Here is a 144,179-nt window from a genome sequence, read left to right on the forward strand (position 1 = left end):
AGAAAACTACCGGGATAACACGCTATCATGTCAAATGAAATCATATCGATAAAATTATATTTAGTATCCCATAGACCGCCATGGCCATATTCGACGCAACTTTGCTGAATATCCTCGAGGAGATCTTTTCTAGTTGGTTTCCACGAATTTTTATCCCGCGCCGCATGAGCAACAACAGATGGAATTGTGAAGCAGTTGACCAATAATTGTTCATTTACTGAATATTTTTTCGCTATCTCCGTCATAGAATCATGTAAGGACTCACTTCGATACATATCCCCGTTGGGTCTGACGAACTGATCGTATCGATCATCACTGGAGAATAACCAAACTGATACAGGATGTGATTTGCTTATCTCGTGAATAAAATCGAAAATATTTCCCACAGAATTCTCTACGGCGGGATAAAATTTAATGTTGCGTTCTCGAGGAAAAACAGTTACTGATTTGGACCAAGCATGTGAATTATGATCAATTATCTCGATGGGGGATCCTTTGGATTTATACGCGGACGAGTATAATACTTCACCAGATATTGTTTTCACCGTGATTGGGAATTTGAGTTTAGCTGATAATACAGCGACGTCACTTATTGATGCACCATCAACAACCGATTCCGCCCAATTATTTATTTTTTCTTTTCTTAGGTCAGTTAATCCATTTCCGCGTTTTATGTTTGTAAAATGTTCTATCACTCGCTCAGCTACACAATTGATTTTTGCTGACATTTTCATCTTGGCGAGATTCTCAGCCACGGGTTTATTCAGTTTGTAAATGCCATAAACAACAGCTGTTACCGGATAAGCTCGTACGTAATACGGTTTATCAATTCCTGTGAGTAATCACGGTCTAGAATCTCTACTCACCACGACGGATTTTTTCCCGTTAATTACAGGATCACGTTTATCACGAGTAATCCAAATGTCATTTTCGTTATTCACGATAAATTTTATTCTGAATATGTATTTGTCGCTAAGTGAATTAATTATATTTTTAGCTCGTGTGTCGTTCATAGTATTATCAATATCAGCTGTTTTCCATGTTGACCAGACATGAGCTGCGCCGTCATCGTAAAACTTTTTTTTCGCCTGATCTAGTTCAGGAATAACGTATTCTATTTTGTTAAGATCAAAAACCATCTTTTACTATATTTTAAACAAGTATCTAAATAATGATAATAATGAACAAATGTCCGTGGTTGAAGATCGGTACGTTTGAACTCTGTAATAAATCATGTAGAAAAGAATATTGTTGGGTGCATTCATCTTATATACGACGAGGTGGAATTGGTCCGACGAGATGCATCAAATGCAACATTGGAATTCGTGGAAAAACCAGAATTTGTGCAGAATGTGGTGGGAAAAAATATAGAGAACTAAAAAGACATTACGATAAAAAATCAACTAATAGTGATAACGCTATTAGATGTGAAGAGGATTATTTGAACAGGTTTTCGAAACAAACTATGATTTAAACATATAAATTATTATAGCATAATGAATACCTTTTACAAACAACACCAAATCCATGATAATTATGAATCGTCTGCTGACGGCACAGTCAGAAATTATAAAACAAAAATGATCGTAGGCAGCATGAATAGATATGGATATCTCCTTTTAGAGCACGTGGAAATGATTATCTCAAACATAGGTTTATTTACGAGTGTTTTCATGGTCCGATCGGGCATAAATTGGTTATTGATCATATCGACGGCGATACACTTAATAATAAATTATCAAACCTGCAGGCGATCACGCAGAGTGAAAACTCCGCAAGGGGGAATACGGGCACAAACAATAAAAATCCAAAAATAATAAAAGCCACCGACGAAACAGGCAAGGATTATTATTTCGACAGCATGAATTCCGCTGGCAGGTATTTTGGAATTTGTTCGGCATCGATAAGAAGATGCGCGGAGGGGGATTACAAATCCTCATATTCGTGCAAAACCAATAGTCGGATCAGGTTCCAATATTTCCGTCACGTCGTATTAGACGGAGAAATTATTTATGAAATATGAATCAAGAAAATATAAATTTATTGGTAAAATCCATTGACGAGTTGGCGAGTAAAAAAAATATCATTATCAGACAATTTGAATTCTGATAAAATTATTTCCGATTTTGATACAATCATGCAGCACAAACAAGAAAACGGGTACACGTTGTCGTCCGAATACAGACTCATAAAAAAATACAATCTGCGATGTATAAATCGCTCATCAACGTTGACGAGGCCGCCATAATAGATTTTGCTCCGTTAGCACGTGTTGTTGAAAAGATTCGATCATCGCTATCTGATGAATACGGGTCAAAAAAGACGATGGACACACGCGCACGGCAACTACGAAGACTGATAGATAATACTCCCGTCACTGGTGAACCGATCCAAAGTGAACCGATCCAAAGTGACAATTCTTGTGAACACAGTTTCTGTTGGGGTCCATGTCAACGTCTGAAGAATATTGGGTTGTAATTCTGAAAAAAAATAATATTTTTTTTGTGAATTGTTTTTGTGAATTCAACAGGTCATGATTTTATCAATAAATTTATGCTCAGCGTTTCTCCGCGCGTATCCAACAGATGACCGGATTGATCAGTCAGTGTGAAATTCACCTGCTGCAACAATCTATTGTGACACTTGAGATAAACAGGATTAATTGGTTCTTGTATCAGCAAGAATCCTGGTGGATCCTTTGGTGAAAATGAATACAAAACGAATCCTTGTTTCGCCTCGTCCGACACTGATGCATCAGCGATGTAGCTATTCTCGATGATATCACAATTGAGATTGACCGCGATGGTTGTGGTTATATTAACTATCTCCGGCGAGAGATGCCTGCCGGTGCCATTCTCGGCGTTATCGCGCTTGAGAATAGATGGTGGTTGTAGCAGTAATTTTTTTCTCCACGCTGCGTGTAATTCAGAAAATTTTTCATCAACGATTTTGGTTAGAGTATCCCTCATTTTATCCCCGGTGTATCCAGGTAATTTAAAATTTGGTAATGTTGCTTCAGTTAGTGAATACGTGGTCATAAATTTTTCTTTATTGCCTGATTTATCATCGATTATTGCCTTAATTAACGTATAATTAAAATCTTTAGTCCTTTTTATGATAAACTGTATTCTTCCTATTTGATCGATGATTTTATCACATGAGCTTAATGCGTCAAAGATACATTCATTAAAATAATCTCGCAGTATCTGTAGCTGTTTGTTGCAATCTTCTTCAACTTTGTTAAACAAATTGATAATACTGCTTAGTTCATAATCTTGAAAAGACATCCAGATCATATCATCTTTTCCTCTGATGATAAATCTCAATCCTGCAGGACTGTATGCCCTGTGCGTAAGAAAGACATGATCAACATCTATGCTTGTGTAAATACCAATTATTCTATCTGTGACAAAGTCAGATTTCTTTGGTTCTGGCGGCATCGGTTGTTCCGGTGGTTTGATCTCAGGCCAACCTAACACTGTTCTTATTGAACTCGCGTAGATATCCACCTGATAATTCGAGCTGATTTCAATGATTGATTTTGATGTTGGCTCGTGTACGGTTATTTTTATTCCAGGATCGGATCCTGTTATATTCTTTATTCTGTGTATCAGCTCATCGTTGATCTGATCGATCTGGTAACTACCCGCTGCCAATCCAACCACGTTCCAATCAGGAGTACCATCGTCTTTGTTTTTATAAGCAAAAACGAAGGAATTATTTGAGTGTAGTCCACCAAATGATTTCGATCTGATATTTGGCCAGCTGTAATAAACGCGTAACTGAGCTAATGCTATCTCGTCAATAGAGATAGGAGTGGGAAAAACGATACTGAATTCGGGTTTAGTTGAACTAGCTGAGATCATCGTCGTTCTTGTCACCGTTGTGTTCGTTGCAATCTGTTGCAGTAACTCGGTCATTATTTATATTGATGTCTTTAATCGCTTGATTGTAAATCCTAGATATCAGCGCGAATTCTGCGTCGGATATAACGCCGTCGTTGAGACTCTCTGACAACAACAGAGATAATTTAGAATACGCTGTCGTTGCTGTGTTTAGTTTGTCCTTGTACGCGATTAATTTTGTGTTAGTGCACGAGGATATCTTCTTTGTTATGATACCAAATACACCAGCTAGTTTGGTGGTTGTTGAAACAATTATTGTGATAACAACAGGTGCTGTCATAGTTAACGCGGATAGAATTATACCAACACCAGTTATTACCGCTGAGACGGAATAAACAGCAACATCGATGATAACCAATCTGCGTTGGTATTTTCTATTTTTATCTGATAAACGTCAATGATACTCTTCAGCGACATCTGCCATGCACGAGCTTGACTGTACCTGTATTCCATTATATTTATCTATCAAAAACTAAATGAAGAAGACATCTATGCATCAAAAACTAAATGAAGAAGGCATCTCAGCGAGGAATTCTATGAACCACCACATAGACATCTCTGGTGGTGCTGGCTTATTAATGTCAGCGAATTCGAATTTAATTATCTCTTCGATATTTTTTCCAACAAAATATTTAACAAACCAAGAAATCTATCTGAGTGGTGTCGCCATTTGTATTTTTCACAAGTGATTCTAAATCGGTCAGATGAAAAATGATTTATTCTATATGCGCCAGTGACAGGTGCTGTGTACCTGATGGTATTTGATGCGCTCGTCCATTTTAATACTCCTGATGCAATGATAGGAGTTAGATTGATGAATGAATCCTTCATTGCTGATAGAATCTGGTTAAAATCAATTTTACCATCAACAGAGGTATTAATGATAGCTGGTATTCTATTGATTTTATCTGTTTCATCTGCGCTAGCCATTCGAAGCACTCGACCGGATATAAGCTCGATATCCCCGCGATTTCTCTCGGCGGCGTTGGTATTTTTCCTGGTATCCTCTTTGACGACGTTGAAATCAGCCAAGTGAGTGTCGTATTCGTTTCGTTTGATTATATCGCCTATCTTCACGTTGCTGGTTTTTAGTTTTCCGTATTCATCCTGAAAGACAGCAACCTCACCAGGATCCGCTTCCGCCAGCGACAGAATATTGTTAACGTCGTCCTTTGTTGCGTATCTTGATAAATCGCCAGTATCAAATTTTTCTCTTTCTAGAATTTTTCTTATCGTTCTCGTTAACAGGGATCGACCGTAGATGTCAACCATTATACTTTATTTCTGGTTGAATTTATCTGACGTGTATTCGTGAACCGTTTTATGATACGGTTTTTTCGATCTGGATATCGCTGATAGGATATTTATTGCTTCATCGCCACATATCGGTGGATCCGTCAATGTTTGTATCGGCAGCGTAGAATACCACGTTGGAGTACCCAACTGAGCTACATAATCTAAAAATTCTCTAGGTGGGGCTAATCCGTATGAGTCAGCGTAGATAACCTCGCGCGGATTTATCTCATACGCTACCCAATGAGTACCTGGTCCGGTGTTGCTATCGAGATTTATGATTCCCGTTTCGTATTTATTTGGACGGGCTGGTAATTGGTCCCGCATAAATACACCTCTGAAAAATTTTATTTTTTTGTTTTTTAGCAGCATTAATTAGATCGTAATTTAACATCGGTGTTATCTTCTCCACGTAGCGGGGGTTCCTGGAAGAGTAGTTCCTTTCCCGTAGTACCATGGAGGTGTCCCCGGTAATCGGAGTCCTCGTCCTGATTTTTTTTGTATTCACCACCTGTAATCTTATCAATGACCTTCGAGCCTACAGCACCAGCAGCACCAAGTGCCACAGCCTTTGCTACAGCCGGTGCAGCAGCAGCTATTAATGCTGGTATTGCAGCTAATAATGGAAAAAATCCGCCCACCTTGACCATGTCTTTTATAGCAGCTGCAGATAACATAATTTGTATTCCTTTATTAGACGATCTGGCTGCGTTAAAATGTTTTTGTTGTCTTTTTGTCAGAGATAGTTTATTTGGACCGCCTTGAATCTGATCGTGTTTTAATATTAATTTTGTTCCACATTTTTTTGCTAACTCTGATTGTAGTTTTTTTTATCTGACCCTGAGTCAGAGTCACACTAACATGATCATACGGCATTTATAAATTTATGATTGAATCTAAATCACATTTGTTCTACAGGAGCATCAATAATTCTCATTTTGCCCTCAATACCCTCGAGAATCATGGTTCTATCGCTGAGTATAACAGTGACGGCTCTGAAAGCAGCGGCAGGATCTGCTTTATTTATTCTGGCTTTAAAATGTATGTCAACGACAGATTGTTTTATCAAATCCATGTGCTCCAGTGAAAAATAATAGATCGGATAGAATTTTTTGAAATCCAACTGAGATATTTCTAATCCGGTATCTATATTTTGATCTCGACCCATATAGCTCCACAAACGATGATAACCACGCGCTATTGAATTATTTGTGTAATCTAGTTGAATTTCTTCAATAGGTTCTTGATGTCCATTTACCCTCAATGATACATCGCTGGCGTTGAAATGATCAAAAATCATATGAGTTCGACGCTGATCATTTACTCGGTTAGCCAGTTGAAGAGCCACAAAGATATGTCTTGGTGCGGATACGCCCTGTTGAGACGCTATATGCCAGGTGAAGTTGCCGTTGATGTTACTTTGAATGCTATCTGTGTACGTCGTCATCCAGGACATGACGAATTTACCACCTCGATCCATGAACGATGACAAATTTCTCTCTTCGTCTATCGATGGTGTTATCGAAGGCATCCACAGAGTCAGTTTTTCCAATACATAGCGTCGTTGCTGTCACCTTTTCGATTAAAAGCAACGCTGTGTTTAGCCACGAAAATAACTTTTCTGAAATCCCTACAGAATCCAAATATATGTGACAGCGGAATAGCACATGAAAACCTTCTACTGTCACTCTCTAACATGAATTTACGAGCAGCAAATCCGAGATTATAACCAGCAACAGGTTTAATCATTAAGGGTTCTATGTTAGCAACATCAGCTGCACCGTCAGCGATGCCTAACTTTGGTATTCTCGCGATGAATTGATTGGATTCAGCAAAATCCGAATTATCTTTAATGAACATCATGCTAGGACCAGCCGATCTGGTGAAATCATCTGAGTATCTCGCTAAGCCTATGATCGTGGTTGCTACATCGACGTTGTCGTTGATTGATTCGATTTCTCTACCATCGATCATGTACGCGGCGCTCTTGAATAGAGCCATAATACCGTTGTTAACTAATCCAACCTTAATAGCTGCATCGTAATTGGTGTTGTCGTTCTTAACAATCTTACCAACAACCTCAATGAACGCCTCGCACGGTAGAAAATATCTTGTTGTATCTTGTACTTGTAATTCGATTCTACTGGGGCTGTTTGGTGTTACCGCGTCGTATGAATAATATTGATAATCTCGCACTGAGTCGTCTCTCTCTACTGGCTGATCCAATTTAAAAACCTCATTAGATGTCCGCGAGAACATATTTATTAATAAAATATTTGTATCGTCTAAAACGAAGACGCTCTCCGAATGCGGATGTGCCGGTCTCTCGTGGAGGTGATTGTGGTGGTATTGAAGGTTGTAATGATATTGAGGGTTGTTGCATCTGTTCTAACGCTAACGTTCCTAATTTTTGATTAGCCGCGTTATTTATAATTTTGCTGACATCACTAGGCATCTCAGCGGTAATTGGCAATATAGATTTTCTTCTCACCAATCGCAGTATTCTGTCTTTAATAGCGTTATACGCTCTGCTGGTGACATCGCCAACGGTGCCTATGACCTTGTCGCGAACAACACCTATTGCTTTTGACGATAATTGTTTGGCTAACGGACCGACTTTAGGAGCTATTTGTGTAAAAAATTTAATAATCGAATCTCCTATTCCCGATCCGTATTTAAGTTTGTATACGGGTAATCTCGAGTTCATGATGCGAACCTGCATCGCTCTCTGATGGCTTTTATGAATAATCATTTTATTTATAATGTTATTATTTAATCACTGTGATGATCATCAACGAGTTCATCAATGAGATTACGGTAAATATGTACATCGATAACTTTTCCCTGAAATAATCTTCGACAGATATCAGTTGCTTCATTAATTATTTCGTGTGAATTATTTCCGGCTCGTTTTCCACCGAAAAGAACCTCTAGTCGAAATACATCATTGACAACGTTATCAGGACAGATTGCATAACCGCTACCTGTTTTTGGTTTACCGGGTACATCAATGTCCTCAGGTACATCCTGGAATTCCTCCTCTGGTGATTGTGGTCGCATTAAGAATTGTCTTCGTCCGTGTATTTCTTCTTTAAATTCTTTGTAATCCTCATCATCAAGATTGATTTCAATATCCTTATGAGCAAAAAACACAATAGGAATCCAATCATCTTCTTTAAATTTATCTTGATATGATTTTTTCAAAATATCCCTCTGGTCATAAAATCCAAATGCGGCGAGCTGTTTCAATTTATTCATATCATTAAAATCTTTTAAGGCGGAGGCAAGAAAATATTTTCTTGGATTTTTTCCCTCTATAGATAATTTAATCGTTGAGGCATCTTTTTTTCATTTCACCTCCTTAATAAATTTTTTTATAATCTGGGTCGTTTTCATTTATCTCTGATCGCGTAGAAGCAAAATATAATGCAAGAGGCCAATCATCTGGTGAGATTTTTTCAACGTATTCAGGTTTCAAATATTCATCTCTATTCTCGTATTTTTTAGTTATCTCGATCAAATTATCTCTATCTTTGATATCTTGAAGAGTATTTTCGGTAAAAAAAAGTCGTGTGGCATAATTTTAAATTCCTTTTCAGGTTGAAATCGTTGTGTACCTCGAGATGTTTTTTTGAATCCTTTTATTATGTTTTCATAATCAGAGTATTTATCATCAATCTTATCAATGTTACGATACACATAGTAGATTCATCTATACCATTTTTTGCTATCACCGACACTATTGACATATTCAGGTTTTAAAATATCTCTTCGTCGATTAAATGAGTCAAAAGCGAATCTGGCGAGAGTGTTGATATCTGCTATTGCTTTTATTTCTGCTACTCTTTCAGCTTTGAATTTATCAACGGCGCGAATCTTAGTGATTTGTTTTTGGATTCTTTTCAACATAGGAAGTACTCCTTCTTTCGCCGCCTCGGGATCTTTTATATCACCTATGAAAGCTTTCTCAGTTGCTTTGGTCACTGGTTTAAATAATTCTTGTGTTGTCTCAGCAAATCCCTCCTTCATTCTTTTAACAGTTCGTATTTTTTTCTTGACTTCTTTTTGCACTGGTAAATACTCTTCTATTGCTTTTAGTCGTTCTCGTGCTATTTTTGCACTAAGTGATTCCCCTACATCCATATTATTTTATTTTTACTCGTATCTTTAATGATAATTTTTAAAAATTCACTTATCTTGGTATCTTTGATAATAATTTTTAAAAATTCATTTAGATCGAATCGGTACAGACGGTATCTTTAATAATAATTTTTTTTTTTAAAATTCACTTAAATAATATAGCAGCAGGGAGGGCTGATAGACCAATTTCACCGAAAATTTGTAACGGAGAATGAAATAAAATAATGAACAGAGTATTAAGGCAGCTCGGTTATCGAACGAAATGTTTATATCCGGATTGAGGCCCAATATAGTTATAACCATTGGAGGTGGTCTCGAATAGATGAATAAATATTCATACGGATGAGATTTCTCGAGAAGTGTTTAGTTTGGCGCGGCTCATTAGGTCTGTTCGCCCTCCCTGCTGCTCCGTATGTCATACAAATGTAACTCAGGTACGAAACACTCTCTTTTACATGCGGATGTTGTTATAAAACTGACTTGTCAAAGGGAGAATATGATTATGACTGGGAAAAATTAAGGTCAGTATCACCCATTATAAACAAAAATATAATCTCTTTGTCGAAGACATTAGCTAATTCTTATCTTTACAATACATTTTAATGTACAGCTGATAAAAGTTATAACCAGCCAAAGGTTAAGTTTGCAAACTGGCAGGATGATCCTAATTAAGTTTAAGAACAAGTACTGAATATAAAGGAGCACTAGTCATTTGGAAATAAAATGAAGTCAAATGTTCCGAAAGAATTTAAGAAGCAGTAACATGGTCACAGCTATCTTGATATACTATCTGTGATATTCCTACTTGAGTAAACTGATTTAAATACGTTGCAAAGAGAAGAAACTAACCATCTAAGATAATGATGAAACATATTAGATCCAGTTGAAAGCAGGTTCTTTCGCACTTTTGTGTGTTGGAATTGGGGTGTTTTTATAAGCGGAAAGATTAAGTTCAGGACATGGAGACGCATGGTAAAGAATAATCAAGTCTATTTAAACTTTTGTATATATTTGTTTATTCAAAACATCTACATATATAATCGATGTTTTCCTTTGTCATTAAGATTTGCAACCAATGATTGCCAGGTTTTATTGATTGTTTTGGGTTCATACCTTTAGTATCCTAATTTTGAAAGGTAACGCCCACCTGCACTAAGTTTATGTACATAATATTCAATGAGTCTATATTTAAAATATAGGATCGCTCAAACTCAGACTTCTTACGTAACAATTTTATTATCAACCTAGTACTGGAACTTTTCTTTGCAATAAAGTAGATATCTTTGCTAATGCTAGACGTATGCTAAATTTTATACTAATACGTAGGATAGATTATTTACTTACATATCCAGACGTGAAATACATTAGCGTGTGTATGTATTAACGTCTGATATGAAATCTGAGTACAGTTACAATATTGAAAATGGATTTTGTTTTGTTTTGTTTTTTGTTTTTGTCTTGGGGGGCACAAGATGTCCTTTGTTCAACGCGTTTCTTAAATATAATATGGAATCATTATCCGTTAGAAACTCACTTTATCACGAAGTATTAATTTTAATGAAAATATGTTAGAAAGACGGATGTTTTATTTCATACTGTCTCTGACGTTGCACCCTTCAGTTTGTGTGCTGATAACAATACTCCCAGAACTTTTTTAAAGCAGATAAAAAGTAGATATTTTACAAACTATAATTAAAAGAGCGACTGACCTTTACAACGAATATAACTTTTGACACAGACTTCATAGAAACGTATGTGTAATGTAGTATAGTTGACTGAGTTTATGTTAGTCATTCCATCGATTTCCATGATATTGTTTACGATGTTTCCACTTAGAGTTTCTCATTTCTATTACTAAGCGTCCATTTGATCCATATTCATTGATATTCTTTTGCGGGGAATGATTACAGGTTGCAGCAATCATAAATTTATAGTGACCGGACATCTGCATTATTTTATTTGGAACAGTATAATAGACAAATACGGTTATTATATTGAGTCGGAAATGCATCACATAACACGCACCCAATTACAAATGTTGCTGTAGGATATTATTCTGTCATTAGGGAGACCATCCTTTGTCCACATTCTTTTCTAAATAGGGGTGGGTTTAGTTACTCACATACGTTAACATTTAAACGAGAGTCATAGGGTAAGGTCGATATTACAGCCCCACCCCTGCCCAAGACATTTACCCATTGACCAATATCCTTTCCTTTGTATGTAACGGGTAAATTATCATACTCAGACATAATTAATATGTTGCATTACAATGTCCCTTGGACAATCGATTCGGAAAATGGTCGCCCAAAGTTTGATAGTAGTAGAAAAACGATCAATGAAAGGGATAATGAAAACTCCCACAATTGCAGCCAAGCATAAAAGAATACCATGCAAAAGTTTCAGGCTTTTATTGCAACAATCAGAATTACATCAAGTATTATGATAACATGTTTTCATATCAAACATATTAAACTGCACATATATTGTATGTAAACTATACCGACTTTGTCATAATAGTAATTAAAGAATAAGTCTACATTCAGACAAGGCCTATGGGTATGTTGAAAGGGAAATGTTATATACAAATAAAAATCAATCAATTATGCATTTTAAAGGATAATGAAAGCAGATTTGATATATATTATTGCAAGGGAAACTTTTTAATAAATATTTCATTTCAATTTTTTAAAACAATACAACTCATTCATTTAACGGTACCTAAAACAATGCCGACTAAAACATTAGTAGCTGATATATTTATTATTTGTTTTATATATTTTTAACATCTGTACCGTATCTTAGATTATCTTGGTGTGCGGCTGTTTGAAATAGTAATTTGTGTGTAGATGAAAAACACATTTTCTATTTTCTGCTCAATGCTTAGCATAGACTCTTGAATACAATGCATGTGCACTTTTAACATTTGCAATACTCCTTTAAGTGTGCTTTTATTCTTCTTATACGAACTACATAAGTAGATAGTGTCTTATGTAAACTGTTGTTTCAATTCAATAGCAATTAAACGTTCCTGGATCACAAAATCCACGTTCTGAATTAAACCATAATGAACTTCAAGCTCACTATTGGTAAATTAATTGTGAGATTTTTGAAAGCTGTATTAGCAGTTATTTCAATAATTACCTCTCTAGAAATGTAGTCGCCTAATGAAATAATTTAATTTATGTTTAAGTGACTCATTGATTGAATAATACATTTTTTATAGAAATATTTATGTTCTATAAAGTATTGTGAAGTACTTCACAGACGGTTTACCCAAATTTGTTTTAATACTGTATCCTCAACATTTCCACAAACCATGATACAAACGACACAAATACACAACACAATCTTGTTAAACATGATTGACATTCTTCTAGCTTGCTCAGGGCAGATGTCGTTCTGCCAGAGATTGAACAAGGACCCATTGAAATTGCTGATTTACATTGAGCTAATAGTAGTGGGACGGAGAATAAGGATTCATCTGTTATAGGCACACTAATTTGATAGGAATCCCAGTAGTATCCAACAAAATATTAAATTGTTGATTTAATTATGTTTAATACTTTACCCGGTTTACTTTCCTGTGTCTTTAACTAATACGCCGTGTTTGGTAAAAAATAACCTTCTTATATCCATAAATGTATTTATTCGTTTTGGTTTTGAAAGTCTCAGCATTTGGAAGAATTCGTTGTGAGATTTTGATATGTAGTTAGACATAATAGTGCATAAAACGTAACCATTTCGTTAATCACCTGCAGAACTTATTTTGTTTATATCGCTTATTTTCCAACGTTTACGTATATTTATACGAAGAGCCTTCCGGCGCCATACCACCAATATCTAGCAATATAAGGTCACTATTGATCAACGACACGCTCTTATGCAATATCACAGTTCCGTATGTAAATAAAAGGTTAAAAGATCAATCAGAAAGCGGACCTTATATATATATATATATATATATATATATATATATATATATATATATATATATATATATATATAACTTTCCATGCAGAGCAACAATAGCTCGAAATGACATATATAAATATAAGCTGTACAGCAATTACTTAAAACTTACACAGGATATATATATATATATATATATATATATATATATATATATATATATATATATATATATATATATATATATATATATATATATATATGTCTCAGTTAAATGAGGCGAAGGTACAAACGTTTCAAGTACTAGGCTGATTTATATATTGTTGCTTGATCATACAAATTTTCGTTATCCTCATCTCGAGTTTCATGGTGGAAGTTAGATTTATCATGCACATTTCCGCTATGCTTTTCTTGTAGTTCACGGTTGAAGTTAACCTTGTCATAAACGTTGCCAACATCAATGTGTCGGGACTCACAGTCGAAGTAAGGTTTGTTATACAGATCATCTAAATGCTCGTTTCTGTGTTCACACTGGAAGTTAGTCTTATCATAAACCTCTACGTGCTCTTCAACTTGATTAGATTTACCAAAGATGATTGAATCATATTGTTCAGCCACGTCTTGTTTCATAATATTTAAGTTCGGTCCAATTCCACCTCCTTTTTGTACCATACTGTAAACATCAGTCTTCGACTCTTTCTCATTGCTTGATGTGAGATAACATTTGTTCTGACTGGTCAAAGAAAATCCCTCACGAGGATTCGGATTTGCGTATGCTTTGGAATCTTTTTCCAAGTTTTGAATTTTTCTCGATGCTTGTATAGTTTCATTTAGAAATTTCCCATCAACGTCAGCATTTGTATATGCTTTACTAGTCAATACAGTGCTGGAATTTGCAGGTTGATTTTCAGTAGAGGCCTTGTTCACACCTTTCTTTGACCTGATATATAAAAGAGGACAATTTAAGTAAGATTGTTTATGAAAAGGTTTTCATAAAATAAAGCAAAATGTACACAAATGAATGTTGGAAGATATCGGTGATATTTGTTGTATTCGTGTTTTACCTTTAAGTGGAGAAACACAGAGGATATCAAATGTGGAATGATTTAATACTGACTACAATTAAACGAATTTGCCACGTCAAGCTTTTGTGAGCTTTGGCTAGCAAAATATTTTTATTGTTCAACATGTTTCCTAAATATAATATGGAATCGGTATCCGTTTGAAACTCAGTTTATCACCAAGTTTTAATTTTAATGAAAGTATTTTAGAAAGACAGATATGCTTTCTTTCATACTGGCTTTGATGTTGCACACTTCATTTTTTGCGCTGATATTAATAGTACCAGACCTTATTTAAAGCAGATGCAAAGTATATATTTTGCAAATTATAATTGAAAGAGCAACCGCCTTTCCCGATCAATACAACGTTTGACACAGACATCAACTAAAGACATCACATACACCTATGTGTAATGTAACATAGTTGACTCGGTTTAGGTTATTCATTCCATATTCGTCGATTTCAATGATACTGTTTACAATATTTCCACTTCTAGTTTCTCAGTTCTATTACTAAGCATCCATTTGATTGATGTTACTGGATATTCATTTGCGGAGAATGATTACAGGATGTATCAGTTATATATTTACTGTGATGTACATGTGACCGGATATCTGCATTATTTTATTTGGAATAGTATAATACACAAATATAATTATTATATTCAGTCGGAATCGCATCACATGATACGAAGCATAATTTCTTTGGCGTTCAAAAAAGCTATTTGAACAAATTACAAATGCTGCTGTCGGATAACATTCTGTTATTTGGGAGACCAGTCTTTGTCCACATTCTTTTATAAGCATGGGTGAGTTAAATTACTATCATACGTTAACATTTAAACGACAGTCATAGGGTAAGCTCAGTAATATGGTCCTACCTCTGCCCAAGACATTTACACATTGATCAATACCATCCATTTCCTTTTAATGTAACGAGCCTAATGGGGGTAAATTAACCATACTCAGATAGAATTAACCTGTTACACTACCATGTACCTTGGACAATTGATTCGAAATATGGCCACCAAAAGTTTGACAGTAAGGGAAACAGTTCCAGAAACTAGGGTAACGAAAACTCCCACAACTGCAGCCAAGCAGAAAAAAACTGCGCAAGAGTTTCAGAGCTTATTTTTAGAACACTCATAATTACATCAAGTGACATGATAACATGCTGTCATATCAAACATATTAAACTGCACAAATTATATATAAACTATGCCTACATGTGATAAAAGTAATTAAAGAATAAACCTACATTCAGAAAAAAGCCTATGAATATGTTGAAAAGAAAATGTTGCATACAAATAAAAATCAACCGATTATGCATTTTAAAGTATAAAAGAAGCACACTGGTATTTAAGCAGTATAAAAAGTATGAAAGAAGACTGAATTCATTTATCAGATTTGAAATATCTTATTACAAGGACAACGTTCTAATGCAGATTTCGTTTCAATTTCTTTAAAACCATATCAATGATTCAAGTAACGGTATCTAACAAGATGCATAATAAAATACCAGTAGCTTAAATTTGCATTATTTTTTTTTATTTTTTTGTAATCTCTGTACGATATTAACTTAACAAACAAATATCACGATATTTATAGATGTTCATATGCTGCTAATTAAGATTGTTTCAGTATTAATCCAAAAGTGCACATTCCATAACTCAATACCAACAGCAAGTATCTGAGAGCAATATAATATTCATTATTGTTAATACAACTGATGAACTAAGATGAAGGAATGATTGATAACCTAAACTTCCTTAATTAGTCAATATCACCTTCTGACAATTATAGATTAACTATATGTTCTTAATACAATAGACTCTATTAAAATTTCAAACTACACAGTTCATACAAACCTTCTGAATAGATATACCACAACTATGATGATAATGATTAGTAGAATACCAGCACCAGAAACGCCACCTATTAAGGCCACATGATCTGTAAGATATAAGTGATTGTTTTCTTCTTCATTTAATCACTTCTGAGTTTAAGCTTATCAACGACATAAATCAGTATTGTCCTATTGTGTTCAATTGCAACTTTATATATATATATATATATATATATATATATATATATATATATATATATATATATATATATATATATATATATATATATATATATATATATATATATATATATATACACACGTTTTAGGTGCGTTATGGGCAGTCATCCCGAAAGTGGGTTTACGGGAAGGACATGTTATAGTTTACATTTCAAATCAAAATACATATACATAGGTTGTATTTCTTACATAGTAATTATGTATATGTTGAAAATAAGTATATACACTTATGTTATAGTCCTATTCATGTTTTCGGTTCGTGGGCAGATATATAAATTTCATGGGCAGTTTTGACCTTTAGGTTGAAGATGACAAAGTAACTGCCCAAAAATACGTTCACGAAGAACAAACATATAGCATTCTGCCCGTGAATACGGCCACGGGAACAATATATAGCGTACTGCCCACGAATACGTTCACAAGTAACAAATATATAGCATGACTTTCCGGTGTGCGCGCGCAAAATGGTTGTCAAGACACGACGATAAACAATAATCTATTAAAGCATCCTTTGCAATGGCCAGCGTACATATAGCTGACGAGAGGTTCGTTTTTCACAGCTTGTTTGAAATAAATGGATGATTATATATCCAGTGTAACAACTTGTCTTGACAGCTTATGGATGCTAATGTTTGACATTTATTGTGAAGATGATTGTTCACTGCTTGTTGATGAATTCGTAGCTTCTGTTAATCGATGCTATAGCTCAATTTAACTGTCATACACTGATATGTTTAAGTCTGCTTGCACAGTTAACTATGCAGAGTTATGGAAATATAACAAATTGGTTTTAATAACTTTCAGAGTTTGTTTTACTATTACTCAATATTTGTTTCAAGTACTATAAAGGCTGTGATAGGTTGGGTGGCTTAGATTACAAATCAGGCCCTTCTCACTTGGGGGGTGGGTACTGCCCATTATGAATATTACTGGTCCTAGATGTCCAACCTGATATTTATGACATATAGGTTCAACATCTTACTGCCAGCAGAAATGGTGTTCTGTAGTATTTTTCCCAGTCAATAGTTTACGGATGCATTATGTCATGTACTATGCTTGTTTAATTCTCTCATCTCAGTTCTGACGTTACCATTGAATGCTATAATGTTCCCAGACATCCGGTATTCTTGGTTATTAAAATTATATATATACACAGATAACTGAAGGTGAGTTCTCATTATTCCCTAACAATTGTAATTAGTGGGGCTGTAGCAATTGATGGTCTGAGAATTCAAGTTAACTGGTTCAAAACTTGGGTAAACAACAAACTGTTCTCTTCCTTTGACAGGCATCATAAAGTTTTGCATCTTTGTCTCTCTGATGACTGTGGTACACAAGTTACAGACTTTGCCTTAGAATGAGCCTGATTTTTGATACTTGTTACTGAATGGGGTGGGGTAGGGAAGTAACAAAATTATTAAAGGTGGAATGTATGCAAACCATGCTGGAAATAGATATGTGCCAGCAACTGCAACATGTAAGCTTCAATCAATTTGGAAACTATAAGCTTTATCCTGTAAATATTAACAGTTCACACCCTGTATAAAAGATGATTTTGTGTTTGATTAACTGGAACTGTTAATTTATTATGTTAAGGAATTTATTGTTTTAACCCTAGTAAATGTAATATAATTAGGTCAAAAGTTCCAGTTTGTTTATTGTTTCCAGAGTTGATTATTGTAACTGGAAGAACCTGTTTCTAAGTGTTAAATGAAACGAAAGAGATATTGTTTACTCAAGTGATATAAAATAAAAGTTTAAAATGAACTGAAAGAAATATTGTTTATTCAAGTGATACAAAATAAATGCAAAAGTGTATATTCATTAAGAAGTGTATTGTCAATTGCAAATAAATGAAGATTTATCTTATTTTGTTCTTTACTTGTGTACAAAATTATACCTGGATTGGGCAATAATTACTTGGACTCCATTTGGAAAAGAAATATCTATATGTCCTAAATACCTAATGTTCATATCATAATGCTCTTTTAATGGATGATTATGCTTTTCAGCTGACATTACCATATTGCCAAGTGAACTAATAGTATGGCCTTCGGTGTGGCCCACTAATCACATTTGTAAATGAATTATGCATACAATAGAGAAATAGCTCTTAAAATATCTTATGAGTTGAACAATGTGTGTACACAAATAAACATGAAGCAAATCTTTGAACTTGTATGCCACACATGCAAGTGAATTGGTGGTTTTCATATGTAACTTGTGTACTCTTATGGCTTTTGTCTATATTACTTTTAGCCATTTCTATTCACACACCAGAACACAACCTTTTTTGTCTGATTCAGGTACTAATGCAAAACTTATTTCAGCTGTAACTGAAGTATACAGAATTTTTCCTGACGTTGAGGCCTACTGTGTAGACAGTATAGCTGTAAGTCATCAAATCAAATGGAAGACAACAGTGTACAGTTGAAGAAAATGATATATACCCAGTACCATTTAGAGTTATCTTAAAGAAAAGTCACGATGCACACTGATACAAGTAGTTTTAGAAAATGCATTTGTTCCACATACATTTTAACTTAACCCAAAAGTTCAGTCTCTTGCCTAAAATTCAATCAGATGTATGCATTTATTCCATAAAACACAAAGATATAATGAACCAAATCATTTTCATTATTGAGTTAGGTAGTAGGCTATGTTAAAGAGTGCAATCACTTTATCGATTTTTTTTTCCATTACATTTTTATTTATTATAAAATGACATTTCTTAGTGGAGTGCTAGCAACTGTAACTTGAGGAATATTTTGTACATGCTGGCCTAAGTGTCATAATATACTGTGCTACATTTTGCTTTATTAGGTATAATACTATCATGAGACTTGCTTGATTAAATCCTGAATTTGTCAGTTACACTTACAAGTCCACTGGTAGAATTTAAAATCTGTGACAGTTTGGGAACTTTTTTTGCAGTAACTGCAAATCACTTTGCCTTCACAGTCAATGAATTCAAGCCATTGATAATTGTCAAACCATTGTGACTGAAAATGTGATTGTCTCTTAGTTGTGTCCTATTTGATAATTTTGCTGCCACATAGTCTGGATTGTGTCTCTGAAGAAATAGTTCATCTAGACTCTGTTGCAGTATTACATTTTATATGTTCAATTTAATGAATTTTCTTTCTTTGAATCATTCTTATGTCATAACTTGCGAAAATAGTTTAGTTAACAATATTTATTCAAACAGAAAAGATAACCTCACTTGACAAATCATCCTACTAAAGTGATCATGGCATACACTTTTATCTTTGAAATTCAAATATTGCCCACTCGTTAATTAACATAACTAATATTGCACATTGAAGGTGATCATATGTATCATCAGTTTTAAAAAAATAAAGACATAATGCTATCATTTAATCACTGCATACAGGAAACAGACACTTGTGTCTGTAAAATGCCTTTCATTGGATTACTTTGGTTTATTAAAACCAAACAGCGATCCACTCAGGATTTTCTAGGGTAGATACAGAGAATATATTATGGTCATTCAGAACGCTATCAATACATCAGACCAGATTGTTTTTATTATTATTTAGGCAAAATAACTTAGTAAGTCAGATGGCAAACATGAGGATGGTGATAGGTTATGTGGAATTTGCATTGAATCATCTGATCCCAGAAGATTTGATACAATGTCACTGGCTGTGGTAATCATCAAGTGCAGTTGCATGGCACCATAAGACTTATCAAGATACCATAAGCTAGAAAGATGAAGAAAAAGAAAAACGATGACCCAAAGACAAATCCTGCAAACTGTGTGCAAAAACGATTCCACAGATTATAGATGAAAACTTTACTATATTTAGCTTCAAGATATTAATAAATTCGGATTACTTCCTCCAGTCTGCTACAGTAATTCATGCCCATTGCACTCATAAACTGATTATAGTCCTTGCAGTATTTTGTGTGGGCCACAATATTTTAATTGATGCAGCTGATGCTCCATTCTTCAGTTCAGTGTTGATTCAAACATAGCAATGTCCCTTTGGGATGTGTGCATAAATAAAGAATGCCTGTCCCTTCATTACCACACTTGTTGAATTTATCGTGTCTCTCTGAAAACTGTACCATGTGAGAAAGAATTTTATAAACAAACTGGACATAAGTATTGCTAGACATATACTCAGACCTGAGACTTCATAAAAGACTGCTTACTTGTGAGGCATTATTAGTGCTAGGGATTGAGGTAATAACTTGCTATATGTTTGGTAAGGCAAAATAAGGGGCCTTATGACTTAAATTGAAACTGTGAAAAAACAAAAGGTTCAAATGCAATAAACTTTTGTTTTTCCTCATTTGTTATATTACAGTGCCATGAAAGGTCATTTCTTTTATCTTTTTAATCCCTTGCCAATTTTAAGTCATCATCACTAACCAAGTCTCTAAATCAATTCTTGGCATATTTAGCTAAAATGGTGTCTACTGTTCCATTATATCATTGATTGTTTAGCTTGCTTGTATGGAGCTTAACACCATTTTTCAGGACATCATAGACTTTACATGGCAGCCAACATATTTATTGGAAGAAATCAACACACATAACGCTACTGGCAAGCTTTCTCATATACACACATTGGTTGGACTAGAGAGAGTTGATTAGTGATGTGTATGCCTAGACTATTCTATAATCCAGGGCCCCATGATTGAATACAGCTTAAAGAAATTAACCCTAATTCAATTTCCTTGTTGCATTTAAATCATAACACCCACCATGCAAAGTGACACATATCTCAAGATTTTCAAATTTGTATATGTTTTGCAACTTTTAGTTCTGAGTTGATGCATGTGGATGTGGAAATTCAGTTACTGAATACTTAGCTACTTATATAAGGAGCTCTCACACTGGTAAAAGCATGCAATTGGGATTGTATTTGCAAGAGGGCAATTAATTGTTCAAAATACTGTTTTAGCTAACTACATATGCGAAGGGTTGATGTATGAAAAAGAGGATCAAGAAATCCTAGCTGGTAAAGATAATTGTATCCAACTTGATAGAAAGTGAGAAGGCCTTTTAATTTTGTACAGCAGTTTCATTAAGGAACCAACTATAATACCATTAGAAGTTTATGAGCAGCAAAAACCACATTTAGGACCAACTAGACATCAAAACCATATGCATAGTTCCATTTACGGCCAACCAGACATCAAATAGGTCATCTAGTGAAAGCACAATGTCAAAATGACCAGCCATCTAGGAAAAGTAGCAAGGAAGGGGTTTTCCAGATGCCCATTAAAGCAGCCATATTGGAGGTTAGATTGGCACTATTTTCATTTACGTCCAACTAGACATAAGAAGTCTTTCACTGATATGACGATTCATTCAGGAGAAGTAGTTATACCAAGATTTTCAGGATGACCACATTGGTGGCCTTATAGGATGTCTGTACAGCACCATAATTCTCATTCAGGACCTGCTAGACATCAACATAAGTATTTTGTACACATGTTGACACGCTGACACAATTATGCATTCAGAAGTAGCGATAAAAAGTTTCTTAATATGGCTACTGTGGCAACCACATTGTATGTGTGAGTGGCACCATCTTGTTTTTTCTTCCAGATATTTTCACACAAATATCATATTTAAAGATAACATGAATTCATACAAGATCTTGTCGGTTTATTTCATAACAGATTTTTCCCTCATATTAATATAATTTTTTGAAAACATTTATACATTATAGTTCTAGAAATTTTTCATGCTCTCAGAAACTATTAAAATCACAGCAGAAAGTGTTATGTTATATCTTTATTCAGCACTGAAAAATATTTATGAACTCTTAAAGTTTTTTCCCCTATATTAACTTAATTTAATGAAGATTTTCAGACTATAACCTTTCCATTGGATTTATTTTTTCAAACATGGCGTAAAAAGTATGTTATAGTAACCAATTTTTACATTGCCTTCACCATTGCAGAAATCTCTATAATCAATTTCCTAGTAAAGAAAAGCCAAGAAAATAAATGGACAGTTAATATTCACTTCAGGATCACAGACCTGAGGCAAATATGTCATTGTTAAATCAAACATTTTTATTGTGTTTCCTTAGACCTAAATATATATATATATACTTGCTGTTACTCTAAACGAAGGCTGGTGATCCAGTTGATAACCTTTTGGGGGTTTTAAGGATGTCTTTAAAATTAAGGCCTTAAAAATGTTGAGATCTTATATTAAACATGACAATTTGAGCCTTGCAGATTCATGTCCACAGGTGCCCAAATAAAAAAAAAAGGGGGGGGGTGCAAGGGGCAAGCTTGTTGGTGTGTTATAAAATAACTGACTTATCATCGGTGTGCTGACAGGTGATGTGTAATTAAATCACTGTTGTAATATTAATAATGAGTGAGTCTGCACAAAGGAATTTCATACAGCTAAACTAGCTCAACAACTAGAGGCAATTAAGAAATATATCCACATTCGTGATTCTGTCAAATGGCAGATACAACAGCATCAGGAAGCTCAAGTGGCATTTACAGAAGGTAAAGAGCCGCTATACTTGTTATCTTTTTAGGGATGTGCTTGGATTTTGCCCTCAAGCTGGAGCAGTCATAGGATATATAATAAATCGCCACGGTCGGAATTTATCCCCAAGCTGGGGTAATCGATGGGTAAAGTCTTATCCACAGTCGGGGTTTTATTCAAGCTTCAGGTGCAAGTTTTTGTGCATCTCCATGCCCTTGCATAAAACACTGTTACACGTTTTTTTATATAGATATTTTTCAGTTGTAGACAGGAATAATAAGTATTTGCGAGTGTTTGAAATGAATGGGTTCATTATGAATTGAGTGGCACTACATTTCAAAAGCAAAATTGGATTGAAATGCAAGAACTGTAGTACGGAATTAGTGTTGGTTCTGGATCGTAGAATGGAATTGTGTGTGTGTGATTGGATTTTTAACGTAGCTTGAATAATTTTTCAGTCATATTGCTACAATGTCTGCAGTGTGGCAGTTTATAGTGATGTATAGCACTGGGGCATCATGCTGCAAACATGTAGTATGATGTTGCACCCAGTCACATTATCCTGACACCAGGCCGATCAGTCCTAACACTAACCTCTTAATGCTGAGCGTCTAGCGAGGTAGCTGTTAATACCATTTTTGTAAGTCTTTGGTATGACTTGGCTGGGGTTTGAACCCATGACCTCCCGCTTCTGAGGCGGATGCTCTAACCACTAGGACACCGGAGTGGTCAGAATGGAATTGTAACAATTACAATGGAAGCAATTTGTATTATGCTTGTTGGGGCATTCCTCACTGATGGCTGTCAGTGACATCATCATGGGAATGTGTAACAGCCACATTTTGTAAGAACAAGGTGTAGTTGGTGAACAAAACAGACACTTTTCTGCCATTTCCACTGGCATCATCTCATATGATGTTATTTAAAAAAACTTCCTACAACATACTCACAACATATAAAACCTATATGCAAATCTGATGAAAGCTGCTTGTGTTTCTGAAACACATATTCCATACTGGTGGCAAGAATGTCCAAATCTACATTACAAAAATGAAAATATTACCATCCATCTAGGAGTTGCAAATGTATGAAATCCTCTTGTTGGGTAGTTTTACTAACAGGCTTTACAGCAGGGCCTTCCATTAGATTTAAATGTGGCAGGTAAGTTGATAAAGTAGGGTGGGGGGTTGGGGGGACCTACCCCAATGGGGATAATTCATTTTTTTTTTAAAGTAGCATGGTGTAAAGTAAAAGTAGATGGGCTGATAAGGAATCCACTGAATTTAAAGACTAAAGGTTCAGACATTTGTTTTTAAGAGAAAAATGAAAGAAGGAAACAATACAACAGATATTTTAATATGACTTTAATGTTTATTTTCTAGATTTAATTAAGATTATGAATCAGAATCAGTCTCCAACTCCACTGTAAAGTTTATCTATTACTTCTTCTGCTCAGGCACCTGCAAATTAAAACAAAATTGTAATGCTTAAATAAAGTCATATCATCTCAGCACTAGTTACATATGCAGAAGTCATGTTAATCAGCATTATAAAAATGTATGAAATTTTCTTCACTGCACTTGTGCTTCCCTTACTATCGTTAAGCCATGATACAAGATAACTTTGCACTTACTTGTCATTTCTGGCAAGTGGATGGTGCAATCAATTTGCACAAAGATGAATTTATTTCATCCAAATATTTCATGTGAATAAAAATTCCAAATGGAGGCACTTGTCCGATCAGACATGATGTATGCATATTGTAGTTAGCTGGACTCTAGCTCTGATAGTCCTGGGCAATAGGATAAGCTGATTTTGTTATCAGTTTAGAAATGCATCCGCTTTGCAAATACTATGCTTTAAAAGACGAAACTGAATCCAATATTGATGAAATAAGAGTCATTTGGATTACCTTGTTTTTTATCATTCTGCGTTGGTTGGGTGCATATTTGAGGGTCTCTGATATGGTCTCTTCCATTCCATTTGCCTTTCCTTTGCCATTAGTTTTCAAACAGGCTTCTGCAAGAGTAATACAATGTTTTAAAATAAGTTTCACAACAAAGGATGCATTGCATTTTTATAAATGCCAGCAACAATCAATGGAATATTTTTAAAACATGTACTTTGAAATGTGGTCTCAAGTTACTTTATCAATTCATTTAAAAATCTCTGGCAAGTCACATGAAAAACACAATTTAAATCAAGCCATACTTACTTATCAAAACCTGACATATCACAAGCTCTTGAAATGCTTTTTTCCCTTTACGTCCCTTTGGTCTATACTCTGGCCAGTCTTTTTGTTTTAAGCTTTTTCATCATCCTGCAGACACTATCCCCAATTGTAAACCTGCCAAGGGAGCTCAAGTAGCATATCTGAAAATAATGATAATAATATTACTATTTTTTGATTTTGATATTATTATTAGTAGTAGTATTTCATGATCGATGTGACAAAATATGCTTGTATATAGTTATTTTTTGCCATGGTTTTGCAAGCAAATTTAATTTCTCTAACTTGAAAAAAATTTGATAACATTAACTATGCAACACAATGTACTAATAGCAATTATAAACCAAATTAACCACCGTGAATCTATTAACTTCATAAATGACATTCACTCAAGGATTGAATTAAAGTAGCCACATAATATGTAATAGTGTATATGTAGTAAAATACCTGTTACATGTTCATCTCTAAACATGTTTTGGCCTACATCCGTAAGACAAAACAGCCGACCACTACATGTTCACCCCACCACCAAAAATAATTATACAGGCACTGCAGAACTTGCATAATGCATATTGAGGTTCACAACAGCAAATAAAGGTTATAACAGTTTTTTTAAATAGAAAATAAAGCCCCAATTTACCATCTTCTTGGAGAGTTTGGGATTCTCCTCCAACCTCTGGCAAAGGCCCTCTAGTTCCTCCACTGAATCACATGGCATTGCAAGAATTTCTTCTCTATATTCTGTGTCTGGGCCTTGTGTATGAACTTGGAGGGCCAGCTGCTCCAACAAATTCTCAATATTTGTGTCCAGTTTCATAAGTACATTGAACTGGAAATCTGTAACAGATTTGTGATGAAATTAGTTTTGAAAGATCAAGATCATTATTATAAACTCCTTAAAAAGATCTGTACAGTGAACATGGGTTTAACAATGAAATATATTTATGGAATGAAATACATGGTTTTTGTACAGTTTATATGAAAACCTTTCCCTATAATCCTTTATTTTTTTATTCCCTGGATATGTTGTTTCACTGCTGGTGTCTGTAAAGTCTGCATTCAATGTAGATGGTTTAGGCGTCTGACTTACACAAGACAATGGTATACATCAGAAAGAAAAATAAAAAAACCAATGGAATGATGAACAGTCGACACATCAATGAAAAACAATTCACTGTTTATTTGCACAAATAAGTCTTGAACAGTATGTTTTATGACCTATAATTTAATTAATTAACATCTCACAATGTTCTGAAATAACAGTATCTAAGCTACAAGAGCTTGTGCTTTCATGTCATAATCTTCCATTTTGCAAACAAATTTTGATGTTGAATCAATGTATATGACTTTAGCATTGAACACTAACATTCAAAATGTCTACAAGATGACAAGACTATTATCAATTGAAGTGACAACAAACCAATGAGTTTTACGTGCATTGAACATAAGCATTTTTAAATGCTACAAAATGTGTTTTTAGTGTATGGCCACAAATTACCCAACATTTTGTCAAACATAAAACAGTTCTACTACCTTAGATGAGAATTAAATTCATAAATACAGTGTATAATTGACCTACTCGTATTTAGAGAGCTGTAAATGAAATAAGAGATTATATAAAAGTCAACACCTGTAGTATTTGTTTCATTATTCTATAATGTACATTTTTTTTCCATCCTCAATACTTACTACTTGCAGAGGAACTGGCAGAGAGAAATCTTTATATTCTCCACTCCAGAGTGGATGGGGATGGTGATGGTGTTGTCCTTCTGGATGCAGCTAAGAGTATAAAGATTATCACTACTCATTAATTGCAGTAAAAAAATAAACAAAGAAATCAGACTGGATTTTTTGGCATGTAAACAAAATGCATACTGGTTGCAATGACCACTATATATAAAACAGTGATACAATATATCACAAAATGCATTCTTTTTTAACAAAACATCTAATCTCATATATACAGCATCATGAGTAAGTAAGTACTCTTAAACACATCTTATTAAACAGCCAGAAAAATGATGAAATTTATACATACTTTTGATAAAGAATTTCCAATTGTGGCATGGTATAAAAGCAATTGATAAAAAATAAAAAGAGACCAGATAAACTAAATAGAACATACCAGCAGGATAAGAGGAAATCTTGGAGTCTGCAAAATACTCTCCATTTCAGGAGGTTTTGGATGAGATGGCTGACCAGAAAGGTTTCCACTTGAGATTTTCATCTTTAAATAATCATCCTAGAGTACACCAAAGTCATGTGAACTTGATCCAATTCCAACATTACTGCTGCTTGAGTGCTTAGATCCAGTATTGCCTTCACTAACTGATGTTATTAATACCTCTCTCTCATCAGCATAATTTCCATCATTTTTCAAAACTCCCATTGTAAAACCTCTGCTGAAGAAACTAACACTACACCATAAGGATTTAAAGAACTACTGCCCGGTTTCTAATCTCCAATTCATATAAAAAATCTTACAAAAGGTTGTTCAATCCCAGCTTGCATCTTGTCTGAATTCAAACAGTCTTTTTAGCAATGTACAATCTGCATATCGCCCTTGCCACAGGACACAAATTGTGTCTGCAAATAGATTACACTCCAGCCCAGTTGATCTATGTTGTGGTGTTGCACAGGGGTCTGTTCTTGGACCTGTTCTCTACACTCTATACACTCAGCTGCTCTCAAGTGTCATAGATCATCATCCAGTGTCTCACCAATTGTACACTGATGACACCCAAACATACAAATCTAGCCACCCAACTGAAGTTGATGCTACCATCCAAGGTGTAGGGATGTGCATTTCTGATGTGAAATCATGGATGACTTGTAACAAGCTGCAGATGAATGATGATAAAACTGAGGCCATTCTGATTACAACACAAAGACTTTCTCATTCACATCCTTTACCTCACACTTTAAATATCAGCAACACCAACATTAAATTCACACAATCAGTACAAAACCTAGGTGTTACTCTAGACAGTACTCTCGCATTGCACCAACATGTCATGAACATATGCAAGGCTGCATATCTTGAGCTGAGACGCATCAGCTCCATTCTCAGATATCTTTCAGTTGATGCCACTAAAACACTTGTGTGTTCATTACTACTTTCAAGACTGGACTATGGTAACTCAATTCTGTCTGGTTCATCTTAATATCTACTGCAGAGACTTCAAAAAGTTCAAAACATAGCTGCTTGGATCATACTTTGAGTACCACAATCAGAGCACACCTCCCCGCTGCTCTGTACCCAACACTGGCTATCCATTCGATCCAGAATCAAACACAACATTAGTTCTCTGTGCTACGTTTCACTGACAGACTCTAGTCCAACATACCTATCCGACCTCACCTATGTGTACACACAAGCAAGATACTTACACTCCTCTTCCGACAATCATATACTCATTATTCTCACTATGAAAACAAAGTCACATGGACAGCATTCTTTTGCATACCAGGGCCCAGCAACATGGAATGAATTGCCCACTGAACTTAGACACAAAGACGCAGTGATCCCATTCAAGAGTGCTCTCAAAACTACTTATTCTGACTACAAAAACAAACTTAATGACTTAATAATGTTAACTACCTTAAATATTCTCAGCATGTTTTTTATGTTTTCTAATTTCATGGTGTTTGTTTTTGTAATCATATCATTGTGTATGTTTTTATGTTGTCTAATGTTGCAAAGCGCTTAGAGCTTCTAAAGATTAGGCGCTATACAAAGTCCTCATTATTATTATTATTATATTTAGCTTGGATGAATATTTTTTAAATCAGTGGCCATAACTAAAAAATGGGATTTTGTTTTATGATCATAAAAGTATGTTGGACACCATCCATGATGTACAATGCTGTCTGACATTTCTATGCACCTAAGGTTTCCATCTCAAATATTAAAGCAAAATGCATACCGAATTTGACAGATTGACGAAAATAAAAAAAAGCAATGCTTACCATTTGAAAAGAGGCAATTGTCACTAGAATATTCTATTCAAAATGATATTAATTTTGGACACAGGGGATACCACCCCCATGTTTTCCTGACTCGTGATATGTCGACCTATTCTGTGCACAGCTTTAAAAGATGTAATGTTTATCCATCGAGCTATAGAAATGAAATACATTTACTGTAGACTGTTTCTGTCAGCAGTTAAGTTGAGTAATTAGGTCAGGTTTATAGCTAGTTTACAAAATTCAATGTAGAATGCCAATAAATGACAAGATATATTTTTGCAAACTAAAGTGATCTTGAAAAAAGATTAGTAAAGTTTAACATTTTATAAAAAATAAGCTATTATGTGGAAAAGAAACAACAATGAAATAGGATGCAATGTGTTTACGTCTAGTTTTGGAAGGTACCGTCTCTAAGGTACCGTCATAATTGTACCGTAGTTTAATGGGTGGAAAGGCCATTGAAAGGTAAGGGCAGTGCGGAGACCATCGAGTATGTTCCAGAATAGCTGAATCTTTGTAGATACATAGATCCATTCGTAACTTCAGTCCGCAAGCGAAACACTGTACTTCGTATCCCAATCCTGACTCAGGTCCGAAGTAGACAAATCCTGTTCTAGATAAAACATACGAAGAAGGTAATCCTTCCCTATCCGTAGGCCATTTTTGAAACGTGTCCAATAGACGGGCACAATCACAATAGTCAGGTAAGAAGACTGGAAAATGGTAGGGTTTGAACTTGGAGTTCTCACTGGATTTCTCACTCGATTCTTGCTGTGGCGAAGTCATCCTTCTGGTGGGTGGCTATCCTCTTACAACCAATGTTTTATACCGACATGTCCATACGGCAAAGTAAAGTGGGTGGGAAGCCGCACTCGCTTCTGCTACACGATTTGATAGACTTTTTCCAAGGGTCGACTGACGATGTGGTGTGTGGGTAAACGTACAATCTTGTTGGGTTGATAGGTGGTCACTTTCTCTAGACTGCAAGGCTTCTTTCAATACGCCAAAGTTGACCACTCGACTGGTATGATAATTCAGAGTAAGTCCTTTCACTTTACACTTCGTGTGCACTTCTCCTTGTTTGTCCCAGTATTCGTAGCCGTAATTTTTGGGACCGCCACTGACGAAACTTAGAATCTTGTCATCGGGGTGCTCGTCTGTCCAGGCTCCTAAACGGTCTCCTTCGATGTCAGGGTGCTGTTGACTCGGGTGATCGATATAAATGCAACTGTCCATGTCAAAGTACAAGACACGTTCCCCTAACAGTTCTAAAGCTTCGTACAATTTTAAGCGAGCATGAGCTGTCATGTAAGCTGCAATGATGACATTTCCAAAGGGGTCATCTTCTACAAAGTTCAGATCTTCTTCGTAATTCACCAAGATCAAATCCTCACGAACGACGTCCACGTGTTTCATGAATTTGGCTTTGTCGTGAATCATCTGAAAGTAGCGGGAAGGTTCGGTCAAATACTCCGTCTTGGGTAAACACGGTCATTGTGCCATTTTACCCCACAAGCAATTTAACATCACTTTGGCAAACGATCGCCTGCCTTCGTTTTTCTCAATGTGATCTAAAGTAATGCCTTCTTGTGCCCAGAATTTCTCTCTGAATGTCTTTTGGTCTTCGGGAGTGTGACACCAGGACAGATAGCCACTGGCTTCTTGCTCAGTTTCAAAAAGGCATCCACGTAGTCTGCGAAAATGCCTTTCTGTGTGGGGTCACCCTTGTGGAATTATTGTGTCTTGGGAAAGTGGCAAATTTCGTACACTTCTAACAGTTGGTATCCCATGTTCAGAGCTTTGAACAATTCTACGCTGACCCATGTCCCCGTCAAGGCCCGTTCTTCCTGGGCGTGATGACAAGGTTGATCTTGGTTGCACGTTTCAGCACAAGTACGGCACAAAGGAAACATAAGTTTGCCTTGGCAATGGCGAGGTAAGACGGGATGGTATAGGTTCGTGGGAGGCAAAACTTTGCACTTGATCAAGCCTTCGTATTGTCGAATGTTTTTTAGGTCGATGTGTTCGGTGAACAATTGTGGGTGCCCTGCAGGAAAGCAACAATATTTGCACACGTAGGGATACAGTGAACACACGTCCAAGTATTTGATTTCTTCTCCTTTCTCTTCGTCAGCTTGGTACAGCAAACAGGTGGAATTGGTCCTTCCTCCGTACAAACTATCACTTGGGTTCAGGGGGTCCATGAACTGGTAACCTTCCATGAGGCGTTTAAACTCGGGATCGGTGTTCAAACGGTGATTGTATTTGTGTTCCCACATTTCCACCACTTGGTATCCTTCCTGTTCTAACTTTAGGCGTCGCTGACAAATGGCCTGGTACAAGTCTTCCATGGTTCGTTGTAAGAACTGATTTTTAGTGCCGCGGTCAGGGTAACAGATGGGACATCCGTGAAATAAGCAACCGTTAAACTAGTACATGATCTTGGGGTTTTCTAAGTTCCAGCCATCGACCGAATGCATTCCGATGATCTTTTCGCCCTGTCCGTTGCGGGCATGCTGAATCCATTTGTCTTCCTTGTCGCACAAGTAATGCACCCAGCATGGGGCTTTGACCGAGTATTGACGTTTGACATAGTTGGTCGTTTGAGGACTGATGACAGCCACAGTGTTTTCAAGCATGAATCGTTGTCGGTAGACTAAGGAACACGCTTTGGCAATGGTGCAAGCCTCTTTTAAATGATCAACCCCTCCGTGTTCCATGAACAGTTCTCGAAATTTTCCACAGCATCGCCGTAAAATGTCCACGTCGGAACGACGATACTTTAGCATTTCTTCCTGAAAGTCGAAAGGGTCGGAGGCGTGAGCCTGGTACCAAGCGTAGAAAGTTTCTCGTTCGGTACGCATGTTGTCAGGGTCGTAATAGTGAGCCTCAGGCAAATGGGGTAGAACGGCGTGTTGATTGGCTTCTGTATTGAAAAAGTGTGGAAAGTACCCTTTAGCCATTTCTGTCATTCCAAACATTTTAGGCATTCGACTCAAAGGCATGGCTAAGTAGCTCATCGAATCTTTGAACTGCACTTGTCCCACTTGCATGAAAATGATTTTGGCTCCGTTCAAAGTGATTCTGGGACGCTCGATGCCACGTTCCGTATAGCACCTCAAAAGAAACCGTCCATCGTATCCGGAGAAATTGTGAGCCATCACCGTGGCATGGTGATGACATTCTCCATAATAATGTTCGATGTCCTCTTGGCTCCACGTCTTGTCGATGGGGTCTAAGACCCATTGTGTGAAATCGGCTAGTGTGTTCGGTCCTTGAAAGATTTTTTCACGCCCTCCAGGAATCTTACTGCAGTGAGGGCAATAACTCAAGATAGGTTCTTGAATCACTTCTCGCACGCTCGATGAGCCACGCAGAAATTAGGAATGTGAATACCGGTCTCTTGCATGCATTCGAAATCGAAGAAGATGAAATTGCCTTTCTTCTTCTTGTGACCATCCTCTTTCTCTGGTTGGGATTGGTATTTTTGCATGTAGCATTGGTGTTCCAAGTCCACGATGCAGTGACAAATGTGACATTTTTTCTTTCCTGAACATACGTCTGCCTTGGTACTGTTGATACATAGACCTTGTCCACACATTGGGCACAATCTCAGGAGTTGACAAGCACATTTCTTCTGTGAACCTTGCATCTTCAGATGTTGTTGGTAACAGGCAGGGCTGACAAATGTGCGCAGACAAGCAGGACAATGCACTGGTTCTTGCCCTTCGCTCAGACAGGGTTGAGAGGCCAAACATCCTGAGCATTTCGATCCACAATGTTTGTGTTGCTCTCGATTATTATAACCATCATAAGTCACATTTCTCACAGTAATATTTGTATTCCAGGAATCCAGTGATAGTGGTAATGGTATCGAAATGGTCATCGTGATGATAGAGGTGAATGTATTTTCCATCCTTAAAGTCTTTCCCTCGAAACAACAGAGACCCGCGCACTTCTTGAGGGTGCACTTTCAAGGTGTATCGTGGAGCTAGGGCATCTTGCAATTTTTGCATCTCAGGAATGCCACAGGATGTGTCTTTGGACAGGCATGCTTGTTGTAACAGAAGTTCTGCTTCATTTCGTTGTTTGGCTCAGTTCGATTTTCGAATGTTCTCCCAGGCTCTTTTCCATTCTACCGTGTCGTTCTTGTCGGCATAGGTTCATCCCACCACGATGGCTCGGGCTAAACACATGTGGTCTTGAAAATTGTTAATTTGGACAAGACTTGTTTTGGTAATGCGAAGGTTGTTGACCAATAAGGTCTTTCTGCATTGTCCGGTCCCTTGAGGAGGAGAGACGTGGGTCATGTCCAGTGTGGCTTTTCCATCGGTGATGTCAAACTGGTCATTAGATTGTTGCACGTGTTGAATCTTGTCCATGACTTTGGAAGTGGTCAATTCTGCAGGGCTGCTAAACTCGATCCAAACAGGGGATTTCAAGCCGTCATGTTGTATGGAAAGTCTCAAGTGATCATCTTCTTTGGGTTGACATTGTCGCTTGAGTGTGGTGAGCAAAGAATCCCACATGTCGGTGATGAACCCTTCTGCTTTCTCTAACAGTACTTCAGACTTGAAATCTTTAAACTTCACTGTGTATTTGTAAGCCGTAGTTCTAAATTTTCTAGAGGGACGCTTTTCCGTCTCTCGAATGTCATAGTACTTTTCAGGGTTGACTAAGGGTGGTAAACTTTGTTTAGAGGGTTTGGATTCTGGTTCACTCATGTCCTCTTCAAAATCACTGGCATGAATTTGTGCCAAGACTTCAGCCCTGGTACGAGGCGATAGATCACGTTTCTGCCTCTTACTTTCTTCTTCTTTCTTCTCAAATGAATTGGATCATTTCATCTCGATAGCAAAAAGTCAAATGACTAAAGTTTAAACACCATGGACTAATTTATAGTCATAGCAGACCAGCGTATATAAAGGGTATGTGTCTTGTCCTTTCACTATTCATTTCACTCTCAAACTGAGCACAACGATGGAAGAGACTACCAAGATCGAACGTTTCATCAGAGCTTTGCGAGGGGTCATTAGAAAATTCTCTTCAGACCAGCCGAGGGCCTACTCTCCTTCCTTTCAAGATAAAAGTCAAGATACTTGCTATATCTGTCAGAAGAAAGGGCATTGGTCTTCAGAGTGTCCAGACCGTCAAAAAAAAAAAAAAGGGGTTAGAAGAGACAAAAGTCAAGATACCTGTTATTATTGTCAAGAAAAAGGACATTGGTCACCAGACTGCCCAAAAAAGAAACAAGAGGAGTCAGAAGAAGAGAGGGATTCTTCAGAGGAAGAGGAAGAAGAAGAGGAAGAAAACAGACAGGTGAAGAAAAAGAAACAGGAGAAGAAAAGAAGGGAAGAAAGTGAGGAGGAAGAGGAGGAAAAGACTATGACGGTGAAGAAATTAAAAAAACAGAGAGTGAACAATGAGACAGAATAAGTCTATGAACTTTTTAAAGTGCTCTGTTGTGAATTGTGAATTGTAAATATTTATAAAATAATAAATTAATTATAAAAGGTAAGTGTCTTTGGGTTTTGATTTTAAAATAAGAACCTACACTCACGCACACTCATACACAGACAGGTACTATTGGGTAAAATGGTTTTTTTTAGTTATTGGCAATTGAAAGTCTATCTCTTTTCGAGAGACGTGGATGGCCCTGAAAAGGGCCTTTTTTGGTGTAAGGGGTGAGTTTAAACAATCAACTTTAACTGTCTTAAGCCTTTGCCATGGCCAAGGCCTACTTCTGGACTGCGTACTGTTGATGATGATTTCGTTGAAATCACTAAGGGTGGTGCAGTAGGCGTAGTCACAGGGTTGGAGTGTTTAGCTTGGGAAGGTCGTATTCTCTTCGGCCGTAATAAAGAAGTCTGATACATTTGTTTCAGACTTCTTAACTCCGCTAAAATGTCTAACAGTACCGTGACCGTTTGATTTTGACACCCTTGTTTCTTTGCTGCTGCTTCTTCTTCTTGTTGTTTTTTTCTTACCTCTTCTTCTTGCTGCTGTTGCTGTAGGAGAAAAGCTTGTTCCGCTTCCTTTTGCTGTTGTATAAATTTCTCCAATTCTTCTTTCTGTCTCTGTCTAAAATTTTCCATGTGCGGTAATGAAGGAGAAGGTGACGAAGGTTCAGGAACAAATTCTTGCAAGGTAAAAAAATCCACAAAATCCCAATTCACCTCTTCTGAAAGTAAGTCTGGGTTCCCTTGGGTAGTCTCCACCATCAGTGCACCCCAACTGATCGTTTTCTGAGTTTCCGTCATGTTGAAAAACTGTCGCTTAGATTGACTGCGCACAGGCGCTAGCGAATCTATATAGACTATGTGACGTCACAGACTGCTCTCTTCGGATTGGACGTGGGCTGACTGAATTTTGTAACGCGTATTTGGATTGGTCAGCAAACTCAATCCGTTTCAATCCTTCCTCTCCCTATAAATAAGTACAGTTCACTGCATTCCTTCACCTGTTACTCAGCACCCCAACATGTGGACCGACGTACAATCTTCAACGCTTGTGTCTTCAATGATGTTCCGGACGGACATATCAATGTATGTCCGATCCAACTGGACAGTTATCCACAGGACAGACACCAGCCTGTGGATGCGAAGAATCTTATGTGGAGCATCAAGGATGCCTCAAAAGAGTCTTAATCTATGGTCCTGCAGTCAGGCGCAGCCTAAGGTCAAGAAGAAGATGTCACAGATGCCCTTTATGTTAAGGGTATATTAACATAAAACCAAAGGCCCTTTTCAGGGCCATTCCTATCTCTCGAAAAGATCTTGACTTTCAATTGCCTACCCCTTTTTTATTTTTTTGTTTAAAAAAATAATAAAAAAATAGAGACCCCTCCCTGTTTCAATTTTCGCCTGTTCCATTTTCATAGACCCATCAGGTCGGGACCTTATTAAAATAGGGTCCCGACCCTGTTCCATTTCCCCTAGTCCCAAGACAGTCCCACGACTTATTCCCCATGTTCAATTTCCCTTGTCCCTAGAGTGAATAGTTTTTTTCTTTCTCCCATGTTAAATTCCCCTTGTCCCTAGAATGGATATTTTTTTTTCTCCCATGTTAAATTACATAGTCCCCAGAGTGGATATACCCTTTTTAACATGGAAGTTCCCTAGTCCCTAGACCGTCCCTATTCACTACTACCATTGTCATTACCAGCCTGAAACCCAATTTAATGCCATTTGTATAAATTCATTTCAAATAAATATTATGATATAGTTGAAGTGTAAAGTCAAGCAAGTATTCTGTTTGCAGATTTTACATTTTAGATATTATAGTAAAGTCATATTTTCTCTTGTTTAGTAAACTTTATTGCAACTGGTTCCAAAATAGTAAATCTTATTTAATGTTCATTCACCAGAATAGGTATTAATACAATCCCGAATTAACTGTATGGTACTAAAATATACCCTGATCTTGTGTGAGATTGTAATATACAGAACTATACCTCAAGACAACAATAATATATTGAATTTATATTGTATCAAGACTGTCATGGTTATGAACTCCAACTTTATTCAGGTTTTTTCATAATAAATGATCATCTTGTGCTATGGTTGAAAAGAAATCAAAGTTCAGTTTAACTCCATTCTCTCCACATTTGTCAGTTGTTAAGAGGCATACTCATCCTCAGTGTTATAGTAAAATGTAATCTTATTTGGATCAATCTTGGTGGTGTAATATATTAATGGAGAAAGAATACTATCATCCAGATTAAAATATGTTTTATTCAGACTCTACTAAAATTTTTAGTTGGATATGGGTTACGAAGCCTGATGTGTACGAACAAAGCAATGTGTACCATGACCTTTTTAATTTAACATTTTAAACTCCTGCAGAAGAAAGAGATTTTTTAGATCCATTAAACTGTATTAACAAAAACATTTCTTCAGTATGATTTTCATTTACTTAGTATTGACAAAACTCATATTTTAAAGTTGTTGTTTTTTGTGTTTGGTTTGGCCTTTTATGGTAAACCAACACAAGTAAGTTATTTAGTGCCAAGGCACTTTAAGTATAGTGCCTTGCCCAAGGACACACCATGGTAGCTAACCCAGGTTGGTCTGATGGTAGAATTTGAACCTACCTTATTTCACAGGTCCAGAAAGCTAACCACTGAGCCACTACAGCTCCCCATCTTATAGTGGAATGCTGGTATACTTTATGATCAAGAAGGATGGGTTGGGGTATACATGTTGCATCTGAAAAAAGTGATGGAATTTTTGTTTACATAATATTTTAGTCATACAATATGAATCATTTTCTATAGATTTAAGATGTATCAGATCAAGTTAAGAAAAATCATATATTCTGTTTCCTGGGAATGTACTAAAATTCACTGTTATTGTTTGATTTTTTGGTAGTAAGCTTACTTGGTATATTTTTTCTTTTTAACTTGAATACCTAATTTGTTAACATCCTATTCTAAATCTTCATAGTTCTGTCTATTAAGTGACAACTGTTGATACATGTAGGGAAGTTTTTGTTTATATCTTTTGATTTTTGTGATTCTGGAAGTTGCAGTATTTGTTGTTGTATTATTAACCATTTCAGTAATTTAATGAATGCAGAGTATACTGCTCTATAAATGAAATTTAAGGGAAAATAATGTAAAAGTATGTTTCACTGCAAATATAAATTGTTTAAAATAATATATCATTTATCATATGACTATTCAATTGTGGTAACTAGTATTCCATCCAATATCTATATATTAAAATATGTATTTTCATACAGCTGGTGATCATTTAGATACAAGTCCAATTGAACATAATCAAATTATCAATGCAGGTATTTTTATTAGTAGTAGTATTGCAAGTATAAGTGTTAGTATTAAGATTTCATATACAGGTATGATAAGTGTATCATAATGTTTAAATGATGCTCCTTGTTACAACATAAAATATGTTCATTGAAACAAATGGTTCACTGGTAAATTGGCAGCAAAGGTCTTCACTGAATTATGTTGCATAAACTATTTTACAATAAAACATATATGATGCATCTCAATTATGATGAATGTGAGGAGGAGGATTAATAATAATGCAATTTAAGTTATCTTCATAACATAAGTTCTAGCAGATGTGTAATTTTTATGTGGTTCATCATCAGTTTGAAACTGGTCTATGATTTCTGGATCTGGACATATCTGGTCCCCTGCTGTTGTGCTGCTATGGTCTTTACAGTTCATTAGGATATCAGTTACACTTGGTTTACATTTAGAACCCCATGGGATGGAATGCCCAGTTTGAAACTGAGAGAATGGTTAATTATCCATAATATAACTCCTGCAGTTATTATTAGGTTTGATATCAAGGTCTTTCTTTAAAAGCTTTTCAACTCAGGTTCTGTTCTACCATACAGATAAATAAAGTCAAATTCAAGGCTTTCAGATTTGTCCAGTTTGTTTCATGTGTTGCGGCAGACAGACTGTATATTGCCACTGTACCATATAAATATCAGTGCTTAGTCTGCTCTCAGTTGCTGTGGTTTGATTAGTTACAAGTGTCATCACATGTGACTAATTATTGACCAATGTAATGAAACTTGTATAATTAGAAGGCTGTATTTAAAAACTCTAAAGATCTTAAATGTGTGCTAGAGGGTAGGGTTAGCAGTTATACTCCCAATTATGTTTGTGATGAGCAAAAGCAGCTGCACAAATTTGAGCTTTTAGTTTGGTTCTGGTAGGGTCAAAGGATGCAGGTACATTTTACATTCATTTCTTACTAGAAATAGCTATTTTCAATATTTTTCTGTGACAAGGCAACTAAAAGAATCAGTATGTGCCTTATGCATGAATAAAGTTCACTAGTACTATAACAAATTAGCATACTTTTCATCACCCCTCTACCATCAAGATTTTTTTATATTTACCTCTGTAGCAGACACAAATAAAAGTCGGCAGCTCATTTGCAGACTAAGTTACGCATATGATCTCCAATGCTCATCTAACTGTGACAGGCAGTCACCAACAAGCCAACCTATTTCCATGCCTAACTCAAAGCAAATCTGAACCACATTATAGATTTAGCTTATGTGTAAATTTATAAATGCTAGGCTTGTGATAATTAGGTTCATGCCTTCTACCTTAAAAATTAGAGGGATGTCAAAATACGAAACTATCCAGTGAGACCTATGATGTTAATTTTAATCCCTATGGGATTTGTGACATAAAAAACCCAAATGCTTTATGTATTAAAAGGTAACTAATGGGGGCAGGATCTGCAGTGAATCAATGGTTAGCATGCTAGACTCCTGATAAAAATGTTTGTGTTAAAATCCTGTTATCAAGTCAACCAGGTTACCTACTGCAATGTACCCTTGCCTTACTCCAATTCCCTCAGTACTCAGTAAACAACTAGTGTTGCTGTACATAACAAAACCAGTCCATATTGATTTTACATATTTTACTAAATCCTGACAAAAATAATTCTCTAAATAAAGAATGATTAATATGTGATGGTCTCGCATGTAATCAAACTCTTCCAAGCTTTTAATGATATGAACCGATTTATCAATGTTTATCAAATTTGCATGAAAAACTATTTCTTATTTGTCATCAAATATGTTCAATGTTTTGATCATATAAGCATTTCTGCTACATTAGATCAAAATAATCTTTTTGTCAGAAATAGAGCCCTTATAGCATTTGCAAGGTCAACCAATCAGATGCAGAATTTGAGTTTAATATGAATGAATATTTTTTTTACAAAATTGCTCTTTTGCTATATCTTGATGAGATAAATCTATTCACCAAGTCTGATAAAATTAATGAGAAATAGTTTTAAGAGCAGTAGCAAGAATGGCTAGTGAGATGTAGAACCACTACATTATATGCATAGATTTTGCTTATAGCCTCAGACATACAAGCAAATAATTAAACAAGTCAGATCTAAATTGGATCATAAACACTGTTGTGCAAATCATAAGAAACTCTGCCAATCAGATGCAAGGTCACTTCACTACCATACCTTTATCACACTCATAATAAGCATCATTGTGAAACTTGACTATATAAGCCCAATGGCCAAGCATGATCAAACTTGAATCAGCAGTAGTGGTTATAACCTCATGTATTTGTATGCATCTTCACTTCTTCAATCTAGATCTCATTTATATAAGCATGTATTCTAAGTTTAGTAAAAACTGCACTACATGTATAAATATTGCATGCGGTGGTAACATACTCAGATGAAAGATCACCTTATTATTATTAATGGTTAACACTCATCAAACTTCAAGGACAACTTAATGATTTTAGCCTATATTGTGGAAGTATGGCTTTTAGGCTGGTTAAAAAACTCAACTAATCTTATACATGATCACATGTATATACTTGGATTTTGCTCATTATTAGATTTATCCAAGATGTTGATTTAAGCCCAAAACCAAGTTTTATATAAACAAATTGATCAGAACTATGGACTCCAAAGTAGCTAATTTCTTACTGTTGAAAGACAGAAGGGGATGTGAAATAAATAACACACTCTGGACCATTACATAAACCCACTTAGCCTTTTGACCAGTTGAGATAAAATATCAACAATAATGTTAAATAAGATTGATAAATTATGTTTTCTCACATTACCTCTAGCCCTTTTCAACATGGATGGTATTTTTCTTCCACATATGTCAGCTCTTAATTAGTGGCCCTTTCCCATCATGAATGTTGTAGGTGAAACTCTCAGAATTAGGCTTTTTAATTTATATCTGTAGAAGAAAAAAAAACTATTGGTCTGCATATATCAATGTCACCATTTCTGTATTAGATTAAAATACCATATGTGTGTGTGTGTGTGTGTGTGTGTGTGTGTGTTAATTTTAGAATTTAAGCAAACTTGTCTCCATGTGTTTATTTTAAAACTGATGATGATAACACATAACAGGTTCAATGGATAAAATGTTATTTCTTACTTCTTACAACTGCTCATTATATCTGAATTTACATTCAATGTTTGTTTTAATTAACTTATTTGGGATAATGGGTAAATTATTTATTTTGTAGTTTATCATTATATCATTTACCAGTCTTTTATCATTCAAATATGTAAAATATAGTACCATTATACTGACTTCATATTCTATATGATATCCCAGCAATACATATTAAGCAGATAAGTGCAAATAAAAATGTTCAGAATGTAAAATTTACTCCAAGCTCAAAGAAGATCAGCAAAAGATAATATCCAACAAATTACCAAACAAAAAGCGAAGTTAACGCAGTTACCTTTATTATGATGTCTCCAACACCAACGGTACTGAGCTACGTCTTCTGAGTTTTACCGTCATCTTGTCTTTCAAACCAGAATTAATTTCTTGAGCTCTTACAAAATGAAGAAACTTTTAAATACTATAATTTAAGCAGCTTCTTTACATGCCATCAGATAAATTATGGCACAGTGTTATGTCTGTCAGCAAAACGCAACTTCACATTTGGACGGCGCGCTGTGTGGGCATCGCCGACACAGCAACTGACATGAATTCTCTATTAGCAGACAATGATTCGGAATAAATCCTTCGCAAATCTAACATTCTCGATTTTTCATAGTTCCACTTTTCATTGTTACATCTGTTTGATTGTACAATTGCTAATGATGTTCAATGAATCAACTTCAATTCATCTGCTGTCTGAAATCCCGGTTCAGTTGGTATTTTCTTCCGCGCATGATGCCGTGTAAATAAAAGATACGGTCGACATTCAAAGTGGTTTAGGTTAATTTATTATTTTTCTTTATTAAGGTCATTTGCAGAAAGTGTTTCGCTAGGGTGAGAAAAAAAAATATAACAAAAAGAAAACTTTCTTTTCCAACTCTAATACTGTATATATTTCAATTTGTGATTGATGCTATAAATAAAAAAAATAATAATAAAGCATTTTAGCCCGTGGCTTCGGCACGGCACTCGTTTTTGTGGGTTTTTTAAAATGTTGTTAGTGTTGTTTTGGGGTTGTTTTTTGTGTGTGTACTACACTAAAAAACATACCAGGTATTAGGCCTAACGTAGGAAAAGAAATTATCCTCTATTTATTACTATTCTTACTGTCAAATGACGCAAAAGTGATCAAATTGCTATTAAGATTTTGTTTTGTATAACACTTACCGCTCGTTTTCCTCGAGATAAAGTAGCCACTTCAAAATGATTATAAAATCTGTGACAGATGAAAAACGTGGTTTAAATAATTCGTAATCGCCTGCCTTAAAATACTGTAGGAATTTGCTAATGTATTTCATGGCCCTCGTTTGAATAGATACCAACGATCATGTATATCGACCAAAATTTGTATATTCCTGCCCACAATCATGTATTTTGTATTAAACCGTATATTACACGAGCGCTCTGTGGCAAACTCGGGGGGGGGGGGGGGGTCCCTATTATACCCAGAGGCGTAGCTATGATATTTTGAGCCCGGGGACGAACTATAAAATTGGCGCCCCAGCCCCCTCCCCGTTTAATCACATTTTTGAATATTACCCTTGTTTACTTATTATAATGTAACGTTGTAAGCCTCATTTTGGCGCCCCTGTACCTTGGCGCCCGGGGACATATGTACTCCCCTTCCCCCCCTTCCCCCCCCCCCCCCCCCAGCTACGCCTCTGATTATACCTGCTGTATCAGTTGAGAAATATATTGAACAGATCAGGCCCCAATACTCTCACTCTGAAAAACATTAAAATAATTATATGCAGAATATCGGTAGGTCTCCCTCTTGCCGAAAATGTCAGCACCATATATATTTTGCAAGTAATGTAATGGGTATAATAACACACACACACACACACACACACACACACTTTTTTGGGAGTGGGGTGGGGGCACCGGACAGATGCCCCCATTTCCAAAAAAAAAATAAAAAGTATTTTATATTTGTGTATTTCCCCCTCAGATGTGTTCTACGTTTTATTAAAACAAAATTTTATATAAAAAATTTAGTTTTTAGAATTTTTGATGGGGTATTTATGTTTCCATAGTGTTATCTAAAGGGTTGTTCGTCCGAGTCTGGTTTCCCTCACCTTGCTCGAAGTTCCTTCCCTTGAAATGTTTTGTAACCTTTGCTATATGTCGCCTAGGTCTCAGTGTTTGCTATATGTAATGGTGTTATATTGTGTGTATGCTATATTTTCTTTATGTTTGAGACAGCAAGTATAGATCAAATATCTTTCCCAGTTGTATTTCTTCCTTTATGATGTTATATTGTATCTTTTAATTTGTTTTATGGTTTTCTAATTTTGACGATGGAATGGTGTACTATTTAGATTTTGTTTAAAAAAATAATTTCCTATTTTATTATTCGAGTGATAATATGTGTCGTTCCTCATAATAGTCTTTAAAGATGTTGATAGGTAGGTTACGCTCGATCCAAGGTTCACGCTTCTTTATTCTCTATGTGTTTTTCCTGGGTCGCGTTAGGCCTCCTTTATTTAGTTTATCTGATTATACTTTATTGAAAGATCCAAACGTATTTATGAGACCACATTATTCTATAGTGGTCAAGCATGCAGTGCGGGAGAAGTTAGTAGGGTTTTAAACTAAGTGTTATACAGTATGTATTTGTGTCTTTATTTTGTCTGTTTATGTTCTACATTGGGTGTTTTCAAAGACTCATGATGGGCCTGTGCACTTCACTGAGCCCTGTGACTTAGCCCCATGATGTCATCGCCATTTACTTCCCCCTTATATTTTCCCTGTATCCCTTCCTATATATGTCTTTAGAATTTTCTTTCAGAGAAAGAAGAAAAAAAATTAAATCACAACATTCTTTTATTTTTTTCTTTCTTCCTTTCTTCCATTTTCTCTTTTAAAAAAAAAGTTATATGGGTTTCTTTGAAATATTTGAAATAGAATTTGAAATTTTCTTTGAAATATGGCTGTTGTGGGGTGCGAGGAGGGGGTATGGGTATGGCATCAGCTCGCAATTGCGCTACGCGACCCTTCGGTCTGTAATACCTATTCCTCCCTCCCCCTCTCTCCCCCAATTCCAACATCAATTGCGTTATATCAACCTGACGGTAAGTATCTATTCGTCGTAAGACGTATTGAGTTCTTGTTGTGGTTAATATTCTTATTTTTACCACGTATCTTATTTAAAAATCTTTATCACCTGTCCACAGGATATCATCGTAGTTACTATATAGTCTATACATTTTAGAACGATTTTGTTTTCGTAGTCTAAATCTATGAATAAAATGTTATTTTTGTTATACTTATATTTTTTGAAAATTTTCATTATTAACTTTATCCTATTATGTTTAGTTTTATCACATTGGACAATCGTATGTAGTTTGGTGAAGTTCGCTGTTTTACATAAAGGGCATTTCGGCATTATCCTCAGCATACGATGTTTGATTGTTTCTTCGCCTGTTAGCCAGGTGTTGTGCAGGTATTTAAAAATTATACTTTGTGTTTTGACAGATCTTATTTTCCCCAATTTTTCCAATTTTTTGTCCAATTTACCCCCTCAGTTGTCCTGCTCTACTCTACATTTTATATTTTTGGTTACCTCCTCCCTAATCCAAGCGTGACTTTTACTTATTAAATTTTGCATAAATCTGTTTTGTCTCTATATTTTAAAATTAGTTCTCATATGTTTGCGTGGCACTTCGATTTTTTTATATTAATTTGTTATTTTTGTATATCTCTGGTCGGTTTCTCAAGGTGAAGCCGAACCAGTAGATGTACGGTGTTCCTCACGCTGTAGCCGGGTCTGAGTGCATTTTTTTAAAAATCTATTGATTATGTTAGTTAATTATAGTAGTAGAGGGCTCGGCAACCCCAAGCCCCCTCTACTTTTGGCCCTATATAATGTCTCTTTTTTTACATGATGCATTTTATGATTCCATATATAATCTATTATTTCGTTGTCTGTTTTGTTTAAAATTGTATTATCCATATCTATGGATTTAATTATGTAGTTAATATTTGAGTATAAATAAGTCTTGGCCACTTGGGCCCGCTCCATGATAGGTAATGGCGCCATGGCCAGATTTTCACATTTTCTCTTATTTTATTGATAATATGTTCATAATTTTCTACAGCTTCTTTTTTTTATTACCAAAGTAAACCCCTAGAGCCTTTACAGTGTCTTTCAGTAAGTGGGGGGGGGGGGGGGGCGATAATCCAGGGTGGTTGCCCCTCCAGTTAACTATTTTTAAGATTTCGTGCTTGTTGTGGTTTATTTTGGAACCCGACGCTTATAGCATTTCCCCTCTCTTATAAAGATGTTGCAATCATATGCATGTTAGAGCATTTTTTAATTCTTTTTTAGGCTTGGTATTTGTATGCCTTGTATAATCAGGGGCGGATTAAGGCTCACTGGTGCCCTAAGCACTGACAAATCTTGGTGCCCCCCTCTTTTCCACGTACACCTGAGAAGATAACCCTAGGGTGTACCATGATCAAGAAACAGAACATCATGATCAATTTGCACTAGTTGTATCATTTTTTTTTTTATACAAATCTTCATTCTTTTTTCTTTCTTTCTTTTCACCCTTTTCTCAACTTTGTGGTGCCCCCTTTGGCCCTGGTGTCCTATGCACGTGCTTAGGCTGCTTAATGGTTAATACGCCCCTGCTTGTATATCTGGGTTGTTTCTTATCGTGTGACGTAGGATTTATATTGCCATTACGTATTCTAGCATTGATAGTGGACATCCTTGTATCACTGATCGTTGTATTTCAAATTCTTTCGTGCATTTCCCGTTTAATTATCCCAGTGTGTAGGATTTTGGTCCATTTTGGAAATTGGGTCCGAAACCAAGTTTTTTAAAAACATTCTTTATACAGTTTTGTTCAAATCAGTCGAAAGCTTTCTCCTGGTCGAAGAGTACCATAGCACTCATCATACCAGTTTCATTTATGTAGTTAATTATAGTTTTAATGTTTAAAATATTGTTTTGTATATCCCTCCCCCACAAGTTTGATTTACATTAATTATCTTGTTTATCCTACCCTTTACTGTATTTGTTAAAATCCTACTTAAAATCTTATAGTCCGTGTTTAAAAGTGATATAGGCCTCCAGTTTTTAATCTCGTCTCTATTCCCTTTCCCTTTGTATATAACTGTGATAACTCCCTCCCTCATAGATTTAGTCATTTTATTTTTACTTAAAACTATATTATTATACAAAGCGTTTAAGATCGGCGTCAGTTCACCGTGGAACTTTTGGTAGAATTCCACGATGAGTCCATCTTTCCCTGGTGACTTTTGTGAGTGTTGATATACTTTTTGTGATTTCTTCATCTGAGATGACATCATCACATTGGTCTCTATGTACTACTGATGTCATCTCACAGTCGACATTTTTTAAGTAGCTGTCGATTGTGCTGAAGTATATGTTCTGTGTGGTGTGTGGTGTATAGTTCTTTATAATATTTGGAAATATTATTTAGGATATCTTCTTTTACAGTATGGGTTACATTGTTTATTTTGATATTGTTTAAAATTGTATCACCCCCTTTTCTAAATTCTTCTCGCTTATATACGTTTTTTGCCTCGTTGTAGATCTCTGTAAATTTTCCCGCCCTTATTATTCTCCCCTGATTTTCGTCTTCTTCAACGATTTTAATTTTGTCTGTCAATCGTTTTTTTTTCTTTCTCCATCGTCGTTTGTTCTTTTGCTTAGTTCTAATTTGAGTTCGTGTTTGTCTTTTTTTTCTGGGGTTTTTCCGCCCTCTATTTGAGTACTGAATATTTATTCCTTTTATTTTGTTTTTTAAAACATCCCAATCAATTATTATATTAATATTTTCTTCATTTTTGACGGTTTCAATTTCTTTTTTTAATTATTATTTCGACATATTCTTTGTCATTTAAAATCTTATTATTTAGTTTCCATAGTCCTGGCCCACATTTTTCTATTTTTTTCATTTTTAGGTCAATAGTGAGCATGAAATGGTCTGATAGCTTTTGGTTGGTTATTGCAGTATTAATATATATTAATGGATCATAAAAATTTCCGTAAAATTTATCAATCCTGCTAGACTGGTTTAATTTATAGTTACCCAGTTGAAATCTTCCCCTATGATTAGATTTTCCATCGAATATTGTTGTAGGTAGGTATATAAGTTTTCTTTAAAATTAGTTTCTTATTTCTATTAGCTGGCATGTACACATTTATAATATGCCAATTAAACATTTTAACACGTAGCAACCGTCCCTTAAAAAATTCCCCCCTCCTCAAACCTTTCCCAGCTTTTTAAAAATATTATTGTTGCAACCAACTCTAATATCATTATTTGCAAAATTGTTGCATATCTTTATTGCGTTAAGTTTGTCTTCTACTAAAATTTTGAACTCTGGCTTAATTCCATAGTGTGTTTCTTGTATCATTATTACATCAAAGTTTGTTTCTTTGGCTATTTTGTCTGCTTTCGCTTTGTCTATCTTTGTTGATAGTAGCGATCCGGAAATTTGTTTCTTCCATTTTTGCTTTACTCCCAGGTGCCGCATCACTTTTATATAGAATTTAATTGTATATATTTCAGTTAAAGTTATTATATTCCATTTTTTTTTTTGTACACACACACCAGCACGCTCGACAAAGAGCGCTTGAGTAATATACAGTTTGATACATCCTACATGGTAGTGGGCAGGAATACATATATAGGTCGTTATCCTTCTCGACCGAAGTAGTAACATTGTTCCAATGCTAACACTCGACGTCCTCGATTTGTGCTTCATCGTATTTGCAGTCTATACACTTAAAGTTACAATGGAAAAGTGTACATGAACATATTTATACCATAGACAGAGCCTTGAAGTACTACTTTTTTCGGTCTAAAACTGTCCAAAAAAAAAAAAGAAAAAAAACCAGCATGTAATAGTTCATTTCGATACAGTTGCACAGAGCATTTGACGTTCATTTTGATGTCAATATATATTGATATCGATTAAGTGCGATTTGTTTTCAAAGCTGCTTTATTGCTGGTAGTGCTTCTGTTTTCAAGTTCGATATATAATATACCCATGGAGCAGTAGTAATACAGAAATCAGAACAACAACCATCATCATCATCATCGGGAGTATTATTATCGTATATGTTGGTCACATCGATGATCATTAATAAAAAGCGGTTGAAATATGAACAATATTCCATCTCTTCAAATAGCAAATAACCAAGCAAAGTGTGTGTGTGTGTGTGTGTGTGTGTAATTTTTAACGTAGCTTTAAAAAAATGCAATCATATCGCTACCATGTTTGCATTGTGACAGTTTATAATGATGTCTAGCAATGTGGCATCATGCCACAAACATACAGCATTTTGTCCCACCCAATCACATTATCCTCACACCAATATCTTAATGATGGGCGCCAAAAGAGGCAGCTGCTAGTACCATTTTTATGTCTTTAGTATGATTCGGCAGGGGTTTGAATCCACGACCTCTCGCATCCAAGGCGGACGCTCTGTACAGACACTGCACCACCTGAGCGATCGCTTAGCAAAGAATGCACGATACTGTTTCCTGTTGTTCATAACAACTCGACCTGGAGACCTACCTGACGGAAAATGAAAGCGCATTATAACGTTATAATATACGAATCCGGAATTTTTTTGATTATTATAATTTTCAAGAAAGTTAGTGCCTTTTAGCATTTGACAAAGTGTGCTTGCAGTTGCATACTAAGGGGAGGGGGAGTTTACAACATACTTCGATGCTGACTACTGATTTGAAGCATAAAATTAAAACTAAACAACAGCATAACATGTTTATATATCTTATTAAATACGTCTTCATTTGTCTTTCCGTGCGCCAAAATGCCTTCCTACACGAACATGTTCCATATAGGTAAATAAGTTGTACCAATCGTAAACAACCACCGATTTCGACATATATGATATCAATTTATAGGTTTCTCATCAGTTTAAATCGATCTGTGCAACAAAAAAAAAAAAAAAAACAAAAAAAAAAAATAATTAAAAAAAATGTGTGAAAATGAATAATAAAAAAGTTGCTATTTGTGACTCATTGTCGCTTGCGACTTTACCGATCTTCGTATCTTTGATGCTTCCATCCTTCCCGTTTAGGGATGGTAGCACCTACTTGGATGCTAATACTATAGATTTGAAGCATATAATTAAAGCTGTACAACAGTAAATAATATGTTTATGTATCTTCTTATTAAGTACGTCTTCATAATGTATGTTCGTGCGCCCAATGCCTTCCTCTACGAACGGTTTCGATATACACGAATAAGTCATACCAATAGTAAATAAACACCGATTTTGACAAATTTCATATTAATATATAGGTTTCTCATCTGTCTAACTCGATCTGTGCCAACAGACATGTGTGAACATGCAGAATACAAAAAAGTGTACTTTTTACTGAATATTGGGTTCGACTTTACTGATCTTCATATATTTGCTACGTTCATATACCGTTCCCGTTCTGCGATGGTAGCACATACTTCCATGCTAATACTATAGATCTGAAGCATAGAATTAAAGCTGTACATAATTATAAAATATGTGTATATATCTTATTAAGCACGTCTTTATCTGTCTTTCCGTGTGCCTACATCTGACCTATACGAAAGTTTTCCATATGGGCGAATAAGTCATACCAATCGCAAAGAACGATTTTGACACGTTTGATATCAGTTGATAAATTTTTATCAGTCTAAATAGATCTGTGCCAATATAAATGGGTGAAAATGCAAAATAGAAAAGTTGGTATTTTTCACTCAGTATCGCTTGCAACGTTACCGATCATCGTATCCTTGCTACGTCCATCTGCCATTCCCGTTTTGCGATCGTATCACATTTTTTCGATGCTAATTCTATAAACCTGACACATATAATAAAAGCTGTTCAACGGTAAATAATGTGTATGCGTCTTATGAAGTACGTCTTCATTTGTACGTCCTTGCGTTTAGTGCCTTCCTAACCGAATATTTTCCATATAGGCGAATAAGTCATACCAATCGCAAACAACCAACGATGTTGACAAATTTGATATCAATTGATACGTTTCTCATGATTCTAAGTCGATCTCTGCCAATAGACATGTGTGAAAATGCAAAATAAAAAAGATTGTTCTTTTTACTGAATATCGGGTGCGACATTACCGATCTTCATATCCTTGGTACGTGAAACTACCATTGCCGTTTTGCGATTGTACCACATATTTCGATGCTAATACTATAAATTTGAAGAATATAATTAAAGCTGTACAACAGCAAATAATATGTGTGTGTATCTTATTAAGTACGTCTTCATTTGTCTGTCTTTTCTCCTAATGTCTTCTATACGATCGTTTAACAAAGAGGTGAATAAGTCATTACAATAGTAATAAACACCGATTTAGCAAAATTTGATATCAATTGTTAGGTTTCTCGTCAGTCTAAATCGATCTGTGCCAACAGAAATGTGTGAAAATGAAAATAAAATAGTTTGTATTTTTGACTCGATATCGGTTGCGACTTTAACGATCTTCATATCCTTGATACGTGCCTCTACCATTGCAGTTTGCCACGGTACCACATATTTCAATTTTAATATTATAGATCTCAAACATATAAGGGAAGCTATACAACAATATATAATATGTGTATGCATCTTATAAAGTACATCTTTGTGTGTCTGTATGTCCGCTCAATGTCTTCCTCAATGAGCGTTTTCCATATAAGCAAATAAGTTATAACATTAGTAATTTTTTAAAAACGCGATTTAGACGAATTTGATATCAATTGATAGGTTTCTCATCAGTCTAAATTGATCTGTGAAATATATAAATGTGTGAAAATGCAAGTAAAAAAGTTGATATTTTTTACTTGGTGTCGCTTGCGATATTACGGATCATCAACGGATCATCATATTCTATATTCTACCTACGTGCCTCTACCCTTGCCGCTTTGAGATGGTACCATATAATTCGATGATAATCATTTGAATGTTAGTGCTCCTAGATCTTTACAACACGAACGTTTATCTTAGAGTCAAATAAGTCATACCAATCGTAAGCACACACAGATTTTGACAAATCTGGTATTATTTGGTAGGTTTCTCATCAGTCTAAATTGATCTATGCCTACAGAAATGTGTGAAAATGCAACCTAGAAAAGTTTATATATTTTACCCAGTATCCTTTGCGACTTTACCATTAAAAATCTTCATATCCTTGTTACGTGCCTCTAGTATTGCTGTTTTGCGATGGTATCACATACCTCGATGCTGATACTAGTGATATGAAGCATATACTTAAGCAATAAAACAGTAAAAATTATGTGTATGTATCTTATTAAGTACATCTTCATTTCTCTGTCCGTGCGCCTATATCCTTGCAACATGATCGTTTTCTATAAGGCTAAATATGTCATGTTAATCGTAAAAAAAGCTACAAAGATTTGGACCTATTTGATATCCAGTTATTGGTTTCTCATTAGTCTAAAACGACCCGTGTCAATATAAATGTGTGAAAATGCTACCTTGAAAGTTGCCTTTTTTGTCTCGGTATTGCTTGCGACTTACCGATCTTCATATCTTTGCTACCCGCTTCTACCCTTGCCGTTTTTTGATGGTTTGTATATAACCAAATAAGTCATTCCAATTGTAAAGAACCACCGATGTTAACACATTTGATATCAGTTTATAGGTTTCTCATCCTCCAAATCTTTCTGTTTTTAAGAAACGTTTTTCTAATTCAACTAACGGGTCATCACGCTAAAATTACGCTACTGACAAATGTCACCTTAATATCCTACATACTAAACTTAGACAAGCAGGTAGTCTCCTGAAATCCGACCTTTACATGGTGAATTTAGTTAACTCTTTCACGTGTGCATGTGCTTATGATAATGAAGAAGTTGAACACTTTGTCTATTGCCTCTTACCTAATGCCAAAGATCCCAGCTCTTTCGCTCTACCTTTCAATACACTTCTTGGTTAAGTCTAGATTTATCATTGCAAAGTGACGTGACTACTCACCTACAATAAGATGTCTTTCTGCTTGTGTGATGACACGTTAGTTAAATTAGAGAAACGCTTCTTAAAAATAGAAAGATTTGGAGGATTTCGGATATCATCAGGCAGAGAGTTCTAAAGACGAATCGTATATGGTAAAAGGTCGTGTGAAAATATAAAGTTTGGTTGAGATTGGTGTGATACTTTGAGAGTAACGTAGACGATAATTAGATGCCTCATATCTCCTTTGTGGAAGAAGTTCGTTTAAATAGTTAGGTACTTGAGTATTTATAATCGAATACATAATGCATAATCTCTTCCTTTTCCTTCGTTGTGCAAACCAAGCAGTTTCCGCATAAAGAGACTATCTAGAAGAATTAATGGGTATAGATCTGGAACGATCCGTGCATCTTCCATCTGATTTTCCCCCCTTTATTCTGATCTTTCCGAATCTTCAATAGAACAATTATCCCAGACTCCAGAAGTATATTCTAAGGTTGGACTTATGAATAGTGTATATAATTTAGCTGAAGTCAACAATTAGTCTGCATTTAGACTGTAGTGTTTTATCTCCTTTCTTATACATCGGTATGTCATACGCTAGCTTGCACTGTGTTAGGAACACGCTGGCTGGGAGTGATTTATTGAAATGTATTTGCAATGGAACATACATTTCTTCAACTATACTTGTACAAGTTTATTACTTATTGGATTGGTTCCAGCGGTTTTGTTTAGGTCAAGACTAGTTACTACATCTATAATTTCTTGTTTATATATAATGATGGCAGAAATAAAAGTTTCATTTCTAACTTCAAAATGTGGTAACTGTTTATCATAATTTTTTAAACGTGTAACATATCAAACTTCCGAGTTCAACATGTCGCACTTCTCCTGATCACTTGTTGCAAATTTAGATGATCATTTTTTACGTTTTAGTGGAGGTAATAGGTTCCATGTCTTTGTAGAATGTACTTGTTATCTCATTATTTTCCAATAAGGTCGAGGATTTGATCCGATGGCAGGGGTTGAACCTGCATCCTTTCGGTCGCAGGTCTGAGACGCTAACCACTGAGCCAATGTTGCTCCTCTTAAGATTAATATACCCATATGATATTTTCCAGTATCATACGTAACTATATGATACGTTTAATAACACCCAATAACTCAGCAAATGCCGGCATGACGACATATGAATTGAAGGTGTAATGACGAATGTAATTTAAAGTCAATTATGTAACCCATTTTTATGCTTTTTATTGAATATCATTTCTGTCATGTGATACACATAACATAATCTTACATTTAAGATTATTTAAAATGAAATTTATGAAATTCGTTAAATAGTTTCAATCTTTTGCGACTCTCGTGAAAAGATCCTTCATTGCTGTTCATGTAATTTTACATGTCATTATATTTCTTTATTGATTTGCACTTTGGTTACAAAAGAGACAACTTTTGCAATTTAACACTTATTTCATCTATACTACACTAGTATAGCTTATGAAATGAAGGCAGTTTACTTGGCCTCTAATTCATCTATAGGGAATGATACCTGCGGGAGACTGCTCTATCTGACCAGTGTGTAACTATGGAAACGGTAATTTAGTGACCTCTTCTCCAGCATCGAGCTTTAGGTTAAGACTGAAATTCGCTGTCTTATGTAATGTTCTGTATCTGTAGTTTAAAGCTGGGAGAATTATACAAAGAGAATAGCAAGTAAACCCTTCTGTAAATGGAGCAAACTCGCACTTTTACATTGTAAAACTAATTTATCTTACAATCATTTATGAATAATTAAAAATTACTGAGTAGTAACTAAGAATATACAAATTCTTTAGATGGAGACCCAAATTTCATTTTTTAAATTATCGTATTTTTTATGTTTACTTTCCAGATACATTTTTAAAAAAATTCTCAAGAAAATATGAAATCTAACAAAAGATGAACGAAAGTCTTATTATTTTGATTTTTTGTAAAGAGCAAAGATAGAAAACTGTTAATGACATAAGCTTTCATCATGACATATACACACTAGCCTCCACAGAAGTACCTTTACGACAGTACGGTTAAAATAGAAATAAATATGCATATACAGTTGTAAACTTTCCCGATTTATGACTAAACATTTATACTGTGATAGGGTATTCTTAGTAAGTAAAATGTGTATTATACAATGAATGAATAGGAGGTATTCGATGAATGGACTGCACGCATTTCAGGTGCAGTGGCTACTCAAGATTATTTACTGATGCACAAACTAGTTATAGTTGTCATACTGGTTGTCATTCCAGGGATACTGACAGTCAGTGATTTCCACCTTGTAAAATCTTTCCTCTAGGGCGGACAATAATAATAGTTTCTGAAGCTGATTTTATTAGCAATGGTTTGCAAAATAACAACAAATATCCTTGTGTTTTATCAACTCATTATGGTTCCGCTGCTTTGGTAGAACAAAAAGGAATGTTCTTTATTGTTTTATGAATTTTATGCCCTGTGACAATGGCCAACATTTTGTAGGTCACCATCACTTTGGCATAAACTTATTTTATGCATGGCAGTTGGAAACTACGAAAATCTTCTTAGAGGCGAGCTGTATAATCGGCAGTTACATTGTTATTCTGAAAGAGTTCTGATAACTAAATAAATAAGTAAATAAATAAAAACACCATCTTTTATCATTAAAAGTTGCCAAGTATTGTTTATACATTGTACGTGGCGTAATTCGTAAGTTTACTCGGCATATTTTCAACTCGGTAACGCCTGGTAACGGTCATACTTTTACCTAAATATGTGGGTCCTTTGAGAGCATCGTAAATGTATGGAGGAAAAGAAATAATTGTATTTTATGCTCATCTCAAAAGATTTGTTTGTATTTCTGCGAAATAGTCATGCCTAACCAGATAATAGCACAGACCCCCCCAATTGTAACTACAAAGCCTTGAGCAAGTGCGAAGTTACCAGTTAATTTTATTGTTTGTTTCTATTTTTCAAGTTGTCTTCGTGTGTGCGCGCGTAAATTGAAAGCTTGTTATTACTAGTCAATATCGTCAATCATATTTGCTCCATTATTCCATGCAGATAAGAAAGGAACTAATTTTGTGTTGAATTTGTGCCCCCCCCCCCCCATCCCACCCCGCCCGGGCACGGTACAATAAACAAACACTTGATTGAAAATAAAATAAAAGAAACTAACCTTGCATTGTTATAATGTATTCCTTCTTTTTTCATCATGCGAAATTTACAGAACAAAATATATCAACAAACTCCGTAAATGTAGCGGATGCCGGCATGCGTATGCATCCTTACTGTGTGTGTATCGCTAATGTCAGATAAAAAAAATATCGCAAAAGAGACGAAAATATCACCAGATTGCTTGAAGGCGCCTGCCATTCACGCATGATAAGTTTCAAGGTGCAAACGGACCAAGATTATATTGTATCCAGGTTAACTATACGACGATATCTCGCAAATAATAAAAAAAATCATTATTTTAAAGAACATACAATGTGAGTGCAAATGATAATCTTTCGCTAGTATGAGTTACGAAAGTATCATGGGGGGGGGGCACCAGACAGATGACCCCCCCCACAAAAAATAAAGTGTTTTCATGTACTCTTGTATACCCCAAGATGTGTGTGCTTGTTTAAAGTTTAAAAAAGGAATTTTGATCAAACTTTTAGTTTATAATTAGTCCTAGTGTTTTCTAAAGGGTAGTAGTCTGAAACATGGGTCTTATTCCCATTTTCAGATTTCATATCCTTGATTTTTAGTGATCTTTGTCAAGAATTTTCTATGTTTCGTGTATGCTATGTGTATCAATGCTATGGTGTGTGTATGCTATATAGTCTGTGTGTAGGGACAGCAATACTATGTCAAATTTGTCTCTGTTGTCTTAATATATATTTTTCTATGGACTTTTCAAATTTATTTGTTTGTCCTGGTATAAATTTAGTTGCTTTTGAATTAATTTGCAATTTAGAATTCCGGCGAGATGAACGGTATACTACCATTTGAAATTAAAATAAAACCTTTTGTTTTATGTGATTGACTATGGTGTGGCGTTTCTCACATTAAAGTCTATTTTCAAAATGAGGTAGGCTGTATTCGAGTCAGGGTCCGCACTTTCTTTCTTTATTTATTTGTGTTTCTCCCGATTCGAGTTAGGCCTCCTCTCTAGTATTTAATTTATAATGTAAAAGAAGTAAATATCCAACCCAAAACCCCTTAGGAAGCTTTATACATTTACTGGTTTGGTTTTAGCATGAAAAACATAAGTGACATCTACAAAAATAATAAACTGGTAAAAAGACTAGAAACAACAAGGACCTTTAGAAGTATAAAGGAACTTTTATGTAAATATAGGGAAAATGAGGAACTTTGGGGAATTGAAACTAAGGAAACATATAATTGGATAAGGGAAAATTTAACCTCTAAAATTAAAAATAAAGTAGAGGAGGAAATATCTCGGTTAATTGGGACAGACCTTGGAGGTACTGGACCAACATCGGCTCTCCAAAAATACAAAGCTTGATATTCAAATATCTACACGACATATGCATACATGTAAAATATCTCATGTGCAAATGTGCGAACTTCACAAAATATCATGCGATGGCACAGTGCGAGTTTAGGAAACAAGACAGGATACAATTAATTATGGAGATATCCAAGAAATAAAAATACAGAAGAAACCAAGTTTTATATCAAGACGGCAACTTTAACAAAACTTTAATAGGAAAAATAACAGATAACATAACTAAAACCATGATGGCGTGTGACCAAGTCATAAACATAAAAAAAATGAATAGGCAAATTTTTTTGTAATCCTTTCAAATTAATTAGAAAAAAGAACTTCTAGGAAGATTTGTGAATGGGAGGGACGGGGCTGCAAAGGGTGAAAAGAAGGGGAGGGAGATGGGGCAATGGATAATCTCCCCTTAAAGGGGACCATCACAAAGTGAACCCTTGCCCTCATACCCCCACCCCGGATTGGAATCTGCTGTAGCCGCCACCCTTTTAATTTCTTATAAATTTTCCTAAACAGCTTCAGTTTCTTTTTATTATCCATTACAATTAAAATTAAATAATTAAATAGACTTTAATTATATTACGTAAACTATCACAAATCCTAATTATCGGGACAGAGAAACTATATGGGAAAAGTACGAGATAATGACGTCATGGGGCTATGAAAGAGTCGGGAAAAACACCTCATATAGGAAACTTTACATACATACACGAAAACAAAGGATCTAATAAGTCTCTCTTCTAATTCTATTTGCTCAAAATGTGCAGCTCTCGCACTGCACGGTAAATCCCCACTGTGTGTGTGTATGTGTGTGTGTGTGTGTGTGTGTGTGTGGGAAGAACAACCATTTTTAGAGATTTTGGCAGAAATCCAATAAATAATTTGAGACGGCCTAACTCTAGGTGGGAGAAATACAAGCAAATAAAAAAGTGTATGGACTCCAACTCGAGTACAGCGGATTTCAATTTACAAATCCAATATGTGAATAATGACACAATATATTTGCACACAAAACACATTAAGTTTTCTTTTTCTTAATTAAATTATAATACACCGTTACTTAGCCAAAATTCAAAAATATATTAAATAAATAAAAATAAACCTTTTCTTGATCCGATTATAAGGTCCTAAGATTACTGGGGAGATTTGGGAAAAAATAAAGGCTATCCCAACATGGAAGCAAAATATAGCATACACAAACTATAGCATATATATATATATATATATATATATATATATATATATATATATATATATATATATATATATATATATATATAGCACACACGGGATATAGGCGACCTCTAGCCAAGGTCAACCAAGAGTATAGGGAAGGGATTTCAAGTCAGGTGATGGAAAGATGGAAACCTATTCGGAAAAACAGCCCTATAGATAAAACTAGGTTTTAAAAGAAATACCCCGTTAAAAAGGAGAATTAAATTTTTTTGACCTAAATTCTTTTGCATAATATAAAACATACAACACATGGGGGGGGGATAAATACACATAAAACACTATAATTTTTTGGAAAAGTGGGGTGAGGGGTCTGTCTGGTGCCGGCCCCCCCCCCAGTACTTCGTCTTGTGGGGATAAATGTACGTCATTTCCTGCTGGCGTCCTCTATAGGTGGAAAATCGTATCTAAGTAACAGTGATGTACACTTATATTTCGAGAAATTAAATTATTTTTTCTGTACACTTTATAGGTTTTTTTTGGTTCTTTTTGTTCAAGTATAACTACTTTTAATCATGTTATGCAAATCTGATGTATAAAGAAAAATGTTGGTGCATGGCCGGTAACTTTTATACGTCATGGCAACGGAAAATAAATTCCGCGCATGCGCATTTTGTGTGGGAGCACACAAAAAAAACCCCACACAAAAACAAGCAATCTACTAAAACAAGCCATTACGTGAGAACTTGGCCTGAAAAGAGCAAATATAGGTACTATAAAATATTGCTAGTATCGGATTTGACAATCCTTAGCTTTTTATGCTGATGAAACATTTTTCAGTAGAATTTTTGTTCCTACAGTTTAAATGCCTAATTTTACTGTTTATAATCATACATGTTCAAATGTACTGGTCACATATAACAATATCGTCGAAATATTAACTGATACCATGCTGGATTTATATAGAATGTCTAAATAATCATAAAACTAAAGGTGTAATTGATTATAACCAACATATATTTTTTGCAATAACAAGATAATGAGATCCGAACATTGACCAAACAGTACTTAGAGAAATTCAATATCGATTAGTTCATCCTCAACCTCCAACTGATATACTTTATTGCAAGGGGTAAATGGTACCGTATTGAAAGACGTGTTAGGATAAAAGATACCGTTGTTAAAGAATATCCTGACCGACTGAGATCTTAACATCGTACATCATAGCTGAAAACAGTGCAAGCCAGTATACATATTTGCATTATGCTCACGCAAGAAATATTGTATCAACCAAATGGGTTTCTTGACCGAGCGATGTCAAGCCCTTGCGCGAATCCCGCTACGAGTCATAGGTTTCCCCGATTCAAAGGAATCCTGTACAACTACTTCTGCAAACTGGAAAGTCCAACGCGTCCAATCTATCAGTAATGTTACTCTAATTAATACATGACCACAAATCCCAACTTCCCAATTGTATGTCAATGTCACAACTGCAAAGCTTCTCTTCGTTAACTTTCCGTAACTTACCGCCAGTATTTCACGCCGTGAAACTATACAACTCAACAACCTAATACAGGGAACCGTTTTTACTACGCCACCTTAGGCCTTTTAAATCATGATTTTTAGCTTCATTTCGCCTGTAACTTTGTAACATATTTACCACCACAGCAATAATAAATGGCGCCCGCCGACGGCGGAACAGTCCTTTTCTGTTGATTCCATTGTATAATTTACCAATCTCCAGTCATAAATACTGCACCTGGAGTCACACGATCAATTCACGCAATTAGATTTGAATAGGGACTACTGAGTGACAGGGATACTCATGCGGCTCTTACCTGAATTCACGAAAAGTAAACCATGTCATCTTGAAACTCACTTACACTTCACTCCGTAACGTTTGCCCCTAGTAATTGGCTAATTATTTTGGTCTAAAGACTATAATCCCAGCACCGACTTCCCATATTCAAGCAAGTATATAAGGAATCCTTAAAATGGAGAGCGGTAAACAAAAGCGCATACTCCAAAATATATTACAATATTATACATACCTTGGAATTTTATTAACTATTTTTGTTTACATATTTTCATTGTACTCGTGGATGGATAATGTGATTTTGCGTTCTGCCTTGCTTATCAAATGTATTGTCTTTGGTCAACAAAAGTTGATTTAGAGAGGATAAGAAAAGAAGTTTTGTTAAACGATGATGGAATTAAATAAACACTGGGGACAATATCGTACGTTGCACATAAATCGCAGAGATTAATTGAGATTTTGCTTAACGGTCAATCTGTCCGCACTCGAAGTAGGGAAATAAGCGAATAGTGCAAAAGCCGACCATTGTCTGATAATCGACGTACATCTGCCACAGCCATATATTGTAAAAATCCCATTACTACAGGTAAAAAAGAATTAACTACAACTGCTTCTTTGCGGCGTCATGTGTGACCAGTGTATATTAGTACTGTGTTAGAAAAATATTGCGACAAACCAAAGTAAAGAAAACAGTCACTTTTATCAATCAGTCCATATCGTTTTACAAATTATACTGAATAACTGACTTCAGTAGAACTCAGAAGAATGTATTCCTGTAAGCACATCACGATTGCGGTGTTTGTACATTTATATAAAGTGGGATCATTTTACAAGCAAAGTATACATTTAAAAATTAACACTACAAATGAGACAACGCTTAAGTACAAACGGATTATAATCGTGAGATGGCAAAGAATGGTTCATATGTTGAGAGGTAACCAATACACCAACAAAATAAGAGTTTGTAAGAACATCTTATTTCCTTCTTAGATATACTTAGCCATAATGCAAATTGTTTCCTAATATGAAACATGTAAACATATTCCGACCATGCTGGAAACAAAAATAGTAAATTTAATTTAGTTCAGCGTAAACTGTAAGTTAGTTCTTTCCTTTTGGCATGGTGTCTGAATAAAAAAGTATATTTCTCAAATTTGCTAACCACTACACTGTCATTATGTAATTAGATACCTAATTGATGTACCATGGTTGTATACATATATCTATAAATATATATAGTTTTGTGGACATGTACGGTTGAATAATACCATCCCGTGTTTGTGTAGGGAAATGCGTACATCACAATCGCACTCGTAAATTTGAATCAATACCATCTCATGAATGGTTAGGGGCCGTCCATTTAGTATGTACGCATAGAGGGGTGGGGGGGGGGTAACCCAAATGCATAGGCTTGAGCATGGAGGTATACTGATAATATATGTACGCATTTAAGGGGGGGGGGAGCGCTGAAACCTCGAAAATAAGTTGTATAATACGTAACCTGTTCGACTTGGTTCAGTAGGCTTTTGCATTTTAGCGGACATAAGACAAACTTGTCCCACCCAGTCACACTATCCTGACACCAGGCCGACTAATCCGAACACTAACCTCTTAATGATCGGCACCAAAAGAGGCAGCTGCTAGTACCATTTTTATGTCTTTAGTATGATTCGGCCGGGGTTTGAATACGCGACCCCTCGCATCCGAGGCGGACGCTCTATAGACACATTGCACCATCGGAGAAGTCGCTTAGTAAAGAATGTACGATACTGGTTCCTGTTTTTCATGACAACTCGACCTGGAGACCTACCTGATGGAAAATGAAGGCGCATTATAAGGTTATAATACACTAGTCCATAAATACATAAATATTTTTTTAAAATATAATTTTCGAGCAATTAGTGTCTCTTAGCATCTGACAAAGTCTGCTTGCAGTAGCGTACTAAGGGGAGGGGGGGGGGTTACAACATACTTCGATGCTAATACTACTGATTTCAAGCATAAAATTAAAGCTAAACAACAGCATATAACATGTTTACATATATTGTTAAGTACGTCTTCATTTGTCTTTCCGTGCGCCAAATACCTTCCAACACAAAGATTTTCCATATAGGTAAATTAGTTGTACCAATCTTAAACAACCATATATTTCGACATATATAATATCAATGTATAGGTTTCTCATCAGTTTAAATCGATCTGTGCCAAAAAAAGTCGAGAAAATTAATAATAAAAAAGTTGGTATTTATGACTCATTATTGCTTGCGACTTTACCGATCTTCATATCCTTGATATGTGCATCTACCCTTCCCGTTTTGCGATAGTAGCACATACTTGGATGCTAATACTATAGATTTGAAGCATATAATTTAAGATGTACAACATTAAATAATATGTGTATGTATCTTATTAAGTACGGTTTCATATGTCTGTTTGTGCACCCGATGCCTTCCTATCCGAACGGTTTCCATATAGGTGAATAATTTATACCAATAGTAAACAAACACAGCTTTTGACAAATTTCATATTAATATATAGGTTCTCATCTGCCTAAATCGATTTGTGCCAATAGACGTGTGTGAAAATACAAAATAAAAAAGTTCCACTTTTTACGGAATATCGGGTGCGACTTTACCGATCTTCATATGCTTGCTACTTTAATACACCCTTCCCGTTTTGTGATTGTAGCACATACTTCGATGCTAATATTAGAGATATGAAGTATAGAATTAAAACTATACAATATTATAAAATGTGTGTATATATCTTAATAAGCACGTCTTTATTTGTCTGTCCGTGCGCCTAGATCCGACCTATACGAAAGTTTTTCATATGGGCGAATAAGTCATAACAATCGCAAAAACAACGGTTTTGACACATTTTATATCAGATGACAAATTTGATTTTAATTGATATGTTTCTAATCATACTAAATCGATCTGTGCCAATAGACATGTGTGAAAATGCAAAATAGAAGATTTTGTTCTTTTTACTGAATATCGGGTGCGACTTTACCGATCTTCATATCCTTGCTACGTGAATCTACCATTGCCGTTTTGCGATCGTACTACATATTTCGATGCTATTGCTATATATCTAAAGCATATAATTAAAGCCGTACAACTGTAAATAGTATGTGTATGTATCTTATTAAGTATATCTTCCTTTGTCCGTCATTTCGCCTAATGTCTTCCTATACGATCGTTTTCCATACAGGTGAATAACTCATAACATAAATAAATAAACCCCGATTTTGACAAATTTGATATAAATTGATAGGTTTCGCATCAGTCTAAATCGATCTGTGATAGTAGAAATGTAAGAAAATGCAATATGAAAGTTTTGGTATATTTGACTCTGTATCGCTTGTGAATTTAACAATCTTCATAACCTTGATACGTGCATCTTCCATTGCCGTTTGTCTCGGTATCACAAACTTCAATGTTTATAGTATAAATCTGAAGCATACAAGGAGAGCTATACAACAGTATATAATATGTGTATGAATCTTATTAAATACATCTTGATGTGTCTGTATGTCCGCCCAATGTCTTCCACAGCGAGCGTTTTCCATATTGTGTATTGTTCCACTTCCTATTTTTACACTACTTAATTTTGACCTAGTTTAATAAACACCCATTTCTACAGAGGACACATCTGTCGCAGCCTCGACATTTTTTTACACTTATCAGCACTGAGTCACTCGGACAAAAAGATTTGTCAAAAGTCATATTATTATTATTAATGAAGTGAAACAAGGACACATACGATGAAAAAAATAATACATTTCTCCAATTCACTTTTTTCCAACCAGGAAGTCCTCTTAAAATCTTTACCAACTATTCTGACAAGGCAAATACAATTCGTTCCATACCAATCATCCAGTCTGCTACTCAACATGTGTTAGCTATGTGACTCACAGCTGATAACTGCATCTCCATCACTTTTTTAGAATTGTGTTTTGTGTTTTACGTGAATATGTCATTACTGATTTTCTGAGGTGGTTCTTGGGTATTTTACTTTGGAGTAATGAACATGAAACACACGTTTATGGTATATTTCATAAATAAATCAGCATCCTCTACATTACTGCCAATTTAAATAAAATTACGTGTATTACTATTAGGATTTTTCTCTCAAAAATAGGCAATTTTACTTTAATAGTAAATTTTCAAACGTCCATTAAACTAATCTTGATATTTAACTTATTTTGACAAATTAATTCTTTCTAAATGTCTTCTGTCTCCTATTATTTGCACTATTAGAGAAATAAGTTATGAAGTATACAAAACAGTTTTGTACCTTAAACAGTACATGTACATTAAAGAATTGGGGTTCTGCATATTCACAATGCCATTTAATTATTGCAAGGATGTTGTACACTAAATCTAGTATTCTTTTATTATAAGTAAACAATTGTATTATTATACCATCATGATTTTCCCCCAATTTTATTCTTTCAGCTTTTCCAACAAAATATCTGTTCCAAAACAAATTTTTTGATAAATATAGGAACAAATTCTGAGTAAACACCATTTTTCTTTTGTTGTCGTTGTTAATGGTAGACTGAGAGAAGAAAATGCAGCAGCATATAATATGAACTTAAGTGAAGTTATGAACTTACTAAGCCTGGATTTAAATAAATGGTATCACTTGTATTTCTAATGACAGCCACAATCCTCTTAGTTTGGGCGCAAGACCAGCAATAGTGAATAGAGGTATTTCGAAAGACATATAACAGCTCACTCATTATAATGTTACTAATTAGCATTATTGAAAACTTCTTAGATATCAAAATAAATAGTATATATGTATGGTGCTTGTTGGCGACATTGGCAGATTATTCACTCCACATCCTGGTTCCCGGGCAGTTTTGATCTCTCACAATAATAATCACGGGCACAGTGGCTCGTTACAAAGAAAATCAACAGATTTGGGTTCTAACCTGTAACACTATTAACATATTATATTGTTACAGGTTAGAACCCCATCCCTTGATTTTCTTTGTAACGACCCCCTGTCATCATGGGCAGTAAATTTGAAACATACTACTTCTGGGTCAATCTATTTTTAAGGTGCAATATATACTAGTACATAATGGGAGGTAACTCAAGTTGTGCTATTCAATTCAATTCATTAATGAAAAAATGGAAATAAATAGGTAAAAAGGCAATTATTTATTTTGCAGATGAATATTTATCGAATATTTAACATTCAGCAGCGTAAATATGCATTTATTTTATTGATATTTGTGGCAAGAGTGCAGAAAAGGACGACGTGCTTCGTGGGCAGATGGAAATCTGCCCACGAACTTTTATCTGCCCACAAAACTGCCCACGACCCACCTTAAATAATAGTATATATATATATATATATATATATATATATATATATATATATATATATATATATATATATATATATATATATATATATAGTTAAAAATTACATGACATTTACAATGTTGGTTGAAGGAAATTGATATACCAGTACTATTAGTATATCAAATTATAATATGCCCATGGCGCATTAATACAAATATATAGACATTCTTTCAACGCAGACGTATAGATTATTGATGAATTTCCACTCATTAATCATTAATGACGTATGAAAATAACGATACAAGTATTAATAATTCCCGTTTTATAAATTTATAAATAAATTTATCTTGGTACACAATTTCATCGCAATCACTCTTTTTTTCCGTTCCCCTCTCCCCTATCATGTGTAGAGGCAACATACGCAGAAATATGGAGTGAGAGAGAAAAACATTTTGGGCCGGATGAAAACCTTAAACTGAACATGCGCCAAGTTACCTACATGAATATGGCTTGTTGTAACCATCTGCCTACACTTTTCTTGGCATCTATCTACAGTGTTCGTAATATCAATGATACACAGTTGCAATAACCTGTCGACAATATATGTTAAATTTGTCGGTTACGAGGCACACATACTGCAACGTATTTAATGCTTTGTTGCTGTTGTTCTTTCTTAAACCTATTATATTCTTCTTAAACTCGATTATTATTAATGAAATATGAAAATATCCAAACGCCACACCCCTCCCGCTCTCTCTCTCTCTCTCTCTCTCTCTCTCTCTCTCTCTCTCCCTGGACCATCGCGGCAAGATACGGGCGAAACTCCTTGAAAATACAAGCGTACTGTATTTTAGCTTGTGTCATACGACGATGTCTCTGGACCCATTAATGATGGTAAAATAAAGTCAAAACTTCCAAAGGTAAAGAGGAGAGAGAGAGAGAGAGAGAGAGAATATTTAGGGTCGGTATTAATGTTAATTAAAGCATAATAATGAATTATATGAATATAATTATATGAAAATATTTTAATTACCTTTTCCTGGTTCGTCAATTCGCTTAGTTTCTATTCCACGATAATTTCCATATGCCAGCTCGTGAATGCCTGAATGGCTCAGTGTTCAGTTTGTAAAATAGCTAATGTGTTTATAGTGCTCTACGTTTCTCATAAAAAAATCATCTTTCATGTTTAAATCATAAGTGTGTCTTACATTGATTAAGTTAATGTAAATACGAATATAAACTGAATGAAAACAATAAACTTATCGATTTCCAAATGTGATTGTGACAAACAAAAAACGGCATATAACTACATCTTATGGTGGAGTTCATTCACGTGGTCAATACACTGTTGCCTGGCGCTTCTCTTAATTCCGTTGAAAGGGCAAATATGTGTATTTTTATGTGATATATATATATATATATATGTGTGTGTGTGTGACTTTGATGTTACTGTTTTACTGGAACAAGGCAATTTCTCGTGTGTACGTTGAACCTTCAAATCGAATTGCTGGAAAAAAATTAATCACTTTAGCCACATCTGGGGCTACAAAACGTATAAAAATTGTCAGCTGAGCTTGTGTACATGTGATCAGTAAGAGGTTGTTTAGTTGATGTCACTCTGGCTAAAGCATTACCATTTTGTGAAAGTTTTAACCTTTGAATAAATCTTTCTTAGAGATGTTTAATGTTTTCGAAATCCGAGTCTTTCAGATCATAATATAAAATATTGAATTTCCAAATATTAATTTAATTTGGTTATGGATGCAGGAGTCCAATTAATTATTTTAAATTTGTTTCGTTTTTATCTACAATTTACGTTTTCATCAATAGGTTTAAATTCACAATTTGCAAGAAGTATATCTCTTGCTTCCTTGTATAGTTGATCTCTATATTTTTACACACATATTTGTTTGTTATATTTTTTAAAAATAACATGAAAACATTTCGTGCAAATGTACGGTCATACCTTAACGGCGAAAGGTTCATACCTTGTTTTGACCGCTCCGGTGGCCTAGTGGTTAGAGCGTCGACCTCGGATGCGGGAGGTCGTGGGTTCGATCCCCGGCCGAGTCATACCAAAGACTTAAAAAATGGTACTAACAGCTGCCTCGCTTGACGTTCAGCATTAAGAGGTTAGTGTTAGGAATGGTCGGCCTGGTGTCAGGATAATGTGACTGGGTGGGACATCATGCTACATGTCTGCGGCATGATGCCCCAGTGCTAGACATCACTATAAACTGCCACATTGCAGACATCGTAGCGATATGACTAAAATATTGCTAAAGCTACGTTAAAAATCAAAATCACATCACATCACATCATACCTTGTTTTGCGTTATTCCTATCGAAACATTTTGACACACGAAATAAACTTATATTTTGATTAATACAATGCTGCTGTTTGCATCTTAATTTTCACGAAAAGGTGAAGTTGCTTCAAAGTCATACGTGCGAATACATCAGTTTGCGTCATTGTATTCTATATGTATCGTTTATTCACAAATTCCAAAATGGTAGGACATGTTAGATACTAAATAGAATATACATAAATCTTTTGCCAGAATGATTACTGACTAATTTCAAATTGATTGAGAACTTCTTTAATTGTAATTAATATGGTATTTTCACTTACATTGTTCCTCTTATTGTTACGAAGTATTCTAAACGGTCGCAAACACAAGTCCCGCCATTATGGACATTTGAAGATGATTGTCAGATTTGATCTTATGTTTTTTTTTTGTCTGACATAACATACATTTCATAAATTAGCGCCACATAATTCTCCTCCACCCGTCTCTGTCTCTCTCTGTCGCTCTGTCTCTAATTCCGTCTGTCTGTTTCCGTGAACAAAACAAAATATGTATACGTTGTATATTTTGTTTATTTTGTTTATTGCATTCCACCTATACTTTATCACATGACTTTTATTTTCTAGGTGATTTTGTTCAATACGATTACATATCTTCCATATAGTATTTATGGTGTGCATCGTTCTGTACTTTGCTACGACGGCGATAAGGCAGAATATGAGGGAGAACTGCATTAACGGAATATATACCTAATTCATCTCATGACAGAACGGGAATAATAAAATTGAAATAAAAACCAAGTTCATCGGAATTGACATAAATTTCATTACATGTATCATTGTTAAATATAGAGGACATTGCAAACAGTAGACACCTTAACATTTTGTACATGTAATAATATATGCTCAGATGTTCGTTAGAATGTGCTGAAATTATGTTAGCATTGCAATCTTATTGGTCAAATAATCTTCATAATATTTGCTATATTGTTTTTTTTTCCTTGCAAGCCTTTATTTGCATATCATTATATAGCTGAGAGATATTATTGATGGTTTTCATATTTTTTTCAGTTATTTCTGGCAAATCTCATTGGTAAAACTCTAGCGCATCTTCCCACGGGGCAAGTTGTGAATGATTTAAAAATACATGCATCATTGTCTATGCAGGATAGTAGGTAAGTTGTGCGGAGAGGTTTTTAATAGTTCGGTTCTAGGGTAAAAATTAGCCTCTTTTTTATTTAGGTACTAAATCTGCTAATTATCAAATTTGGGGACAATGATGATGGCGGAAGAGGCCTTCTATTGCAATCAGCCACAATTTAGAAGGACTTGTAAATCAGAGTAATTTTAATACATAACGTACTCCTTATCGCATATTTGCTCAACATACCAATATCTGAGCCCTTCTTCACATTGGTATTACTCTTCTACTAAATCAAATGTACTTCACAAGTTACGATGTTGATCCATTCCTCACATGTCAAACATTTTCAGACTTCAGCGATAAACAAAACCCAAGGTAGTATTAATTATAAAACAGATACCAAAGTAATGTTTTGCCTTTCATTAAATCCTCTCGTTTATTAATTTTGATAAGGTCATATACCTTAGAGTATTTCATTTGGTAATCGATATTCAAGCGAAATGCAAGAGGCATTGGACTATTAAAAAGTGTGTATTTGTCTATTTTTGGTCAGTGAATTTTAAGTCCATACAGGACACAGTGAATTTGTTGGGGAATTTTTAGTACTGTACTTTTGTTGCACAGTATTCTTTCAGAATCTGTAACCCAATTCAAGATTGCTCACCTCACAAATTACAAGGCGCACATATTGGTCACATATGAATGTTTTCAATTGAGCACCACACCATCGAATAGAAATGTGGTCATAAACAATTCAGATTGTCAGAATCCGTTACATCAAGCCTATCAACTAACTTAAACAAGTACTTTCATGCAGTACGAGAAACTGAACCCAAATACGGAGTCTTTGAAAAACAAGAATGCCGAATATATAGCTTTTGCTCCGACATACTGTCTCCAATACAAAAAATCTATTCCACTTGAAACGTATTTCATCTACAAAAGAACGAATGGCATACACTTGTTTCTCATCGATAATAGTAAATGTTCTTGTCATCCATCCATGACACACACTCTCCCATATATTAAACAGTTTACTTTATTACAATCTTTTATGCTTTGTCACGAGTCATCCTCGCCAGTTAACGTCGCTGAGCCTACGCCATACAACATTAACCGCAACCCTTCAGCCAATGAACCTTTCTGCACAGCCACATATATGTATGTATGTATGTATGTATGTATGTATGTATGTATGTATATATATATATATATATATATATATATATATATATATATATATATATATATATATATATATATATATAAATATATATATATATATATATATATATATATATATATATATATATATATATATATATATATATATATATATATATATATATATATATATATATATATATAACTGTTCATTTATAAATTTATTACAACATTGCTCGCAGCTTCTAATTTAAGCAGCAATTATTTATAAAACAATACTAAAATATAAATTGATCCGACATAATGTTTTCGTCCAAGCATATGAATATCAACACCGTTTTCCTTGCATTAACAAGTTATGGAACCCACCTGACGGATTCTTTCCAAGGGTCGCAGCACTTGTTTCATTAGATGCTGTAGCTGTTTGAGCTATCAGTGATGTTGAAATGTTATATCGAAAATGTATTGACTCTGTCATTTCTGAGGTTGCATCATACGCCTTTTCTGACAAATTGAAAGAAACAAAAGCATATTGATTATTTTCCTTTATTACTTATTAAATTTGTCTCATTTCTCACTTGACGCAAAATTGGTCTAATGTGCACTTGGATATTTTTTTCCCATTGAATTTGCAAAGTTAAGTTTCGATAAGCATTATGCACTGGACCCTGTGTAGACGAAATTTATTTATTTTATTAATGTGAAACAAATTTATGAATTAAGTTTTGCGAGGCAAGTTATGCAGTGTATGCAAGAAACAACGATAATTTTCCCCTGCCTATAACGAAATAAGCATTTGAGATTTGTGAGTCAAAAGTACACATTCAAACGCAAGCGTAACATTAGTTCCTAACTGACTCAGAATTATAATGCTGAACAAGTGATTAACTTTATTTGATAGTGGATATCATACAATCATAATTTCTCTTTAGACGAAGGATAGCTTCAATACTTTATTTCATTAAGTTATGGATGTAGTTTTAATTATTACTGCATTAGAAATATTTTGTTAATTCAAGCTTCCATTGTTTCAAGGTCTGAAATCTTTCAAATTGTTTATTAATTATACATCGGCCTGTTCTTTTATTTACTTGATATATTCCCGTTCTTTTGTATTATTTCTGTAATGGCATCATCCATCTATGTTGCTGTTGTACTTTCGCTGATGTTTTAATGGTTATAAATGAAGCTTACGTCTTTTATATTGTTTGTGTTACATTATAATTCGTTCACGTCACATATAAAGCATATTTATTTTTTCAAAAGCTTAAAAGTTTAAATCCGCTCTTACAAAAAGTTGTTGTGGAAACGAAACTCTTTTACTGTATTCAAACACGTCCATTACAGCTCGATCCTCTAGGTAAAACAGTATTTGCTTTTATAATAATACTTACCAAACACACAAGCTGTTCGTGGTTTTCTCGGACACATTGGTACAGGATATCCATTACAGAAACAAAACGCAAAGGTTTCGTCTCCTGAACAAAATGTACACCGAAAACATTGAAATGGAATCGAAACAGAAAAGGAAATAACGCTTCACGAATAATAATTTTGTCTAGGATAACAGTATCATGATTAAAAACATTATATATATATATATATATATATATATATATATATATATATATATATATATATATATATATATATATATATATATATATATATGTGTGTGTGTGTGTGTGTGTGTGTGTGTGTGTGTGTGTGTTGGTTAGGAATTTCTTCTTTTGGTTCACAGAGAAATGCTGAAAGATTTCATTTAGTTAAGGACGAGTATTTTGAACGCAATTAAAGGATAGCATGGACATTGCTAAAAATATATAGGATTTTGTTAGATCTTATTGATGCTCCTCATAGTTTTTATGTGCAAATCACAAACATGTTTACGTTCAATAGCAGCCTCATATTGTTAATATAGTTAATATAACAGGGATAGAGCTTTGTCCCCTTAGGGGATTATACGACCATTAGGACAACAACGATCAATGAATAGATAGAACAAAACATGTACATTACTAAAACCATGAGTTCGTTACTGGCTTTGACAAGATCAAGATAAGTGCTCCTTGTGAACAAATAAATACACATATGACAGTAAGATCATCTAACAGATATGAATATAATAAATAGCATCACTGAACTGAACATTCGATACTTGTACTAACGATATTAAATTTATCGATATCGTACGCAATCTAGATGCAAAGGCATGGTAAATGTTTAGATAGACAGGCCTTGCTAAGCATGTTGATAGTGGCAAAACACAAACTCGATGCAAAACGGAACTTGTAACAGATGCTTGATTAAATAGTTTCTGTTAAAGTATAATCTCGGATCCGAGAATACTTATTTTCTATCTAGCACGTTTGAACGACACAATCCACTGGAAGGGAATATTTTATGTACTCGATCACTGTATGAACATCATTGCATTTATTAGTACTATATACTGAAATTAATGTCATTTACTGACCTTCTCTGGGATTTAAGTTTAGTGTTCTCGCACCATTAACCCACAAGGGTCGATGTAGATATTGTAGGTTTTGTAAGAGTTCCCCATTATGGGGTGAAGGTAGACCTTGTGCTGTTGTATTACAGTGCTGATCTGCCGCCAACCATGGTGTGATGTCTAGTGTTGCGTTGAAAGTTGTATTACTACCTAAGGAAAGAAGCAAGCAATATGGTTTTATAACATTCAAACATTCAAACGGAGCACGATCTTGGAAAGATGACATTTTAACGTCTAACGTTGTCAAATTTGAAAAGTCAAGAAAGGATCATAGCTTCATGATAGGAGACATTATAACAAGATTGTTCCATTAGAAACCAATAGTGCGCGGTCGCTGCAAGCTACAAATATGAAACTCTTAAAAACAATTGAATGAAAACACGACGAATGTTGTTTTTACATTATTTAATGTCGTTTCCGCTATATCTTCCTTTATTACTGCAATGGGAACATTGTTTTGTCATATATTAAGCTATCAATAGTTCAGAAAGGAAAATGGAACATTATTTAAGATACCACAAGTGCTAAAGTAGATTGCCATTCAGGTTCATTTGTTAAGAATATTTATTTTTTCTCATGGAGACCCTACGCTTGGTTTCAACGTTAGCAAACTTAACATGGAACATTGTCCACAAATATTTTTTGTTTAATATTAAAATAAATTTTAATGTATCAAAAGGTCAGTTTACCGGATGCGCAAAGATAGCTGAATCGCTGACTGCAGGAAACACAATTATGGATGGAAATCCCATCTCTCGATTTGAACACCATGTCACAGCAGCTGTATGGGTACCTATCATCTATTCAATAGAGAAATGGTGGCTCAGCGTTCTTTCAACTCGTTTATATTTGAAGGACAGCCTAACCTGATATGTTTGATATAAAAATAGGTCACTCAGAAGGTTAAACAAGTTTTAGTTTGTCATGCTTTTAAATAATATAAGTCACACAAAACAAAGAAATGGCATCAGGTCTACAAAATGGAATATAATCATTTGATCATCGCCTTTTATGAAGATGTGCTCGGTTTTACTGAGGTTCATCAAAACAAAAATCACACTTGGTGTCGGGAAATAGAATATCTGAAATACTAAAACATAATGATGAAACATACTTTTGATTTTGGTGGAAACATATTTTACAGAATTTGTTTTAGAAAGCGAATATAGACGTGCGAAGACATCTAGTTGATATCATAAACTCACGCAGGTACGTTAATAAGACATGCTCTATACAATATAAACATCCTTTACGTAATCGTTACTAAAGGGAATAAAACAACTGAACATTATCAGGAATATGTTTAACAAAATAAGCCATTTACTATAAACAAAATAGTAATGGAGATGTACATTCGAACTAGACATATATATGACGTCAAGATGAGATGTTCCTTTATTCGTTTCCTTTGTTGTAAGATAAAAATACCTTGTGAAAGGACGGTATAAAGGTTGTTACAGGTTTTCTTGGAATATACGCCTGAATAATGTCATCAGACAGCCAGGAAATATTCAAAATACAACCAAACAGTATATTGTTTCCAAATGTCTGCATTGAAAATGGATAACTCTTTTAAACATTTATTTTTCTTCCATCTGTATTTATCATTCAAAGAAAAGTGAGTTGTTTGGACTGTTGAAGTTTGGCCTGGACAATTAATGCTCATTAGAAACCATTTGTAGTTATGAAAACAGTTGAAAGAACAATATTAAATGCCACACAATGTTCAGGTTTACATCGAATCCGACTATTATTAAAATATTTAATAAAACACGATAATGTTGCTTAGTTACCTGACAGCTTATCCACACGTTCAAATTTCGCTCTGAGCCAGAAGCAATCATTTACTTTGTCCAGTTCTTTATTTACCAGGTCAAGCGTGGCTGATCCATTTTCTCCCATAATGAATCGCAAGCCAGGTAAGCTGCCTCCGTGGATTTTACATGATTCCATTGCTTCATTCCAGCTCTCATCTTCGCCAGAATTATGAATTTCAGATGCTGCAATAGCAAAGACTGCAATGTAGTCCAAAATATGGTATTACAGTTATACTGGAATGGCGTATGCGTCTTATTACTTTAGTCTGAATCATTGCGTATATGGCAATACCCACTGGTTTTCTGACTTAGGATATTGACAAAAAGCATAATTGCATTCTTAACAAAAACAGATCACCCAACCTGGTTGCATAATGGCATGTATGGGTAAAAGAAACACAATCATAATTTAAGTATTGCTTAGGTACCGACTGACAAGTGCCATTGCAGCTGGAACTAAATAATAGTTTAGACCTTTAGCACTTAATTATACTACTTTATAATACTATTTTCATTAAGTTCTTGATTAAAACAAACCTTAGTCAGACGAAGTAAGCGTGATAACGTAACTTACAAATGAAGCGTCGTCATGTAAAATGTTGATAAGATGTTAATTCATATTCGGAACTTATTATTACTTTTACTTATCTCTTGAAATATATAGGCAGCTTCTGTATTGCTAATATCTAATAAGAATTGCGTTCATCTTCAATCAGATCTACAATTTAAAATAATCAATTGATTTGACATTACACGCAAGCTAGCCATTCGCAAGTGCATAAAGTGTTCACTCATGACTAAGTTTTATTTCGTAATATTCACACATTCATCGTTTACTCATTCCTAGACATTTATAATACTAACGGTGTCATACAGCCGCCTAAACTCTTATTCTTACGTGCTTGAAAAACAAACTGAATCCAAATGAAGAGGAGGTTGCTATAAATGATGTAATATAGCGCTTGTTCTTATCTACATTTATCCACTCGTCCTCACATAGAAAACGTGAGATTTAGAGGGTGGATAAGATGCAATATTCATCCATATTATTTCACAGTTATGATAAAACACGTATTATTTTTGTGCATGACACGGTCCCGATATTGAATACAAGTAGACAGCTGTCTAGCACAAGCATCGCTGCTAATGTAAAGTGGTACTCAACAATATGCAGTGTGTATTCATGAAAGTATATAACATTATAGAACTTCTAGCTTGGATCCATTTGTGATCGTATTATTCGTTGCTAATGTTTTGTTAATGTATGTATTTCTCATATTATTTGTGTAATATTTATTAACTACTTAATCTTTATATACTATGGTCATATTCGTTGACGGTGTATACGAAATCCAGGATTTGAACCGTCCTTTGAGAAAAATCTTTCTCTTCTTAGAAAGATAAGATAATCTGATCGTTTGAACACTCCTTGCAGTTCTTCTGTGTTTGTATGTATTTGATTGAGGTTGAATTAATGTGGGGTTATGAGTGTTTTGTATCAAATCATACGAAAATAGTATTCTAATATATCGAATTATATTCTTAATAGCCTTTGCTAAAGGACACAAGTTCGAATATTCGCTATATCATAAAATATTTCTATGAAAAGGTGAGTGTTATTTAGGTTTATTTCAGTTCTTTGTGCCCAACATAACACTATAGAATAAGTTATGTGTCGATTTACTTCCTGGGTTAAATTTAAGATAATATACGTTACAAAATCAACATGAAAGAAACATTGCTCTAAATTAGTAAAGGAAACTGATTGAAAAGGTTGGATGATGATTATACCGTAATAAAAAATCATGAATTAAAATAAAAACATTGATGGTTGACTATATACGAAATTGAAGCACGGTATACATTATACCTTGACAATACGGAATAAATGTATATGTGCCTTACTTTGCAAACATTTTATCATGTCCACACTTGTACATAACCAGTACGAATGGATACACAGTGCTTTCGTAATCACAATGATACGACTTTCTGGCGTCATTTTGTCACCAGACGCTTTGCAATTTTCGGCGATAATTATGTTTGGGATTTAGGTTAGCGCTAGACACAATGCTACTGAGTGCAGGTCATAACATGCACCTGACCACGCATAAACATATCTTCTTTCGCTGGTAATAAGAATGTCATTTTTGCATTTTAAATTTCCTCAAAATCTACTACTTTTGTGCTGCAAATCGGGACTTACATGGGCTACGTCATGGGTTATAAAACTTGCTTACGCATTTATCTCAACTGGACCAAGGGAATTCTACAAACGGTACTGAAAATGAAATGAATATGGTATTCCACGTCGCCTTTTTGATAATAACAATTGAAAGAGTTAATATTGTCCCTTATTATGATACCATACATTCAATGACAGAACGGAAACATATGCAGCCGAATCAGAATTAGTCCCTGGCTCCCTGTACAAATCACTAAAACACTTATTTTATATGGAATTGAAACAACATATAAATCCACCGGAATTGAGTAGAATCGACAACACAAACCAAAGTCCATTAAGTACAGACTAGCTGGAAAAGATGTTGCAATGCATATCCATTCACAATATGACTCTAAATTTAAAGATTAAGTAGAGAAAAATCGTAATTCTTTTTGAAAATGAGAACGCGACTTAGTTGAAACTTTGATGGGAGGAGTTATGTGCGCATTAGTATTGTTGGTTTGTGCTAATGCATCTGCGCTTGTGTATTTATTTTCAAATGCAGCATATATTAAATTGCTTAGTTTCTTGTAGTTTATTCTCGTTTAGATAATTGAGCCTTAGGTGGAATAAGAAAATGAATATTTAAGAAAAAGGTTGCATCATTTTTGCGGGAAAATATGAACTCCTGTTATCGGATTGATATACTGCACTCAAAATATCGTGCATTATATCTATCCAAAAAAACTTGTTCCTATGCAAATGCAGTAACCTATAAGTACACGGTATGTTTTTAATGGAGGGAATGGGTAAAGCAAGGGCACAACTTTGAATAAGATATTGGGACCAACCTTCTGGTTAACAATTGGTAGCAGTAAGGTAACACAGGAAACAAAGAGAATATGTTATGTAGAGAACACAGACTATGACAATGTTTCTCCATCACACTTCGCATCCCGCATGATAATCGATTTGGATGTTGAAATGCGATGTGACACTTTAGAACCAAAACAAAAAAACGTATGTGTTATAAACTAGATACTGGTGGTTTGCAAGAGGTGCAATAATTTACTTTATGAGACAGTTAATCGGTTATTGACCAATAACTCCATTAGATGCTTTGTTTAACATCGATCAATATTTGAACTAATTTCAAACAAAACACGTTAAACAATATGTTCAGGAGAAAAACATACACAAGTGTTTTTAAAACTCAGTCTTTTGCTTCATGACACATTCTAGATAATGATGATGCAACTCTGTATGATATAATATAAATAATTAACTGCATTTATTAGGCCAAGTTTAACTTTATAAAAGAATGAAATATATTTGGAGCTGGAAGACCAATACCACATCCAACAAAGTCGTGTACAATATTTATAGCCGATAGAGTAATCGTTCGCGGTGTCGTGTCTATTGTGTTTGATATATAATCTATTGTAGCAAATATTTCGTTAATCTATCGTTTCATCCAGTCACAAAACTGTAACATTTCTCCTACATTTCAAACTATTGTTCCCACGTCCTCGTCGGGTTTCTGAACAAATGCGTCTGATAGACTATTTATTGCGCCTGTTTACTGCAATGCTCTTCCTGTTTTCATGAAATACGCTGTGTGTTTCTTTACTATATTTCGTAAAGTGCTTTATCAGATATGTTATTCTTACTGCAGTTACATTACCTATTTATCATATTTCCTATTTTAGTGACAAATATTAGGTCATAACTCTCCACTTTTAATTTGTTTGTGTATTTCTGCGTCTCTAAATTGTTGATTTAGCGCCTCATTTGTTCCTATTCTTTGAATCTAAGTCTATAAATTGTGTTTATTCCCAGTATTTGAGGCAGCAGACGACTAATTCGTTTTCAGCAGCCATGAATCTTAAGATGTGAGGCAATTTACGTATTTGGATCACTAGACTGTGCAGTGCTCAACGCGTATTTTTCTTGAATAAAGTTATAGCATACACTCTGACTAAAAAACGAAATGACCATTGGTGCCATTTGCGAGATAAACGTAAATAATGTGGGCAGCAGGTAACGTGGCTAAAACACTTAACAGGATTGCACATGATTATTTTGGCCAGGCGATAAAAAAAAGACGTCGAAAAAGTTTAAATGCGTAGCATTTCCGCTGACTTTCAAATCATGGTGCTCAGAATGTTTATGTATCTCATGCACCAAATTTATAAAAGCAAGATAAAATAACACAACCAAAATCATCAGTAGAATCAACGAAACCGTTACCGCTGGAAAATCCTAGCTGTTTCATTCCAAAATAACAGATGGGCAGAACATTATATGCATATGAATATACATTCCGCGGATTTGAGTAATCAGTAAGAGTAAAATATATAGGTGACTCAGACTAGAATCAATCTGGATATCGATTTTTCTCCATAGGCAATCTACCCAGAATATAGTACGCACAGATGCAACAGCGATCATAGAAAAAAAGGCAAGGTTTGGAAACAAAGACAATCTAAACTGAATGCTTTTATCAAGTTTCCGATCATTAAGGAAAACACGATTACAGTTTTTAGTGACTAGTGTCAGATGTTAATGTGTTTATTGCTTGTTTGTTTGATTGTGGTACACTCAATCTCGTCTTGAAAAGCAAAACGTACAGAAGATTTGTTACAGCTAATATTGATTTTTCCTTATGTTTGATGGCTTTCGAGTATCTGCGTTTCGCATATAAAACTAATTCCTAAACCACTTGGATAACTCCAATAATGCAGATCTGCAGTCAATTGGTCTGATAATTTGATTTTATGTGTGTCTTTGTGTATGCTTGAAACTGACTAAAGACGAGGCATCAACAATAATTGTTGTTTTGACAAATGCAGGATATTTGTAAAGCACATATTAACGCTTACATTTGTGTATCGATGTCTGTCTTTAGACTTGTTTATATTGGTACCAAGCAGATTCGCCAGTTCTTAGCGTTCATTTTTGACATAGTGTGGCGTTTTTCACTGAATATTTTGTAGTCTATTTCAGGTTATCCATGTAAACAATTACATATTTATCTTAACATACATATGTACGATGCTTCAGATTGGTTCATAATGTTTGTTTGTTCGAAAATCCAGTATATAACCATACAGCTGAAACGAAAGTTTACACTACACTCCTGAAATGTTGTTTGAAATAGCACTTAGCTACGTTCCTGTCTTGGATAGAGTGTAAGTGAACAAATAAAACAGGATATTTAATACGAACTGACGAATGTCGGGTTGCGCTGAGAGATAACCTTGGCGTTCGCATGCCAACATTGGTATCTATTTTGCCAAACAAAGAAGATAACTTATTGACGAAAAGATAAATACAGTTGATAAATGTATATGCAGATGGATATTTTAAGCTGAACGAGCTTGTGTTTGATAACATCATTGTAGTAATACATAAAGGTAATATGTCAATATCGTAGTTAATACAGCTGAACTTGTACCAACTAATACTAATTATGCAGCCATTCAAGGGTGATGTAAAAACACAAAAACATCATGTCGAATGGTACTTCATATTCCGCCTTAAATGTGTTTTATACGTTAGGTCAGACTCTACCAACTGAAGCGTTCAGTTTTGCAAACACTTCATGTTGATGTAAAATATGTATGTTTATATAAAGATGAAAATATATTTGCTTTGTTGTTCAATGATTTAATTGCTCTTACTCATAAACTTCACTCCATACATTTTTACTTATTAAAGATGTTTGGATGTCACGATTAATACGAGTATATGCGTTCTAGGTCCTGTTGACTGAGCGCTTGACTGATTGTGAAATCGAGATTTTATCAAAATTGGAAAACTGACTAGCTTCTTTGATCATCAACGGTGACGCTACAACCGAAGACCTCTTCCACTCCGAGATGTCATGGGTAGACGAAGACCTCTTCCTGCTCAAGTTGTCTCGGGTAATCGAAGACCATTTCCTTTTCTCGCATAAGCTACACATTCGTTAACCGTCTTTATCAGACAAATTCTGGATGCGATTACAACGACCCCTCATCCGGTCATTGATGTATCCACGGAAGCCGTGCCCGACAATTGGGCAAGAATTGCTTCAAGAAACGGAACTACTCCACCACTCTTTAGTATTTGCGTCACCTCTTAACTGGTGTATATTAATGTTATCGATATTTACTTTTCTTTGGACGTTTGAGCTTATCAAGTTGCGTCTGAGTTAATGACATGGGGAGATTCCACGTCAGCTTTGCCGGAGAAAGTTACAGTGCGATCCCACATTCATGTTGTATAGCGATTTTTATTCCCGCAAGATTGTTATCGCTAAAACCAACCTTAACTCAGTTACATGAAGTTAGTTTCTATTATCCTATTCACCGGTACCTTTTCTTTGGCGCGATGATGACCTCGCTCAGCAACAAGCGCCCTCCAACGATTGAGTTTTGTCCGAGAGTATTATAACAACGCATTTGTAACAGCCGGAGTTAATAACAGTAGCGCGTGCATCAATGTACACGGCAACAACGAAAATAATAAATTCAGGTTGTAAAATATGCAGACCTGTTTATACGTTTGATCTCGGCCGGAATAAGCATATACACGTGCAACTTGGTTGTTTGCAAATTCAAGTTAAATTTCTTCCGAGGTTTTCTGATGCCCTTTTACCGCAACGAAAGTTCAGATACTCATAACATGTTAATTATTATCCTGACCTGTCTCCCATTTATACGCCATATACCTTGATGAGAAAGTTCAACACTATAATCAAAGTTGGAATGACTTCTAAGATAGAAATCGAATTTAGTACAGATGCTGAATGCCTACGCACATTTCAAAGTATGCATCACTCAGAGTAACTATTACTATGTGGGTAAGAAAACTACATGTTGAACTGATTGGATTTAGTAGGCAGAGATTCCGGACCACAAGAGGATTACATAAAGTTGTGCTTCCGGTCAAAGTGAATGCATTTGTCTTTAGTAAAGCAATAACCCAAACAGATCGAAACTATTTCAGTGGTAACAGTACGGTCGAACAAACCTGTTTTAGTTACTGATCCCAAAAGAAGCAAATGAAAGAATTTAAGATGAGTTCAAGATAGCACAAAAGGTTGCAAGAAACCAGAGACAATGTATTGAATTACATGAAGACTAATAATACCTTCCGCTACACGACTGAGGTTTGATGGTTCTAAAAGCTTCTTATTCATCAATGCAACGTTAACTTTTACGAAATGTTTTATTTAGCTGTATATTCACATTGTTGCTTTTGCTAGAACAGGCTCTCTATCAATCCATTATATATATATATATATATATATATATATATATATATATATATATATATATATATATATATATATATATATATAAATGGGTTTCACACCATTTTTCTACGCTTGATTGCTTGATTGCCTACTATACCTGGCTAGATACATAGACTGGAACCCACACGGACAAGGGTGAGATGACAATGATAGGAAATAAGCGATAGTTTCAGTGTATTCGGCCACACGAATATATATATATATATATATATATATATATATATATATATATATATATATATATATATATATATATATATATATATATATATATATATAATACCAATGCAGCATATAACTGTATTGGACGAATAATTAACTGTACTTCCACGATTTTGCATGATTAATATAACTAAATGTTCACCCTCTACTCGGGTCCTAATTCAGCTGTGCTGTGTCCATCGAGAAAAAATTAAAAATAGCATTATTTTATTAACGATAAGTTTGTGAAGAGAAGCTACAGTTAGCATATGTGCTTATCATTCAGTACACTGGCAACACATGGCATAAGTATGTGATAATATTTGTTGTTCGTCATGACATCAATATAACGTTGTCAATTGAATAATAGAAGCGCAGACTGATTGGCGTTGTAGAAGCATGACTGTCTCAACCGGATCTAAGGTCTACCGGTACACAATATTTATCGCATGATGAAATTTGTCAATAATGATTTCATGCCTGAAATATGCATGTATATGGATATATGCCTGCTGTACTAGTAAGAACTGTTTTATCAGATCGAAGGGGTATTTGAAAGTATAACTGTTAGTATTAATGGAGGAAAATATGATATAAGTAATTGAAATAAGATTGTACTTACCCTCGATGTAGGCATCATATACGAAGAAAGATATGGTCATAATAATTGAAAATATTGTTTGAAATTTCATTTCATTACTGTCCAATCCAATCCTAATATTAAAGCAATAATCAAACCAGAAGTGTTTTGTTCCGATACCAATGCTCACGTTTGCCTAACAAGCGATCTAGAGCACCTGCTATGTAGATTATATTTATCACACCTCAAATCACGCAAAGTCAAATATAATGATAGTAGCGCCGCAGGGATCCGTCAATTCTTGCCAGTTCGCAGAATATTATGGTCATCTGTCCTTAATAACACATTCTCATAGATCCGAGTAGTCTCTTACGATGAAATCCATTTAATATGAATTGAAAGTTCTTAAGGAATAACATATAACTTTCCAGTAAGCTGTTAACACATGTTGCTTGTCTACCATTTTTAACATTTGTTTTTACCACGTTATGGTTAAATTTGATTTCTTTTATCATGGTGGTCATAATTGTCACACATATTTATTCAAAATAAAGGTCCATAATACCCGCCGCCCCCTCCTCCCCCCAACGAATTCTTATGTGCGAGGACTTGGGATCAATCCCCAAAGTCTAAGAAAAGTAGGACTTGATATCAGTCCTAAGATTCGCTTTAAGGGAAGATTCGGAATCAGCAATTCACTTAGCAGCAGACTAAGGTTCCATCCTAAATATTTTTTAAGAAGAGGTATGATGTCTCCCAAATAGTTCCTAAAATCTAGACTTGAAACCTACCCCTAAACATAATAACGTGCAATTCACTTTAGCAGGGTCTCCAAACTGTTTACGAAACATACTTGGGATCCATCCGTACATTTACTTATTGGGGCCCCGATTATTCTATGGGCTGATCAGCTAGCTTTTATCGATCTCTGACATCTCACTTCTGTCTCCTTGGGTTCCAGGTTCTAGCTCAGCAAACTGCCGTATGTGCGAAGGATAGACAGTAGTTACCCGTGGGTAGCAGGTTCTTCCTAGATTCCTCCTCAACCAGAAAATACTGACCGCCAAGTATGGCTGATCGTGTGTTGAACAATGGCTCAACAACAAAATAGTCGTTTATCAAGCAAACTTAGGACTCACCCTCCTCATCCTCAACGAGATATCATTGCCATATACTTGGAGCTGTTACCCTTTACATACTCAAATGGTACCATATGCTAGATATATTGGTATCCTTTAAACATATAGTGATACCTAAAGTCAAATAAACTAAAATATCAAATAGCCTACATGTTTAGGAAAAGAAATATCTAAAAAGATGTTGTTCAGGTTGGAATTTGGACTATTAGAAATCCAAGCTGGTACATTTCGTACAGGTAAAATGTAATTGCTCTGTATTAAAGTTTAAGGAAAATTAAGTTTACTTTTAAGACAGCTTATTAATGTTTGTATCTAGTGTGTATTATATATACATTATTATACACAATATTTCCTTTGTTAAGTACTGGATTCAGCACAAATTTTCATTTGTCAGTAAATACAAGTTGACACAACCTCCCAAGTTTCAATTGTTTCCGGTACTCAGCTTAGACAATAAAACAACATGAATTTTTTAAATGTTCTGAGAAAAGTTTAGTTGTATAATATACTGCTAGCTTAGATTTTAACACCATTTGAACAAAACTTGACAAATATTAGTCATTTTACTTGCAGAATCATTGTCAGTACAACCTCCGTTTTGATCACTTCATCATCTTTATCATCATCATCATTTTCATTGTCAAAGATATCATCATCATCACGTTCAATGTTACGAGAATAATAATAATGTGTAATAAGCTACCGTACTGCATTCGTTGCCATATCATGTATACCTTGTAACATGGAAGTTACTTTTAACACGTTTTGCGTAACAAGACGGATGAAAGTAAGTTCACGAGTGAACACAATACCAGTCATAATTTCTGTTCTTGGATACAGCATGATCTTGTAAATATAGAATAAGACATATGGAAATTACCGTGTGCATTAAGCAGCAAAGTGTCAGAATAGCTGATAACATCATAACGGAAGTTAAACTATATATGATCGATAGCCATATTGTTTACATAGTGACAAGGGTATTTACTTTGCCAGCAGGTTAGGACAAGTTACGTCCTTCTAGATAAATATTTATGGGAAAAAGCGCCAGTCGTGTTTAACCAGGCGCAATTAGACAAATCAGTGTATGGAAGGGTATCATTATTCTACAGTAACAAAATATCTTTCAGACTTTTAATATGAAACTAAGAGCACCGTACATGTAAAACCATAATGTGAACGCTGAAAGTTCACAATTAATTGTTTAAAGGATAACAATCTCTATAATCACTGGAACAATGCGATTGCACAACTTAACATGCATGGTGAAAAATAGCGTTCTCTTTGGGTAAACGTTTCGAAAGATAAAATTTAGTATGGATTGCCTTACTGCCCATTGCTGAATAGAGCTTAGCACAGGTAGATTCATCAATGTTTTGATGTACGTGCCCGACATAAGGTATGCAAGGAAAAGACAATTTGAGCTGTATTTCAGTTTTCTGTTCTTTATCATCATCATCATCATCATCATCATCATCATTGGTGCCCCATATAAAGGTACATTAATTAATGTGAAATATGACATTTTCGCAATTTGGTTCCGAAGCGCCATTAAGTATATGAAATCTGCATGTACCTACTAAACAGGATATACTGTCAAAAGATCCCCCCAAAAAACAAGAGCAACATAGATAAACCACTAAAAAGAACAGAAATAAACAACGAACGAACAGTACATAAAACAAATGATTAAGAACAGTTGGCAGAGAACGACGAAAGCAGATATCCTGAAATACACATTTTATTGACTAGATTATTTGTTCATTGACTAATAGCAATACTGAATTCTGAATGTATTTTTTTTAGTTTTATTAACAAACAAACATAAAGTACATACGCAAAATAAAAAAGTATTTTAACATTGCATTTTGTTGTACTGTCTACATAGAAGCTATATGCCCATAAAAAAATACTCATTTCCACTAAAGTCCCGTATCAATATATCTTATCTTCGTTAATAATAAGTAATGAGTTGATATCAAAATCACATTGTTATAGATTGTAACAATGTAGTGGAATTTGTATCATTGCAATACTGTCATTTCCAATACTAAGGAAACACTCAAAACCCAATTTATAACGTAAAAATAATATTGATAATAATCGCAGAATCTTCTAGATTTTGAGACATAGAATATCTCAAATGTGTTATAATTTAATGATGAATTTATGAAACGAGTTGCATAAATTTAAAATTAAATCCTTACCCTATCACATAGTTATTATTATAGAGGAAATGATTTAGAAAGAAAGTATAATTTCGTTCGTTCTGACAGACCGTGCACCTTTCATTTGCTGTGCATAAATATAATCCCAAACAAAGCTAAACTAGTAAAAATAGATTGCACATTTTTGCTAACAAGAAATCAAAGAACAGGCGTACATTTTGCTACTACATTATCAGTTCTCAAAACACAATGATCAATGGATGTGAAGTCACATTATTTCATACGGTACACAGCAGGCCTAAAGTACAAGTTTACCCTAAAATGTCACTTTCACAAATAAACATTAGATTCTAGCGATTTTCATGTGAAATATGATTACTGGATGCAGACATTCCTATAATTACTGCAGTGTATTTGGATACGATTTGATTTGGAACAGTAGCATGTATAGTAGACGTAAACAAATTTTTGTTTGAGTCGGATTTGCATTAAATATGATGTGGTTATATCAAGTTATGTAAGCTGGGAGACCGGTTTTTGTATACATTCTTCTATGAACAGAGGTGAATTTATTTACATCTGTAAATTAACATTAAACCACGATTGTATATAGAGAGGATTCCATGTTATTGATATACCACCCCATGAACCCCAACCCATGCACCCGCTCTCAAACAAACGCTTTACCCTTCGTTTGACTTCTTGTTCTTTTTCTTGTCTTGGAGTTTTAAGTCTGTGTATGATTGTCTTGTTATACCTGACATAAAACACCTATCTTGGGGTTAATGTTCCATATTCACAAAGCCGAGATAATTTTTCCTCAACTTCTTTTGGTGAGTGGAGTTGAAAAATGGCTGCCACAATGTTCACAGAATGCAAAACATTCCAGAAAGACGGATCATTGACCTTTTATCATGATCGCAGCCAATTAGGAAAAAGAATAATGCACAATAATTTTAAGGGCTTATTTGGACCAATGAGAATCACATAAAGTCATATGTTCTAATGTGATAATATCACAAATATTAAACTGCACACATTATAAGCAAATTGTACCAACTATGTGATAAAAATGGGTTATTGACTTGTCAGAAATGATGAATAAAATATGCAATTTATAGGAATATTTGATACACTGGCATGAAAAAATATTGTATCTCAAATGTTTAATGATTTAATACTGAAGTAATGAAACGAAATGAATAATTGCCTGCTGTTGTGAACCTTGGCGACAAAAATATTATTTAGAATAATGAACTTAACCAATAAGAGACATTAGTTCTTTGAACCTTTTTTACCGCGATAAATTGCTGTGCTTAGACAACTTTCTTTCAGTTGTGAGACAGATTTATATTCACATTCTTCTGCGAACAGAAGTGAGTTTATTTTACTCAAGTAAGTTAACATTCAAGTCACGTTTGTCATAGGGTAGATTCTAGGTTTTGTTTATCTAATCTCCCTTCCTGTCCCTTTTTTTCTCTAGCTAATACATCAATGTGAATTTGTAACTAGCTCCCGATGTTGTAAAAAGGCCATATTCCGAAAGACAAGACCTTTTTCCAACGCCTGTCAGGTAAACGCGTAAAGCAAAACGCCAGCTAAAATGTTGTTATTAATAGTAAATGTTTAAATTCCAAAAGCGGGGTTAGGACCAATCCCATATTATCAGCAAATCAGCAAAGAGAATACTGCGCACGAATTTCATGGGCTTATTAGGAACAATTATAATCACATAAAATGATTTTTAACAAATTACATATGCAGAATATTAATTTTTGTGACACATATTTTACTATAGACTATATAATAGACCTTCATCAAGACTGCAAAATTGCTTTACTTTCTGATTTACTTTAAGTTACAAACTATCTTTACTATTTAAAAAAAGGTATTCTTTACATATTAAATATAAGAACCAATCTTGCATCTTAAGAATTCACTAAAACTGGGTTTAACAGTGGTTTTGAAAATCGGTAAACATGATTGACTTGAGCAGATACTATCGAAATAGTGTCTTCACAAGTATGTAATTTCTCTTTCTAGCAAAATCACAAAGTCCTCTATCATGAAGAAAATGATTAGAACGTCGGGTTTCAGTGCAACGAGTGTGCGGTTCAATTTTTACCTGGGAAGCAATGCGTTTTATATGAATGTGGAATTGCTCGATGTTTTTACAGCGGCCTAAGTTTTTGAAAGGCGAGTAGATTATACTCTTCGATTTAAACAATTTCCCACGATTATAAAATGATCTAAAACAACGGCTTGTAATCGAAAAGCATGTGCTATTTCAACAGTGTGGCAGTGAAGCTTCAGGACTGCATGACATAGTCACTGTGTGCAATTTCATTGACACCATCCGATACTGAGGGCGACCGCTTCAGCTTTATTTATCAGATAACTTTGTATGGATATACAAGGATGGCGTCTATCTTTGACCATCCTAACCACATTCCTTCGCTGACAAAAGATAGTGCTTGCGTTATCAGCAATGCAAAGAATTCGGTGTAAATAACACAAACTGGTTTGATACTAGATTTCGTTTTGCATTTTTCAAAACCCCTTATAAACCTCTATGTAATTGGCAAGCAATCTAACAATTCTTCATGTTGTGTAATCCACTTGTGCCTATTGATACATCAAGTGCTAAATATATTTAGGAATGTTTTGTTATTGTATAATGTTGTCCTAAAATGTGCATGTTCGTTTATGTTAATGTTGATATTTCATTTAAGTGTTAGGAATGCAGATGCAATCATATTGATGGACTTTTATAAAGACAACTTTAATCAAATCCAGCTTCTTTTTTAATTTGAGCATATTTTCACATAATACCGTCTCTAAGAATGATTTTGATTGCATATTCAAAGCATATCAAACTGGACAGATTGACAAATTGTACACGATGATTGGTAACCGCTAACATGTAAGTGCTTGTTCATCATCATTTTTTATGTTGTTGTTTTTCCACAATGCACACACGCCCCTATTTAATTTAAGCAACGTCAATTAGGCAACCGTCTTCTTTAAAGTATTAGCTATATTTTAAACAGTGTTGTGTCGCAATGTCTTTGCCTTTGTCATACTTACAGTCGCTCTTTTTCTAGCAGTTTCTTCTCTCTCTCTCTCTCTCTCTCTCTCTCTCTCTCCCTACCTGTCTGTCTATCTATCTATCGATCTATCTTTCTTTTCTTCTTTTTTTCGGGGGGGGGGGGGCACCAGACAGATGCCCCCATTTCCAAAACAAAAGTGAAAAGTGTTTTATGTGTAAGTGTATCTCCCAGGTATGTTGTTTGTTTTATTTTCATAGAAAGAATTTTCAATCAGAATTTTAATTGTTTTAAATTTTTGATGGGCTATTTATATTTCCTAGTGTTATCTATAGGGGTGTTCATCCGAGCCAAGCTTCTTTCACCTAGGTTGAGTTCGCTCCCCTAGTTTGTGATTGTGATCTTTGCTAGAGGTCTCCATAGTCTCGTGTTTGCTACATGTGTATTGCTATATTAGTTTCCGTGTCGATACAGCATATCAGTCGAATTTCCCAAGTTTGCTTTAGTACTATTTTTTTTTCTTTTTCTTTCTATATACTTTATTAATCATTTTAGAAAGAGAAACTGAGCGGTGTACTATTTTCAAAAGAATAAGCCTAGTGTTTTATGTGCGTGCTTATATGTGTCGCTCATCGCATAATTACTTCTTTGAAATGAAGCGGGCTGTACTCGAGTGAGGGTCCATACTTTATTTATTTGTTGTATTTCACCCGAATTGAGTTTTCGCCCCCTATGTTATTTATTTTGGCCAAAATTCAAATTTATGTTAGTCAACTATACAGTACGGGAGCTGTATAGTTAGGAGAGAGAGAGAGAGTTAGAAATAAGTAGAGGTGTCGTGCTTGTTTTTGTTTTGTACGTACTATTGTTCCATATGGGGTGTTTTTCTTAGGCTCTTTTATGGGTCTTTCCACTTCGCGTGGCGCCATGTGATATAGCCCCCATGACGTAATAACCTCTTAATTTCCCATACAGATACCCTGTCCTTTTGTATATTTAAAGGTAAGGAGAATATTCCTTAAAGATGGTTTGATATTTATATATAAACAAATGCAAATTTATAAGTGTTTAACGATATATTAGCCACCTCCCAGGAGATCAGGGTGGGAACGAGGTCTTAGGCTACTTTCTTACCCATATTCCCTGTTTGGTATTTTGGTATATAAACACATGTAAATTAATTACTGTTTAACGGTATATTACATTTGTACGTTTGTTTATTTATTTATTTTTGTTTTTGTTTTTTTGTGGGGGAGCCACCTCCTAGTCAGATCGGGGTGGGAATGAGGTCTTATCCCGCATATGCGTTAGCGCTCGTAATTAGCGCTATACCAAGGCCACTTTCATACCCTTCCTCCCTGTTTGGTATATAAATCCATTTTATATTTAATTTGTTAGAGATATCAAGTGATTTTTATTCACTTTAATTAGTCCTTAATTTTTGAATTTTAAATAATTCTATCGGTTAGGATGGCCTATGTTAGTTGTTTTTTAATTGTTATTACATGGCCACAGACCATCATTGTTTTTGTAATGTAATCTGTTATCTTAATTTTTTTTCGTAATTCCCGTCCAAATATAGAATAGGTTTCCTTTGATATCTCTCTTTTTTTTACATATCTTCATAGTCAGTTAAATCCGGTCATCCTTCCTTCTTTCACATTGTGCGATGGCATGATATTTGGTGAAGTTGGATGTTTTACACATGGGACATTTGATTATTGTGCGAACCATCCTTCTTCTCAAGGCAGTCTCGCCTGTTAGCCACGCATTATGCAAATATTTACATATGAGACTTTGTATTTTAACTGATCCGATTTTGGCCCAGAGCCTCCACACTCTATCAGTATATATGAATGTTTTCCTCCTCTACTTTATTTCTTTATTTTTTGCTTCATATTCCCTAATCCAGTCATATGTCTTAGGCACTTCCTTTTCCAAGAGTTCCTTTTTGTTCCTAAACTTGCTTAAAAGTTCTTTTGTTTGTATGAAATGTCTAGGTACTTATAACATTTTGCATAGCTTGTTATTTTTTATAAATATCTTGTCATTTCCTTAAGGTGATGCTATACCAATAGACGTATAGGGCTTCCCATGGATTTTATGGTGTTGTCGGTAGACTTTTGAATCTGTTTATAATATTTGTATATTTTGTTTAAAAAATGGGGCATGTTATCTATCAGTCTTTCTATCCGTGTGTGATTTTATGTGATTTGGATTTTTAACGTAGCTTTGACAATGTTTCAGTCATATCGCTACGATGTCTGCAAAATGGCAGTTTATAGTGATGTCTAGCACTGAGGCATCATTCCGCCGACATGTAGGATGGTGCCCCACCCAGTCACATTATCCTGACACCAGGCCGACCACTACAAACACTAACCCCTTAATGCTGTACTTGAAGCGAGGCAGCTGTTAGTATCATTGTTATAAATCTTTGGCATGACTTGATCGAACCCACGTACCCCCGCATCCGAGGCGGACGCTCTAACATCTAGGCCACCGGATATATATATATATATATATATATATATATATATATATATATATATATATAAACTAATCTTATGATCTGAACAAATTCTGGTCTCAGTCTGACTTATTGGGCTCTTGATTCAAACATAATTTGGACCATTTACTTTCCAGTATAAATATGATTCGTTTTAACCTTTCCCTGCCCAATTATCATCAATTATATCATATGCAAGCAAGTCTCTTACTGAAGCAAATTAATTTTGTTGTTGCTGTTAGAACGAATGTGTCATATAACCTTAGCGTTATGAATTTCGATGTAACAATGAAAAGATAAATACGGTTGGTACATGTAAAATACGTCTATCCTGGAATTAAATGCAACAATTCTTTATATTTTCAATTAAGTACGCATATACAGGCATGAGGTGGTATCAGTACCGTATACTAAAATATGTTAATAGCTCTCATTATATCTATACCGTTCAATTTGTTTTTTCGGCGGAAGGAAAGCAAGCAAATTTAATGGATGTAATTATGGTCATGTCAGGAAAGATGACTTACGATATAGAAACAATATAAATATTTTAAAGTTCAACTATATCATACATAGTACGACTTTTAAAAGAGCCAAACTTTTAAAAGCACAGAGAGTAGTATTGCTGGCCTACCCGATGAAGAAGTAATCACGAGGAGTGTTTTAAATTGCATTACCCGTTTTTGTTTTAATTTTGAGAGGACGACCCCATCTTTAGAGGTCTGATTTTGTCGTTTTTTAATGTATTTGTGGATGTCGCATATTTATGTATGGTATGCTTCTTCTTCTGTGTCTGACCTGATTGTTTTCATAAAACTCTTAATTTTATAATTTCTTTGGATTTTGCTTACACGTTTAACGCTCTCACTCTCACAAATAAGCATCTGAAACAATATTTATTTACACAAGTTAGCAGATATAAGATCTTGCAACCTAGCATGTTACTAAAACGGTGCATTTCCGCGAACCACTTACATGTCGAATCATGCACCCGTTGCAATCAGACTTGATTACCTTTAAAATAGAAATAATATTGTAAATGTTCGAATGCCTCTTAAATTGTTTTATATTTACGTTATTCTCTGCCTTTAATAATCCAAAGTTTGTTGCCTGACACTTATTTTGCATTCGAAAACTAACACACACACACACACACACACACACACACACACACATATATATATATATATATATATATATATATATATATATATATATATATATTAGGTGTATTATTTTAATTAGTTTCAATGTTTATATGCCATATTAAACTATATGACATGGTAAACGCAAAAATCATGATAACTTCATTTCTTCAACTTCATCAACGATCGAATTATCATTCAGTTATTTTCGGAGTAGAAGTGACTATCTTTTGTGGAATCGCATTAGGTGGTTTTCATTCAGTCTTACGTGTGACTTCGTTTTCCATTCAATGTTGCTCTGACTAACGAGAGACGTGTTATCCATTCCTGAGAACACATAATCTTCAGTAGCAATTCTTGCGCTTACTGGTGGCTGAGTAACGTTCGAAAACATCTGCGACACTTGCATAATCATTGTATCTCTAGCAACGTTGACAATGGTTAACACGTACTTAAAGTCTCGTTCCTTAACATATCATTTCGATGAAACATCAAATCAACCTGATGAACGTCGTTGTTTGTTAGGACATCAAACTAGCCACGTGAAAACGTTTTTGGCACTACATGTAGGTAAATATTCTACAACGATTTTTCTACAGAGCAATAGCGTAAGTGACGATTGCGTAACTTGCTAACATTTCCTTTGCGGCTTCACCTCTCTAACACCCACTTCTACTGTCGAATATGTTTATAATGTTTAGCTCGTTGTGTCCATTATTTGTCTGAATAAATATCATTTAATTTTAAAGAGTTGACAGAACCACCCCAAAACGAAGCAATGTTGGCCTTCATACCTCCTTTAACGACCTATCTTGCAATTTGTACTCCAGCACCTGGTCTCGCAATCTCAATCAAGTCATGAATCAGATCGACACTGGCGCGTTGACGTGCACGGATGTCGTTTGATTCTTGAAAAGCAAGGTCATGTCTGTAATACGCATCATCAGCACGCTTTACTGATGTTTTGCCAGGATCTGGTTGGTTGTTAGAACTGAGACATATAGATATTGTGTACCCCAAACCCAAAGTAATTTTATCCATGGAAGTACTTTTCACCGGAATGTTTGCTTCTACAATGTTCCAGATAACTTTTTTATTGCAGCATCGCTATCACCACCAAAGGTTTTTAACCGCGAGGTCTGGAATCGGAGGCCCTAATAAATGCGATCTTTTTTGCTCCACATCTAACAGTAAGTTCCATTATTCGCCGCTCGTCCATTACGTGTTTGCACTCAATTTGGATTTTTGGCATGTGTTCTTGCCCGAGATCCTATAAAACGAAAAGACATGATTTAATTGTAAACCGTATTATTCAATGGCATCATGATAAAGGATATTCGCAGATAATGTTACCGCTTTTGTCTTCGCAGTACAGGCTACACCTTAACTGATGAAACATGTTGATAACTTGAAGTTCTGTATTTCCAAACTCATTTCGTGCACTGATAATTGGCCCTACTTGATGAAGAATATACAGCTGTTGTTGAATATGAGTTTGCAATGGCTAAAGTGTGATAGGTTGTACTATGATTGGGTAGTCGGCCGATGATCAACCGTTATGTAAGGTTTAAAATGACTTTAGGAATGAACTAAGTTGCTGTGGCAACGGCACTACCATTGATGTTTTTCAAGCATCAATGAACCAGCAACCATAGACGATCTGGATGCAAACGAGAACAATCTTGCAGTGTAGGACGATGTAATGCTTGAGGACCCAATCAACCCCATAAAAATATTTTCACGAGGTCAGCCAAAAAGACCACCGATGTAATCCATTTGACTGAACGACACGCACGTGTGTCTAAAGTGAATCGAAACCATTGTATCATGCTGATGTTCGTGACACCTATGCCTTGGAAATATTCATTGGACCCGGGGTATCGCAGAGAACACTTGGAATGAATGTCATGACCGCAATACCCGCTTTGACCAAACGTTTGCACCGCTGATTAAAACAATAAAGGAAAATGCACAGGGAACTTCAGCGTTAACGGGAACAGAAAGATAACCGAATCGTGTGATAGCTAGACGCAATAAGACAATTGAAAGGCAAAAGGGGAAAGCATAGCAATTTTTTTGCTCTTGCCATAGAAAACGTTAAAAAGGACAAGGTGAAATTGGAGAAGGTTGCGGCATACGTGCTAAAGGTACTAATATACTTGGCTAAATACTTTAGAGAAGCAGTTACAAGGTTACTACACACGTCACCTGAGTATGATTCAGAGATGCTAGTACCTGTCAAATAGTTTAAAGAATATTGTCGCCAGATGATTTTCACAAGTCCTGTAGATGTTGCTCTTTACAAAACTCCCAAATGGCAACAGCACATGGTAAGTATTCCATAAAGACACATGATAAATACAACAAATCTGAATGGCCTAAAACTGTATTTAGGGAGATTACTGGAAGGAAAGACTCTTCTGGTGACCTGTAGAGTCATTGTACAAATATGCCAAGAAAGTAAAATCAGAAACATAGTAAGTACTATTAAAAATAAATATTAGGGCTAATCACGTAAATAAAAACAGAATAAAGTATGTTGGGTGAATTTTACCCTCAGAGATGGGTTTTGATTTACAAAGAAATATACCCTGTATTGTTATATAAAATGCTGGAAGGTCTGCGTGCATGTGATGATTATACAGTCCTTAGAATATCGTCATCAACAACAAGAACAATACTTGCAATGCTAATAATATGGTCTTTTTTCTAAACTGATATTTAATTGGCTATAAAAGACCATTCTTTCTGGAAGACAAACATTGAATATAATATACAACCCTTAAAGTATTGGCTTATCTAAAATAGTGCTTCACATGAGTCTTGCATCATTTCTTTGACTGAACTTATATGACCCACGATATTTGTTATTAGGACAGCTGCAGGATATTATGGCAAAACGCACTCTGTACTCTTTATAATATTAAATATTAGTTTACTAATATTTTTAAATATTGTCTCATATAAGGCAGTACATTAGTTAAAAATAATTTATTTACATTTATCAATGTACCATATAATAGTAAAATAAGAATAGCTTGGATATTTGGTTCAATATAATGCATTAGCATAATAACATTTTCGTCGCTTTATTAATGTGCCAACTTGGATCGTGTTTGTGAGTAACTGAAACATCTGTCCGAACCATAGATGAAATTGAAACCTGCAGTTGAAAGGAACATTGATTCTGCCAGTTGTGCGGGTCTATCATACATCGTCTTTGAAAAACGGAAATATAAAAGTTCTGAATACATTTTTCATTACATACAAGTTTGGCGCACGTTCATCACTTCATGAATTAAGTATTACAATGGGCAGTTTTATATTTTGGTCTTTAGAAAAGAAACAATATATAGCTGCAATACAACTGTGTATAAAGTCACTTTAGTATCTCTGCATTTTTTGTATTATTAAAATAAAGATCATTGTTTGATTCAGAACCAGATTGATTAATAAACAAGTCAATATTTATTCCGTCTTTAGGATATGGGAGTCAGGATGAATTGAACGGGAAGTACGAACCATGTAGACTGCGTTTTTATGATCGGATCATACCACATATTACTGGATAGAAAATGTCTGTCATACATTTGTCTTGAGGTTCCCTCAGTTTCTGATAAACATTGTAAATCAGTTGTTGAATTGTTAATCACTTGATACGTTTTGCTTAGAATATATATGCATATTACCATTACCCAAAAAACATTGATGTTGCTTCCTTGTTACTGCATCTGATCGACTCTGTTGGGTTTCATCTGCTTTGTGTTGACCGTTACAAAACGAAGGTTAAATGTATACACTCTATTAATTTTTCATGGGTTAGACATTGATCATTATGTAAAATTAGCCCAAAATGGCAGTTGTCAATATGTTACGTTCAAGGTCATGCCTTATTGCCCTCACTTGTCCAAACATCACGTAATAGTATCCTCATATTACCGTCATATTTCTCAACCATTGTCAGTTGTACTAATAGTTTAAACATCGTTTCACAACTCATGATACTAGCACATTTAACTGAATTTTTCTTTAATAAGGTTAAACATATGGACATCATTTTGAGATTAAAATACAGATGTCCACTGAAATTTATTTGTAAGTAATCTGTAACATAGGGCAATAATTGTAAATTATGCTATGTGCCATAAGTAAATAATACAATATATCAGTGTGAGACAATTTCAGATTTCTACAGTGGAGGTACAAAGGGTAACACCACTGTAGTTGACTACTTACTTGTCTCACGCTTCAAAGGAAAGACTCCATAAACTATTACGGAAAAATATCACTTACGATATATTAGAAGGAAATACGCACGTGTACTTATTTTTGTGTATTCGGATGATATATTTCGCTAGTTTCATATTTTGACAGAACGCTAACATAGTATGCCTGTCCAGTACACTGCAAGTGAAGAGTACATGTATTAACTGATTTATGTGAGTAGTGATTAGTAATTCACCATGCTTATTCGATTGTTATAACCTTTTGCTTTGATGTAGTCTGGTTGGCTACAAGGTCGTGTTTACTAAACCATTGTGTCACCATCGATATCAAATGCAAGGGTGATATAAGCATACAAATGCTGACAGCTATTCGTGATCGCTCTTTATATTATGTAGGCAAGTCAAGCATGCTCAATTAGTTGTCTTGTAATGGCAATCAATAACGAATTACTTTTCAGAAAGTATCTGTGTTAATTCGTCTCTCCATACATTGTGTGAAAATATACAGTTTTCAGAAGGCAAAAAACGTCGTTCGTTTTCAGCATTAGCTTCTTCATTTCTGTGATTCCGATTGGTTTTACAAGTGATATCAATATCAGTGGTCCTTTCAAATAATACAAAATGTATTATGTTGATAATGTAAATTTGATAGTATTATCAAAGAGAAATACAGTTATTTAGCTACAATGCATTTAATCAAATAATGGTAGAATTAAATGAAGGTTCATTTAAGGAAATATCAACCCCATTTACATAATATTCCACTCGGCATGCGGCATGTTTATTTAGGATTGATACATTCACTGCTGTATGATAACTCTGTTGTTGGAATTCGAAAGAGCAGTCTAAAGTAAACAGTTGATAAACCTCCTTTTTAGAAAACAGTTTATCAAGATTATAAATTTAAACAAACGCGACATCAACTGTGCGCATGAATCTTCCTTATCAGGGTGATATTTAATCTTGTTCATGAAAGGCAAGCGACGTTCCACGAAGGCGGCTTCATTATCAAAATCAAACAATTACTATATCTCCATTATGGATAATATGTATATAGAAGGATCACGTGATTCAACCAATGTTCCGAATTGCTAACCTGAGATCGCGTATTTGAACCTCACAACGCGCATTCATATCATGTCGAATACGCGATTATAACGTTTCACGGTTAGATTCGATTGGTCTTCTCGTCAGTATGTGCTCAACCTCGGTAAGCGAGAGGGGGTTTTAAAGTTATAGATCGTTTTTTGTTCCAAGTGGTTCGACTAAGAGAAATAAGACTTTATGTTTCTCAAAATAGAAAGGTACATTGCGTATTATATATAGGTCGATTTTGGTAATGTACTGAGTCTGATTGGGCTAGTCATGTCATACCATTAAATATTCTATAATGAGATATTTAAATATATCAGTGTGTGAAAATTGTGCGACTACAGTGGCGATAAAAATGGCAGATTAAATCACTCAGGCGATATCACATGTGAAACTAATTTCATTTTCTATCTAGGAAAGATATGTGCCCTTATGTTATTATAGTTCAATGGTTAGAACTAATTTCCATCTTTTATCTTTCATTTTTTATTTTTTTCCATGTTTTTCTGTCTCTCAATCTCTAAGTATGGATCATTAAATCATATAATACAATTTACATATAAAATAACAAATGCCTAACACAGACTCAAAACATAAACAAGCAGTTACTAAGTATTAAGTTGATAAAGTATTTTTCCCCATGCTAATCGTGCAAATTACCATGGACTAAACGAACATGGCATTTTACTGTTAGATGACAAATACACAAAATAAACCAGGAGAATCGCAATCATCAAACACTTTGGCTTAAAAGTGTTACGCAATTAAGGCTTTCGGATTTTATAGCTCTTTGCTGACGCTACCCCCACCCATACAAAGTTCAATATACCAATGCGCACAAGAAAACATCTTGAAGTAAAGAAAAGACAATTTATGTATGATATAATTTTTTGGAATCTTTAAAACGTTATTGCCATATGGTGTCTTGAAATGTAAATGAACATACAACACATTTGACCACGTAGAAGATATATCACTTTCGAATCCGCTATATAGAGCAAGCCAAAACAAAATAAATGTTTGAAAAGGACCCTGGGCGTAACGCATTTGCCATTTATTTTCAACACGTATAACAATAGCTAACTTTGCATCATATTCTTGGGGAAGATTTGACATTTTGACAAGTTATACTCTTTGGATGTATTTGCTGCAATTACATCACCTTCAATATTCGACAGTATAGCAACATGTCGTTTTTAAGCAGCTTTAGGAACATTCATAAGCCCCCCAAGTATGAATTTCGGACGAGGATGGAGACCATATTCCAGCACACATATATGATGGTTACTTCTTATATTTTTACGCGTGTGTGATCGTGTTGTCAGTGTAGAACAACGCCAGAGAATATCTCTCTCTTTCGTCAAGTGACTGTTTTCTCTCATTGCACAATATTATACGGTGATTTTAGGGCACATGGGCAGGTAGAACCTTCTCGATCTCCGTCATCATATAGGCAATTTATGTTTCGCATTTTTCTTTACCAATATAAGTCGCAGGTTCTATTGCTAGTGAATGCAGCTCATTTTTATATCAGTCAGGCCTATATTATTTTTTGCAACACTACTACACTGAATCAATATAAGCTACGTTATTGATTTTCATATCACGTTGTCAACATACTATATATATATATATATATATATATATATATATATATATATATATATATATATATATATATATAATGGCGAAAACGTCTCATATAGACGCTAACACTATTTTCAAGGAATTTATTGAGGTCTACAAGATTGTGGTTAGTCTGCCATATGACTGTTTGTAAAAATCAAATCCCTTTTTCGTTTGAATACTTCATACAGATTTATCAAAGATGCTCAAAATACGTGATATGCATTTTCGGACACATGTCATGAACATCTTGTCAAACTGGTTAATATAGGAATTAGTTTAGACCAGAAACGAGTTAAGTTTGGTCGAACGTTTGGGCTAAACATCCATATATAATAATATCGCAACTTTGCACCATTCATGTCGCCCAGCAGCAACATGTCAATCTGGGTCAGAATTGTATGTTTAGTTAAGTATGCACTTCATATCTTACATATCTGTGTAGAAGCTTTGCTGAACCTACGTTCGTGTATTTTTCCAACGTCACGAGAATATTTTGGTTGGAGCGATGCCGGTTTGGTTTAAGTTAATATGCCTACCACGATGAATCTACAGGTTTGCAAATTCAACCGATCCTTGTCTAATGACTTATGATTCAGAGACATAACCAAACATACACCAAAATGGGCCTGATAATTGCTTGAGAATCTTCATGCACCATGAATATGCTGTAACTAAAACGCGTACACTTGGGATCCTTAACGAACATACTTACATGTTGATCACTTAGACTAACATGTAATTCAATCCAAACCCGCTTGCAATAGGCCCTGCAGAAGACTTAATTCCTCCGAGGCATACACCTTAGCATTGATTGAGTCCTAAAGCTATTGAACTTCTGATATATTTACATTTGTCTCTAATAGAAACATTCATCTATTTATTCGATTGATGTTGTACGTAATTGCAGGCGTTTGTATTCCTCTTCGAACATATTGGGTTGAAGAAATATCCTCAGTGGATCATATTTGATTGTACAACCATTCGGTATGAAATAATTTTCATCTGTGACAGTAATTTCGAAACTCTTGGTAATATGTTGTAAACAAACTTTTGACCAGGCCGCATCAAATGAGTATTATAGTCATACATATTTTTGTTTGAGTAAAATATACAAACTGCTTGTATATTATCTATGTATAATAATTATCATGGCATATATAAATTCATTCGCAAAACTCTTACCCCAACCATTAAGGCACATCATCTTCGAAATATTTCAGACTGTTACGATCAAGTGTTGTTGATGATTCCATATATTATGATGCTAATGGTATCTCTTATTGCATTTGTCTTAATTTCCACATAGCCATTCTGATATGATCGTGTAATTTTAAATCAAATGGTTTGTGTTTTTTCTTATCGTCTACTTTATCAATAGGAAACGTGGACGCAGCTGGTTTAATAATAGATTATCATAGAAAAACGTTCGTAGTTTCTATAAAATTTAGTCTGATTTGGCAAACATTTTAAGTCAATTTTTAACCTAGCAAGGCGCTAATCTAACTCCATTGAGATTATAATCCTGTTCTTGCAAATCGTTTTGCTGCAGTCAACCTACCCATAACATAATTAAGGCAATTTTTTATCTAATTTAATATTTTCAGGGAAGATTGCATACAAATGTCACAATTGTAACTGACTTATGATTGAAAGTAATGTCCTATGTAGAAACATTGTTTCAATGAGTATTGTTCATCTCATTTAGCAAGGGTTCTGAGAGGAAGTTTAGGCCAAAGCAATGCGTGCAACGCGGCGTGGTTGTAAGGGGTGCGTGGGTCTCTGAACTTAGTAGGCAATGTGGTGGGATATAATATAGAGAGCTAAAGCGATGCTAAGAATGAAGAAGCGATGTCGTGATTTCCACAGTAAATGACGTTAAAGATTATCTCATCGGAATATATATATATATATATATATATATATATATATATATATATATATATATATATATATATATATTATACTGTACCTTTCCTTTTACCACCTACAGCACACCGGAACCTTTCTCGCGCTGATATATACAACATTAAATTGCCCATTTACTTTATATCCAGTGCAATGACCTCTCAATAACACACGTTATTAGCTGCATACAAAAGAATAAGTGTAACACTGATTACAATTAAACCCAAGAAAATACACAGAATATGATATATTATTATATTTGCCCTACGTTCAAATACAATTATTCAGTGCAACTTACGTGTTTCAGTACACCTATTTGTGATTTACCTGGTGAAAAATCAATCAAATGGCTCATCGTCGAGTGGCTAGTGTAACGGAAGGGTTTGTTCAGCGGCCCGTTGTTCGCCAGGCAGAAATTTCGTTACAATCCACGCGGTGTCGGTCTTTATATGTGTGATACGGATTTTTTTAACCCGGCTTTCAAATTTGTTGAGTCATATCGTTACGACGTCTACGGTGTTGCATTTGTAAACAAATATGATAATTAGGGAACAGCTGCGATCAACTGATATGATGCTGAAATAAGATTTTGAAATATCAATAAACGGGTAATTTAAACAAAAAAAAAACATAACTCAACCCAGGTGAAACCTACCTGAGTCTACCGATACTGAACCTAATAGGGTGTTTGTTTTCCATCCGGGGTTAACATGGGGGAAGGGTGGTTCGATAACAAACTAAACATTACAATTCGGCCTGAACAGCCCTCTGAACTATAGTATTTCGTTTCTCACCTATGGATTCGTCGCGAGGGAGAGGAATCACGCACCAGATAAACTATCAGTGAAATTGTATATGAAACACCATTTATTTGGACGTTGTCATCTCCTTTTACTGTTTTATTTTTCTCCAACCAGGCTTGCATACAAGGCATAACTTTGATTTTTGGCAATTAACCAATCAACATTGTCCAGCGCCTGGGTGTAGGGGGCTTTGGCCAAAGGGATAGTGTTAGTGGGTTTGTCACCGCCAAAAGATCGGTTTCCCCCCTCCTCCTGTTTATATAGATGAGTTTCACTGTGGCTGTATGCGTCATTTAATTATCCATTTCTCTACAAGACTTCCAATGGTTGTTATGTGAACAGCTATTGATATAACATCTATCATAGCTCTCTATATATTTAGCACAATACCTGCCAGGCGCACATAAACTACCCCAGTTTTCATTCAAATCGATATAGCACCAAAGAAAATCATATTTTTGTTGTTCAAGGTGCATACCACATCGATGTTTTCCAGGACATTTGCTTCTTTGGACATCTTTCCTTACAAAACAGTCACAATATTGCCACGAATTTACAGATGGACACCACATATAATTGTGTTCATTTGTAGTGCACAGCCCAGTGCAGCAATAACCCCAATTATCGCTGTAGTCAGTGTAGCAATAACTATATTTGGTGCATTTATGACATCCGCGCTTGTTGTCTGGTCGAAACCTGACATTCCCAGCCGTAAAGCGTCTGTATCTTGTTAATCGCAGACCATGTTCTGTAGTATTAATGTCATATTGTGTTTGGATGTAATAAATCACAGTAAGTACAATTATTAGAAGTAACCTACTCATCATGATTCAGAGTTCGACCTAAAATATAAAAAAGGTTAAATAATCATCGTTTTATCTATTTTATATGACATTGTTGTACTAAAGTTTACTTACCCGCAAGAATTATATATTTCAATTCTCTGTTTAATTTTTTCTTCCGCTCTATACACGTGTGACAGGTAGCATCACATTTTTACTTCTCCGGCGAATTCATTTTTAACATTATATTTACCTGTCAGTGTAAAATTTAACTGCCTTACCTTTGGTGGCAGGGGATAGCTTCGCAATCAGGCCTCTGCCGAATCTCTTAATCTAATCCTATTGTGTGACCGTTTCTGATATTATTGTTTACTACATAATGATAGGGACACATTTGTGAGCTAGGTATTTGTCACAGAATAAGGCAATAAATAACTTTATTTCGCCTTAGAACGATTTCCTCATTTTCGTGGTACATGTGTACATCGTTACCTAAGGTGGATAATTGTTTTTATAGTTAAGGAACTGAACTAGCATGTCTCTCGTCGTATATCGCTGTGTTGAATTTAGTAGTATGTATTTATACATTTTAATTCCATACCTGTTATTATGACCATTTTCTTTTTACTGTAGCTGTCTATACATATGTCTGTCGGCATGGTAGATCCACGAAGGGTGGTTGTGGTCAATACAAGTGGGTGCCAGCCCAATTCAGGAGAACTGTGCTGTCTATACGTATGTGTGCGGGAATATCAGTCTGTCTGTCTGACCGTCTGTGCGTCTGTATGGGCATGGGAGATGAAGTAACCATCAAGGCCATACAAAAACGAAGCCGATGATGTATAAAGTTGTGCGACTGATGGATCCATGAAGGGTGTGTGGGGCCAATACAAGTATGCCAACCCAAGAATTCGGGAGAGCTGTGTGGTTTGTCACTGGACACATTTTCAAGTGTTTATAAATATTTATGACTCATACGGCTGTACAAATGACCTAGTCATGCTTGTTTCAAATGATTGGTTTTTCAATTGAGTTCAATGAATGATATTATTTGAATCTCACGTTCATTGCATGAGATTTTTCGAATCTTATTTTCATTGCATGAGATTTTTCGAATCTTATTTTCATTGCATGAGATTATTTGAAGCTTATTTTCATTGCATGAGATTATTCGAATCTTATTTTCATTGCATGAGATTTTTCGAATCTTATTTTCATTGCATGAGATTATTCGAATCTTATTTTCATTGCATGAGATTATTCGAATCTTATTTTCATTGCATGAGATTATTCGAATCTTATTTTCATTGCATGAGATTATTCGAATCTTATTTTCATTGCATGAGATTATTTGAAGCTTATTTTTATTACGTGAGATTATATGATTCTTATCGTCATACATTTGAATATATGAATCCCATTTGTATTTTCCTATTTGTGAATGTTTGTGTAAAGTAATTGAATGAGTAGTATGTTTAGTACCTGAACGAATGACGTTAGTTTTAGAGTATATATTTTAAAAAAATTCATTTAATAAATTTCCATCTTTCACCGCATTTGTGTTGTGTTGTCATTTTATCCAATCGTTCATTCAGATCTATCCTGTTACAGTGTTTCGGACTGTGTGTTGTTCTTGATCTGCTGGATGTTCACTTCCAATATTTACTTTGCAGTATGTAGATTGTAGATAGTGAAATACCAATAGTCGGCTAGGAAGAAAAGGTATCCCTAGAGCAGGAAACGAGTGGGTACAGGGCAAGTATAATATCACCCGAGCGGCTTGGATGATGTCACTTCCCCATTCAATCAGCCTATTTAGTACACAATGTTTTGCAAAAATATCAACTAGGCATAGGCCTCTCGGTAGCACTGAGAATTACATGATGGCAAAATTGACCTTCGGACGTCATACAATGCAGGTATAAAATTGGGGTTGGGTGGCACACATTTTATAATGATTTAACTGCCAATAACTTTTCAAGTAAGGTTAAATCTATTCTTATGTTTAGTTTTAATATAGCTATCCAAACAAAATGAAGCAAAGCAATTTAGACCCGTCTTGAGCAATTTATTTTATGACCTGTTATACATGTCTGGTGAATGCGGTATACGATGAATGTATCTCAACACGTAGGGTTACAAGTGATTTGTTCATCACGCTTTAGACCTAGAATAAAACCTCTCCGGCAGCAAATGTGGATAGGGCTTTCGGCTCATATGTGGGATGTTGCGGTCCCAACCCAGTTCGAGTCGTGCCAATGACTTGTACATAACAGGTACAAGCAGCTACCTCGCTTGTCGCTCAGCATTAAGAGGTTAGTGCTAGTACTTATATATATATATATATATATATATATATATATATATATATATATATATATATATATATATATATATATATATATATGTTTGTGTGTGTGTGTGTGTGTATGTGTGTGTGTCTGGTCAAGGACATGGAAGTTTAAGTTCGTTCCATCAAACAGAAACATTTCATGTTTATACGTACAATGCAGCTTTTGTAATGCAAACTCAACATTACAAACATAAATTACCCTAGTTGTACAAATTATATTATGATACAATATCGGTAGTACGTATATTCATTTGTATTCTAACAGTAGTGCTGATAATGGTTAAAGGCGCTGGGAAAGAATAAAAAGTTGTACGTCTTACGTAGAAACAAAATGTTTAGTGTACAGAGCACATAAACACCGAGATAAACGGCGCAACCCGAATACTATCCTACATTGGTATTTATGAATCTACTGGTTTTAAATAGTGGACACTATGAATGGACTAAAATAATGTACAGAAGACTATGATATGAACAACTATTTGAATTAAATCAAGTAAATAAACGACCGTGTACGGTTCGGATGAAAGAAAAGGGGGACTAACAGGTCAAATAAACAACAGAATCCTATACGACTGTTGTTGCATCCTACGGACATGAACTTTATGAGTAGCATGAATTTATACGCTGATATATGGTAGCTTACAATAATATAAATTAAATCAAGAATATGTAATGATACAATGTATATGACTCTCTCTCTCTCTCTCTCTGTCTCTGTCTCTCTCTCCAGGTATATATGTATAAACAGGCTAGTTTCTCCATTGTTCATTTATATAATCGTTCATGTATCAGTGCAATCATTATGGACTATGTATTATAATGACTATGAGATTTTCTACCAATGTCAAATCGAAAGATTCTGTCCTGTTTTGATAATGATGCATATTTGAGACGTCACTAAGTCGCATCAGGTTTATTGACGATACATTGGTGCACCGATCCGTGAAGTGTATTTCCGAAATGTATAAATTTCACAATGTACACAGGTCATAAACTTTATAGCAAATGCTACAAATGAATCAGGTTATTTTGAAACATGACGAGTGTGTGTGGTTTCAATTTTTAACGTTGGTTTTAAAACTTTTCCTTACAGATCGCTACGGTGTCTGCAGCGTGGCAGTTTATAGTGATGTCTAGCACTGGGTTATCATGTATCAGACATGTAGAATCATGTCCCACCAAGTCACATTATCATTACACCAGTCTTATCGCTAAACCCTTAATGATGAGGGTCGGTAACATTTGTATAAATCTTTTGTTTAACTCGGCCAGGGTTCAAACCCGTAACCTCCTGCATCCGGGGCGGACGCTACTAGGGCACGAGGACTACCCCAAAATCCCAAAGATGTGACAATTTAAATTATATATGGAAATATATCTAGAAACTGAGCTGAACGCACTGCTAGAAATCATATGTTTGAGGCGTTAATAAATATAATTTGTATATGGGCTGTTTGAAATAGATCCATCGCCATGTATAAGACTTCGTGATAATATATCTGAAAATCACCCATCGTGAACTCCCAAAAGTGGTCCATATAGATTTTGTTTTCAACTTGACGAATGTGGGGTAATATGTTTTACAAAGAGTGTGCCGAGCCCAGTTACAAAGTGTCCTAATGGGCTATAGTGGTCATGTATGTTGTTCTCTGAATATCACAAATCAAGTGACTTAAAATTGATCGTTGGTTGAAGATCTGAGGCTGCTAGACCCAGTTACAAAGAAAATAACTGATTATGCTGACTTTTACCAATTATATTGTGGCGTGAAAAGACTTTATCACAACTTTTAACTGATGTAATTATGACATTCATAATCTAATGGAAAAATACTAATTTTTCTTAATTATTCGAAACATTTCACATCATTTACAACAAGTCTTATACCTGTTTCGACACAGCAGTAAAAAGTTAAATCTTAAAGAATTAGTAGAATCTAGCCTCAGCACTACGAAACTGAATTAGAGCTATATACATTAAGTGTGTTTTTTATGACAATGCACATATTTCATTAATATAAATGTGTTCACATATGCATATTTATACATATAAATGTGTACACCTATGCATATATACGAATATTAATGGGTAGACATACATATATATACGTAAAAAATGTGTACGCATCTGTAATGTATGTGTATAAATATACACACATATACAGATGCATGTATATAAATATGTTCACATATGCATATATATATAGATACAAATATGTATACATACCTATATATATGTAATTAAATATGTACACATATGTAAATATATGTATAGAATGGTGTCGAATATATATATGTAGCAGTTGCATATTTTTGCCTCAATATATACATTTGAATTTGAATAATCACAGCCCTGAAAATGAATAATTTATAAAATTAATTTCAAATTCCTTCCAAAATCTTTCAGAAATTCATAGCTTTTACTATCTCGAATATGATTATCATTTTCAAACAATATATAATGCGTACAACTACATTAGTTGCATCATTGGAAGCATGAGACAAATATGTAAACACTACCAGCGCAATAGATAACCTAACCATGTACTAAATAAGACGTTACATACAAATGTTTATATGGTTGTACGTAATTGTATATTCCATAAAAATATTAACAATATTATACTTTATTAAATGTTCCATATAAACATTTATATGGTTATCCTTAATTAGAAGACTTAGTTTTGCAAATGTCATGCCCCAGATGCATAGTGTATGTTATGGTGTAATTTGTATCATGATTTTGTATAATAGTACTGTATTCTACAGAATCTGTTAAATTTAATCAATCTCTGTTTAAGAGTAAAGAATAGTGAATCATGCATGTCCGTATATATACATAGATACTTGCATACCTACTTACATGCACTAGAAATGTGTCACATTTACAGTTGTTAGCATTACGAAAGACAAAAAAAAAAGGAAAAGTTTCATGAGGGATAAGTAAAGAAAATATTCCAATGAACGTAGCCAAGAAGTAAGATTTAACATTTTACTGCTGGGTCGAAACAGGTATATGACTTGTTTTAAGTGACTGAAATGTTTCGAATAATTACAAAAAATTAGTATTTTTCCATTACGAATAGTTTATTCAGCTTAATATGTTTGATTTTACAAGTTAACAAAACACTTTATGTGATTACTATTGGTCACAACAACTCATACAATTCTTGTGCAGTATTCTATTTACTTCATGGCTACGTATGTAGGAATACTTTCTTTAATCATCCATCTGGGCACGTTTATTTGTAATAATGCCAGCAACATTTTCGAAGCTAATTTTCGAATCGACTGCCCAAAGAGAATTGGGAAAAATGATTTACCCAACAGATGCTCATTAGGGCATGCAAGGCATATCATGCGCTGAAAATCGGCGCTACACAACAAGCATGAACAGAAACGACACATATTACTTAGGAAATTGGTCAATTGTTTGCTTGCGTGGTGGGTGGGGTTGGCGGTAATCATGTATCATGGAATCCACCGTAAATTCAAGAGTAGTTTAAATGCTAACTTCTAGAAGCATATAAACCCACTTCCTTTCATAGGAGAATGTGGACGCATACCGGTTTCCCAAATGACAGAATTTTACCCTTCTCAAAGCACAGTATTTTAGGCAGAAACATAACTCAAATGATCAAATAGTTTCCTTCACGTGATGCAATTCCGACTTTCTACCGTTCCAAATAAAATAAAAACAATAGACGGCCACAATAACACTACAGTAAATATGGAATTTCTGCATCCCGTAGTCGTCATTGCACACGAATATCCATGTAGTGCGTACATAGATAAATGATTACATTATAAAGACAAACATACATACATACATACATACATACATACATAGCGAAGGTGGTAAGAGTGGTCGCCTCAGATGTGGGAGTTTCCGCTACCAACCCAGGTCGAGTCATGCCAATGACTGATACAGAAAAGGTACAAGCATATACTTCGATTGTCACTAAGCATTATTAGGTTAGTGTTTGGACTGGTTGTCGTATGGTTTAACGCCATTTTTTAGCACACGAAAGGCTATACAGTATTACTAGTGGAGAAAGAACCCGGGAAAACCCCAGGAAAGAACCACTGACCAACGAGAAGCTACTGGCAAGCATTCTCACATAACAGACGTTGCCTCAATCCGAAACTCGAACCCACGCAGACAGAGGCGAAATGGCAGTGGTCCGTAATGGAGAGCGCTTTAGACTACTCGGCCAGTCGTTGCCCCTGGACTGTTATATATATATATATATATATATATATATATATATATATATATATATATATATATATATATATATATATATATATATATATATATATCTATGTATATATATATATATATATATATAATTCTCAGAATTTAAACATACTATTTGATCGGGTATGTTGTTGTTCTTGATATAGTATTAATAATTATATAATAAACAATAAATAAGAGGAACATAATAAAAAATTCATACTGATAAATAAACGTTTTCTTTGATAATAATAAACAAATTAAAAGTGCCCTGATTTCTGTTTGATTTGAATTCTCGATCTGTCCGTCTATCTATCTATCTATCTCTTCAAGCCTAACGTTTCGGTGGACTGGGAAGTTTATGTTTATTCCATCGGACAGAAACATAGCATTATTATACGTTCAATGCAGCTTTTGCTATGCAAACTAAAAATCACAAATATAAGTGACACAGCATAATATTTGTACAAAATATATCATGATTCAATATCGGTAGAACGTATAATTATGTGTATTCTAAGATTCGCTCTGATAATGGTTAAGGCTCTACGAAATAATAAAACTCTGAAGCCTAGCGTAGAAAGTAAAAGTATAGCGTACAGGGCATATAAACACCGAGATAAACAGCGCAAATCGAGTACGAACCTACAATAATATTAATGAATCTGCTTGATTTCAACAATGGACGTTGTGAAGAGACTGAACGAATGTATAGTCGCCTATGAAGTGAGCAACTATTTAAAGTATATTCAGGGAATAAACGGTTTTGAACGGATGGATGAAAGAACAGGGTCACTAACAGTTTAAATAAACAAAGACATCCTATATGACTCTTTATGCATCATTCGGACTTAAGTTGGCTGAATTTATATACATATATAGGTTACAATAATATAAATTAAATCAAGAACATAAAAAATGTTACAATATATCTATATCTCCCTCCACTTATGTATGTGCACACATGGTGTTTTATCCATTGTTCATTTATATAGTCGTTTATGCAGCAGTGCAATCGATATAATGTATGTATTGTACTGACTATGAGATTTGTTGCCAATGTCAAATCGAAAATTTCATTAATTGTTGTATAGTTGAGACGTCACTAAGACGCATCAGGTTTATTGATGATACTTTGGTTCACCGAGCCAAGAATATTATTTCTGAAATAAATAAATTATCACAATGGACGCAGATCATAAACGTTATATAAAATAATACAAACGAATCAGATTCTGGCGATATATGTGGAATGTGTGCGTGGTTTTGATTTTTAGCGTTACCTTAAGATATGTTTTTATCTGATAGTTACAGTGTCTGATGTGCTGCAGTTTGTAGTGATGTTTAGAATTGGGGCATCATGAGGCAGAAATATAGTATCATGTCCAAACCTATAGTATCATGTCACATTAGCCTTACACCAGGCCGACCAGACCTAACACTAAACTCTTGATGCTGAGGAACTGTACTCTTTGTATAAGTTTTTGGTATAACTCGGCTGGGATTCCAACTCTCGACCTCCGTCTTCCGAGACGGACGGTCTGACAACTAGACCACCGGAGTGGTCGATACATGAGGAATTTCATTTTTTTAGGCTGTCATTCTTTTCTGTGCAAAGAACGCAGAGTACCTCCCCAAATTCACAAGCCGAGAAAATTATGAATTATATCTGGAAATATGTCTAGAAATGAAATCGAACACACTGCTAGTAATAATCATATTTTTAAAGCGTTAATAAATAAAATTTTTAAATGGGCTGTCTGAAATAGATCCAAAAAGGGTCCATATCTATTTTGTTTTTAAAAGATTGTGGAATATGCTATTTTATAAAGGGTGTTCGAAGGACAATCACCAAGTTTCCTAATGGAATATAGTGTTCATATCTATTTTTCACTGAGTGTCACAAATCAAGTGACATAAATTTGTTTTGTGGGTTGAAGATCTGGGTTCATGCACCCAGTTACAAGGAAAAGAACAGTGTGTGGTGATGTTTATCAATTATGTTCACAAATTAAAAGACCCTTTCATAACTTTTAACTGATGTAATTGTTGCATTAAAAATCTGATGATAAAATACAAACGTTTCTGAATTATTCTTAATATTTGTCGTTATTTACAAGAAGTCTCAGCTCTTTCGACACAACAGTAAAATTTTAAATCTTACAGATTTCAAAGAATCTATTCTCATCGTTATAGAACTGAAACAGATAAATAGACATTATGTGGGTTTGATAGGACAGTAGACATCTTATATTAAAATAAATGTGTTCACATATGCAAATATATGTATATTAATGTGTACACATTCCTATATATAGGTTAACAAATGTGTACCCATCTGTTAATGTAAGCATATATATACATGCATCCAGATGAATGTATATAAATGTGTACATATTTGCATATGTATGCATTAAATATTTGTCAAATATAAAGATGCGGCAGTTGCATATGTTTGCCTCAACATATACATCGTTAGCATAATGTATAATTAGAGGCTGGTATTTGAATAAACACAGCCCTTAAAATGAAACATTAATAGCTTAATTTAAAATACCTTCAGAAACCTTTCACAACTTAATTGCCTTTACCATCTGAAATATAATGTTAATTGTCTAACAATAGATATTTCGAGCAACTGCCTTAGTTGCATCATTGCAAGCATGAGGCAAATATATAAACAATACCAGTGCCATATAAAAACTGTCGATGTCAGAACTGATATACCCATGCAAATATTATATATTTTTTAACATCATTAATCGATACGTACAAATATGTATATGGTTGTACTTAATTGTGTGTTCCATACAAATATTAATTATATCATGCTTAATTAAATGTTAGGTGCAAACATTTATATGGTTATGCTTAATTAGATGATCTAGTTTTGTATATGTAATGCATGATGCAAAATACTTGTTATAGTGTAATTTTTACCATGATTTTTGTATAATCTTAATGTATTCTCTTGAATCTGCTAAATTTAATTAATCTCTTTTTAAGAGTAAAATTTAGGCAATCATGCATGCCCGCATATATACACAGATACTTGCATGCATACCTACAAGCATTAGAAATTCCTATAAGACAAAATCTATAAACTTTACAAATGGTGTATTCAGTTTAATATTTTTTATTTTACAAGTTAACAAGTCACTTTATGTGATTAACATTGGTCACAAAAGCTCATACAATTCTTGTGCAGCATTCTATTTACTTCTTGGCTACGTATATAGGAATATTTTCTTTAATCATCCCTCACGGAATGTTTATATGTAGTAATGATAACAACATTTTCGTAGCCAATTTTCGAATCGACGACCCAAAGAGAATTGGGAAAAATAATTTACCCCACATAGGCTCGTTCGGGCAAGCAAAGCGTATCATGAGCTGAAAATCGGCGTTACACCACAAGCAAGAACAGAAACGAAAAATATTACGTAATACATTGGTCAATTGTTTGCTTGCGTGGTGGGTGGGGTTGGCGGCAATAATGTCTCATGTAATCCACCGTAAATACAAAAGTGGTTTAAATGTTAACTTCTAGAAGCATATAAACTCTCATACTTTCATAGGAGAATGTGGACGCATAAAGATTTCTCAAATAACAGAGTGTTGGCCCTCTCAAACCTCATTTTTAGGCGGAAAAATAACTGATACGATGTAATAATTTTCTTCACGTGATGCAATTCCTACTTTCTACCGTTCCAGTTAAAATAAATAAAGACACGGCCTCAATTACACTTCAGTAAATATGGAATGTCTGCATACCGCAGTCATCATACATACATACATACATACATACATACATACATAGCAAAATAAAATGCGAAGGTGGTAAAAGCGGTTGGTTCAGATGGGGGAAGGTTGCGATACCAACCCAGGTCGAGTCATACCAAAATATAATGATGCAGCATACTATTTGTACAAAACAGATCATGATTCAATATTGGTAGAACGTATAATTATGTGTATTCTACGGTTCATGCTGATAATGGTTAAGGCCCTAGGAAAGAATAAAACTATGAAGCCTTACGTTGAAGGAAAAAGTATAGAATACAGAGCACAAAAGAAAGAGATAAACAGCGCAAACCGAGCAGAAGAATATTATGAATCTTCTGGATTTAAACAGTGGACGTTGTGAAGATACTGAACACATGTATAGGCGACTATGAAATGAGCAACTATTTAAATAATATCAAGGAAATAATGGTTCTGTACAGTTGGATGAAAGAACAGGGGCCCTAACAGTTCAAATAAACAAAGAAATCCTATATGACTGTTTATCCATCCACCTCACCTAAGCCGTGGGCTTTGTGAGTAGGCTGAATTTATACACATATATAGGTTACAATAATATAAATTAAATCAAGAACAGAAATAATATTTAGGAATCTATGTGCACGCATGCTTTGGCCTCCATTGTTCATGTATATAGTCGGTCATGCAACAGTGCAATCGATATAAAGTATGTATTGTACTGACGATGAGACTTGTTGCCAATGACCAATGGAAAAATTGTCTAATTGTTGTATAGGTGAGACGTCACTAAGACGCATCAGGTTTATTGATGATACATTGGTTCACCGATCCCAGAAGATTATTTCTCAAATATATAAATTATCACAATGTACACATATCATAAACTTTACATAGAATAATACAAATTTATCAGATTCTGGCATTACATATGCAATGTATGTGGATGATTTTGATTTTTAACGTTGTTTTAAAATATTTTCTTTCTGATAGCTACGGTGTCTGTCGTATTGCAGTTTGTAGTGATTTCTAGAACTGGGGATGATAATGCAGAAATGTAGCGTCCCACCCAGTCACATTAGCGTTTCACCAGGCCGACCAGTCCTAACACTAAGCTCTTGATGCTGAATGTCTATATCCTTTGTACAAGTCTTTGTTACAACTCCGCTGGGATTCCGACTCGCGAACTCGGGCATCCGAGACGGACGATCTGACCACTAGACCACCGGAGTGGTCGATGCATGTTGAACTATACTTTTTCGGCTGTCAGTCTTTTCTGTGCAAAGAACGCAGAGAACCTCCCCAAATTCACAAGCCGAGAAAAGTATACATTATATATGGAAATATATCGAGAAATTAAGCCGAACACACTAGTAATGATCATATTTTTAAAGCGTTAATAAATAATATTTGTATATGGGTTGTCTGAAATAGGTCCGTCGCTATGTATACGACTGAGTGACAATATTTCAAAAAATCATTCCTCATGAACTTCCGAAAAAGATCCATATCGATTTTGTTTTTAAAGCAAATGTGGGATATACTGTTTTAAAAAGGGTGTTCTGAGGACAGTCGCCAAGTTGCCTAATGGGCTATAGTGTAGATTTCTATTTTTCACTTAGTGTCACAAATCAAGTGATATAAATTTGTTTTGTGAGTTGACGTTCTGAGGTTGATACACCGAATTACAATGAAAATAACAGTGTGTGGTGATGTTTATCAATTATGTTCACAAGTTTAAAGACCTTTTCAAAACTTTAACTGGTGTAATTATTTGCATTCAGAATCTAATGACAAAATACAAACTTTATATACAAAAATAGAAATTAATCAGATTATGGCTATATCTGTGGTGTTTGAGTGGTTTTGATTGTTAACGTTGCTTTAAACATGTTCTTTCTGATAGCTACAGTGTTTTCAGTGTGGCAGTTTGTAATGGTGTCTAGCATTGGGGCACCATGTCGCAGACATGTAGCATTGTGTCCCACCCAGTCACATATCATCAATCCAGGCAGATCAGTCATAACACTAAAGTCTTAATGCTGAGTATATGTACCCTTTGGATAAGTCTTTGGTATCACTCAGCTGGGATTCCAACTCGCGACCTCCGGCATCTGAGGCGTACGCTCTGAACACTAGACTACATGGTTGATACATGAGGAACTCCATTTGTTGGGCTGTCAGTCTTTTTGTGCAAAGAATGCAGAGAACCGCAGCAATTTCACAAAGGCGAGAAAACAATAAATGCTGTGTTAGATAAACTAAAATCGTGCTAAGATCATATAAGACAATGCTAAAACTTTTTCATGCGAAATCAAACAATGTCTAAAATTATATTCCAACCTTCTAATATAAATTCCATCTGAACCGACAATTATTTTGTCCCAGAATCGGAATGGACTAGACCAAGTGACAGGTGGAGATAAATCGTGTTTTCACAGGAAAAGTGCTTATACGTATGTCATATTGTTTTACATCAGTATGGTCGTAAATATCGGGAAATAAAACGACAAAATAGGCCGAACAGTGGGCTAGTAAGCATGATATTTTTAAAGCATACACATTTATTTTTTATTTGGTATGTCTTAAAGGGTCCCTCACTTTGTAAAAGACTGATTGACAATATATCTGAAAATAATCCCTCGTGAACGTCCAAAGGTGGTCCATATCAATTTGGTTGGTACCTTGACGAATATTGGATATATTAGTTTACAAATGGTGTCATAGACATGGTGTGTTGATGCCAATTATGAAGCGGCCTAATGGGCTATAAGTGTGTCTGTATATTTTTGACTGAGTATCTTTTTGACTTCAAATTGTTTTTTGGGTTGAAGATCTGAGGTTGCTGCAGCGAGTTACAAAGAAACGAACTAAGTTTGCTGACTTTCACCAATTATATTGACGGGTGAACATACTTTATCCACAAGTTTAAATTGATGTAATTATGACATACAAATTGCAATGACACAAGGTATTTGTGGCCTATATGAAATTTCTGCCGCACTCACTGATAGTGACGTCAATATTCCTGCATCAAGCATATATATCAATATCACTATTGGAGCCCGACAACCTTTATCATTTGTACAGCAATCTAGGAGATTTTTCTCCGCATGTGGTCTGTTAAAATGATGACCAAACCGAAGCAATAATAGTATGCTGTATGTTTGCTGCACAATCAAATGATTCAATCTCGGCAAATCCAGTTACATCCAATACTGGCAGAGGACCGTTTATTACAACTCTGATCATTTCTTGTATTGGATGATCAAATCGTGAAAAATACGGCTCACATTAACCCGCTCAAAGAAAACTAGCGGGGTAACAATGCACCTTATCAACTGAAATTACATCAGCGGTATTATAGTTTATATTCCAAAGGCCGCCATGCCCTAATTCAATACATGAACGCGATAAATTGAGAAGCCCCAGCGGTGTGGATTGATTGTTTTGTTTGGCGACAGAAGCAACCACTAACGAAATTGTGAAAGAAAATATTCAGCAATTCATCTGTGTCGATCAACAATGGTATATGTTAGAGTCATCATAATTTTTATCTGCAATGGCGATATGCTGGCCAGGTACTAAAGATTGCTGAACAGGATCGAATTTATTACGAATAATCCATATTGGGAAATCCCGGATTTTCTTGTTCGACTATAACTTTAAATCTAAATAAATACATTTTTTCATGATATAACCGATCAATAATCATTGCTACCCGCTGGTCATTCGTTGTAGCATCAATGATAAAACCGTCGTGATTTCTCAGGAACGTTGACCAAAAATGAACTGTACCGTCCCACTTAAATGTATTCTGCCTAAACATAGCACCAGACTTCATAAGTAAAAAGTATTTATTTTGGTGTGGTCATGTATGTGACAAGGTAATGTTGACTACAATTTTGTTTTATACTACACAACAATTTCTTGAAAAGTTTTCAGAGGATGACATACAGTCATGTTAGTATCGAATGATTAGTATCCTTGTTTAGTATTGAAAGATTTGTCATCCTTGTATAGTATTAAAATAATAGTCATCCTTGCATAGTATTATAAGATTAGTCATCATTGCATAGTATTGCAACATTAATCATCATTGCATAGTATTGACATATGGCATTGCATATTATTGAAAAATTAGCTATCTTAGGATAGTATTGAAAGATTACTATGGCCCTTCTGATATGTTCGTGTAATTTTAAATTAGACGGCGAGTGTTTTTTTTTTCTTATCATCTACTCTGTCAAAATCAAACCTGGCCGCGGCTGGTTTAATAATAGATAATCTTGCAAACTCTTTCGTTGTTTCTGTAAAATGTAGTCCGATTTGGCAAATCTTTTAAGACAATGTCTAACCTATCAGGGCTAGTCTAACTCCGGTGAGATTATGATACTGTTCTTGCAAATTGTTTTGCTACAGTCCACCTACCCATTACATAATTACGGCAAGTTTTTCTCTAATTGAATATTATCACGAAACATTACATAATAATTTCACAAGCAAATAATAATTGTAACTGGCTTATGATTGATTTGGATGCCCAAGGTGGAAAATTATTTTCATGAATATTGTGCATCTCATTTGGCGAGTGTTCATTACTGAAGGTTAGGGCCAAAACTATGAATGAGAGGGAAATTCTAATTTTGTATTCAGTGTTGGGGGAGAAATATAGACCTAAAAATGATACTGTGAAAGACTATGTGATGTCTAGGTTGCTACGATAAAAAATGCTAAAGATTATCTCAGCAGGAAATCACAGATTTTCCATGATTAGAAACTAATCTCATTAACTGGAGAAAAGATCGGTTCTATCGAGGCGGTACAATCTAAAAAAGATCTCAGTATATATAATACTGTACTGTATTTTTTGAAGCACTGCAACCCACCGGAACCCTACGTGCGTTCACTTATACAACATGAAATTAGTAATTGACGGTATATCCGGTTCAATGACCTCACAAAAACTCACGTTATTAGCCGAGTATATAATACGTTTCAGTACACCTGTTTGAGATTTGCTTGGTGAAAAAGTCAATAACCTTTTGTAGGCGGTAAACAGCTTGCAGGAATCTATATAATAGTTTTCATATATATGTATACAAATGGCTCGAACTTGATAGGTTAGTATGGTGGAAAGTTTGTTTAGCGGCCATTATATTGTTTATCGCAAACCATGTTCTGTAGTATTAAGGTCATCTTGTGTTTGGATGAAATCTATCGCAATGAGTACAAGTACTAGAAGTGACCTGCTCATCAGGTTTCAGAGTTCGACGTAAAATACAAATAAGGACACACGTATGGTTTCATCTTTTTATATGAAATATTTATATTAAAGTGCAAGTAACCACATGACTTGCATATTTTAATTCTTTCTGTTTAATTTTACTTTCCCTGGTTACGCATGTGACAGGCAGCATCATATTCTTTCTTTCCAAGCGAGTTCTGTTTTAACCTTATATTTACTTGTCAGTGTAAAAGTTATAACCTTATGTTAGGTGGCAAGGGATGGCTTCGTACTCTGGACTCTGTTGAATTTCTGAACCTAATAGTTTTGTGTGCCCGTTTCTGCTATTATTATTTACTAGTTAAAATAGGGACATATTTGTGAACTAGGTGTTTCGGACTTGTGTTGTTTTTCAAATTGATCTGAGGTATGTTCGTCTTCAATAGTTAATTTGCAGTATGCAGATAGTGAAATATCAATAGTCGGCTAGGAAGAAGAGTTAGCTACACAGCAGGATACACGTAGGTACAGGCAAGTAGAATATTATCCAAACGGCTTGGATGCCAACTCTTTCCAATGTCCTATTTAGTACACAACGGTGTGCATAATTATAAACTAGGAAAAGGTCCCGTAGTAGCACTGTAAACACATGATGGGACAAATGACCTTTGGACGCGAAAAGGGCATGTATAATTGGGGCTTTGGTTGCACAAATTTCTTTTGCTATGAACTCCCATTGACTTCTCTGGTCAGGTGAACACTATTCTTATGCATAGTTGTAATATAGCTATCCAAACTAATGGAAGTTTTACACCTCACTTGCGTAGTTTAGTTGTATGACTTTTTGTACTAGTCTGGTGAATGCGGTATTAAAGTAGTGAATAATAAATGGTCCCTTGCATCCTCATCAGCAATTTAAATGTCCTGATTAAGAACAAACTTAATCAGTATGCAAGTATTTACGCGTGAACAGCTATGTATGTACCAGCCGTAAAGTGTCATCCAACATAGTAGCCAAAAGTGGGAAACACACAACACGTAGGATTAAGACATATATAATCTATGTTGGAGATTGGACCGAGACACGGAAATCCCAGTCAAGGGGTAATATTATTTGTCTCCCCACGAGGCTTGCCCGAGTAGGGAGACATATAATGTAACCCCGCGAATGGGATTTCTTTGTTTATACGCGTCAGCTTAGAACAATAACAACATAAAACGTCGCATAGTAATGGGGTATTATCACATTTGATATATGGATGTATATGAAATTGACAAAAAATATTTAATATTTGTTACATAAAACTGTTTTATTTTCATCAGTTCCAATTTTGAAAAGTTATATTGTAAATAATAAAACTATACTGGCTACTCAGCTCTACCGTAGTTATACTTAGTATAAGCTGTAACGAAGAGTAATATTTTGCTTTAGATTATGCATGGGTAGTTAGAGATCTGTGTCACTAACGTATATAACTCTCCTTTTCTTTGGAGTAGGTGAAACTGTTTGTGACATACTTGTGTTGTCCTTAATATTGATTGTAAATGTATCCCCGTTTATAATAGAAACCCCCAAAACGGACTCTAGAGGATAACCATGTTCTAAACGTTCAAGTTCATGGATTCATTTGACATTTATTTTTCTGTCTTGGAAAGATGGCAAGGGCTACAGTGACATTTGCTTATGGATTAATGTGTTGACGGAAAACTGATTCCATCTGGCTGGTAAGTACATTATTTGTCATTAAATATTGTAGGTATATTTTGTATTCAACCGGGGCGCAATGGAGATGCTTAACAAAATTAGAATAAAGCATGTTGTATAGAACACTTTTCTGGCTGTTACTAGGTTTTCCGTAGTTGCTAGGAGAGTTGGTAGGCCATGAAGTCTATAGTCTATGTGCATGGATCAGTGTTTTCTGTTACAGTTCATTTCACATAGCATTGAGAATTTTATTCTATCCATAGCACAGTCATTTTTCAGGTTAGCTTCATTAAACGTAGCTAACTGTAGATAATTTGTTTCACACGAAGTATTTAAAACTAGTTAGGTAGCTTTAGCTACATTTAATGACATTGACCTGAAAATGTAATGAGCTAGGCCTGCATATAGCATAGAATTATCCATGCTGTGCGGAACGAACTAGCATAATACCAAAAAGCTCGATATCGTATGCGTTTGTGTCTTTGTTTCTCTCGAAATGTTTTGAATGGTGTGTTCTCAAAGATGGATTTACCTTAAGTTACTATGTTTTTGTTCTATATTTGTTGATGTTTATGTTGTTGTTGTTTGATTTTAGAACATCTACGTCAGGCTCAGCAGAGATGAGAAAAGTAAGCTTAGAAGAACAGCTAGATTTCTCTGTCTCATGGGTGAGAAAAGTAATATGTTCATCATGCTTCAGACCTAGAATAGCCAACATTGTTAGATCGTTGGCCTCAGATACGAGAAGTCGCGGGTTCCAACCCAGGCCGAGATAAACTAATGACCTGTACAATATTGATACTAGCAGCTGCCTCGCTTGACGTTCATCATTAAGAGGTTAATGTTAGGAAAGAAACAATAAAAACAATAAAAACAATTCATAATGATAAAAGGTGTTCTTTGAGAACCATATACGAATTAAAGATTCCCTGTGTTCAGTTTAAAATGAGCACTCAGTGTAATTATCTATCTATCTATCTATCTATCTATCTATCTATCTATCTATCTATCTATCTTTCTATCAATCTATATATCTATCTATATATTTATCTATCTCTCTATCTCTCCAAAGCTAACGTTTCGTTGGACATTGAAGTTTAAGTTCATTCCATAAAATAGAAACATAGCCTGATTATACGTACAATATATATTTTGCTATGCAAAGTCGAAATTACAAACATAATTGACCCTGCATAATATTTGTTCAAAATATATAATGATACAATATCGGTAGTACTTATTATCATGTACTTTCTAAAAGTAGTCCTGACAAAGATTAAGCCGCTGAGAACGATTATTACTTCAGAATCTCTGCATGTAAAGACAAAATAGCGAATGCAGAGCACATAAACACCGAGAGAAACATTGCAAACCGGTTACATCCTACGTATTATTTATGAATCGATTGGATTTAAACAGTGGACACTATGAATAAAACTGAACGGATGCATGGACGAATGTGAAATGAGCAATTATTGCCATTTAAATTAAATCAAGTAAATAATGCATATTTATGTATATTAATGTGCAAACATACCTATATCTAGCCAAATCAATGTGTACACATCTGTAAATGTATGTATATAAATATACACACTTAAGCAGATGCATGAATATAAATTTGTACACATACATATGTAGACATTAAAAAGTTTACATACATATATCTATGTAAATAAATATGTATACATATTAAAATGTATGTATATTAATGTGCACACATATGCGGATGTATGTTTATAAATGTGAACACATGCATATGTATGTATAGAATGGTGTAAACATATGCATATGTATGTATAGAAATGTGTATACATATGATATTTATGTATGCATAGCATGATTTTGTTATGCAAACTCAAAATTACAAACATAAATGACCCTGCATTATATTTGCATAAAATAGATCATGATACAATATCGGTAGTATGTATTATAATGTGCGTTCTAACAGTTGTGTTCTGTTGATAAAGATGAAGGCGCTGAGAAAAAATAAAACTCTGAATCCTGCATTAATACACAAATTATAGGGTCCAGAGCACATAAACACCGAGAAAAACATCGCGAACCGAATTTGATCCTACATTTATATTTATGAATCTACTGGATATAAACACAGGACTCTATGAATTGACTGAACGGATGTATGACAACTATGATGTGCAACTACTTAAATTAAATCAAGTAAATAAACTTAAATGTACGGTTCGGATGAAAGAAAATGGACAGCAGCAGTTCAAGTAAACAAGGTCATCTTCGGATTTATCAATAGCCTGAATTTATACACAGATATATTACAGCTTACAAGAACAAAAATTAAATCAAGAATATATAATGCTACAATGTAAATGAGTCTCTCTCTCTCTCTTTCTCTCTCTCTCTGGGGATAACGTTGAAACAGATTTTTGTCTCCATGGTTCGTTTATTTAGTCGTTTATTTAACAGTGCGATCGATATGAAATTTGTATTGTACTGACGATGAGATTATTTGCCAATGTTAACTGCTGTTCTCCTCTAATCATAATGCATAGTTGAGACGTCACTAAAACGCATCAGGTTTATCGATGATATGTTGGCGCACATATCTATTAAGCGTATTTCTGAAATGTGCAAATTATTGCAATGGGCACAGATCCTAAACTTTATAGAAAATAATACAAATTAAACAGATTATGGCGGTACATGATGTGAGTGTGTGTGTGTGTGTCGTTTTGAATTGTAACGCTGCTTTAAAAAAATGTTTCAGATCGCACCGGTGTCTGAACTGTGGCAGTTTAAAGTGGTGTATAGCACTGGGTATCATGCAGCTAACGAATAGCACCATGTCTCACCCAGTCACGTTATACTTGCACAAGGCCAACTAGTCCTATCACTATACATTTAACGCTGTTCGTGTGTACCATTTGTATAAGTCATTGGTATGACTAGGTCTGGGCTAGAACCCGCAACCTCCCGCATCCGAGTCGGATGTTCTGACCACTAAGCCACCGGAGCGTCGTTACATGAGGAGCTACAATTTTAGGCTGTCAGTCTTTCTTGTGCAAAAAAGCGGAGCCAATCCCCAATTTCATAAAGGCGATTAAACAATTAATGCTGTGTTAGATACATTAAACTCGTGCACAGATCACATGAGATAAGGGTAATACTTTTTAATGAGAATCAAACATCATTCAAAATTAAATTCAAATCTTTTAATATAAATTACATTTGAATAGTATCTTGTGGCAGTATGGTCGTTAATATCTGGAAATAAATAGACAAATTAAGCCGAAAACAGTTCTAGTAAGAATCCTATTTTTAAGCCGTTAATAAAAAATATGTTTCTGTGGGCTGTCTTAAATAGGTCTATCTCTATGTATAAGTCTGAGTGACAATATACCTGAAAATATACCTAGTGAACGTCCAAAAATGGTAAATAAACATGATGAACGTAAGATATACTGTTTTACAAGGACGTTGATAAGGGCAGTTACCAAATGACCTAATGTGCTATAGTGTTCATGTACATTTTTCACTGAGAATCACAAACCAAGTGGCTTAAAATTGTTTTGTGGGTTGAAGAGATGAGGTTGATGCACCCAGTTACAAAGAAGAGAACTGAGTGTGGTGGCCTTTCCCAATTATTTTGCCAAGTGAAAAGACTTTATCAAAACGTTTAACTGATGTCATTATGACATTCAAAATCTAATGACTAATACTAATTTTTAGATAATCGTAACATTTCACCTAATTTACAAGAAGTATATGGCTGTGTCGACATAATAGCAAAAATTTAATGCTTACAAGATTCATATAATAAGGCCTCATCATTATTGAAATGAAATAGATATAAGTAGTGAATGGGGACGATAGCTGTACAATGGGACTTACCATTAAAAACATGGTCCCGGCACTATAGGGACTATGTAAATTTAACATGGGGAGCACAAGATATGGAATATAGGGATAAGGATAATTGAACATGGTGGGTATGTCTAGGGACAATGGAAATTGAACATGGGTGATGGATATAACACATACAATAGACAAAACACTGCTACAACATTTAAAATTTAGGCATGAAAGTTAATTTCTTTTCAAGTCATAGGATTGGCCCTGAAAAGGGCCTTTAGTTTTCTTCTTCTTCTAATTTCTTCTATTCCTCCACCAACTTCTTATTTTCTCTCCTACACTTTTTCTCTTCTTATCTTTTTTCTTCCTCCTTTTTCTTCTTTCTGTCCTCTTTCTGCTTCTCCTCCTCCTCTTTCTTCCTCTTCTCATTTTCTTCTTCCTTTTCAATTGTTTCGTTCCACGCTGTCATCCTTATCCTTTCATCTTCATCCTCCTTCTCATCCTTTATTTTTTTCAGGAGATCACTGATTATTTCCTTTAGCTTTTTTATGTTGTTGATCTCTATCTTTATTCTATGTGGATTATAAGAACAGTGATCCTCGTCCAGTTTTACTAGCACCTTCATTTTATCAAGGTGGTTCGAAGCCATCTTCTTTTTTATTATTTGTAGAATGGCACGAACGACGAGCGCTGTATGTTTTTATATGTAAAGCACGGACGTGAAAGAAAACATCCCCTACTTTTCTTTTCTGACATTATCTACTATTCACACAGTAATGACTTGACAAATAACATAACCATATTAGATACTATCCACACACGCCAAGCAGCAAAATAACAAACCCATACTCTACTATTTACACACGCATAAATGCCAAATCAAATCCCATACTCTACTATCCACACATGCTAAGCAGCAAACTTAAACCCATGCTCTACTATTCACACACGCAGAAATGCCAAATCAAACCCCATAATCTACCATACACACACGCTAAGCAGCAAAAACATAATCATAATCTACTATCCACACAAACGTACGATAGCACTTACAATATCCAATAATCTACTATTCACGCAAACGTACTTGAGCGCTTACAATCACACACACACACATAAACACATACACTCACACCAGGAAAGGAGTCAGTGTTTATATTCACACTACTCCACATTCACACATTGGCAAATTTATTACTATTTCTTTTCTATAGTTTTTGTTAGCCCTGAAAAGGGCTGTTTTTGTCGGGAACTCCAGAGGCATCTGTTAGTGGTGACACCTCCCCGGCCTGGCACCGCACACGCATCTCCCACTTCAATCATTCGCCCGATTCATCCTTGTGCCGGAATCGCAGAACGGGATTATTGGCTTCAGAATCTCAGTCTTTACTCTCTGGGACCCTGAAGACTTCCATCTGTCTGTGCCAGAGCCGTGGATGCTTTTGTGGTCTCCTATTTTCCACACGCACTTTTACTGGTCTTTGTACTGGCGGAAGCAGCTGTGTCTGTGGGTGTGGTGCAGCTATTGGCTGAGGAGGTGTCCTCACCCTGGGTTTGACCTCATACTTAGGTCTCATCATTGGGTGGGGGCTGATCTCTCTTCTCTTTTCCTCCTCTTCTTTCTTTTGCTTCTTCTCCTCCTCTTCCTCTATTCTTCCTGCCTCTTCTAAAGCTTCAATTGCCAGCCCGTCCAGGATGCGCCAGGCATATTCGAGATGCATCTGGAGTTCCATTACTTTTTGAAGTCTGGTGTTCATTCTGTAGTGTAATCAATCAATAAGGGTAACCAGACTGCCGAGCGTTTTTCAAAATATATAGAAAGCGTGGACGTGAAGGAAAACATCCCCTAATACACAAAACTTATATTACCTAGATCATGACCGAAAAACTCGCGGACCTAAAAGAAACACTCACTTTTTTATACTAACCATCACAATTCTAAAAATTTTCACTAACCACTTAAAAAAAATACTTATACACACATACACACACACACACACACACACTTTCTAAGCAAGATAAATAATTCATGTGCTTATACACGCACTTCTATTTTTTTCTAACTTATCATAGGTAATGGAATGTTATTTCTTTTCTAGAGTATGCGGTAGCCCTGAAAAGGGCTGTTTTTTGTGTGGACAAGAAGCTATGGCAATCTTTTAGGATCTAAGATTGCGGCCTCCTCTGACAACAGGCTTTCTCACAGGATAAGGTCTGCTTCTTCGGAAAGAGAAGAAGAACTCTTTGGTGTCAACACGACAGTCGACAATACTTGTCAGGTTCAGGTTGCTGCTGTTGCTGTTGTTGTTGTTGCTGTTGTCTCTGTTATCTCTGCTGCTTCTGAAGTCTGTACTTCTCTGTTCATTCTTCTTTCTCCCTGTTCATTTCTTCTCTGAAGAGCTCTTCTGTCAGGGCTTCAGAGACTTTCAACATTCTAACATTCTCTAGCTCTTCAGGCTTCGGTATCAGACTGTGTCTGACACGATGCAAATTCACGTAGGCTTCGCCCAGCTTAGCTAATCTTGAGCACATCTTCGTAGGAGGGTGAGTCGATGGTCAGACTGGAGACTGCCCCGTTTTTATGGTCAAAGCGCGGACGTGAAGGAAAGCATCCCTACACGGTTTTCGAGTCGTAACGTTCAAATAGTGTGATGTGAGGGATATAGAGAAGTCAAAGAGCATGAATCATGATAACTATAGCAAAACAAACGACAAAGGCATTTATTTCTTCATAACACAACATTTCTTTTGTTCAAAATCACTTAACACTAACAAATAACCATACAATTTTAACATTAACCATTCAATATAACATTAAACATTTTTTCAAATAACAAAAATTTTTTCTCAAATAACTAACACTATTTAGGACATGGCTGACAACGTTGTGAATGAAATTTTGATTTCCACTGTTGGAAGTCATTGGGCCATTGATGGACACTACGTTTCCCAGCTAAAGACAAAAGAAAAGCATAATGGTCACAAAACCACCGATCTACTTTCTCGTCGTTTCTAGAAGAATGACGATCAAAATAAGTCACTAAATGTTCTAAAGAATATCCCAGACTGCGATGATACAGAAAATACACACAATATTGTCTACACACGAAGGAATCTGTGCCTTGTAATTTCACATTATTGAATCGTGTGGTCTAAGCATTTCTTCTCATAAAGTCAATGATATCGTCTTCCAAAGGAGGCATTCCATACGAATCAAAATACTCCACACATCCTTTATGAGGAAAGTAGACGGCTACCCAGTGGGTTCCTGGGAGATGACTGTCGTCCGTGTTGATCATATAAGCTTGATGGTCTTGAGGTTTGCGATGAGGGAGTTAATTTTTAGCACATACGACAGGATTCGAAGAAGTAGTGTACGAACTGTGGTTCAAAAGATAAAAAAAGTTCCCAGGTATCCATGTTTGTAGGTTTATTTTCTTCACAGGTGATGATAGGTGATCAATTCGATCCTGACTTTTTGCTTGAAAATGTCTGACAAGTAACGGTTTCTTCGCCTCGTTTCCCAACTCTGATCCAAGAGGGCTTCGATGTGATGAATCTCGTGGGTTGTTAATGGAAAACAGGAATGGTCACGCAAGTCTTTATACCACTGTTGCAACACGCCTTCTTCCGAGATGAGACTCCAAGCTTCGTCCAGATTTTCGTCCAATTTTTCTTCTTGACTCAGCATCAGGCATTTATCGTGTAAATTTGACTGGGACATCCATAGCAATCTTCCTTGATCAATTCCGTAATTTTTTCGGCCAAGTGTTTGACAAAACAGGAGACTAAATGCGCTTCTTGTTCTGGCCATCGGGACTTCATCATGATGACTTCTTCGTTTTTGTCTTGAGGTTATCCTTCGACAGTCTCCTCACATTCCATGTCCAAAGTTTCTCCACTAGGTAAAGAGGGATAACAGTCTTACATAGCTTCTAATAATCTAGAATGACCTCTCTCAAACTGTTGATTTCTATCGTATTGTTAAATGCTGTATAAACTGGAATCTGGCCCGATTTTATAGGGTGGAAATGTCACTCGTCGTTGCCTTGGTCTGGAGTGAAAGCCCACAAACCGTAGCCTGCTGTATAATCCTCGTAAGATATGCCGTGACTGGTATTGGTTCCTAACTGTCCGGTGGCTTCGTACAGGGACAAGTACGACCTCAATTAACTCCTGTCACCAAACCTAGACTCAAAGTGTCGGGTACACAGTGTCTTGCCATCGCGACTGACTTCAATGTTGGCTACGTTGTAATGATGAAACAGGAAAGGATTTTCGTTGTGGACTCCGTTGAATGCTAATTCTTGACAATACCAATAATCAAACGCTTGGAAAATGGCCTTGAATCTGTTCAATCACATGTGATAAAAGCCTTGGCATGGCAGCCTGTTTTTATACTCTTTTCTTTTGGAAGCAATAAATGTACTTTCTACCTAGAGATCTTCGTTCTCCAGTTGGGAATCTAAATGTTCCAAACTGTAGCCTACATTCCAGAGTTCGTCCAACATTTCCTCTTCCACTAAAGAGATGTTGCATAAAAGATGATTGTAATCCTTTATTTCTTCCTCAATTCGTTGCAGTAGGTGAATCTCGAAGTAACCAAAATCACGAACACGTGGATCATTCGTGTTCTCAAAGTATTGAACAAGGTCTGGCCACTGAAACAATTTCTTACGAATCAGTTCTCTTATACCATTCAGGTACCAATGATTCAAACACAGGTGACGTAACGGATGCAATTGTTCTTTACGTTTCACTTGTATTTTGACCAGTTCTCGGCACATGCGTTCTTTCAATTCCACAGGCAAACCACGAATGTTCTCTTGTAAAGTATCCATGAATAGGTCATACTAAATCCTCTTTTGTCTGACACAAGAAATGTACTGTTTGCACAGACATGGTTTTACTTCAGTGTCGAATCTAAATGGTTTAGTCACTAATGTGCACATCACAATTCATTCAGAAGTTTCCTCTTTCACTAAGTTGACACTGTGTAAAAGATGTTGGTAAGTATTTAACTCTTCCTCTGGAATTCGATGCAGTAAGTTTACAATGTAGTACATAGAATCATCAATACCAAATCAATCCTGGTTTAAACCAAGGGGTCGTTGATGAATGTCTGTCCAATGGAACACTTTTAACTGAATCAGTCATTGTATTACATTCAGGTACGGATGCAATTGTTATTTACGTGTCACTTGTATTTTGACCAGTTATCAGTAAATGCGTTCTCTCAATTCCACAGGCAAGCCACGAACGTTCTCATGTAAAGTATCCATGAATAGGTCAGTCAGTACGATTGAATTTACAATCTTCTCCTAGAGCAAAAGGAATCAACACAGTAATTTCTGGCCACTGCCATTCAGGGTAACGTCCAAGAATGTCACTGAAATCTTGTAATGTAAACGGTCTAAATTGGTATAATAGGATGAATGCCCCCTTGATCCAGAGAAATCTAACACATTGGTTGACTTTTTTTACTTTCCTCTTGTGAATTTCTCGGCACAACAGTTCTACAGTTACCCATTGAGATTTCACTCTGGCAAGTCCCTGCCAAACTTCTTGTAGATCTTCTCTTGCAGTTCTTTAGGTAATGATTCAATATCATTTTTGAAATGAAATTTACACACTGGTCTCGGTGATGTCCAACATTTGACTCTTAGCCAATCTGGTTTCTTCAACGACATGGTAAGTTACTTCAATGTCTCGGTCCCACTAAGGGTAAGTAATGACAATTCGGTGACCATCGAGCATGTTCCAGATATGCTTTATCTTGTTGTTCCCACTGGTGTAGTGACACACCGCAACTGAAGCACTTGACTTTATCCCCTTCACCCAAGTAGAAAAATCCGGCTCTGGCTAATTCTTCGAGGGTTGGTCATCCCAGATACTTAGGCCATTTTCCTTTGAACGATTGAAGATGATTTTCAAAGTTACAGAATTCAGGCAAACGTACATGAAACGAAGATTCGTCTTTCACAGGATCTCGATGAGGGTAGGGTGACATGGACAGGAGTTTGCTCAGGGCTGGATGTCATAAGAAGGGTGGTAAACCTGAAGGTTGACATCCACATTGACCATGAAACCCAGTAAAGTGTCCAAGAAGAAGAGTAGCATCGCTTTCGCATCCATCAGGTTTGACACGCACAGCATCACTTTCCATGATAGGACTAGTGAGAACAAAGTTCCCATGATGCTTTACGGCATCGCTAAGGTCGCAACGTACAGTATCGCTCACATCGCAAGGCTCACGATCGCACTCGTCTGCAAACTCCGTTACGCAATTACAATGGTAATCGCATGGACACTTGCAGTTTCCTTCCGGACATTTTCCGTCGCAATGCATGGGTCTTATCCATCCAATATTAGTCACACTATGGGAAGATACAACTTTTTTACAATCCCCAAACTGGAACAATGTCTATTGCAAAGGATTCATCTTGTTCGCTTGGTCTTGTTAGTCACAATGAACTATCGATCTTGGACATTGTCCCTTTTTATAAACAGACCAATACTGACGTGCCCATACGGCAAAGTAAAGTGACTGGGAAGACGCACTCGCTTCTGGTACACAATTTGATTTTCCAAGGGTCGACTGACGATTTGGTGAGTGGGTAAACGTACAATCTTGTTTGGCTGGTAGGTGGTCACTTTAAAGTTTTCATCTTTTCCAGACTGCAAGGCTACTTTCAATACGCCAAAATTCACCACTCGACTGGGACGATTATTCAGAGTCAATCCTTACACTTTACACTCCGTGCGCACTTCTTGTTTGTCCCGGTATTCGTAACCGTAATTCTTAGGACCGCCACTCGCGAAACTTAAACATTTCTCGTCGGGGTGCTCGTTTGTCCAGGCTCCTAAACGGTCTGCTTCGATGTCAGGGTGCTGTTGACCCGCGCACTCGATGTAGATCGAACTGTCCGTGTCAAAATACAGGACGCGTTCCCCAACAGTTCTAAAGCTTCGTACAATTTTAAGCGAGCATGAGCTGTCACGTAAGCCGCAATGGTGACATTTCCAAATTCGTCGGCTTCTACGAAGTCCAGATCTTCTTCGTAATTAACAACGTCCACGTGTTTCATGTATTTGGTTTTGTCGTGAATCATCTGGAAGTAGCGGGAAGGTTCTGTCAAATACTCTATCTTGAGTAAACACGGTTGTTGTGCTACTTTACCCCACAAGCAATTTGACATCACTTTGTCAAACGATCGCCTGCCTTCGTTTTTCTCGATGTGATCTAAAGTGATGCCTTCTTGTGCCCAGTGTTTCTTTTTGACTGTCTTTTGGTCTTCGGGAGTGTGACACCAGGACGGATAGCCACTGGCTTCTTGTTTCAGTTTAAAAAAGGTATCCACGTAGTCTGCGAAAATACCTTTCTGAGTTTGGTCACCCTTGTGGTATTGTTGTGTCTTGGGAAAGTGACAAATTTCGTACACTTCTAACAGTTAGTATTCCATGTCCACAGCTTTGAACAATTCCACGCTAACCCATGTCCCCGTCAAGGTGTTTTCTTCCTTGGTGTGCTGACAAGGCTGATCTTGGTTGCACGTTTCGGCACAAAAACGGCACAAGGGAAACATCAGTTTTCCTTGACACTGGTGAGGTAACACGGGATAATACAAGCCCGTGGGAGATAAAACTTTGCACTTGATCAGACCTTCGTATTGTCGAATGTTTTTCGGGTCAATGTGTTCCGTTAGCAATCGCGGGTGATCTGCAGGAAAGCGACAATATTTGCACAAGTAGGGATACAGCGAACACACGTCCAAGTATTTGATTTCTTCTCCTTTCTCTTCGTCGACTTGGTACAACAAACAGGTGGCATTGGTTCTTCCTCCGTACAAACTATCCCTCGGATTCAGGGGGTCCATGAACTGGTAACTTTCCACGATGCGTTTAAACTCGGGATCGATTTTCAAACGGTGATCGTACTCGTGTTCCCACATTCCACCACTTGGTATCCCTGCTGTTCTAACTTCAAACGTCGCTGACAAGTGCCCTGGTACAAGTCTTCCATGGTTAGATGTAAAAAATGATTTTAGTGCCACGATCAGGGTAACAGACGGGACATCCGTGAAATAAGCAACAGTTAAACTCGTACACGATCTTAGGGTTTTATAAGTCCCAGCCATCGACCGAATGCGTTCCGATGGTCTTTTCGCCCCCTCCGTTGCGGGCATGTTGAATCCATTTGTCTTCCTTGTCGCACAAGTAAAGTAACCAGCGTAGGGCTTTGACCGTGTATTGACGTTTGACATAGTTGGTCGTTTGAGGACTGATGACAGCCACGGTGTTTTCAGGCATGAATCGTTGTCGGTAGACTAAGGAACACGCTTTGGCAATGGTGCAAGCTTCTTTCAGAGGGTCCTCCGTGTTCCATGAACAGTTCTCGAAATTTTTCCACAGCAACGTCGTAAAATGTCCACGTCAGAACGACACTTTAGCATTTCTTCCTGAAAGTCAAAAGGGTCCGAGGCGTGAGCCTGGTACCAAGCGTAGAAAGCTTCTCGTTGTTCGGTACGCATGTTGTCAGGGTCGTAATAGTGAGCCTCAGGCAAATGAAGTAGAACGGCATGTTGATTGGCTTCTGTATTGAAATAGTGTGGAAAGTATCCTTTAGCCATTTCTGTCATTGCAAACCTTTTAGGCAGTCGACTCAAAGGCATGGCCAAATAGCTCATCGAATCTTTAAACTGTACTTGTCCCATTTGCATGAAAATGTTTTGGTTCCGTTCAAAGTGACTTTAGGACTCTCGGTGCCATGTTCCGTATAGTCCATTGTATCCGGAGACATTTTGAGCCATCACCGTGACATGACGATGACCATCTCTGTAACGTTCGATGTCCTCTTGGCTCCACGTCTTGTCGATGGGGTCTAAGACCCATCGGGCAAAATCGGTCAGTGTGTTTCGTCCTCGAAAGATTTTTTCACGTCCTCCAGGAATTTTGCTGCAGTGATGGCAATGACTGAAGATAGGTTCTTGAATGCACTTCTCGCACGCTCGATGAGCCACGCAGAAATTAGGAATGTGAATGCCGGTCTCTTGCATGCATTCGAAATCGAAAAAGATGAAATTGCCTTTCTTCTTCTTCTTGTGACCATCATCTTTCTCTTGTTGGGGTTGGTATTTTTGCATGTAGCATTGGTGTTCCAAGTCCACGATTTGGTGACAAAAGTGACATTTTTTCTTTCCTTGACATACGTGTGCCTTGGTATTATTGGTACGTATGCTTTGTCCACACGTAGGGCACAATCTCAGGAGTTGACAAGCACATTTCTGCTGAGAACAGTGTGTCTTGAGATGTTGTTGGTAACAGGCAGGGCTGACAAACGTGCGCTGACAAGCACGGCAATGCACTCGTTCTTGTCCTTCGTCCAGACAGGGTTGAGAGGCCAAACATCCTGAGCATTTCTTTTCCATTCTGCCGTGTCGTTTTTGTCGGCATAGGTTCGTCCCACCACGATAGCCCTGGCTAAACACATCAGGTCTTGAGAATTGTTAATTTGGACGAGGCTACGCTTAATGCTGCGAAGGCCGTTCACCAATAAGGCCTTTTAGAGTCCAGTCCCTTGAGGAGGAGGGACGTGGGTCATGGACAGTGTGGCTTTTCCATCGGTGATGTCAAACTGGTCATTGGATTGTTGCACGTGTTGAATCTTGTCCATGACTTTGGAAGAGGTCAATTGTGCAGAGCTGCTAAACTCGATCCACAGAGGGGATTTCAGGCTGTCCTGTTCTATGGAAAGTCTCAAACGATCGTATTCTTTGGGTTGACATTGTCGCTTGAGTGTGGTGAGCAAAGAATTCCACATTTCGTTGATGAACCCTTCTGCTTTCTCCAATGGTACGTCGGCCTTTAAATCTTTAAATTTCACCCTGTAAGTGTAAGCCGTGGTTCTAAATTTTCAAGAGGAGCGCTTTTCCGTCTCTAGAATGTGATAGTACTTTTCAGGGTTGACTGGTGAACTTTGACTAGGTGCAGACTCTCTGGGTTTGGATTTTGGTTCACTCATGTCATCTTCAAAATCACTGGCATGAATTTGTGCCAAGACTTCAGCAATGGTACGAGGCGATATATCACGTTTCTGCCTCTTATTCCCTTCTCCTTTCCTCACGAATGAATTGGATCGTTTCATCTTGACTGCAAAAAGTCAAATGACTAAAGTTTAAACACAATAGTTCACTTTATACCCATGGCAGACCAGCGTATATAAAGGGTGTGTGTCTTGTCCTTCCACTATTTATTTCACTCTCAAACTGAGCAGAACAATGGACGAGACTACACAGATCGAACTTTTCATCAGAGCTTTGCTAGGGGTCATCATAAAATTTTCTTCAGACAAGCCGACGGACTACTCACCCTCCTTTCGAGATAAAAGTCAAGATACTTGCTATATCTGTAAGAATAAAGGACATTGGTCTTCAGTGTCCAGACCGTCAAAAAAACAAAACAAGGGTTAGAAGAGACAAGTCAAGATACCTCCAGATTGCCATAAGAAACAACAGGAGCAAGAAGAAGAAGAAGGGAGTTATGGAGAGGAAGAAGAGGATGAAAGCAGACAGGTGAAGAAACAGAAATAGGAGAAAAAAAGAAGAAGGGAAGAAACTGAGGATGAAGAGGAGGAAAAAGCTGTGAAAGTGAAGACATTTTAAAAAAAAGAGAGAGTGAAGACAGACAAAGAAGAAGCCTATCAACTTTTTAAAGTGCTATGTTGTGTTGTGAATTGGATTGTAAAATTTGTACCAGAATATACAGTCTATAAAAAGTAAGTGTCTCTTTGTTTTGATTTTTAGAATAAGAATCTACACTCACGCACCCAACCATTCACACGTACTATATGGGTAAAAAAGGTTTTTTTTTATAGTTTTAATTGATATTGGCAATTGAAATACTATCTCTTTTCGAGAGAAATGGTGGACCTGACAAGGGCCTTTGGGTATGTGTTGGTTTTAAACAACAAAACTTAGGAAGCAATCAACTTTAATTGCCTTAAGCCTTTGCCACGGCCAAGGCCTACTTCTGGACTGCGTACTGTCGATGATGATTTGGTAGAAATCATTAAGGGTGGTATGGTAGGTATTGTCACAGGGTTGGTTTTTTTTAGCTCGGAAGGTCTTTTTCTATTCGGTCGTAATAAAGAAGTTTGATACATTTGTTTCAGACTTCTAAGCTCCGCTAAAATGTCTAACAGTATCGTAAACGTTTGACTTTCACCCTCTTGTGTCATTGCTGCTTCTTCTTGTTGTTTCTTTCTTACCTCTTCTTTTTGCTGTTGTAGGAGAAAAGCTTGTTCTGCTTCCTTTTGCTGTTGTATAAATTTCTCCAATCCTTCTTTCTGTCTCTGTTTAAAATTATCCACGTGTGGTAAAGAAGGAGAAGGTGGCGAAGGTAATGATTGAGGAACAAATTCTTGCAAAAGAAAATCAACAAAATCCCAATTCACCTCTTCTGGAAGTAAGTCCGGGTTCACTTGGGTATTCTCGACGGCCGGTGCACCCCAATTCATTGTCTTCTGAGGTTGCGCCACGTTTATGCTAAGTGTGTCGCATGGATTGACTGCGCACAAACGCTAGTGCCTCTATAAAGGGAATGTGACGTCAATGACTGCTCTCTTCCGATTGGACGAATGGTGACTGAATATTGTAACGTGTGTTTGGATTGGCCAACCAACTCAATCCCTTTCGATCCTCCCTTCCCCTATAAATAATCGCAGTTCGCTGCATTCCTTCACCTGTTCTCGTCACCAAGATGTGGACCGACGTGTAATCCTCTACTCCTGTATGTCTGATCCTCGTGGACTATTGTCAAGATGACGGATACATGTGTGTGGAAAAGAAGAATCTACGTAGAAAGACAAGGTTGTTTAACGAGGGTTTTGATTTACGGTCCAGACGTGAGACAGAGTATAAAGAAAAGAATGAGACTTCAACGATGCCCTCTATGTTAACAGTATGGTATGTTAACATAAAACCAAAGGCCCTTTTCAGGGCCAATCCTATGCCTCGAAAAGAAATTAACTTTCATGCCTAAATTTTAAATGTTGTGTTAGTGTTTTGTCTATTGTCTGTGTTATATCCATCTCCCATGTTCAATTTCCATTGTCCCTAGATATACCCACCATGTTCAATTTCCATTGTTCCTAGACAGACCCAATCCATTGTCCCTCTATAGTCCCACCCATGTTAAAATTTCCCATGTTAAATTCCCATTGTCCCTAGACAGACCCATCCCACCAGGTTAAATTGCCCTTGTGCCTATATTCCATATCCTGTGCTCCCCATGTTAAATTTACATAGACCCTATTGTGCAGGGACCATGTTTTTAATGGTAAGTCCCATTGTCCCGCTATCGCCCCCATTCACTACTGATATATATACATTAAGTGTGTTTGCTAGGATATTAGACAGCTGATATTAATATATAAGTTTTCATATATGCATATGTATACATACAAATGTGTGCACATATGCGTATTTATGGATATTAATGTGTAATCATACCTATCTAGCTAAATCTTGTTTACGCTTCTGTATATATATATATATATATATATATATATATATATATATATATATATATATATATATATATATATATATATAAACACATGTGAAGATTCATGTATATACATATGTACACATATGCATATGTATCCATTATAATACTTATACATACCTATATCTATATAAATAAATGTGTGCACAGATGTAAATGTATGTGTATAAATGTTCACACATATGCCGATGTATGTGTATCAATGTAAACACATGCATATGTATGTATAGACTAGTGTAAACATCCATATATATGTATTTAAATGTGTATGCAGATGTATAGACGACTATGATGTGAGCAACTATTTAATTAAATCAAGTGAATACACTTCTTTGTAAGGTTCAGATCAATGACAAGGGACACTAATAGTTCAAGTTAACAAGGACATAATTTATGATTGTTCATTCATCTTTCGGATTTAAACCATGGGTTTTATCAATAGCCTGAATTTATACAGAATCAAATCATGTAACTCCTGTATGTCCTTGATAAGAACAAATCATTTTACTCCGAGAAATAGTTGTTTACTAGACCCTGAATCAAGACCAGAAATTAAGTCAAAAATAGAAACAGTTTTCCTATTATTAGGTATTTAACGAGAGATTCGGGTCAACTGAATGTTCTGGAAAATATCAAATTCCTAGTAAAGAAAATTACATTACACTGACATGTAAAGAAAACAAAAATCCAAAAACCCACAAATAATCAAATCAAATCAAACACAAATTAAATCAAAGTTAAATCAAATATACGTACCACTTCTCCCCATCAAGAAAAAGAACAATTTATATAATAAAGCTTTCTTTTTTACCAGAGACTAATTATAGAAGTGGTTAAAAAAAACCCACAGTGTACATGAAATACGATATTGTTATACACAGGAAAATGGTTCTACTATTAAATTATCTTTTCCTTGATGTGCCTAATATCACGATCATATTTCTGTAACAATAAACTCTACCTTAGCAGTCTTTGATTTTTAGTTTCCATCTTGCCGATGAAAGCAGGGGGTTGTGCTCACTAAACACAATAAGCGAAGAAGGATCTGAACTAATGTAAACATCAAAATGTTGTAATGTCAATATCAAAGCCAAACAGTCATTCTAGATGGTTGAATAATTTCTTTGGTGCTTATTTTTTTATAGAAAAACTGCACACTGGATGATCAGTCACATTTTTATGTTCTTGATTCAAAATTGCTCCAATCCCAACATCACTTGCATCAACATTCACTTTAAATGATTGGCTGAAATTTGGGACTGTAAGAACATGGTGCGCTTTTAAGTATGGCCTTTAACTTGTAAAAAGCCTCCTGACATTTTTCAGTCCAAAGGAACTTGTTTTTTTTTACTCAGTAAATTTGTCAGGGGTTCAGCAACTATATAAAAATTGGAACCACATTTTCAACAGTTTCGATCATATCCAAAAATCGCATCAGTTGCTTTTTATTTACAGGCACGGGAAATTCAGAGAAAGTCTTGACTTTAGCATCTATAGGTTTAACTTGTCCATGTCCCACGACATTTCCTAGAAAATATACACTAGCACGGCAGAACTCACGTTTAGAAAAATTGATTGTCAAACATGCAGCAGTGAGTCTGTCATAGAATTGCCGAAATGCTTGCTAAACATTCGTTCCAGGTGTCGTTGTAGATAATAATAGCATCGATGCAAGTTTCGCAATTGTCTAGACCAGAGAAAATCATATTCATGAGACGTTGAAATGCACTTGGCGACGATTTCATCTGGAACGGCATTACTTTAGATTTGTAAGTCCATCTGGTTTGACGAATCCCGAAATTTCCTTTGCTCTTTCCGTTAATGGAATTTGCCAAATTCCTTTCAGAAGGCCAAATTCGGTGATATACTTTGTTTTCCCGATGTTATCATACAGTCATCGATTCTTGGATAATCTGAATGAATCCGTTTTTGTCACCCTATTCACCTTCCTATAATCAGTACACACACATAAAGTTTCATTTGGTTTTGGATCTAGTATGCTTGGTGAACTCCAGTCACTTTTACTGGGGTTTATACAATCATTCTCCAGCAAATACTGAATTTCTTTTTTCAAGTATTTATGTTTGAGAGGGCTCATCTGTATGGGTGTTGTTTCACAGGTTTGGAATTTAAAATTTCAAAGTCATGAAAAATCTTGTTAGTTCTTGTAGGAACATCTGAAAATAGGTGCTGTTATTTAAATAATAACTGTTTAAGTTCATTTCGTTCTTGCCCTTACAAAATTGTGAAAATTTCGGGTCCAGATCGTTCATAATTTCTGAATTCCGACGATTTTTCACTACAATGTCAGTAGAATCCGATGATATTACTTCACTTAAATCTTCACTGAGTGGGTAAGGTACAAGTTAATCGCATGTTTAACCTGGCTGTCTCTTTCAATATATTATATCAGCATATTTATATGACATATTTGTTTTTATTTACTCCTCCCATGAGTAGTTATGATGAAATTTAAATCATTTTGTTTCAGTCAATTGTGTAGAGACATAATACTTGACCTGAAGATGATTTTGTGGTATTGGCAAGAGTGCCAGGACTATCACCAGGCTGAAAGCTCCTTTCCTTCAAGTTTTTATCCTATCTTGACTTCATTTTGGGTTGCGTAGAGTGCAGATTTGCTCTCGCGACCTCACAAGTCTTTGACAACGTATACTTAAAATTGGAAATATAACGAAGAAGATTAATTTCAGAAGCTTCATTAGAAAGAAGTTTCTATTTTAATACCTTCAATGGTCCACGCACATGGTATCCAAAAACCAGTTTGAAGGGACTGTAGCCTAGATACTCTTGAACTGATTTCCAAATAGCAGACAATAGTGAAAGAATGCCTTCCTCCCAACCATTACCCGTCTCAAAAGAATATGGTCGAATAATATATTTCAATGTATGATTGAATCTGTCTAGTGTCCCTTGGGCAGAAGATTTGAATTGTCGAATGCCTAAATCGTACATAACTTACTGGAAAATGCTAGACATGAAATTTGAGCCTTGATCAGACTGGACAGATTTGGGAAGGCTAAAGCGAGTAAAATGCTTTATTAAAACTTTACTATTGTCTTAGATTTAATATTCCTCAATGGAATTGCCTCTGGAGACCTTGTTGACGCACACATAATGCTCAACAGGTATTGGTTACCTAACTTGGTTTTAGGTAAGGGACAAACACAGTCTACCATAATTCTACTAAATGGTTCGTCAAAGGCAGGAATAGATTGTAAATGAGCCTTGGTAATTTTCTGATTTGGTTTTCCTACCATTTGGCAGGTATGACAAGATCTACGGTATTTACTAACACATCTTAAGATTTTGTGATAAATTTCATTGATCCCTAAGGACCAGCCAAAAGAGTTTCATGGGCCAGACTAAGTATTTCCTATTTGTAAAGATTGGGAACTACAACTGGATAGTAAAGTGACCAATAGTCATCACCAGGTTCCTCGGGAGGTCTCCATTTTCTCATAAGAATTTCATTTTAATGAAATAACATACAGGTACTTCAGTAGCTTCAGTTTCACAAATGGCCATTTGACACAAACAGGAGATCTCAGGATCTTTTTCCTCTTCGACGACAAGTGATTATCGTTTATCACCCTAATTAGAATAAAGAGAATTAGTCGTTAAAACAGATTCAATGAGATAAATACCTTCAAATTGATCCTAACAAGGTGTGAAAGTGACCACATCAAAAGAGTCAGATACAAGAACACTTTCCTTATCAACATCATTCTCATGACCTTTCTTTGCCATAGCTCTGGTAACTGCACTAGATGGAAATAAATCAGGGACGTCTTTTTCAATTGGATTGACTTTCTGATCCAATCCATATAAGGTTTGTCAGTTACAAATGGATTAACAACAACCTTGTTTCCAGCTAGTTCGTTGCCTATTAATAAATTAATGCCCTCGACCGGTAAAACAAAGACTTTTACGACTGGCCTGGGTCCTGAGTCTAAGTCTGATGACAAATGTACACATTGGAGAGGAATATTAACAAAGACACACATTATTTCCTGAATAAGAACATTCTCATTAGAAGAAGACTTCTCAGAAAAAGGCAATCTACCTGACAATAAAAGGCTTTGAGAAGCTCCTGTGTCCCTTACATTTTGAATAGGGATAGGATTAGCCAAATCAACCAAGAGTGATAAAGAAGCCTTCGATATGAATGGTTCATAATTCTCCAAATCACAATCAGACTGGGGTTTATTAGACCCAACACATGTATTGCATTAAATACATGATCGTGACCTTGACATCTTCGATATAAGAGTACTTGGAATAGGTCTGTCTTGTTTATGATGCCTATTTTTCACTGTGTAGCAATCATAAATAACGTGTCCTTTTTTCTTGCACGAGGTACACGTAAGAATAGACAAGGATCTTGAATCAAGCTTCTATGAAGTTTGATATTTAGTAGTTGTACCAATTTGAATTTTAGAAGGGCTTGTATCAGGCTGAAATACTGAGTGTGGTGACCTTTACTAATTATTTTGTTAGGTGAAACGACTTTATCAAATCTTTTAACTCATGTAATACTTATGACTTTTCAAATATAATGACAAGGTAATATTAATGTTTAAGTAATCATAACATTTCACCTCATGTACTAGAGGTCTTATGCCTGTTTCGACACAACAGTAAACATTTTAATCTTAAAAAATTTGTAGAATCTGGCCTAATCATAATAGAGCTGAATTATACATATTAATATTAAGTGTGCTTCATAGGATAGTAGACAGCTTATATTAATATAAATATGTTCACATATGAATATGTATACATATAAATGTGTACACGAATGCATATTTATGCATATTAATGTGTAAACGTACCTATATGTAGGTAGATAAAACTGGCTGCATCTGTAAATGTATGTATATAAATATACACACGTATGCAGATACATGTATATACATTTGTACACATATGCAAATGTAGACATTAAAATATGCATACATACCTATATCTATGTAAAATAAATGTGGGCTTGATTCCACGTACAATGCAGATTTTCTTACGTAAACTAAAAATTACAAACGTAAATGACCATGCATCATATTTGTACAGAAAATATCGGTAGTACGTATTATCATGTGCGTTCTAACAGTGGTGTTGATAATGATTAAGGCGCTGAGAAAATAATAAAACTCCGAATCCTGCATATAGCCACAAATTATAGTGTCCAGATCACATAAACACCGAGAGAAACATCGCGAACAGAATTTGATCCTACATTTATATTTATGAATCTACTGGATATAAACAGAGGACACAAAGGATAGACTAAATGGATGTATAGACAACTATGATGTGAGCAACTACTTAAATTAATTCAAGAAAATGAACTTCTGTCTACGGTTCAGATGAAAGAAAAGGGGCAATATCAGTTCAAATAAACAAAGAAATCCTATATGACTGTTTATGCATCATTCGGATTTAAACCATGGATTTTATCAATAGCCTGAAGTTATACACATATATATTCTAGCTTAAAAGAACAAAAATTAAATCAAGAGTATATAATGCTACAATGTAATTGAGTATCTCTCTCTCTCTCTCTCTCTCTCTCTGGATGTACATTAAAATAGGGTTGTAGCACCATGTATCACCAAGTCATGATATCTTCACACCAGGCCGACCAGTCTTATCATTAAACTCTTAACGCTGAACGCCTGCAGCATTTGTATAAGTCATTGGTATGACTCGGCCGGCGCTCGAACCCGCGCCCTTTCGCATCCGAGGTGAACGCTATGACTATAGAGCACCGACGCGGTCCTAACACGAGGAACTACATGTATTGTCTTTCAGTTTTGCTTGTGGAAAAAGCGCACTGCACCTACCCTGTTTCACAAAGTCGAGAAAACAATTAATGCTGTGACAGGAACATTACAATCGTGTAAAGATTACATGAGGTAAGGATAAGACTTATTCATGTGAATCAAACAATATCCAAAATTAAATTAAAACCTCCTAATATAAATTCCATTTGAATCGGATATTATCTTGTCGCAGAGTCGGAATGGACTCGAACACGTGACAGATGGAGATAAATAACTTTTTATTTTACCTAAAAAGTACTTACAAGCATGGCATATTGTTTTACGTCAGTAATGTCGTAAATATATGAAATAAACAGGCAAATTTCACCGCATATAGTGCTAGTGAAAATCATATTTTTCAAGCGTTAATACAATTTTTCTTATGTGGGCCGTCTTAAATAGATCCCTCACTATGTATAAGAATAAGAGACAATATAACTGAGAATTATCTTTCGTGAACGTCCAAAAGTGGTAAATATCGATAGCGTTTAAAACATTCTGAATGTCAAATATACTGTTTTACAACGGGTGTGCTGAGGCCAGTTACCAAATGGCCTGTTGGTCTATAGTGGTCATGTATATGTTTCATTGTGAATACAAAAATCAAGTGACTTCAGTTTGTTTTGTGAAAGTACTGAGTGTGGTGACTTTTATAAATTAGTTTACCGGGTGAAAAGATTTTATCAAAGCGTTTAACTGATGGTATTACGACATTCAAAATCTAATGACAAAATAAGGTTATGTGCAAGGTTCGGATGAATGAAAATGGGCACTAGTAGTTCAAGTAAACAACGACCTCCTATATGAAAGTGTATGCATCCTTTGGATATAGCCATGGGCTTTATCAAATACTGAATAAAATAAATAAATGTACGGCCACAACTACATTACTTTAAATATGGAATTTCTGAATCCTGCAGTCATCATTGCACATGAAGATCCCATACCTTCCATTAGTGCCTATATCGATAAATATATACATTACATTACAGAGATACATACACACATACATACATACAGGCATTCATCCACACATACATGCATACATACATGCATACATACACACATACATACATACATACATACATACATACATACATACATACATGCATACATGCATACATACACACACATACATGCACACACACATACACGCATGCATACATACATACATACATACATACATACATACATACATACATACATACATACATACATACATACATACATACATACATACATACATACATACACACATACACACACATACACACATTCATACATACATACACACACATACAAACATACACACACATACACACATACATACACACATACATACATACATACATACATACATACATACATACACACCTACATACATACACACATAAATGCACACATACACACATACATTCACAAATACATACACACATACACACATACACACACATACACACATACATACATATATACATACATACATGCATACGTACATACATATATACATACTTATAAACATGCATACATACATGCATACATACATACATACATACATACATACATACATACATAAATTGTTACTTTTATTTATTTCAAATACTCGCACACACACAGATATATATATATATATATATATATATATATATATATATATATATATATATATATATATATATATATATATATATATATTCGTGGTAGTCATATTCTTCTGACTTTTAGTTGTTTATTTCACATCTATTCGTCTACCAATGCATACTCATATCTTCCACTAAATGTTCGCATTTAATGGAGGGCTCTTACAGGTAACAATAGGAAATTGTTATACAGCCAAGGAAACATGGATACATTGACCTCATAATATAAACCTAGTCCTCTCCCCTTCCATTATTCGCTTCATTATGATGTCATTATTTTAAATATATATTGCTGGTGAGGCAAATAAGGGGCAGATCGAGTAAGAAATACTGAAGATAGCAACTAAAAGAAAGAAGTTGTTCTCAAGATCCTAACACATGCATAATTAGGTAGTGAAGATTTAGGAAATTGTCAGTCATCCTAACATCAAGTGCAGAAAGAAGGTACGATTCTAAGGTGAAAACGTTAATAGCATCCATGATAATTTCCATGGACTTCAGTCATCGACTATTTGATGTTCTGATAGTTAAGTGTAATTAGT

General features: G+C 35.3%; 1 protein-coding gene and 1 long non-coding RNA gene across 7 annotated transcripts; both read right to left on the reverse strand.

Annotated features, from left to right (window-relative positions):
* Positions 1–13,540: 13,540 nt before the first annotated feature.
* LOC149791801 (uncharacterized) lies at positions 13,541–82,196 on the reverse strand. Its single transcript, XM_089969272.1, has 8 exons — positions 82,071–82,196; positions 73,755–73,961; positions 72,651–72,761; positions 71,926–72,111; positions 70,844–70,927; positions 69,819–69,953; positions 16,180–16,264; positions 13,541–14,190 (listed from the first exon to the last, which is right to left on the reverse strand). The coding sequence occupies exons 1-8, from the start codon at positions 82,138–82,140 to the stop codon at positions 13,554–13,556; spliced, it is 1,515 nt and encodes a 504-aa protein (XP_089825398.1). The 5' UTR covers positions 82,141–82,196; the 3' UTR covers positions 13,541–13,553.
* On the reverse strand, positions 24,084–41,726 carry LOC149791802 (uncharacterized). 6 transcript variants are annotated; one of them, XR_016423407.1, is made up of 7 exons: positions 41,322–41,726; positions 40,683–40,804; positions 37,179–37,293; positions 25,758–26,896; positions 25,103–25,260; positions 24,800–24,906; positions 24,084–24,347 (listed from the first exon to the last, which is right to left on the reverse strand). It is a non-coding gene; the product is annotated as an uncharacterized LOC149791802 (long non-coding RNA). The 6 variants fall into 6 exon arrangements; XR_016423408.1 differs by lacking the exon at positions 41,322–41,726 and having other exon boundaries at positions 25,758–25,954; positions 26,807–26,896; positions 40,683–41,111; XR_016423403.1 differs by lacking the exon at positions 41,322–41,726 and having other exon boundaries at positions 25,758–25,954; positions 26,807–26,896; positions 40,683–41,097.
* Positions 82,197–144,179: the final 61,983 nt, after the last annotated feature.

This window comes from Sinohyriopsis cumingii, chromosome 9 (assembly GCF_028554795.1).
Source record: "Sinohyriopsis cumingii isolate HCF-2022 chromosome 9, ASM2855479v2, whole genome shotgun sequence".
Classification (NCBI taxonomy): Eukaryota; Metazoa; Mollusca; class Bivalvia; order Unionida; family Unionidae; genus Sinohyriopsis; species Sinohyriopsis cumingii.

What these genes read in the sequence shown, in the direction of transcription:
- LOC149791801 (XM_089969272.1), bottom strand. Translation starts at nt 82,140, where the DNA reads ATGAAATTTCAAACAATATTTTCAATTATTATGACCATATCTTTCTTC. An exon ending in CAGCTATCTTTGCGCATCCG is followed by an intron (nt 72,112 to 72,650) that starts GTAAACTGACCT and finishes TTCTTTCCTTAG; the next exon opens with GTAGTAATACAACTTTCAAC. An exon ending in ACGAACAGCTTGTGTGTTTG is followed by an intron (nt 69,954 to 70,843) that starts GTAAGTATTATT and finishes TCAATTTGTCAG; the next exon opens with AAAAGGCGTATGATGCAACC.